Raw genomic sequence first — 144,179 nt, forward strand, 5'->3', positions numbered from 1 at the left:
GAAATACTCTGCTGCTGACCTCAATAAACAAAAAAGAATACAAAACGAAAATTAGTAGGACCCAGAATGAAGTTGTAGAATTATAAAACGATATACTTCTGAGGAAACATTAATAGATTAGAATGGATCCTTAGAAGAACAAACAGGATAGTGAGGAGCTTGAGTAACAGTTTGAAATAAAAAACTTTTGGACTTGAAAAACTGAAGCCTTAGTCCTACAGTTATTTTTCAATATTGAAATTATTCTGCATGCTTTCAGAGATTATATATCCATCTGTTTATTTATCCATGCATTAATTTATGATTTCATTTATTCAGAAATATTCATGGGCACATATAATCATCCACACGCTTACTATGTAATCATAATACAATGATGAACACGAGAGACATGGTCCCTGGTCTGTTTGAGATTATAGAATGAAAGGATAAATACCATTGTTCAAAACAAAGCCAATATAAACAGATATCAGATAAATATAAAGAAAACTTTCTGAAACAGTACTGCTCCCAAATGGAATGGAGTCCTCAGGGCTGATGTTCCTCTTTCTGTGTTTGTTACTAGAGGGATCACCTGCACCAAATGGCCACTTATCTGGAAATTTAAACCTTGAGTGGAAGTCCTATACCAAGTCTCTCTCTCTGTATCATTTTACGAATATGTCTTTACTTCCTTTGTTGATGACAATTTAGTAGACACAACTCAAAAGGAAATGTTATGATAATAAATTAATCAAATATGAAACATTTTCTTCAGGAATAAGCTTAGGCTAATTGATCAAAGCATATCCTATTTTTAGGCTTCCTATTTACTTATGATATTTATAGTCCATCATTTCTGAGTTTTCAGAAAAATTTAACTATAAAATTCCCAAATTACAAAGATTGTTATTATACTTTTTGATAGGGAATGGAGAAAATGAGGATGGGACAGAAGATTTCTATTCCATGGCAAGTAGAATTTATAAGAAGGGATTAGTCAAGTGCAAGTTACAAAACCCAACTCAAATTCATTTAAGATATAGGCAGTGGATTTATACAGAACTATGTGGAAGTCTAATGATGGTTAATGGTTATAAGAACAGATATCGGTGCTTTCCAACCGTGCCATCGAGTATTTGTCTTTTTCTCTCTCCATGTCTCAGCTCTGCTTTCCACTGTGGTGATTTTATTCTCAGGCAACCTCTCTGTATGTGGCAACAATGAGATCCTGTAGTTGATTTAGTCTTATAATGTCCAAGGGACTTTGCAATATTTGATTGAAGGAATCTTTCATCCATGAAATATGCTTATTGATTCCCCCAACAAGCTTCTGGTGGGCCCTCCCTGGGTCATGTGTACACTTGTATGCCCCAAATTATGATGAAGATTATAGTAAAGGTGGGAGTGTGATCAGTAGCTGTGGGGGAGGGATAATTTCCCCAATAGAATGATTGCTCAGGAGGCAAAGGTATGTCAGAGAACTATTAGAAATACTCTGCTGCTGACCTCATTAATTTTGGGGTTTGCATGATTCAACTGGATAAAGATAATATGAACAACAAAGTTCATCATTGGGGGAGAAATTTTACATGATATTAGTTCAAACCTCATATCCTTCTCCAAGTTCTAAAAACAGGTAAGGATCCGAAGTCATCCTGAAATTACTAAGCCAATGAGATAGGTGTAGTAAAATAAAGTAAAAAAATTATCTCACAACTTTCTCTGAGTATCTTTCTGTACTCTAGCAGATTTCTGTCTATGTGAATAAGACCTCAATGATGTTACTTGGTCTGTGCTTAACCTGCTCAGGTATCAAATGACAATACTTCATATAAAGATTTTTTTCATGTAAAGATGGTATCTAATCTTCATAGCATCCTCTTGAAGATGATAGGCATTATCTTCATTCTCTAGGTGGAGAATTGGAAAGCTTTCAAATGGCTCCAAATCACTAGCTAGTTGAGAGTGAAGTATAGTAATTCTAACTAGCACTTCAGTGTTCTATCTGCCAAACCCAGAAGGCAAAATGTTATGAAAATTTCTTTTTTGATTCATTTCAATTCAGTTCAGCTCAATTTGATTCACTGAACAGTATTAAAAACCTACAATGTGCTCAATGTCATTCTACATACTCCAGGTAGTGCAAAACATGCATAAGGCAAAATCCTTGATCCTTAAGTGTTTCATAATTTAATTGCAAATACAACACATAAACTCAAGGAATAGTTGCACAATATTTTCAGTTATCATACACTCTAATTCTTAACTAGAAAAAGTGACGGAGATAGTAAGTGCAATTGTACTTAAGACATTATATAACAAAGTTCAACATTAATTCTTTTACATACAGAAGTCCTCCATAACACAATTTTTGAAATTTTCTTTTGTAATTTATCCTTCCTAAATTAGTTTGTGTATACCTACAGGAAGACAGCCAAGGCCTTAAGTGCTGCATGCACAATGGTGACTAAAAAAATACCATTCTGGTCCTCATGGGATTATAATTTACAGGAGGAGATATATAAAGCAAATATATATATGGACCAACAATACAACTTATTATACCTGCTCTGAGGGAGAATCTGACTTGCTAACAAAAAGTATAGCAGGGAAACTGACTTGGGTTTATAGAAAAGGATTAAAATGGTTAAGGTGAAGGCATTTAAGCTGAAATTCGAAGAGTGAGTAAAAATTTGTCAAATAAGGATTTGAGGTGAAGGAGCATCCCTGGAAGAGGAAAGAACTTGAAAGATATACTGTCCCAGGGAATAGCTTAGAACAGGTAAATAAAACAAAGACATATCTGGATACACAACAGTGTGGTTTCTTATAACGTGTTCTTTCTATTTCTGGGGCAAATTAGAATCTGATATTATGTTTGTTCAGAAAATTAGTGGGTGTCTGGGACTAATGAAAATGAGGCAAGTTCAAGTTCAAAGGGAGAAAGCAGATGATTAGCAAGATTTCTTGGATAGGATTGTGTGAGAGCTCCAGGAATCAGAACAATGAGATATAAGGGATCCATAAGCTGTGCTCTAATGAAGGACTTTGAAGTTACTTGTGAATATTTTAAACTCAATTCACTAGCTGGTAGAAATGTGCTATAGGATGTTAAAATATCTTCCTTATGGTATATTTTCTCATTAGCAACTTCAACATACGTTAAGAACGCATCTTATGATTTTGTGTTTTCCCACCAGTACTTAGAACATTGCCCTGTACAGAGAATGTGTTCAGGTAAATTTTGTGAATTGGTTAAAACAATGATTTCATAGGATAAGCTTAGTAAAACCTGATCTAAGTAACTATGATCTCTGGAGTAGGTATATGCTTTCAAGAAATTGGTTATAATGGTTTTCCATTAATTGATCCTTTTGCCCATTACATCTTGGGCATCACAGCCCTCAACCTTCTGCAGCAGAGTAAATCTGTCATTGTGAGCCCAGGCAGTGACTGTGCTAGATTCGTTTGTATTCACAGTGTCTACAAAGTATGTGGCATGAAATAAGTGCTTTATATTTATTGAGTGGCAGAATGAGCAACTAAATGAACAAATGAATCAATGGAAGAATCTAGTCAGCTTGGATTATCAATTGATTAAAACTGATGCAGATGAAATAAAAGAGAAATACAAGAGAAATACAGACTGTATGACCCATATTAGTCCCAAGAACTATGTGCTGAATAAATAAACCTTCACTGAAAAACATGGACATGATTTGACCATATGATAGATATGTGAAAAGCAGTGATGAGTTGAAATATACAGAAGATTCATACTTTCAATGGATTTTGCGCTTTACATGCATAAGAATCACTTGAGGTTTTTTGTTGTTGTTTTTCATTTTTTTTTGTTTGTTTTCTTTTTTTTTTTTTTTTAAGCACATTTACTGAGGCCAACTCATAAAGGTTCAATTCAATAGGTTTAACAAGAATACCAGCACTTCTAGTGCAGCTGGTCCAGGACCACACTTAAAGATATTCTGCATTAGATATAAATGGTAGCATCATTTACTCTATTTGAAAAATTGAAAGGAAGATAATTTTGTTCCCTTTGAATTGGTAAAGGAGCAATTTAAACAACACAAATCTTCTGGTCCTCTATAACAAAAAATTGTTGGAAGAAAGAAGTAATGTATGATGCTAATTTCTACCTTTGATTCTTGACCCAGAGAAAAGCAGCATGAGTTGTAAGCCGACTCTTGGTATCATTCATTACACACCTTTAACCAAGTATTTTGGATATATTTCAGCAGTTTAAAAACTAACGCTCTACACAGAATCCTGCTGGAGCTTTCCTTATACCTATGGTTTCACCAGCAATTATGTTCTTAACACCAGGCAGAGGTGATCAAAAAGAGAAGGTCATGGAATCATTATAAGTAGCAAGGCTAAATGTATATCTAGCATGGCCAATTTATAACAGAATTTCCAAAAGTGCTGCTATTTTCTGTTGAAAGGAAATAGGTGATAGAGCCATATGAAAATGAATTGTGGGTCTGTTTGGCATTCATTCCCACATCTTCTGGGAAGAGCTAGTTTTCTCACTCCAGCCATGTGGTTTTAGTGGGACTTCTGTGTTCTCATATGACTCTAGGTTTCTGGTGATAGTTAATTTCAATAAGAATAGCCACTCAAAATGGCTTGGATCTTCAGGGGCATGTCTGGGGAGTTTTCAGCTAGGAAGGGAGAAATGTGTTCCTATCTCATAGCTAATAGTGAGATGGATATGCCATAGAAGTTTTCTGCATTAAAGACTGACTTTGCCAAGGAAAACCAGGAATATATGCCTAGGTATGGAGGAATGAGGATAGAAGGAAAGAGAGAGGAGACAGACAGATCAGTAACAGTCTAGTCCCTTGGTCCTGGTGTCTTGAAGACCATTTGCCCTTATCGTGGCTACATACACTCTATAAGAACTCTCCCAATCTCCTTAAATTAATCTGAGTTGGATTAAAAAAATTATATATATATATATATATATATATATATATATACACTTTATTTTTTAGAACAGTTTTAGATTCACAGCAAAATTGAACGGGAGGTTTGGAGATTTCCCATACACTCCCTTCCCCGTGCATGCACAGCCTCCTCTGTTATCAGCATCCCAACCAGAGTGGTACATCTGTTATAAGTTATGAACCCACATTGTCACATCATTTTCTCCTCAAGTACCCACTTTACATTAGGGTTCACTCTTGGTGTTATATATTCTGTGCATTTGGACAAATGTAGAATGGCATGTATTCATCATTATACTATCATTGGGAGTTGCCTCACTGCCCTAAAAATCTTCCGCGCTCTGCCTAGTCAATCCTTCTTTTCCTTAAGGTGGGTTTTTGACATTGCAACCAAGGATTTCTAACAAGTTTGCGTGTGAGGTCATTCATCAGTGGTTCTGTTGAATTGGACCTGTTGTGTGGATTGTGGAAAGTTAACTCTTTGGAGGAATACTTCCTATATTGTGAAACTAATTTAAAGTTTGATATAATTATACATTGTCTTATAAGGGAAACTCGTTGAATGAAAGAAAAGATGAAAATCTTGGGGTGCCTGGGTGGCTCAGTTGGTTAAGTGTTCTGCTCTTGATTTCAACTCAGGTCCTGATCTTGGTGTCCGGATTTCAGGATCAAGCTCCACACTCAGTGGGGAGTCTGCTTGATATCCTCTCTCTTCCCTTTCCCTCTGCCTCTCCTCCCTGGCATTCTCTTTCTCTCTCAAATAAATAAATATATCTTTATCCAAAAACAAAAAAGAAGAGAAGCTTTTTTTCCTTCTGCTTCCTTCCTATACTACCATCTTAAAAGTAAACATTAAAGTGACAACATTATAGAGGCCTTGGATAAGGGAACAACATACTACTTTAAAATCCCATTTTCTTAGATATGCTTCTATTACACTTCACTGGCTAGAAATTACACTTTTAATTCTAATGATTCTGGACCAAGGTCTATTTTAAGTGTCTCCTTATGTTGCAGAAGTATTTTGCTCAGATCTTCTCTGGATTATGTATATTTTATTAAGTTATTCATGTTTTCCTGTCTCAGTAACAAATGATCCACAGTGTTTTTCTAACAATCATAAATAATCTGTCCACTAAATGCCCAAACTTTGCAAAATTCAATCCCTCAAATCTCATTGTCTTAAATTTAAAACTCACTCATGCAATTATCTGAAGTTCATACATCATCTTTGATGATGTTCTGGTTCCCCTGCCACTTGGTGAGTGATGCTTACCAACTTCTCATTGTCTTCTTGCTTTTACTCTTAAGACTTTTTTCCTTCAGATTTGAGGTTTCCTTTTTGTCATAAATTCCTATTAATTGTTCCTTGATACTTTCTTATCTTTGAATCCTGAAACTGTATTGCAATTTGACTTTTTGCTTCTATGACCCAAGGCTACCTATTGCTTTTTTAAAAAAGTTTTGGGAAGAAGAACATGTCAGAGAACATCATACTATGTAAGCCCATGAGAAGAAACAGATTATCCCCAATGTTTTAGAAAAAAGGAGCTCCATTCCTCTGTAGATTTCATAAAAGAAACTACAACACAGAATAACTCGGGAGAATGGAAAGGACAATTTCTAACATCAAAGTTTCTCAAAGAATGAGCTTGGCCTCTCAGAATTCAGTAACTGATGGAGATGATGTAGCCAAGGTGAACATTGGCTTTAAAAGGCATGGAAGCCTAAAAGGTGAGGCTTCAATATATGTAATTTTTTAATATATATATACAGGTTTGGAACACATTAGTATTTTGCATAAAGTGGACATGTACTCTTCAAACTCTTCAAACCCTAATAAAATGGCTTATGAGATATGGCTGTTTTTGAGACAATTTCCCATTATTGATAACATTAGGAAAGGGTAAAGAAGGAGAAGACTTTCTCATGTAAAGCTTATTACTCGTGAACACGTTTTATCTTTAGAATGAGAAAAAATATTGAAGGAAAGGTTTTTATCATTACTTTCTAGAAGTTATGCCTGTTAGTTTCTTACTTATATTGGTCTTCAGATATTCAACTGCTCAAACTCAGAACAGTAAAACTCTGACAAGCTTCCCTTTGAGTTTTTTAAGCTTTTGAGAAGAATAATATTTCAATGGTTTATTGAATTTTAACTGCCATTTTTTGAGTATCCTCTAAGTGAACACTTGTTACACAATATTTTTTATACACTTTAACCAGAAATCTATAATTATCCTCATTTTTGTTATGAAGATTTCAGTACTTTGGGAGGTTGCTTAAATTGTCCTAGTTTTTGAAAATGGGAAAAGCCCACTAGAATACCAATTCCTCTATTAGCTTGTATGCTCTTTGAAGGGAGATTCTAAATTTTACATCCCCAATTTAAGATATGTAGTTATGTTCCCTTGACTCACAGTTTTTCTATTTTCCTTAGATTACAGGTCAACTATTAGAAGGGTTTTTCCCAAAGTATGGATGCCAGATGACATTTGGAGTGGAATTTCTTTATAAGTATACTTATTTTGAATGACTTTATAGATGTAAAGCATTTAGGGCATTCCTGGCTTGGTATAAAGACATAAGTGTCTTATTCTTTTGCTATTATTATTATTATAAGATGTCTATTTATGATTTCAATTTATATAAATGCTGATAATAGCCACTTTGTACAGAAGAAAAATTAAAAATTTTTTTAAAGAATCAAACCATTCTCTGCACTGTTAAAGCTACTTTTCTTTTGTGAGAACACCCTAATTCATATCATAGATTATGAATTTATTCATGCCTATTTGATTAAAGAAACATCACTTTCTGTTTCTGAACATGATGAATGGCTCCCGCTCATTTGAAAGGTGACAATGCAACATTAGTTTGATTTTTGTGTAGGGCTGTAATGATCTTTGCTAATGGCCTGTAGCAATAGATTCAGATGAAAAATTAAAATGTTTACTATTCTTCCTCTGTATTATGTAAGGAGAGTTCCTCAGAGAACATCGTTTTCATTATCGGGGATGATTTATCCTTTGTGATTTATTTTGCTGTGAAATCCAGAGGGCAGACACATTTCTGACTTTATATATAGTTTCATCTCTTCATGAGGCGGCAAGAAGTGAAATAACCTCTCAGGAAACATTGAAAGCAGACACTTATTATGTGAAACAGTTTGAACTATTCAACATCCAAAGCTAATTCTGTCGTGCTTTGCTAAAATAGTGCAGCATTTAAATACTGAAGAAGCAATATACTGATAATGAAACCATTTCCAGGCAAAGAACTTAGAACAGGTATTTAGTCTGGATAGTTTCATTATAAATGTCTGTGTCTCCTAAAAACATTTCAGGCTAATGTAACGCAGGGAGCTGCATCTGGAGGGGAAGGCATACACATACCTGTTTTAATCAGGACTTGATATGAGAAGGACCTTTTTAAATGAAGATTTCCTTAAATAGAAAAACAATGCTTTGTTGGGCAATTGGTACACACATCTAACTAATTCAGCTGCCAATATTATTCACTTAACCCAAAGTTATAAAATGACTTCAGGCTTTTTTTTTTTTTTTTGAAGATTTTATTTATTTATTTGACAGACAGAAATCACAAGTAGGCAGAGAGGCAGGCACAGAGAGAAGGGGAGGTAGGCTCCCTGCTGAGCAGAGAGTCCTATGCGGGGCTCCATCCCAGGACTCTGGGATCATGACCTGAGCCAAAGGTAGAGGCTTTAACCCACTGAGACACCCAGGCTCCCCAGGCATTTCTTTAATACTAGAAAATTCTGAGGTAATATATAGATCAGGTTAAGTGTATTAATTAGCACAGTAGAGCCCACAAATACAAACTTATGATAAAACTTAAAGTATTAATCCTGATCATAGTTGAATGTTTTACTGATTCACAAAAAGGAGTTTTTGATTTAGAACACTCTTGTTCTCTTCTTTTGTGTGGTGTCTAATTGTGGTGTATAAATGTTCAATATAAGCATGATGTGCAATTATTTCACAAGAAAGAAAGAGTAAGAACAAACAGCTCAGATTTTAAAGTGAACTAACTCTTGCAAATTACGTGATGGAAGGATGTTAATTGCACTGTAACCAGATTGTAAAAAAACCATTAGTTTAAATGTCTTTTTTATAATAATGTTTATATTTTCCAATAAATTCTTTTTTCCCCCAATACTCTTTCTCTTTCCCTGCTACCCCCTACCCCTTTTCTGGTAACTAAATTAAAAAATGATTATTTTAATGGAATTCACCAATTTTGTTTCTTTGCCTTAGATCTTTACGGTAGTGTTTAAATGGGATCAGGCACATCAGCCCTAGTCCTGCGTCAGTAGGGGCTGGAGAGACTAGTACTTAACATTTCTAAGCTTTGGTTTCCTTATCTGCACCTAGAAATAATCATAGTGCACATTCCATTGCATGAAAATTAAATGAGATAATTCACATAAACTCCATATAACGTATGTGTTCAGTATATACTATTTACTTTAAAATCTTTGATTTTAAAATTGTACAGTCTCTAACTGAATTTTAGGAAAAGGCACTTTTCATTAGGCTCAAATGGGCCCTATCAGATTAATGACCAAACTGCTTTGAAGTCTGTCCAGGAAAATTACATTTTATTCTTTGAACAAGGTACCAATGGGCAATTGTAGGTGAAGCCAGGAAGAAGTCTACTTTTACTCAGAGCTTTGGGTTCTCAAGCAGTATGTACTCAGGGGTCCATTGTAATTTCTTACCAGGAATGAAACACAGGTTTGTGAGTTACTATGCTCCTCACCAGAGCTATTCTCCTTTTAGGTAGGTAGGATTGTCACCTCCCACTTGCATGCCCATTTGAGATAGGTAGCTTAGAGAAGCTGAAGTGAGGGGAAAGAGAAATAGAACAGAGCTTTAGTTCTATTTAATTTCTCCTGGGCATTTTTAGGTCACAAGTGGAGAAAATTTGAAATCAATTTCTGAGAGCTACATTTCTGAGCCATCTACCCTCCCAAAAAATGAGTATTTATGGAGACACAATAAAAATGAAAATGTTTGTTTCTACCCAGTAAAAGTACCACAGTTTTTTTCTACTTTTATGTCAGATTAACTTCAAAATTCTGCTCACAGAATATTAGCAAACTTTAAAAAAAAATGCATCTACAATTCAACAATTTTGTAAATATCAGGGATGTCTACCAAGATACTTGCGGTAAAATCCCAGTATGACTGAGCAGAGGCATTTGTTTTTTCCTAAATATTATTCCCTGAAAGTTACCTCAGAGTCTGGTTTGGGGTATTCTCTTTAGATAATGCTTTGAGTTTTTTGATATGTGAACTCTGAATCTATAAAAATGGTCAGATTAGATCTGTGCTTATTTTTATAAACTCTGCATATAGGAGTTTTCCACTTCCATAAATAGATATCCATTATTGGCTTATCAGGTAAGGTGGATTTTGACACATAGATGAGTTGGTTGCTAACAAAGCCACTGTCCCCATGGTTCAGGGACTATGAAAAATAATAAGTTTTATTATAGACCCCAAAGACCCAAGTATATCAAAATCTTCCCTAAGGATTTTCCTAGATTGCAAACATCACATAATCAAGAAAGTGAGGGATATCTGATAGTTGTAGAGTTCAGTGGGATTTACCTTCTGGACATGAAATCAGTTTGCCTTTATCTACAATACATGACTCAAAAATTCACTTCATGAAAATAAACACTAGTTTATTTTTGGTCAAATACTAGGTTTCCAAGACTGAATTAATTTTCCTAGGAAAAATGGGTGTTTGAATACAAGAGTGTTCTTTGGTGGATTAAATTAATGTTTAGCTGGTACATGTATGGAGAGGGTAAGATGGTAGGTATCCAAACTATAATTTACCAGTTGCAGTTAAGTCTGCCTATGTTTATTGTCCTCATGATGTTATAATGAGCTCTTTCTAGTAAAATAGGATGGTGGTACCCATTTTCAGTAGATCTGAAGTCCTGTTTCACATCCATTTGCCAGCACCAAAGTTATGCTTGTTACAGTTAAACTCTGTTGGCCTGGATTAGAAATAAGTCCTTTATGGTGACTCAAATAGTTTACTAGGCTTGAAAGCTAGTTAGAATGAGAAATTCTCATAAATATTTTTTACCAGTCTTTACTTTTCTTCTATCATCTATCCATCATCTATTTATCAATCAATCAATCAATCAATCATTTATCTATCTTTTCCTCTCCAAATAATTTATATGTGTGTATTTGGTATGGATCTTTATATTGAACACAGCTGGAGATGCAAAATTAATCATTTATTTGTTTAGTGGGTTGCAAAATTAAACTCAATCTGCAATACGGTAGTACAGAAAAATATCATATCTTTATTTGGGGTATGAACAATTGTTCTTCCTTTTCTAAGCCCTTCTCACTCATTAATACTGAAAGCAAACTTAAATTTCCTACTCTGTTTAAGTCATAGCCCAATCTAATCTTTTAAATAATATCTTCAGATAATATCAGATTCTTCAAAAGTAGACATTCTCCAACACCATCTGTCATTAAGGAGGTTTTGTTTGGGGTTTGGGTGATCTTAGCATGGAAGAGATGAGTTACTAGGTAGAGTGACCCCTCATTCCTTTGATCTCTAGGAGATTTTTCTTGTCTACTTTATGACTGAGCAGTCTACGGGTCATGAAACTAAAGCCTACTCCTTGTAGGTTTTGGACTTGATGATAATCCTAGGGCATTGTCTGGCTCAGCAGATTTCATTTTGTCTCCAGTAGGATTTGGAGACTCCTTGAATGTGTCTGGCTGTGAACTTCATTCAGTCCTGATGTGGGTGATCTCCATACAGATCTCCATCTGTAGTTCTCCATACACAGCCATCTGTTCTTCCAGTAAGTCCTCCACCTGGTTTCTCCACTATTTCTGGGTCCCATCTACTCACATATCCTGAATGGTGACACAGGAAGGTAAAAATTTGGACTGTCAATCTGGATTGAATGACCAGACTGCAATAACTAAATTGATAGTTCTTTACTCCATCTAGTTGAGGAGGCAATCTGAAATATAATCTCTTTGAGGATATACGAGGAGAAAGAAGACAGAGGTGAGGTGAGGATGACAAATGAATGCATTATCTTTGCTCTTGACATTATCCATACTGCTCCAATACAACTGTCACTTAGCCAGTCTTGAAATGGGGATGTTGGGGTACATATAAAATGGGAATATGGGATACATATGAATTTCTCTTTTTATTTATTTTTTTTCCTCTCCCTGTAAATCCAAAGCTTGAAATAGACAGGTCAAAGGGGTTTGTATGCCTTGGGAGATTTCTTTCTTTTTTAACCTCTTAATTGACTTCACCTATTTTGCCTATCTCCCTGTTCCCCTCCCTTCTGGCAACCATCAGTTTTTTCTCTATATTTATGAGTCTGTTTCTGTTTCATTTTGTTTGTTCGTTTGTTTTGTTTTTAGATTCACAGATAAGTGAATCATACAGTATTTGACTTTCTCTGACTGATTCATTTCAGTTAGCATAATACCCTCTAGGTCCGTCTGTGTTATCGCAAATGGCAAGATTTCATTCTTTTTTTATGGGTGAGTAACCTTGGGAGATTTCTTTAGGGAGAACTCTATGTACATAGATATCTCAGGCTTGATTGTTTAAATGCTAATGAGGAAATAAAATAATTTAGAAAATTTTCTTCCGATGCCGTAATCTGCCATGTGTAGTACTGTAATTGGGATTGGTGAAATAATTCTGAGTAAGAGTGCCTCACCTTGCTGATTACTCCAGTCCTCATACTTCAGATTGGCTTACTGGAGGTCTATTAAAGAATTTAATAAGGAGCTGGAGTTTCTCCCCTCACATCTTAATCTTAATTGCCTGAAGTACCTTACAATGAAGGAGAAGTCACAATCATAATTGGGGGACTAATTTTCTCCTCTTAACTCTCAGTAATTCTTATGAAAATTGGAATGACTTATTGTTCTACCCAGTTCCTATTTGCCCTTTATCTTGTTTATGGATCATAAAGAAAAAAAAATGCAGGTATAATGACTTTTGAAACCAACTGCTAGAGCTGGGCCACACCTCACAGGTTAAGGGCACAGTCTTCCACCAGACTGGCCCCCCTATGGACAGTGGTGGCAAGTTTATGGGTCCATAGGTCATCCTAGCTTCTGACCAGCTGGCTATAAATTTGTGAGTTTCCACTACTCTATCAGTTTTGATAATTTGCTGCAATGACACACAGAACTCAGGAAAGGGCTAAGCTTACAATTAAAACGTCTTATTATAATAAGTGATACAAATCAGAACTGACTAAAGGAAGGAATACAGAGGGTGAAGTCTAGAAAGGAAATACAGAGCTTTTGTTGCACTCTTCCTGTGGATTGCTGGATATATTCCCTCTTCCTGGCTATAATACTTGGTACTGTGGACTAGGTACTCTTACCTAAGCCTCCGGTGTTCTGAATTTCTATTGGGGTTCGAGCATATGTTGCTTGTGTGGTTGACCTTTAGTTTCCAGCCCCTCCTTGAGGTTTACTCTCTAGTTCCTCTGGAGATCACAACTGAAACGGCATATTCCAAAGCCCCTATCAAAAGTCACATTGTAGGACTGCCTAAGCAGTGAGAGCAGCCAGGCAGACAGAAACATTCTTATCAGGCAGGACATTCCGGGGGGCCTAGAGATCACCTCTCAGCAGTAGCCCAAGGCAAATGTCAGACCTCTCTGTGGCAAGAAGTGAATTCTCCACTACACAGCTGGATCCTTTTGTAAACAAATCCAAGGACTTGTATGCTGGCCAGTGCTTGTAAGCACATCTGAACTTGTACAGGAATCTGTCCTTGTCTTCAAGAGTCTCAAGTAAGTTTCTGGTTAAACTTTATCTGCTTCTGTTACTTTTACTTCTCTTTAAAAAGAATATTCATCCACATTAATTGCTTGAAAAAGTTCATTTTATTAATCTAACAATGTATTTGTAAAATGCTTTTCAATTTCAAATTCCATCTGTTAATGTAATTAAACAACTGACATCTTTAAAGTAGTTCAACTTTAGTATGTTTTATGAATATGGTTCCTTGTAAAATGATGGCCTTCTTGAGGGCAGGGATTATACATCTTTTTCATTTTTGATTCCTAAGGGCCTCAAGAGTATGTGCTTCCTATTATTGTGATTGGTACACATTTATTTCAGTGTAAGTGAATGCAGCCAATTAGCAAGAGGATTACATTACAGCCTACAAAAAGAATTGGAATGTAACCACAATGCTCAAAGAACCTTCAAGTTTCAAATTAACCAGATTATTATAGTGCCAAATCACACAAAATGGGAATCCAACTGGTGATAAACATTGCCAACTCTTATCACCACCAAAGACATCACTACCATTCGGCATATGATGCCACTTTGTATCATTTAGTGTTGTAACACATCCACTTCCGATAAAGCCAGGAGACACTTCCAATGTATTCTTTCTATTTTTTATCTGATAATTTCTTTGTGTGATGGGAGTTTTAGCTTTCATCGAAGCTGTTCCCAACATAATCAGACATGTTTCACCCAGAATCGAATTTACATGAGGATTTTCCAGAGAAAGGCTTACAAGTATCCAAGGAGGGGGCGTTTGGGAGCTCAACAGAGAAGTTCATCCCCAGATTCTAACCCTGTAGAGAGATCTGCTTTAAGTGGGAGCTGAAAGGCCTTATCACCAGGGAAACTTGAGCTACTTGTGGCACAAGAACCCCTGCACTGGGTAATGATGTGTGAGTCATGGTAAGGTAGAATCTTTTGTTAAACTTTTTTTTTTTTTTTTTTTCCACTTTATGAGGATGCAGTGAGGCTTCTCTGCACCAGAGAAAGCAGGCTACTTCAGGAATTTGAAGGGTCTGCTGTAGCAATAGCAGTGGCAGCAGCAGTGGGAGATTGGAAGTGCTTTGTGGGAAGACCTCAGAGTCAGCCAGGAGAGGATTCAGAGGTGGATGCTCCAGGTAGCATGAAGGTACCTTTGCCCTGCATCAGGGCAGTGGAAGACACGGGGACAAGCTGGAGTTATCATCACTGATGCTTTTGTGGTAGAGAGGGCTTCTGACCAGGAACTGTGTGACATAGATTGCAGAATCTCAGAAACTACTGTTGACAAGAAGCCAGAGCTCCTGTATTACCTAATAAGGGAAAAGGTAGACTCTGTTAATGTTTTCACTTTAAATACCGTGATGATGAAATATAGGTTATTTTTTCTAGCCTGTATTGTCTGTAAAAATGATACAAATACGGTCTGTTATTTCAAAGTTTATATTAGATTTATGATCATTTTTTTATGCAAGGCTGATCACCAAGAAATCATCAACAATGCTACATAGCTCATCGACACCACTAGTCTCCATTCCACTGAATCCCCTTTATTCTCCCTGAACCCCCCTGCCTAGGAAAACTCACTCACCCAAGGTCCTGATTCTTAAATTTCCCTTGGGAAAGGGATGTGTTTCCTGAAGGCAGGAGTAATGGAAGGAAATAAAAACAAGATGAGAAGAGAGCAAAGGAGGAGGCGTGCTGAGAAGGCTTTTGAATCTTGAGTTTTCTCTTTTCTCCTCATAATGACAACTCAGAGTGGATTTCAAGTACAGGAGCTGCAGGGATGAGCTGTGAGTTAATATTCTGGGCTTAAGCTGCAGGGGAAATAGGGAAGCTTTTGGCAGAAAGCAGACAGCAGCTGAGGGAAATGGAAGCATGTTGTCCTGCCACCTATTGAGGCAGAGGGAGACTTATCAAGGGCTAATGACGAGGTCACTATAGGCAAGGATTGAAGCTCTTATAGTAGTTGAGGCTCTCCAGAGAAGAAGAATCGATAGGATATATAGAGATACAAGAGGAAACTCATTACGGGCATTGGCTCACACGATAATGGAGGCTGAGAAGTCCCTCAATTGACCATCTGCAATCTGGAGAACTAGCAAAGCGACTGGTATAGTTCAGTCTGAGCTCAAGGCTTGAGGACAGTTCTAGCGGGGGCTGCTGGTGTAAGTTCTAGAGTCTGAAGGTGGGAGAACCAGGAACTCTGATGTCCACGGGCAGGAGAATATGGATGTCTTGGCTCAAGAAGAAAGAGAGAGAGAGAGAATTCACCTTTCTTCTGCCTTTTTATCTATTCAGGCCCTCAAGGGATTATTACTTAGTCTACTAATTCAAATGCCAGTCTCTCCCAGAAACACCTTTACAGACACACTCAGAAATAACACTTTATCAACTATCTGGGCATCCTTTAACCCAGTCTAGTTGATTCATAAAATTAATCACCACAACTCTTTATGCCTTAGTACCGAAATCCCATACTTGCTGTATTCTCTTCACCCCAATGCTGATCATTCAGCTCAAGGATTTAAAGTTGCTGAATTTTGCAACAATTCTTAAAGGTAAATTGGGCAAACATCTTTTCGCACTATACTTTCTCTATTTGTTCATTTAGTGCATTTTTATAGTTGAGATACATTATGGTTTAAATATTTTGTGAATTAATCTGTGGACGGATTTCACAGGGATTTTAATCAGATATCACTCACAACTATGTGGCAGAATGACATCCCAAAGGTGTCCGCAGCCTAATCATCAGAAGCTGTAAATATATTACCTTATATGGCAAAAGGGACTCAGCAGATGTGGTGAAGGTGAAGGAGGTAGAGATAGGGAGATGATCCTGGATGATCCACGTGGGCCTAATCTAATCATTAATCTCTGAAAGTAAAAAACCTTTCCCAGCTAAGTCAGAGGCTGTGGTCAGAGGGGGATGTGATAACGCAAGTGTGTCAAAAAAGATGCTATGTTCCTCCTTTGAAGGTAGTGGAAAGGACCCAGGAGCTAAGGCACGTGCGTGGGATCTAGAAGCTGGAGAAGGAAACAGATTCTCCTCTAGAGCCTTCAGAAAGGAACACAGCCCTGTCCACACCCTGATTTTAGCTCACTGATACCCATTTCAGACTTTGACCTCTAGAACTTTAAGGCAATGCATTTATATTGCTTAAAGCCACTAAGTTTGTTGCAATTTGTTGTTTCTAATATAGCAAACAATTTATAGAATATATTCAATTAGTAAGTTGGAGACTGCTTTCATTCCTTGCTTCCTCCAGGTTTAAAAATACAGTATTTCTTTTCACAAAGATGCTGCCGCCTGCCTTACGTGCAGGTACATACCTGCAAATATACAAACAAACACACACATTCTGCTATTTTGTGAATCTATGTAAGCACAGTACTGAGGGTTTAATGTATGTTCTCTCATTTAATCTTCCACATCCCTTCAGATAGGGACTAGATGGTGATTTCCTTAAGGTTTTATAACTACCAAGTGAAGGAACTGGAACTACTCAGGCCTGTCTGACTCCAAAGTATGCTTGCTCTATGTACCATCACACAATGAATTCAAAACTAAAACCCACGTGCAATGGTATTTGTGTTTTATTTAAATCTATTATGTAAAACTCAAATAATATAAATCACCAACAGGCACTCCTAATGATAAAGTTAAATGATGCAAACATAATAATAAAGGCTCTCATTGCACAGTGATTTCCTTATCCCGAATATTCTTTTGTAACCTCAAAATGACTTTTTTTCTTTTTTTTTTTTATGGGATACCAGAATGTGTTTTTTCCAGAAAGGCTCTGCCTAAGCATAATGTTATTAAAATCATTTTGATATGTGCAATCTTCGATCTAAGAAACATTGTAAAATTATGGGCTTGCTTGTGAAGAGCGGTATCTCAGATGCAGATGAACAAAATCTTATAATACTTGTCATATGTTCCTCTCTCATGTCTTATCTCAGCGTATCCCCGCAACTCACACTGACAGACGTGCTGGGCTTGGCATTTGCGTCCAGCTTTGGAGTTCTGTGCTCACTCCTGAGACAAAGGCCTGGAAGATAGGAAGCTCAGCTAATGATTTGTGTACATTGAGTGACCAAGAAAGAGGGAACATGAAAATTAAAATAATAATCAAATTAAAAAACAGAGTATTTATGGTGGGAGTGAGGTGGTGTATTTTTTTTTTTTCCTTGACTCTCATCCCAGTCAGCAGAATGGTCATAAGAAGGATCTTAAAGGCATTATAAAGAACTCTGAAAGACTGAAATATGAGGCCCTTGTTAGTACTTATAAAAGCAGTCTGCTTCTGAACTCACATGAGAAAGAAAAATTGAGTCATTATCATTCTATAAATTAGTCATTTTGAGAACTACCTAGCTCTTGGATTGCCCTCCTTATAATAGAATCTTTTGCTACTACTTAATAAATCTTTATTGTAAAGCCAAACAATGCCCAACTTGAGAATTTTGCTGTCAGGAAGAGAACATCTCATCGATTCAACAGGTCCCGGTATTGTTGCACTTGAATCTGAAGAGAATAGAGTCTAACCCAGTGGAGTATATATGATGTCTTTATTTTTTTTAAGGCTTATTAAAGTAGACCAGTTGGTGCCTGTGGAGTGCCAAGTGTGATCTAGATGCTGAACAGCACAGGGATGAAATAGTGTTTCTTGTCCCATGAGCTAATCTTTCAACACACATTGGTATGATTGGGGGCTAATGAATGAATAAAGTATAAAAAAGATAAAAGAGCCTTTGTCGTAAGTGTAAAAGAATTTTTCTCCTTTGAGGTTTAATTATATTTTGCTTAATAAATTCTTTCAAAATATTACATTTGGAGCTTTATACTCCAATGAATTTTATCAGGGTAGTTGTCAAAAAATAAACCTGAGAATCAGTGTCTAGAGGAAAGCAAAAACATCATGATTAAGACAACACACTCAATACAGATGTATCTCCAGGGTCTGGGATTCATTGTCCTTTTAATTTGGAGAAACAATACTCATTGCTGATGGAATTATTTCAAAGAGTTTTTCAAAGCATATTAAGAAAATAGGAATAGAAGTCAGAAATTAGAGCCTTTGAAGAAAAGCAAACAGATATCAGGAAATGAAGACTTGGCTGGGGCATTCTCACTGTCATTGTTTACAACTGGAAATTTTCCAGAAAGAATTCCCTGGGACAGGTGACTAGTAGCATTCTTCCCATTTCTGTGGGTGCATTTGTGTTCATTTAAGTCAAGCTCCATGAGGTCAGTATCTTTATCTGTGTATCCCTCAAATGTGCTAAGAGAGTGGTTACCACATACCGGGCACAGAGCACAGTAACTCTTGTTGTAATAATAAAAGAATAAGAGGGATAAAAGGCAAGGACAAAGAATCTCCTTCGCTCTGAAGGCCACAAACCCTAAGCCTGAATGTAGGATTTTAAAATCTCTTATTAAAAAGTCATTCTTGGGACGCCTGGGTGGCTCAGTGGGTTGGGCCTCTGCCTTTGGCTTGGGTCATGATCTCAGGATCCTGGAATCGAGTCCCACATCTGGCTCTCTGCTCAGCAGGGAGCCTGTTTCCTCCTCTCTCTCTCTGCCTGCCTCTCTGCCTACTTGTGATCTCTGTCAAATAAATAAATAAAATCTTTAAAAAAAAAAGTAATTCTTATTATAAAATACTTAGAACGGTTTGGGTGACATTTAAATGAAATAGAACCAAATTGTTACTGCTTTTTAAAGCTCTGCGTAGTGAGTTTGCAATGTGACCTACTCCACAGCAGTATTTTCATTTACACTTCCCATTCATTTCTAATGTCTACTGACATTGTTCTCTGTGTTGTGTCTGCCAGAATGGATCGAGGCCATCCAGAGAGAGACAGATATTAGAACCAGCAGAAAGTGATTATAGGTGGCATCTGGCAGGAGTCATTTTCTCTTAAGGCTTTGACATGTCATTCCTGGTAAATCGGTTCTATTAGCTATCTAAAGGCACCAGATGTACCATAGGAGATTATGCCAATAAATCTTTGGTGGATTATATATATTTTTTGCTATTGCTGATTCATTGCAGTTCACATAAGCTCAACTATGTTTGTCTAGAAATGGATTCCAATTTAAGCTTCTTAGGTGCTTCCTTACTGAATACGTGTTTCTGAAAGTTGTTCTTGCATGATATGACCCAATACTAGAGATAGATTCTTTTAGCAGATATTGATATATTGATAAGCTGTATTATCTACTTGACTTTGAATTTTTCAGTAGATTATTATCTTGGTGAATTCAATAAATAGTACAAATATATTTTAGTAAAATATTTTCATTGATTCCATCTGTGTAAAATGACTAATGCCAGAAAGTTCAAACCACGTAACAAGAAAATGAATGTATTAAGGTTAATATTTGGGGACCTACGTTTGTCTGATGACAAACTCCGATTGGAGTCAGGATATCAGATAGTGCTATACACCCTTACTGAGCAGCCTTTCTTCACTGCAAGAACACTAGCCACAATTAACCTCATTTGTAAATAAGTTTATTACATAAAGTCATGCCTACTTTGTACCTGTAAATTTATTTCCATTCTATACATTATGAGTTCAATTAATGTTTGATTCTTAAAAATTCTCATTAATTTGCAGTAATCATTAATGCCTCTCTGTTTTAGTACCTATGGCAGTTCGCAGAGCCAGAAAATAGTTACCACACTTAGATTCTCCCACATAGTAACTGAGTTTCTACTCATGCCTCAAGATCCAGATCAAGTTCTTCCTCTTTGATTCATCTGAGAAAACTGATCACTGCCTCCTTCATGCCACTCTTGTACCTGCTATAAACCCTTACCTATGCATGTATGTCAAACTGTACTAGTATTTTCTATTTTTATTTTGGTCTCACTTACCCTTCTTTTTGGAACTCTTTTGGCATTCAATACATAGTATAACAGAAGGCAAGAATAGAAGAGACTGTGGGAGAAATATGAGCTTTTCTATAAATGGGTTTTTATTTTACCTAATAGCACTAAAATCTATTAATATGTTGATGTGTTTTAAACATTTGCTTAAGCACTGCTCTTAAGCAATTCAATCATTCAGTTTTCATTGGTTTTATAGGTATTTTTTTAAATAGCGACCGCTGTGCTCATTTCTCTACTTGGTGCTTTAGAGATCACGTAGTATTAAATAGAGTGTTTACCTCAAAGGGATTTATTACTCTTTAAAGAGACAAAAGATACATTCCTGGAAAACATGCACTAAACAGAACCCGAGTTAAGTGCCAAATTGAATGAGGCAGCAAATTAATCACATGGGATTTTGGGAGACGAAGAAGTATATCTAATGGCAAACATAATAAACTGAGGGTTGCAGGGTGGGGGGTGATGTAGAAGACCTTCAGAGGGCTAAAGTTTGCTTTTATATTCTTCCCATCCCAGGATCCATTGCTTTGCACAATATTGGTAGTAACTTAATCTTTGTCTGGAAATTCCTCTGACCTTTTAATTTTTACACTGAAGTTGAAAACACATCCTTCCATGAAAAATTAGAAGCAGAAAACTAGAGCTAATAAAACATCTCTGTAGAATAGTGTGGCCATTGTCACTATTCATCTCTAGCTCTCAGTCAGTCTGTGAGATTTAATACTCAAGAACCAGTGGATGCACTTACTGAAAGTTGTCTCATGTGCGGTGAAGTCATCATTTTCAAGCCTGACTTGCTCTTCCGAGAGTCAAGGCAGAAACACTACCACAGTTAGCATCTCCAGTGCTTTCTTAGTTAGTAGGAGGAAGGACCTCCCTCTCCTATTTTTTTGCTTATGAGATGTTGATACATGAGTAAAGTGGTTGATGATGGCTTTATGATGTCAGAGAAACTTTCATGTTACTGAATCCGACACTATTAACTTCTCTCCTATAATTGTGTCAATAGCATTTTGTAATTTAATATTAAATCTTTTTTTTTTTTTTAAATAAATAACAGATCGGGCTTCAGTCTGCCTTACTCTGATGTCTATGGGACGCCTGCCAAGGATATGGCTGATGAAACACAACCTTAGACAAGCTCCATCTGTCCCATTTAGACGATATACAGTGTCAGATCTCAGTGGTGGAAATAATAACTGCAAGCTGCTCTCTGGACAGACAGCAAGAAAGGGCTACTGATCACACCGATTAAAATAAACAAACCCTTAGGGTGGGTTGTAGTTAGTGTAAATTTAAACTAGATAAGCACTTTCAAACAGACTTCTGCATCTAGGGCTAGTGTCATGTAGAAAAATGAAGTGAATATAGGTCAGCTCATTTCAAATATATATAATTTTGATTTAACTGTTAACAAAATATTTTGGAGGTCACATTGATTTCTCCCTTTTAGAAAATAACATTTAAAGGGCATATTGCTGTATAAAATGTTTCCTAAAAATATCAGGATTCAAGGGCGTCTTTCAGCTGGGTCAGAAGCTTATGATTCAGTCAGGCTTTACTGAAAAGTTGCCAAAAACAAGGTCAGAATGGAAGAATGTGTTTTATCTGGGGTCAAATGGAACCCTATCATTCCATTCTGAGTTTTAATGGCAGTTTAAATTACCACATAAAAGCCATTAATGCAGATGGACCTCTTGGAAACAGAAAACTTCTAAAAAACCTAAAATGCATTGAATGATGTGAGAATTCTTCCCAAAAAGGTTTCCATTTGAGGTTACCAGCAACTATGTAGAAATAGTTCGAGTATGGACTTTTTTGGATATCATTTTACTTTATATTTCTAATAAATATTAAACTAGTTTATACGTATTCTAGGTATCTAGTCAGTCCTTAGAAATAAAATTTGAGATCCTTTAGAGAATACTGAAAATGAACACAGGTGATTAAGTCCAAACTGGGAGTGAATATTTTTTTTGGCTGTCACAAAATGAAGCTTGATTCACCATTTGCGTGTAATTGAGGTCAAAGTCTGTTTTAGTCTTTTTTGTTGTTGTTTTTCTTTTTTACACTTAACTTCAAATCTGGTGAAAAAGAATGCAGGTGGATTTCTTTTACTCAGTGGTGATGGTTCATTTTCATAATCATCAGCAACATTTACTGAAGATCAACTAAGTATTTGTTTTCTCTTGATTTCCAGTGAAGATTTTATTATGTAGAAAAGGAGCATTTTTCTTTCTCTGAAACAGAAAGCTGTCTAGTAAATTGAACTGTAGTGACACAAGATGCTAACATAGCTCTAGAAATGGAAGGCATTATCATAAGGAAGGAAGCTGAGATCTAAGTGGGCAAATAACTTAGTCATTTTTAAGCTTCATGTTTCCTTAACCATCAAATAAGAAGGCTGAATTAGATGATTTCTAAAGTTCCTGCCAGCTCTGACATTTCATTTTCTTTGATCAATGAATTTTCTTTCTAAACCAAAATAGCACACTCGGTGTCATCCATGTGTACAGCTTTTAGTAGCATAGAAATTTTAGGGTCAGATTCTACTAGTTCAGGAATTTTAGGGTCTCCTGTAAGTCAGAGTTTCTCAACCTCAGCACTCTTGACATTTGGGATCAGATAATTATAGGAGCTGTCCTGTCTACGATGGGGCCTTTAGCAGCATCTCTTCTCTGGCAACTAGATGCCAGTAGCAATCTCCCCTCTCTCACCCCGCGCTTCCCACACTTCAGTAGTAATCAGGGAAATACAAGTTAAAACAATGATGTACTATTACACACACAACAGATTCGGTTAAAATTAAAAATGCTAGATATTATCAGGTGTTGGCAAGAATATCAAGCATTGAACAATAGGAGTTCTGATTAAAAAGGTAGTGGAAATGTAAGTCAATTACACTGAAATCAGTCTGATGGTATCTACTAAAGATATTTAAACCCTTTGATGAGCAGTTTTACTTATTTTACACACTACTAAAATGAGTGCTTAGTTTCACCAGAATGTGTGTGGTCAAGAATGTTCATAGCATTTTTTTTTTTTCTGTAATAGCTCCAAACTGGAAATGTCTTGTATTATGGTGGAATGGTTAAATAAAAGATGTATACATTTAGAGTACCATATAGCTATGAAACTGCGTTAGCTGTAGATACACAAAACTAACAAGGATGGTCAATAAGAAGAGGTTTGAACAAAATAACTCAGATATAAAAGAACACATGTTGGATCCCCCATGTGGGTCCACGGTCAAAGGAGCGAGACTGATACAAAGCGAAGGTCAAGCAAAAGCTTCATTTCGAGCCAAGCATCAAGAATCAAACCCACCGTCAAACAGACTGGTCGGGGCTGCCCCTTACAGAGAGGGCAACCACTCCCTGCCTCACAGACTAACTTTTATAGAGCAAAGGCCATGTGGTTGGGCCTGGCCACACGCAGGTGGCCAATGAGATTGTAACACACAGAGAAAGCTGCACAGTCATGCTAGATCACACACAGGTGGCCAATTCAATTACAATTCACCCCATAGCAGCTATTTGAACTAGCCTATCACCTTGGTCAGAATTGGCACCCAAAGGGCACCCAAAAGGTGAGGCCCACACTCCTTGGTAGCTAGGGAGATAGTATGTGCGCTTTACTGATTGGATGTCTCCACCTGACCTGACTCATCCCTGCATTCGGGCTGTTATCTCCACCTGACCTGACCCACCCTTGTATTTGGGCTTTGTTACCTGGGATGGGTTTCCTGGACTTGCTTTTAAGTAAGTTCCCCTGGGGCGGGGGTGGGCAGGGTCAATTTAAGTTTTACTGCATAAACAACAAAATGGCTGTTCAACCGGGGTGGGGCCACTCTGGCTGAATAGGCCCTTACACACATACTTTATGATTCCATTCATATAAAGTCCAAAACAGTCAGAGGAAAACCATATAGCTTGAAGATATACCATAAGAATAAAACTATAAAGTCGGGTTAACTTTGGTAGGGAAGAGGTGTTGTTGTCTGGAAGGAGTGTTGGAGGACTGGCAATGTATTTTTCTCCTTTGCTCTAGTGTTGGCTATATGCGTATTCATATTATAATAACTCATCTGGTCATATATTTATATTTTAGCTTTTTTCTTAATGTGCATTATGTTTAAAAAATAAAAATAAACAAATTATCTTATTGGTACTAATATAGTGGAACTGACATATTGATAAATTATTACTTTTAAAAAAAATTTAAGTCTTCACTAAAAGGAAACACTTGCAGTAAAGAGTTCAGCTGGTAGGCTTACCAGAATATCAAAAATTTTAAGGAGTGTATTCTATGGAGATTTTGAGGAAAGATGCTTTCACCATTAAAACAGAAGGATTAAGAGTGCATCTTAATAAGTTAAAATTTTAAGACCTTTTAAAGGTCTTAAAAGTCCAGAGCCTTCATATTCTACTCTAAGCATCCTTGAGATATTTCTTGTTCTTTCACATTATTTTTGGAGTTGCCTTTTTTTTTTTTTTTAAAGATTTTATTTATTTATTTGACAGAGAGATCACAAGTAGGCAGAGAGTCAGGCAGAGAGAGAGGGGGAAGCAGGCTCCCTGCTGAGCAGAGAGCCTGATGCGGGGCTGGATCCCAGGACCCTGAGATCATGACCTGAGTTGAAGGCAGAGGCTTTAACCCACTGAGCCACCCAGGTGCCCCTGGAGTTGCCTTTTTTTTGACAAATACCAAAAATGAAGTAATAAGGCCAGTTGTAAGTATTTTCCATTAGCTGGGCCACTAACTTCCCTAGTTATCATTTTATCACCACTATCTATCTCATTCTCTAGCCAACCCACACTTTTTCAAAAAAGCATCATTCCTTATCAAAGCTTTCCTCCTTCTAAATTTCCTGACTTCCAGCCACTAGCTGTAACCGTTCTCATTTCCATTAGTCAAACCTAAAGTCAAAGCCTTTACCTATACTTATTTTCTGTGTTTTTTGCTGTTCAAATGGAAGAAATGAATCTGTTCAGAAGAAATCCAAATCTTTTTGTTTCTCACGATTCCATTGACTTCTTATTAAAGACTGTGCTCTTTCTTAATTTCCAGTACTTTTCTCCGGAATCAATAGTCTCTATCTCTCTACTCTTTCTTTTTTATCAGCCTATAATACATACCAGTATTTCCCATCTTAAGAGAAATCATTAATTTGCTCTGTGTTTCCTTTCAGTCACAAGCCTTTTTTTCTGCATCCTTTCCCAGCAAAATTGTTCAAATATGTTATTTACACTGTTATGTCTCTACCGCTTCAATTCTCATTTATTATTACTCCATCCCTTCTTGGTTTTCATCTCTATATTTTTCTCCATCTGCTCTGTCAGGGAAAACCAAACATTCCTATTTTCCAAATATAATGGATACCTTCACATCCTTACTCCTCTCTAACTAAAGGTCATCTAAAAACATTCAAAGTTGACCATTCCTCCCTGAAACACAGTCTTCACTTACCTTCTTTTTCTTTTATACATAAATTTATATTCCTTTTTTTAGGCGATTTTGTTCTTTGCCATGGCTTTAAAATTCATCTATATACTGATGTCTTCCAATTCTGTATTTCCTTCTAGTTTATCTCCCAATAGTCATATTTTTATTTCCATACGCTTATTTGATATCACCACTTATACATCAAGCTGGAACCACTCAGATTCAGTATGACCAAAATGGGGTTCTCTATTTCTTCCTCTGCATGCCTCCACTTCTCTTAATCTTCACCATTTCAGAAGCGGCTTCACTACCATCAATTCTTAAATTAAAAATCTAGATAATTCCTCTGCTTATCTCATCTCCCTACCCACATTTGAAATGTCAACAAGCCTTTAAATTTAGCTGCTGAAATATCTCACTTCTGTCTACTTCTCTCTACCTCTTCCACTACACTTCCAAACTGCCATCATCTCTTGTCTAAATTTCTTCCCTAGCCTCCTACTTACCTTTGTTATTTTTTTAAATTATTTTTCAATCTATTTAGATACAAAAGAGTCAGTTTGTAAATTTAATTTTTAATTAAGTTATGTAACTCCCTACTTAAAACCTCAGTGGTTGCCAATTATTCTTTCAGTAAAATTAAAATCCCTTACCAGACTACATGAACCAGCATAAGGTTATGTTCAAATAAATCCTGTCTCCCTCTTCAGCTTTTTTTTTTTTTTAAGATTTTATTTATTTATTTGACAGAGATCACAAGTAGGCAGAGAGGCAGGCAGAGAGAGGAAGGGAAGCAGGCTTCCTGCTGAACAGACAGCCCGATGCGGGGCTCCATCCCAGGACCCTGGGATCATGACCTGAGCCGAAAGCAGATGTGGGGCTCGATCCCAAGACCCCAGGATCATGACCTGAACTGAAGGCAGAGGCTTAACCCACTGAGCCACCCAGGTGCCCCTCCCTGTTCAGCTTTATGTGTTGCTACTTGTGCTTCAAGAGTGGTGACGATCTTCTGTCACCTCCATGAGCATTCCAAGTCTTTTAGTATTCAGAGCCTTTGCACTGGCTCTTTTGCTCAGAAGCTCTTCTACCAACTCTTCCCGATTGGCTTATTTTCAGTCTTGCAACTGTAGCTCTTTAAAGCTGCTTTTCAGGACTGTCCAGACCTTCCAGTTTCTTCTAAAATGACACACAGTTCATTCCCTTTACAGAAATGATCACAAACTTTAATTATCTTGTTTGATCATTTATTAGTTCAATATAAATTTTCCACACTAGGGATGTAAGCTCCAAGAAACAAGAGCCTTGTCTGTCACTGTACCAATATCTAGGGAAGTACCGCACACTTAGAAGATCCTCAGTCAATACCTGCTGCATCTGTGATAGCATGGCTGAGGGAAGTAATTACCTAAATACCTGATTAAGGAATGAGTAAAAGAAACATCCAATTTCTAGAAGCATGAGATCCTTCAGTTTATAAAAATTGCTGCTGGATACAATGAATATGCAGTATTTCCCAAGAAGACAATAATCTAGGAAATTCCTGATCTGAGTCACACATTTTTGCTCAAACTTTATATCCCTTTGAGTACAGAGAGTTTTGAGTGAAATGTAGAGGAAGATGAAACATTTTGCTTTGAAGATGTTATTAGAAACAATTAAAGGAGAGGATGTGGTGTAGGGATTTTTTTCCTGAAGGAAAATTAGATTGTTTTATATTTCTTGAAATATTTTGATCAACAGTGATTTAAACTAAATGTTGATGACCTTGTCCCTTAGTTCAGTCCTTTCATTTCTTACTCATCTAAAACGGGATCAGATTTCAAAAGTAAGTAAGGCTCTTAGAGCATTGATTTTCTGTGAACCAAATTGCCTTAAAAAAAAATTTTTTTTTATTATTTTGGTCTCAGATCTTTTCCTGGATATTCAGGAAGTGAAAAGGAGAAACAAGAACAATAACAACAACACACAAACCTGCAACCTGCTTGTTTTAAGTAACTGTGTGAATTAATAGTGTAAAGCCTCCCTACTATTTCATACATAAAAATGATTTTAGATATGCAGAGAGGAAATTCCAGAGCTTTCTGACTTTATATAGCAAACACATGCAATAAATTAAAAAACAGCTTTTAGGGTTTTTCACAATCAAGGAAATCATCAGTTACAAAATTTGTAGTTCTTTTGATTTTCTATGTTTTTGAAAAAAATTCTGCCTTTTATCTCTCCAAATGTAGCAGATTTGTGATACTTTTCTAAAAGGTCATCAGTTTTATAGATTCATTTATGGACTCATGACTTTTAAAGATAAATCCGAGGAAGATACTCTATTTATCTCTATTTTACAAATGCAGAAACTAAGACACAGAAAAGTTAATTAACTTACACAGAGTTGTGACAGACCAGTCTCACTTTGGAATGTCTCTTACCTTCTGTGCTGCAACACTATTTATTTGTTCCCCGTTTGCTTTTCTGAGAAATTTGGTGTCATAATCAAAGAAGATTTAGAGAGATGTTTTATATAGTGACATTCTTCAAATTTCGCATTTTGAAGTTTTTCTATTAAATCACATGAATTAGTGGATACAGTATGGGATTTGGATTCTGTTTTCTTCAATATGAAATGAGAATAATAACAGTGCCACTTGTACAGAAAAGGACTTCGTAGGTGCTCAAAATGTAAGATCTCTTCCATCACCTTCAATCAGGGATATGAATTGTCTTAGGTCTGATTCCCTAGCAAGAAAGCCTGAGATGAGATTCAAGTGCAAGTGATTGAAGATGTCCTTCAGGAGAAAGCAACTGAAGTAAGCAAAGTAAGATTAGGGAAGCTTCAAAGCAAGAATGTGAATTTAACCTTAGCCTGATTGCAGGGGAGCTCTGGAGCACCAGCTGCACCTGAGAATTACTCCAGGAGGCAAAGGGAGCAGCCATTTTTAGAGCCTTGTCTGTGGTGACCAGTCCTGGCCCCCAGCTACAAAGGCACGACAGGGATGAGGAGCAAAGTGATTTTCCTGTAGGGCAAGGTGGCTCCTATTCAGCTAATAGGAATTCTCTGGAGAAGTGGCAGCTGTGTACCATTGAAGAGAAAAATTACCCAGAGCAGGCCCAGGCCAGGAGGCCCCAGAAGATGGAAAGTTACTAACGATAAGCTAAAGATAACTAGAAGCCCTCCTGGGAGCAAGATATAGCCAGCCATTTCTGCATCTGTGAACAGGTTTCCTGCCACAGGCTCCTTGCACTACTGTTCCCGCCTAAAGCAGCACTCCCCCACCCCCCCCACTTTAAACCCACCTACCAGCAGTCAGCATAGCCCTTGGAACGTGACTGCTTGGAGTCTCCTATGAAAACACTGTAACCGCCGTGCGAGGCCCAGAACCTGCAGCACAAGCTCACCTGGGTCCACGGGAATAAAATAAATCCGACTTCTCCTACCTCTCCGAGCATCACTCGGTCTCTCGCTGGATGGGGGATGCCTGCTTTAGTTCCATTAAGGGACTTGTGTGGGACCTCTAAGAGTATCAACTATATGAAGGGTGTCTGGAATTTGATATCTCAATTCCTGTGTGTCATAGGATCTTTTAAGTTGTGGCTAATCTATTTGAAGAGTTTAAATTAACCACTGCCTGTGCATTTGTTCATTAGCATAGTGGCATTGCTAAGGTTTTCACAGGTTAATTCGAAAGTAAATGAGATTTTCTAAAATATTCCTAGACTTGAAGCTTTGAGTTCTAACCTTTAGTTTTTGCAGTTAATGAATTATTAAATAATTAGTAATAGTCTTCTCCCATGTAACCATGACACAGTTGCTGGTACTATTATCAGCATAACATGCTTTAGAAATAACATGAATTATACTGTAATTACTAATATAAAACATGAATGCCTATAATAGCTTGCTAACTGCAGAATTGTGGGGGGTTGTCCTATTAACAAGAGCAGTAGCTTAAATTGCCTTCATTTTTTCTATTACAGTTTACTTTTCAACAGTCAAAAAACTATAAGAAAATTCAGAGTAGGTGTAATTTTGGGAGTGAGTCAAATTTTAATAAAATCCTATATTCCTTAGACATCTTTCCAGTCAATTATTTATCTTTAAACTTAGGTGAATATGTCCCATGATAGAATAATCAACTCTGTGGTCCCTTTTTTACTCCTTGAGTTCCTGTCTCCTTACTCACTTCCCATGGTTCTTGCCTGTTTTGTCTTCTGTCATTCCTCAATTTAGCTTCATCAAAAAGGTTTTCAAGAATTCAACAAGTATATTCTCCCTCCTCCCTAGCATGTATCCCATAGCTGCCTTTTTTTGTTGTTTGTTTGTTTGTTTTGGTAAACAAGGGTGATTTATTAGCAATACAGCTGTACAGATACACATTTATTATGCTAGTTATAAGTAACAAAATACTGGTATTTTTGTTGGTATAAAACATTGTTTCAGTATTTAAAAATCTGAAAACTGAATCACTTATATCTTGAGAGATACCCAGAGAATCATAAACTACATTCAATTTTTGTTGTTTTTTAAATTTAAATTCAACTAATTAACATATAGTGTATTATTACAGTTTTAGAGGTAGAGTTCAGTGATTCATCAATCTTATGTAGTACCTAGTGCTCATTATAGCACATGCTCTCCTTAATATCCATCATCGAGTTACCCCCATCCCTCCACCCCCCTCCTCTCCAGCAACCCTCAGTTTGTTTCCTATGATTAAAGGTCTCTTATGGTTTGTCTCCCTCTCTGATTTCATTTTCTTTTATTTTTCCCTCCCTTCCCCTATGCTCCTCTGTTTTGTTTCTTAAATTCCACATATGAGTGAGATCATATGATAATTATCTTTCCCTGATTGACTTATTTTACTTAGCATAATGCCCTCTAGTTACATCTACATCCTTGAAATGGCAAGATTTCTTTTTTTTTTTGATGGGTGAATAGTATTCCATTATGTATAAATACCACATCTTCTTTATCCATTCATCTGTTGATGGATATCTGGGGCCTTTCCATAGTTTGGCCATTGTGGACATTGCTGCTATAAACATTGGGGTGCAGGAGTCCCTTCAAATTGCTACATTTGTATCTTTAGGGTGGATATCCAGTAGTGCAATTGCTAGGTCATAGGGTAGCTCTATTTTCAACTTTTAGAGGAACCTCCATACTGTTTTCCAGAGTGGCTGCACCAGCTTGTGTTCCCACCAACAATGTAGGAGGGTTCCCCATTCTCTGCATCCTCCCCAATTTTTGTCGTTGCCTGACTTGTTAATTGTAGCCATTCTGACTTGTGTGAGGTGGTATCTCATTGTGGTTTTGATTTGTATTTCCCTGCTGCCTAGTGTTGTTGAACATTTTTTCGTGTGTCTGTTGGTAATTTGATGAAGTCCTAATAATTCATTTTTGCCTTTGTTTTCCTTGCCTTTGGAGATGGGTCTAGCAAGAAGTTGCTGCAGTTGAAGTCAAAGAGGTTACTGCCTGTGTTCTGGTCTAGGATTTTGATGGATCCCTGCCTCACATTTAGGTTTTTCATACATTTTGAGTCTGTTTTTGTGTATAGTGTAAGGAAATGGTCCAGTTTCATTCTTCTGCATGTGGCTGTCCAATTTTCCTAACACCATTTGTTGAATAGACTGGGTTTTTTCCATTGGACATTCTTTCCTGCTCTGTCATAGATTAATTGACCATAGAGTTGAGAGTCTATTTCTGGATTCGCTCTTCTGTTCCACTGATCTGTGTGTCTGTTTTTGTGCCAGTACCATACAGTCTTGATGATTATAACTTTGTAATAGAGCTTGAAGTCCAGAATTTTGATGCCACCAGCTTTGATTTTCTTTTTCAACATTACTTTGGCTATTCAGGGTCTTTTCTGGTTCCATACAAATTTTAGGATTATTTGTTCTAGCTCTGTGAAGAAAGTCGATGGTATTTTAGTAGGGATTGCTTTGAATGTATAGATTGTTGTAGGTAGCACAGACATTTTTCACAATATTTGCTCTTCCAATCCATGAGCCTGGAACGTTTTTCCATTTCTTTGTGTCTTCCTCAATTTCTTTCATGAGTACTTTATAGTTTTCTGAGTAAAGATTCTTTGCCTCTTTGGTTAGGTTTATTCCCAGGTATCTTATGGTTTTGAGTGCAATTGTAAATGGGATCAATTCCTCAATTTCTCTTTCTTTTGCCTCATTGTTAGTATTTGGAAATCCAACTGATTTCTGTGCATTGATTTTATATCCTGCCAATTTGCTGAATTCTTGTATGGATTCTGGCCATTCTGAAGTGGACCCTTCGCTTTTTATGTAGAGTATCATGTCATGTGCAAAGAGTGAGGGTTTGACTTCTTCTTTGCCATTCAGATGCCTTTTATTTCTTTTTGTTGTCTGATTGCTGAGTCTAGGACTTCTAGTACTATGTTGAGCAGCAGTCATGATAGTGGACATCCCTGCCATGTTCCTGACTTTAGGGGAAAACCCCTCAACTTTTCCCCATTGAGAATGATATCCACTGTGGGTTTTTCATAGATGGCTTTTGTGATATTGAGGTATGTAGCCTCTATTCCTACACTGTAAAGAGTTTTAATCAGAAAGAATGCTATACTTTGTTGTATACTTTTCTACATCTATTGGGGTCATAAGGTTCTTGTCCTTTCATTTATTTATGTAGTATATCACATTGATTGATTTGTGGATGTTGAACCAACCTTGCAGCCTGGGAATAAATCCCACTTGGTCGTGGTGGGTAATCCTTTTAATGTACTGTTGGATCCTATTGGCTAGTATTTTGGTGAGAATTTTTACATTTGTATTTACCAGGGATATTGGTCTGTAATTGTCCATTTTGGTGGGGTCTTTTTCTGGTTTTGGGATCAAGGTAATGCTGGTCTAATAGAAAGGGTTTGGAATTTTTCTTTCTGTTTCTGTTTTTTGAAACACCTCAAAAGAATAGGTATTAGTTCTCCTTTAAATATTTGATAGATTTCCCTTGGGAAGCCATCTGACCCTGGATTCTTGTTCGTTGGGAGATTTTTGATTACTCCTTCAATTTCCTTGATGGTTAGGGTTCTGTTCAAATTTTCTATTTCTTTCTTTCTTTTTTCTTTTTCTAAGATTTTATTTATTTATTTGACAGAGAGAGAGAGAGAGAGAGGGGGGAGCACAGGCAGGGGGTGCAGCAGAGGGAGAGGGAGAAACAGGCTCCTCACTGAGGAGGGAGCTTGATGTGGGGCTTGATCCCAGGACCAACGACTGGAGCCAAAGAGAGTTGCTTATCTAACAGAGCCACCCAGGGCACCCCTCAAATTTTCTATTTCTTCCTATTTCAGTTTTGGTAGTTTATGTTTCCAGGAATGCATGCATTTTTTTTTTCCAGATTGCCTAATTTGTTGGCATATATTTGCTCATAATATGTTCTTATAATTGTTTATATTTCTTTAGTGTTGGTTGTGATCTCTTTTCTTTCCTTCATGATTTTGTTTATCTGGGTCCTTTCTTTTTTTTTCTTTTTGATAAGTTTGGCCAGGGGTATATTGATCTTATTAATTCTTTCCAGGAACCAGCTCCTAGTTTCTTGCAGAAAGTTGTTACTTTTCTATTTGTGGAATTGCAACAATTCTTATCTTAGATCTCTGGTTATGTTTACAAGTGTTTAGAATGATTTGATAGCTTTCTAGCTGAATTCCTGGGCCCTGACGAAACTAAGATCTCCTACTGCTTCGCCATCTTGGGAAGTTCCTAATTCAATTCAATTTTTGAGTGGAAAAAATTACCTTTCTTTGAAAAATGTTTGGAAAACATCCCTCCCAGGTATCTTACTGTTATTTGAAGCTCTATTTCTCATTATTATTGTATATTTATTTTACATCATATGTAATAGTACCATTTCTGTCAAAACAAGATGGGAGAAACATTCTGAAACCACAGAGTAAAGACCTCCAAAATTTTTCTTCTTTATAAAATGTAGGAAAAAGTAAAACTATATCTATTTGCAAATGACATCATCTTGTACATAAAAATCCTAAGGAATCCACTAAACAACTGTTGGAAACTATAAGCAAATTCAATAAGGTTGCAGGATACAAAATTGATATATAGAAATTAACTATATTCTTATACCTTTGTAATTACCTGTGCAAAAATGAAGTTAAGAAAATAATTCTATTTGTTATAACATCAAAGAGAATAAAATACTTTGGAATAAATTTAACAAAGGAAGTACAAAACTATGAAACTATAAAATATTGTTGTTTGAAATTGGAGAAGATCTACATAAATGGAAAGACATACTGTGTTCATGGATTAAAAGATTTAATATTAAGATGACAGTATTTCTCAAAGTGTTCTATAGATTCAATACAGTCCCTATCAGAATCTCACTGTCTTATTTGAAAAAATTGACAAGTTGGTCCTAAAGTTCATCCAGACTTTATGACTGAAAAATAGCCAAAACAAACCTTGAAAAAGAATAAATTTGCAAGACTCACTCTTCATGATTTAAAAACTTACTACAAAGCTACTACAAGCAAGGATAGTGTAGTATTGGCATAAGGATAGACATAAAAATCCAATCAATAGAATTCAGAGTCCAGAAATAAACCCATGTATGCATAGTCAACTAATTCTGACAAAGATTCAAAGACCATTCAGTGGGCAAAAATAGTGTTTTCAACAGCTAGGCACACATTTGCAAAAAAATAAAATTGTACCCCTACCATATGTGTGTGTGTGTGTGTGTGTGTGTGTGTGTGTGTGTGTGTATTCACATATATATGCATGTATTAACTTAAATTGGATAAATTAACTTAAAATAACTTAAAATGGATAAAATACTGTTGTGTATTTTTCTCATTCTGTTGATAACCAGTACTGTGGCTGGAGCATTCCTATGGTTCTTATTATGATTGCAAGATGTCCTCAGCTGTAACCACCAGGAAACGTTGAAAGAGACAAGATTTGCTACTTATAGGTTCTGGAAATTACATAGCACATCTAGGGCCACCCTGTGAGATGAAGCAGAGAGACAGAGAGAGTGCAGGCAAGGGGTTCTGCTGTCACTGGGGTGGAAGTGGGGTCCTAATGTTTCCTGAGTTCCCTCTTTGTTGGTGAATTTAAAATGTAAGAGTGGGAATTTAAAGTGTGGTGAAAGAAAAAACAAGAAGCCCAAATGGTCAGTTATTGAAATTAAGCAAGATCACTAAAACAAAAGAGTCCTGGGTCAGGGGTGTAGGCCTGATTCTTTATTTATCTTTATCTGGTCCTGTGGCTGGCAATGTTTTTATTCCAGATAGCCATCTTTGAAGTTGACGCCTCTTTGAAGTGGATGCCTCAGTAATCAAAGCTTAAATCAGTCGCTTGCATTACAAAAAGAAAAGCCAACTGTCAGGGCTTACACTACAAACACTGCTATTGAAGATCTAAAACTATAAAACTCTTAGAGAAGACAATATCTCGGTAAATCTTTATGACCTTGGATTTGGCACAGAATTCTTAAATGTGACAACAGCACAAGTAAGAAAAGAAAATAATAGATAAATTGGACCTTAACATTGTAAAATCTTGTGCATCACTGATACCATCAATAAAGTAAAAAACAACCAGAATAGGAGAAAATATTTGCAAACTGTTTATCTGAGAAGGGTTTTGTAACTAGAATATATAGATAACTTTTAAAACTCAACAACAGAATGATAATTTAATAAAAATAGGCAAATTATTTGAGTAGATGTTTCTCCAAAAATATATGCAAATATCCAAAAAGCACATGAAAAGATGCTCAACATCATCAGTCATTAGGAAATACTAGTGAAAACCACAAAGAAATAGTATTCATCCTCAGTAGGATGTCTAAAAAGACAGACAATAACAAGTGTTGCTGAGGATTTGGAGAAATAGCATTGCTGGTGCAAATGTAAAATGATGCAAGCACTTTGGAAAATTGGCAGTTCCTCAAAATGTTAAACATGGAATTACCATATGTCCCAGGATTTTTACTTCTAGATATATACTCAAGAGAAAGGAAAATGCATTTTTATGGAAAAACTTGACCACAAATTTCCTAACAGCATTATTTGTAACAACCAAGAAGTGCAAGCATCATAAATAACTATGAGCTGATTAATAGATAATAAAATTGGTGTATCCACATAATGTGAGATTATTCAGTAATAAAACAGAATAAAGTACTTATTGGTACATGCCACAACATAGATGAGCCTTAAAAACATTATGCTAGGGGCGCCTGGGTGGCTCAGTGGGTTAAAGCCTCTGCCTTCGGCTCAGGTCATGATCCCAGGGTCCTGGGATCGAGCCCCGCATCGGGCTCTCTGCTCAGCGGGGAGCCTGCTTCCCCCTCCTCTCTCTGCTTGCGTCTCCGCCTACTTGTGATCTCTGTCAAATAAATAAAATAAAATAAAATATTCTTAAAAAAAAAAACATTATGCTAGGTGAATGAAGCCATTTGTAAAAAACTACTTATTTTATGATTCTATTTATATGAAGGGTTGAGAATAGCAAATTTACTGACACAAAACAGATTAGTGACTGCTGGGCACTGGGGAGAGGAGAGAATGGGAAATTATTGCTAATGGGTAAGGAATTTCTTTTGGGGATAATGAAAATTCTCTTAAATTAATTAGTGGCAATGATTGCACAACCATGGAAATACACTAAAAACCATTGGGTCATGCATTTTCAAAGAGTGACTTTTATTTTATGTGAATTATATTTCAATAAAGTTGGTATTTTAAGAATCAGTTTGGGCCCTAATCAACATCTGTGAGTTGTGGATGATGAAAACAATTATCTTGAAAAAGAGTGGGGAAGTCATGATGGCCGTGCTCCTTCCCTCTCAGGGATACGTTCCCATAGTTCCCACATCACACCACAACCTTTCTCCTCCCTGATAAAAAGTGTCTGACAACAAAGAGTAGACGATGCTTGTGTTAGAGTATTTTAAGTTATGTTGCAGCAGGAATCAACCCAAAAATCTCAGTGGCTTAAAACAAAGCCAAACCAAGCCATCCACCTGTTTTTATAAATAACGTTTTATTGAAACACAGCCACGCCCATTTATTTACATATTGTTTATAGTTGCTTTCACGTTAGAATGGAAAAAATGAGTTGTTGAGATAGAGTGTTTGGTTCACAAAGCCGAAAATATTTACAATTTTACTCTTCACAGATAAAGCTTGCAGATCTCTGTTCTAAAACAAGAGACTTTTATTTCTTGCTAACACAGAGTCCTTGTATGTCTGAATGACTCTCTGGGGCAGCTGTACTCCGTAAGACTGCTCAGTGCTGCACCTCCAAATCAATATGCACTTCCATATTTGTCAAGACAGGAGAAGAACAAGAACGGATGATTGCACTCTGCTGTTAAATGTTTCTGCTCAAGTGTGATACATGTCAGATCCACGTACGTTTCATTGGCCAAAACCAATCATGTGCCAATGCCTAACATCAAGGTTGCAGGGAAGGGCAGTTCTAATGATTATTCTGGTAGTCACTGATATTTTGTTCATTTCTATACCTTAAGCAATTCAGCTGAGTGTTTTCACGTATGTGATTTCAAAATGATTCAACCTTACACAGGCTCCTTTAGTTTTTGTTATCTTCATGACTTGTCAGGCTTTTATAATAATTATTCCGAGATTGTGACTCCTATGTTCTCTAAGAACTGACATAGAATTCTAATATAAAAGCTGATCATAGGGGTGCCTGGGTGGCTCAGTCGTTGAGTGTCTCCCTTTGACTCAGGTTATGATCCCAGGGTCCTGGGATTGAGCCCCATATCAGACTCCCTGCTCAGTGGGGAACCTGCTTCTCCCTCACCCATTCCCCCTGCTTGTGTTTCTTCCCTCACTGTGTCTTTCTCTGTCGAATAAATAAAATCTTGAAAAAAAAAATAAAAGCTGATCATATACGATTCTACATAAGATAAAATATATTATCCTTGTGTATCCAGTTATATTAAGAAAACACATATGCAGGAAACTTACATTAAAAAATGACTGGCATTTTAAGGAAGAGTTATTTACTTTGCAAAATAATCCACTATTGACTCATCTTTTTAATTGTTTGATTGTTTACTGCATTTGAAATTATTGCACTACCAGTTATTTGATTTAGAGGTGATTTTCAGGAGCTAAATTATTGTAAAAAGCAAATTGCATTTTTCCCAAGTGACATGGAAGCTCAGCTTTCATTATGGTATTTTTGAAGTATGAACAAATCCCTTTGAAAAAATATTCAAGAGAAAATTTACAATGAGAAAGAGATGGGAAGGACTGTTTCCCTACCATTCTCAAAGTTAGTATTCTGTAACTACAAAATCAGACTCTGGGACCAAATAATTTATAGACCTTGCATTTATTTATTGTAGAATAAATGCTAGTAGAGGCGTGTCATGGATGTACCAAATTATTTAAGCTCCTCTTCACTCATATTTCCTGTTGTCAATCATTGCCTCTACCCAATCTAAAATTCATTTGGAATAAATTTGAGAATGGTATTACTCTTTTGAGCTTATTAGCTCTATTAAAAGGTTTAGAAATTTAGAAAATATGTTTGGTTTTATGTTTGTGTTTTCCCCAGGCTTTATGAAACTACAAAGAGTGACTTCGTTCTCTAATATTTAATCTGGAAGCCATTCAAACATAAACAAACCAAAATTAATACACTGGAAAATATTTAAATTTCTTTAAAATTTGCCTGTGAAATATCCCTGGTGGTACTGCATGTCAATACCCAGAAAGATCTATTATAAATGCTGTATATGTAGTTAAAATGACCAATAATGACAATGTTACTCTGATAAGGTATAAGGTAAAACAAAGCTCATTCACACCTATTCAATGAACAGGATAAACAAGAAGTTGCATCTTCAGAAATCACAAAATCCAGGACTTCTAGAATAATACCTCCTTTTGTTCTTTCTTTTTGCTCACTTTTCTATTTCTTTTGTTTTGTTCCCAGCCGATAACAATGGTAGTCTTTCCAAACTCCGTTTCAGTGTATTCTCCCTTCTGGCATGGATCCATTTCATGGTTTCACATATATTACTCTAATGCAAATATAAAGCTCTACCTTTCTAATTCTTTATTTGTGAAGAAATTACTATAAGAACACTTCTCCTTGCCCCCAGATTCTTCCTGTTTACATCTTCTCTCATTTGATTAAGTTTTTGATCATTTGTGACATCCTGGGCACTGTACTAGCAATCTGCCTTCTAGACCAAGAAGCTTCCTGAGCCTCAATTCAGTGAGCCCCCCACCACCAACCCTCATTACAGGAATGCCCATTCTCTATGTCGCTGTTTCAGAAAACTAGAGTAATCATTTAGTTAGGAGATAGCAGCCAGACCACTGTCATTATAAGGTAAGTGGTGGGAAGTGACATTCTTACAGATGTTAGGAGTACATACTCCTAGAATTTGAAGTTGTAATTTGAATTGTGTGCCTGCTCTCTCTCTCTCTTTCTCTCTCTCTTTCACACACACACACACACACACACACACACTCACATGCACACACAATTATTTGGTTCAGTAACATTAGTGTATTACAGTGTGATGTGTAATATTGAAGAGTGTAAATTTTGGGGTCTAGTATTTTGTGTTCATAACCAGCAGAACCCCTCATGAGCTTTATGGTAATGAACACTGAAAACTGCTGCATAGGTTGGTTACCTTATCTATAGAATCATAGTTTAATAGTAGCCACTTCATGGAGTTATTATGAGAATTAAAGGAGACAATATGACAAAGATGGTTAGTGGAGTGATTGTGTCCTCATAAGCACCAGAAATCAAATGTAGCGGATTAGAGATGTTTTGTAGACTTCTTTAAAATCATAAAATATCTGAAGTGATTTTTATTGAAAATGTATCATGAATTTCAATCGATATATAAGCATCTTCTCAGAAAACAATTTTTTTTTTTTAATAATTGGAGGTGGTTTAGCTATCTGGAACTCGGAAATTTCATAATCCTCCAACCAGCCATGTTTACCATAGCCTCTATCCTGAAAATATAAAGAATTTTATATTTTCCAGTTGTTGTTTTTTTCCTAATAAGCTTTTGGGAATTTCCAAGCAAAGTCGTGGTTACATGTCTTCTACCCTGCTCTCGTTATCTTAAATATCTACTTTCACTTTCTGTAGGTCACCTCTTGTCATCATGTTGTAAATTTCTCAAAGTTGCTGCTGTTCTGTTACAGTGCCATCCCTTCTCCTCATGTGGACACCAGCCACTCTCTTCACTCTTCCAATGCAGAGCTAGTGAACTTTACTGAAAACTTGGGTTTAAATGAAAGAAAGAGGAAACTTTAAATTCCATCACTGCTCATGTGGTCCTTAGGTTGTGTCTCTCAAAGAGGCACCTGCCTTCTACTGGCCAGCCCTTTCTGTGGCCCTCAGGGTTGTCTTCATGGTATAGGTGATGAAGTTCTAGAACATAGGTGAGGTTCGGTGGGGTGAGGTCCGGAGCCGATGACCAAGAAAGAATTCTTGAGACATCTTTGGTACAAAAAGGTGGTTTATTAAAGCACGGGGACAGGACCCGTGGGCAGAAAGAGCTGCTGCCTCAGGTTGTGAGGGATGGCAGGCTATCTACCCTGCAGCTGGGGGAAGGTGAGGGAAAGGGAGGTTTCAGTGGAGCTTTCATATGCTAAAGAGGGCCTACAAGGTGCCAGAATAGGGGAGGTTTCAGGGCTTGATCAACGTTGTCTTTTGGCAAGCCATTAACATCAAGATAGTTGGGAGATTCCTGTCTTGCAGGATTGTGATCTCTGCAAGTTAACTATCTGTTTCTCGTTTATGGCAATCAGGGGTGCCTGAGGAATGTCACACATATTACCCAGGGGAGTGGGTGGAGAGGGGGTGTAAGGTGCCAGCTTTTGCTTTGTCCTCAGTCAGCCTCCTGCTCCCTCATCATAGGGGTCAACCAATTTCCCTTCAAAAAGAGTGCCTCTGACCACACTCCCCTGTCTAGGGTCCAAATTAAATGTGTCCTGGCCTAGAGAGAAGAGAAGACTTTCTCTACTCTGGTTCAAAGCTAGACTTCTTGACTGAGCCAGGATGATTGACAAGGAAAACATCCAGTCTGAAAACCTCACATGCTGGGGAATGGTGCCTTTCATATCTTTTCCAACAGTTAGCTTTTAATTATTTCATATTTGTTATTATTTTATTCGCCTACTTGTTAGGTGAATTTCTCAAACTATTTTAAAGGTAAAGTGGTATATACCACTTAATCAGTGATGGAAACTGCTAGTAACCTTTAAATCAAATCCATTTTTTCTTAAGCTAAAATAATTAAGCTTTACTGGATCCCCCCACTTTCTAAGTATAATATGTAACCTTTATTTTTGACTTCTACTTAGTGGAAGTACAACCAGGACCACAATTTAAATGTCACTTAAAAAAATTCTTCCCTTTTAAGCACTCAAATTCGCATGTGTTTCTCTGACTACAACCTCCCATCCTTCTATCACCTGCATCTTCTCAAATCCACTGAATCTATTTATCGCTTTTATCATGGCCTCAATCTTTTCAATTCTCTTAGCCAATCATTTCATTTCAGATTATCTCCTTAACCCCTTGAATCTGGTACCTCTTTTTTCCACTCAACAGAAAACGTTCTCTAGAATATCTGCAATTCCTTCCTAACAGGCTTCATTTAGTTCTGAAACAGTGTGCCCCGCACTGTATTATCGGGTTCAGTTGTTCTGATTGTGTTTCTTCTTGAAAATCTATTGTGAACCCTGAACACTATACTCTTAAATTGTCCTCTGTTAAATTGTCTTCCTCTTCTCTGGAGATTACTTCTCTGATGCTTTCTTTCCTTATTCCTCTCCCCCCCTTTGCTCCTTTTCCTGTAGCTTCAGTTAACCTTTCCATTTCGATGTTAACCTAAGCTCAATGTCTAGCCCCAATATCTATCTCCAGCTTAGTATTTTCAGTTACTTGTGGCATTTTCCTAAGTATTTACATTGCTAATACCTCCTGGGGTACATTTAAATATTCAAGCCACACAAGCCACAGAAAACAGTCATGCTGCTTCTAATTGTTAAACTATTTCCCTCCCCTCCTCTTTCCTCCAGGCCCTCCCCTGCCCGCATAAGGATCCCAAAACCAGTTTACTTGTAGCTGTTGACTGATACTAGCAATCTCAAGAGGTTAAGAGATAAAGGAACACGGTCCTCATGAGCCCAGAATGTACAGCATCCACCCAGTGGCTATAAAGAAGAAACTAACCACGCTTACCAATGCACCATGAAAGCTCCTTTTAAGCCATCTTCGTTTTTCCGTATTATCACTCCAGAGTTATACTTCTTTAACCCAAATTTATAGTTCACCTCTTCTTCCCAGACCTCTTTACTAGAGCTGGGCCTCCCAGGTCTTTTCTCTCTGTCTCTCTCTCTATATATATATATCACATCACACATATGTATATGCATATGTGTGTATGTGTATTTCGTTCTATTCAAAGTCTCCTAAATCATCTACTTTTACTACCTGGAGTTCTTCCTGAAAATTCTACTTCCTAGGTAGCATTCTGAGGCTGGGGTTGCTGGCCTATTTTTCCTCAGCTCACATCTCACAATCAGGAAGTAGGACAAGTCTTCCTTTATCTTTCATTCAAAATATATTTTGTGTATTTTCAAGGAGGGGAGTGGTTTCCTGCTATGGACAGGGATTTCCACTATCATAATGCTGATTGTTGTCTGTCATCTCACTTAATTCTCCCCAGGAGGAGGAAACATGACTTATCTCTGAATCAGTAGTAGAAATGGGCCCTTCCTACTTCTTCCTCCAGGAAGACAAGTTACATGAAGGAAGCATACATTGCAGTCTATACCTCCAGTCCATTCACTTTACTGGAGAAGGTCTTTAGCTGGAGAAATCTGAGATACCTCAGTGGTGTTTATAGCCGAGAGAGTCAATCTGGTTCACAGTTTAATTTCTGGGAACCTTTCTTGTTACCTGATTTGACAATATTCTCTAATAACAACTGGACTCAGACAGCCTTTACTCTTAGCTATGTTATTAATCAGCTATGTAAATCTCAGTCTCTTTATATGTTGCATGGAGTGGATAATAATACTCTACATCATAGTGTTGTGAAGATTTAGCACAACTTTCAAATACAATGTGCGTGGCTCATAGTGATTGTTAACTGTTATTGTGGAGGCCGAGAAAATTAAGGCCATCCCACCTCAGGTTTAGCTGATGTGGGAAACAGAGGCAGAAAAAAATCATTAAAATTTATTTTAAATTTTAATTTAAAATTTATTAAAATCATTAAAATTTCTTACCTACTGACAAGCCCTTGAAACAGAGAGAGTGGCTCTCCCCTGGGGATTTAAATGCCCTCACCTTGAGATTTTGCTAAGGACAATCCTAGCCTGACCAACCCCCTACCCCAACAGGTCTGACCAAGATCCTGTAAGTCTACTTTAACAATTCCTTTATCTCTAAACCTCCAAGATAGTGTCGAGAATCATTCCCAAGTATATGGCCCACTGATAGACATCTAAAGGGTCTCACGAGAAGATTTTTATTATTGGTAATAAATAACCTTTCTCCCAACAACAGCTAGCCCCTCTCAAGGTCCTGGAGACCTTGCTTCCAAAAATCTTGGAGACTTACATTATCCATAATCCCCTTTGTCCTCACCCACTGCCGAGTCCACCCCTACACTGCCTTTAAAAACTCTGACTGTAATCTGGTTCGGGGTCCAAGTCCCTACTCCGCTGTGTCAGGTATACTTGGGCCCAAGCTTAAGCTTGTCAAATAAACCCTCATGTGATTGCATTGGTGCTTGGCTCCTTGGTGGTCTCTCGGATGGAAGACTCAGGCATAACATTATCTAAAACCAGGGTGAGGGGCACTTGGGTGGCTTAGTCGTTAAGTGTCAGCCTTCATCCCAGGTCATGATCACAGGGTCCTGGGATGGAGTATCCGGCTCTCTGTCTGGCGGGAAGCCTGCTTCTCCCTCTCCCACTCCCCCTGCTTGTGTTCCCTCTCTTGCTGTGTCTCTCTCTGTCAAATAAATAAATAAAATCTTAAAAAAACAAAAGTAAAAAAAAAAAAAATAAAACCAGGGTCATCCTCATGATGAAGTTCTAGAACCTGGGTGAGGTTCGGTGGGCTGAGGTCCGGAGCCGATGACCAAGAAAGAATTCTTGAGACATCTTTGGTGCAAAATGGTGGTTTATTAAAGCACGGGGACAGGACCCGTGGGCAGGAAGAGCCGCTGCCCCGGGTTGTGAGGGATGGCAGGTTATGTACCCTGTGGTTGGGGGAAGGTGAGAGAAAGGGAGGTTTCAGTGGAGCTTTCCTATGCTAAAGGAGGCCTCCAAGGCGCAGGGATACCAGAGGCTTGATCAATGTTGTCTTTTGGCAAGCCATTAACATCAAGATGGTTGGGAGATTCCTGGTGGAATGTCATAATCCTGCTATCAAGCCTCTTTGTTAGTGAGATTTAGGTATAGAAGAAACTTAACTTCCTTCTACCCCAGCCTCCTTCAGTTTTGTTTATGGAGGGGAGGGTAACATTAAGGCTTGAGGAACTGAGTCATTTGCCTCTGGAAATTGTGCTATTGATAATGTAACTTCTTTGTTAAACCAAGGGAGACTCCTGTCTTGCGGGATTGTGATCTCAGCAAGTTAACTATTTGTTTTGGCAGTCAGGGGTACCTGAGGAATGCCACACACATCACCAAGGGGAGCGGATGGAGAGGGGGTACAAGGTGCCAGCTTTTGCTTTGTCCTCAGCCAGGCTCCCGCTCCCTCATCACTCGGAGTACCAGCCCACAGAGATTCTCTGCTTCTTTCCTGCTGGAGAGAAAGGAGTCTTGAGGTAGGGGAGGGTGGCAGGGTCCCGTAACCACCTGTTGACATACAGCGGGTAGAGAAATAAATGTTGAGTGCCTGGGGCAAAAAACAAAACAAAAGAGTGTGATCCTTCGATCTTCATAGGCCCTAAACTCCTCATTTCTGTGAAAGTTGGTTCAGGTGAAGAAGATGAGTGATATTTATTTGGCCCCTCTCAGACCCTAACACAGATTATCACTTCTTCACCCGATTGATAAAACACACAGACAAAGAAAGCCCTGCTCTTTTGAGAACCATGCTATTTGGCTGTCCAAATAAATCCTTAGTTCCTTCTTATCACTATGAGACGCCAGCTTCCTGGACTCTCCCCTACCTTCCAGTCAAGGACTTCTTGGTCTGCTTTGATACTATTACCGGTGGCACTTCCACACTCATCTCTGTGCTTTCACACCCGATGAAATGTGTAATATTCTGACCATTTTCTCATAAGCTACTACTAATTGTTCCTTCTTTATGAATTTGTTAACTCTTGTCTATTCTAACTACCTAAGAATTATATCAGCACTTGATAGAATTCTCCATCTAAGAAAATCCAATTTGCTTTATGTATTTACTTATTAATATTTGGGGCGATATCCACCTAGATAGCTAGGGATACACCATACTCTTTTCTTGGACTGCTCCATTCACCTCTATACCGATTTTTAAAACTTACATCTAAAAGAAAGCCTCCTCCCATTAAACACACCCACCCCTAATTCCTCCCTTATACAATGTTTTTTTTTTTCTACACTTTTACAGTATATGCTATTTTAATTTGCAATTTTAGCATATTGCTTTGTAGTTGCTTCTAAGTTTATCAGGAATGTGTTCTGAATAACTAAACAACATTGGGAAGGACTAGAAATGTTTCTCTTCTTTCCTCTCAATACCTTCAAAGAATCTACTTCCTCCTTCAAAATAGTGAATACTCTATAGATATTGTTATCTGTCATGCATGTATGCCTGATAACATCTAATTTCCTATAGCTTTGAATTATGGACAATGAATCTTTTAGTTGTGTTTTACAAAAATTAGTTTGGATATATATTTGCCACTGGATAAAGATTTAGATATGTCATCATGAATTCTACTGAGACCTGGAGACAGAACTTCTAAAAGTGTATACCATGAGCATGATTTGTCTTACAAAAAGAGCTTTTCAGATTTAAAAGCAACACTTCTGCTATTCATCACCAGATCCTTTACATAGGACTGCCTGGAGAATTACATTGAACAGAATTTTAGTGTCTTAAAAGTTTACATTTTTATTGTCTATAAAACAATAAGGCCCAATTTTACTTTGATCATTCTGACTGTGCTACTGAGTTGGGGAGATGAGCACAGAATGATTTTAATAGCTTTTCCCCCACCTAAGGGCTTTAATCTACAATCCAGAGCTTTTTCTTCCATTGATTTGAGTACCAACCCATGCTAGCAGGTGGAGAAAATCAAAGTCACAGTAAATTTGAACTCTTTCTGTCTGTGATAGTATAGCTGAAATAGTTCTGTTTGAATGATTCTGATCATCATCTGTTAGGTTGTTTCAGATCTATCCTTCCAGGAGTCATGTTCTAAAATCTATAATCTGCTGTATCTTACTGTCAAGAATCCTAGTTGAGTTTATGGTAAATACGCTGATCTTATGTAATTATACCAGAACATTTCTCTTTGATTTGTAATGATTTATTGCTATATCCTTGTTATTTTATTTTCTAGTTTATTAATTAAGAGGGAAATGCTAGTTTCTGTAGATTCCAGATCAATAAATCTATCCCCCACACACATATATACTATAGAATATTTATGTATATATATAGAAAGAGAGATCAAATAAAGGAGTTCATTTAAAAAAAAATCATTAGACTCTTCATATTCCCTCTTTAACTTCTTTAATAATTATATAACCTCCCTTTGGTGTATCATGATAAATATCAGGCAGGGTCTTCTGGCCCCCAGGTGGATTCCAGAATTTCAGCCACGCTCAACTGTTTCTAGATTTGTTTTTGGTGCTAAGAACCCAAGTTGGTGCATCGTGTCAAACCTCGTTTCATGCCTTTTTCTGGATTGGCTATCTGTTCCTACAGGCATTCCTCTGCGTTGGTTCTGCATACCAAGAAGCCAATGAGCTCATACTGAAGAAGGTGATGTCACCTACCATGTATTTGAGCTCCTCAGGGCCTCAGAAACTTACCCTCAAGAATCAGCTTTCTAAGAAGCCTCTTCTAGGCCTGTACTCTGGAAGGGAAAAGTGAACGTGTTTGCTCTATTTCATACTCCTAGCTGGTGTTCTATTTCACCACACTGCCGTTAAAATGAACTCTGACAACTTAAAACTCACCAGCTCTTAACTCCTCTTCAATCATCTGCAATTGCTTACCATCATCTTTTGATAAGATCTGAAGTTTTATCCAATTTTTGTTGATTTACCTGTATTTTTGAATACAAGAACTCTAGCATTGTCTCAAAAGACAGAAGTACAACAATGTGATACTCAGAAAAGTGGCATCCCTCACCTATTCCTCTGTGCTGTTTCACACCCACTTTTCTCCTTATAGGTCGTGGATTTCATTGCTTTTAGATTTATATTTCCTGTTTCTTTTTTTTTTTTTTTAACTGAACAGAAACCTGTTTTTTATTTCTTCCTTATATACATTTTATCATACTGTATGTGAACTTTAAACTTGACTTAATGTTTCCTGGAAAGGACTCCGTATCATTTAAATGTAACTTATCTAAATTTTTTTCGCCCCCTATTCCTAAGTAATTCATGGACAGGGATCCTAACTGAAGAGCAGCCTCTGCAATTGCATAGTGAAATTCAGTTTCTTTAGTGGCTTATAATGGTGGTGGTGGTACAGAGAGGGTTTGCAGCATCTGGTTCTCTTGTACTTCTGCGCTTTAATTTTTTTTTCTTTTTCTTCTGTCCCTCTACTTCCTATCTCCAAGGGGCAGTATTCTTGTATTTATCTCATTGTCTCCCAGAGCAATACTTCTCCAAGTCTATAAACTTTTATTATCATTTTCTTTGAAGCTCTTTTCCTGCAGGTGGTGCTATGAATGACTGGGGAAGAGATATTTGTGTTTAGTATTTTAGTGCTTGGTATTGGACTTTGCTTTGCGAGGGTGGTTTTTGTCTGAGCTATATGTAAGGTCTCCACTCTGCCACCCTCTTTCTCTCAGTCACTTAAATCTTCCTTTGTCCACTCTCCAGGCACACAAGCCTGTAGTCATGCATGGGTGTTCCAGCATGATCTACATCAGGATTTGGGATTTATTTTTCTACATATCCATGCTGATGAAAAATTTATGGAATTTCCCATCTTCTAATGATGCTGAAGGCATGGGTTGTATGTGGTTTTCTCTGAAGTTTCTGTTGCTTATGTGATTTTGAGGAGACTGTGTGAAAAGGTTCATATTCAGGAGGTTGCCGTTCACCTCTAAATAAAGAATGCTTAAAATCCAGACTTTCTTTTAACATGGTCTGTACAGTACTTCACAGCCTGGGTCCATCTCAGCCCCATGTTGAGTCCCCTGTTTGTTCTTTCTGCTCCAGCTCTGCCTAAGTTCTGCTTTTGGACTGTCTTTTATAGATGCCATAAAAATAATTTTACTTTTATCTTTATTTTGATAGTACTCATTCATACTATCTTTTCTTTGTTCTCCTTTTGTTTTGTTTTAAGTAATCTCTACACCCAACATAGGGCTTGAACTCACAACCCTGAGGTCAAGAGTTGCACACTTAGCTGACAAAGCCATCCATGTGCCCCTCATATAAGCTATCTTAAAATGTTAGTGGTTTTTTTTCTCTTTTGCACAATGATTGTTACTTCTTCCTCCAACAGAATATGTATAATTTTCCTCCCTAAATATCCATGATTTTTCACTACTTACTAATATGATTTAAACGTATTAAAATATTCTAATGATTGATTTTCTAATTTGTAAGGTAACAATATCAAGCTAGTAATTTTGAGAGATTACAACTAAATACTCTTTTTAATAAGAGCACATTTCCTTTCCCCCCCCCGGATTTAAAATCCTACTCACTGGAAAAATGGCAGAGTTGAAAAGCCAATCCCTTTTTTTTTTAATATTGGTAATGTATCTACAGCTTAGAAGAACCACTATTTATACAATACAGTAGTAAGAACAATTATTCAGCTTCTTTTTAAAAAGTTAAAAACATAGAAATTGTATTGGCTGTGAGAACACTATAATTCATTGGTTAGAATACAGTAGCTGCACTGCCATTATTTATATCAATAGACTCATTAAGGAGCTAAAGATTTTTCTCCTTGAGTTGTTGTGCTCCTCTGAATAGTCAATAAAACCTTTGGCAATTCCTTTGATCCAAAAATCTGCCTTTGTTTCCCTGGAGAAACATGAGACAAATTATATTAGTGACACCAAAGACACTTAAAAAGAAGGCTCCATATTATTTGCAAAATAACGACTTTCAGAGTGTTTGCCATAGATTATGATATAATATGATTGGCAAACAGAGTTTTAAAATTAGAAAAATCCAGGTTCAAATTCAACTCTACCTCATACTTACTGAAATGTGTATGTTCACGCATTAAAAATGACTAAATCTTTCTAGTTTTCAGCTTGTGCACCAGCATGATAAGGAAAATAGTGTCTATCTCATGGGAGTATTATGAGACTTGATAAAATAATGTATACCAAGCTAATCCTTCAGTAATTAGCACCTCATTGGTGCTCAGCAAGGTTATCGATAGTCTTAAAATTTCTTTGAAACCCAAGTGCAAATTAAGGTGGCTTATTAGAAGCACTGTCATTTGAAGTTCCTTAATTTTTATACCATAATGCTTCTTGGAAAATGCTCTATATATGTAGGAGAATGTAGAAGATAATTTGTGTTTAATTGTGACTGTTCTTAAGTAGTGTAATCAAATATACAATAGAAGGAAATTTTGCTAGTTGGATTAGCTCAGTATACTAATCTACAGGTATGTTTTCTCAGGCCCTCATGAAACACTGTCCCAGAGGAAGCAGCCCCTCAGTACTGAGAGATACAAATCAAAGTGACCTCTCACTGAGCATTTTATTAACATGCGCATGCTGCAATCTTCACATTAACCCTCAGAGGCAGCAGAATAGACAGTATCTGTGGCCTGCTCTGTTCATCTTTACTTGGCTTCATATTCATACCTTAGTTCTTGGTTCTGGGTGTTAACTGTTCACAGATAACCCCATCTCTGGAGAATTATCCTCTCCTCTGCCTGGACTGTCTTGCTGGAAAGATTAGTCCCAATCTCTTATGAAGGTACAAAAGGCTGACTCTTTGCCTAAAGGTGGGACCAACTCCATGTTTTCCCCGTGGGTTCAAGCTACAGTAGGCTCCAGCAGCCGTAGGTACTCTCTAAGTTGCACTCCCAGGCTTCAAGACTCCCCAGTGAACCATATCTCTTGGTATTTTTCTTTTTGTGCGGTCCTCTTCTATATCGAATCTGGGATAGCCTTGTGTAACCAATAGAATCTGGCAAAAGTAACACTGCAGATCTTTGAGGTTAGATTATTGGAATCAATGAATCATCATTTGTTTTTTATAATGTTTATTCTGGAGAAGGTAGGCCACCATGTAAAAACAATCCTGGGAGAGCCATGCTGTGAGGAGCACAGGCCATGTAGAGTCCGGGTATAGACAGAGCCGGTGCTGGCCAGCTCTAGGTGTTCCAACTATCCCAGCCCAAGTGTTAGATGCGTGGGTACAGAAACTATCTTGGACTATCTGATCCTATGGGTGTAATATGGGCAAGAAACGAGGGTCCCAAGCTGTTCTCTAGCTGTGTTGTCCCAGTCACCTTTAGTCATTTGAGTCGTCTGTCTTTGCTGGACCCTCCTCAAGTTCCTCATCTACCAGAATCATGAAATGATAACATGATTGTTGTTTTAGACCACTAATTTGGGAGCAGGTATGCACCAGTAGATAACAAGCACAGCAGCTGAGACCACACACACGCTTAGCTTCTTCCCCAGTCTGTGCTGGTTCTCACCTCCTCTCCTCTCTTCAGTGCAGCCCATCAGGAAGTCGCTTGCAAGAGAATCATCATTTCAGCTCTTCTAGATGATTATATCTAATACTGGTAGGTTCTATTGGTTTTCACATTTTTAAGATGTTCGAATGGAGGTACAGATGAATAAAATAACTAACTGAAAGTCACATAACCAATACTTAGGAGAGCTGATATTTGAACAGGCCCCAGAGCCCTTATTCTTAACCAGAACATGGGCAGAATCGATCATGGGCAGAATGTCCTATTGGGCTACTATGTTAAAGCTTCACTATTAGATTGGCCTTACAACATACAAGAAACCATTTATTCACTTTCTGATATGTCTGTATGTGTGTATGTCTGTGTGTGTGTGTGTGTGTGTGTGTATTTTTTCTTTTTTTCCCCTCACGCTGTGGGTCTGTGTCTTTGACTGAGGAAAAAATCCACGGTCTTGTTCACCATGTAAGCCTTCTGTGAGTGGCAGGATGGCGACACATGGGGCCGGCTGGCTGCTGGCCGAGTGCAGTGGTGTTCTGTTTGCACCATGCCAATCCTTTTGTCACTTGTTAAAAATTCAGTGTTATCTCCTCTCCCAAACATTGCTGCCATCTGCCTACACATGACATTGACAATGATTATGTGGTAATTGCAGCTGTGTGTTTGATACCAATTATTACAATGTGGAATGGCCAAAGCAAATATATTTTCAAGCATCTATTTTTAAACCCTACCCTTCCCCAAGCACTTTGCTTATTCTTTCGATTCTTTGGAAACTTTGTGATAGCTTTAGAAACTCATGATGCTTTCTGCTTCATAAAGAAAAAAAGTTATCATAAAAATCTTTCTATTTGTCCGTCGACCAAATTAAAATAGCTTTAGGGGCTAATTTTTTAAGATCACAATAGAGTCATAATGTGGACTGGTTAAAGTGTTCATTTAATTTTGTTAAATGGAGCCAAAATAACTTGGTAGTTTTACAGTAGCATTTTCCCAAATGTGTCCTTATAAATAAGTCAGTGCTTGCATTTACACATTCTAAGCTTATTTTTAAAAATTCTTAAAAATAATACATAGTTTTAAATAGTATATTCTTAGCCAGTATTTCTTGAAATGTTTGGAAGATTACCTTCAATAAGAAATTCCTGAAATAACAAACTTTTCCCCAACATCCAAACTTAATAAAAATATTGTTCATCTCCTCTCCCTATGACTTTAGCTATAAAATACCAGTTAATATTTGTCACATGTTTAAAGTGATAATAATTAAAAAAAAAAAACAACCCTTTCATATCTGTGACTTTCAGACAAAGATGGTCCATCTTAAATGCCTGGCAAGTTTCTTAAGGGAAAACCATGTGATTGGCCGAAAGTTGAGCACAGTCAGAGGTTAGAGAGTGTTCTAAATGTAGGGATGAAAGCAAGAAGATATGACTCATTCTGGGATGAAAGCAAAGCCATAAATAACTAGAATAAAAATCTCTTGGTATCCATCCTGGGAAGTTTTGGCAATTAACTGTGGGTTCCACTTAGTGAGAATCCTAAGCGTCAGAGACTTAAACTCGAAACACAAGGAAGTTATTGATTAATACAAAAAGCACTCACCAGTTGCTCTCTAACCTTTCTGCAACAAACAAACAAACAGAAACCTTACCTGTACCTCTCCCTGAAAATCCTACCATTTTCTAGAATATTATCTTGGGCAGGTTACAATCAGTTTTAGTGATCATGCGGCTGCTTTCATTTTTTATTTATTTCATTTATTTTTATTTTTTAATTTTTTATTAACATTTGATGTATTATTTGTTTCAGGGGTTCAAGTCTGTGATTCATCAGTCTTACACAATTCACAGCACTCACTGTAACACATAGCTTCCCCGGGGCCCATCACCCAGCCTCCCCATCACTCCCACCCCACGCCACTCCAGTGACCCTCAGTGTGTTTCCTGGGATTGAGAGTCTCTTATGGTTTGTCTCCTTCTCTGGTTTCGAGATCATGCTGCTTCTGTACCTGGCTATCAGTCATTCTCTTAATCTGCTCAATCCATGTCATCGGGTGCTTTTCCTTATAGCTTTTAAACTTTTACTTGCTGTCCTTCAAGCCTAAGCTTGAGTATATTTTCTTCAGCAAATCCCATCCTAGTTGTCCAGTCAAAACTTCTCCCAACTGTACATTCTCTTACTCCGCTATATTTCCCTTCAGAGTATTTACTTGACTATTTTCTATCTTCTCTCCCTCTAGAAAGTAAGACTCATAAGGACATGCATTGCTCTACCCTTGGAACCTAGAACAAAACAACATAGTAAAAACTCAAATTTTTTTGAAAAATGAAGAAACAAAATCAAGAAATAAACAAAATAGTAACAGTTATATAGGCTCTGAAGGAGAAAATAGTGTGTGGTGTTGTGTTTAAAAACAACTTAACTGTGGGGGTGGTGAATAGGATTGTCAGAGGAAAATCTGAAATAATAGCCAAGATTTTAAGAATAAGAGCTGCCTACTTAAAGCCAGGGGAAACACGTTCAATCACAGGGGATAGGAAGTATAAAAAACAGACAGTGTGAAAGAGCTTGTTAAACCCTGAGAATTGTCGGAACACTTCTGTGACTAGGGCACTGTGAATGAAGAAGGGAGTGGCACAAGGTTAGGATGGAGAGAAGAAGAAGAGGTTGGTTACAGAGGTTCTTGCAGACAACGATATAACATTTTACTATTATTCTTAGCGAAATAAAACTGCTGCAAAGTTTTAAGTGTGGGAGTGGCATGATATTTGTTTTTATTTTTATTTTTATTTTTATTTATTTGTTTTTTAAAGATTTTATTTATTTACTTGACAGACAGAGATCACAAGTAGGCAGAGAGGCAGGCAGAGAGAGAGAGGAGGAAGCAGGCTCCCTGCTGAGCAGAGAGCCTGATGCAGGGCTCGATCCCAGAACCCTGGGATCATGACCTGAGCTGAAGGCAGAGGCTTTAACCCACTGAGCCACCCAGGCGCCCCTTTTTATTTTTATTTTTTAAAAGATTTTATTTATTTATTTGACAGAGAGAGAGAGATCACAAGTAGGCAGAGCGGCAGGCAGAGAGAGAGGGGGAAGCAGGCTCTCCGCTGAGCAGAGAGCCTGATGTGGGGCTCAATCCCAGGACCCTGAGATCATGACCTGAGCCAAAGGCAGAGACTTAACCCACTGAGCCACCCAGGCGCCCCATGATATTTGTTTTTAATAAGGACTTGCTGTTTATTGGATACATGAGTGGAAGGAGAGAATATGATAGTAAAAGCAATGGGATGAGCAGTTATATGACTATAATGTTAGTCCAGGAGAGAGAGGATAATGACTGGTCTTGAGTTGGAGAAAAGGATACATATTTGCAATTTACTTTCAGACATATGTGGGAAAAAGAAGTCCTGTCAATTCCTGATATAAAGAAGTTTGGATGAGATAGGATTTATAGAAGAACAGCAGGAGTCATTTTGGATAGATTAAATCTGAGGTGCCTATGAGATATGCCAGTGAAGATGTCTAGGCTCTAATAAACTTCATGTAATTGAACTTCTGAGATGGTTTGGTTATATTCCCCACTGTACACATGAATTTACTGAGATATAGAGAAGTTAATTTCCCCACACTCCATTAGCAGCAGCTGGCTAAGTGAAAGTTGCATTGTCTGCCTCTGTCTAAAACAGTGCTTATGACTCATTAAGGTTAGCAGATCCTGGAAAAAGTCTGGTCCAGAAATATGTATTTGGGAGTTGCACATGGTATTACGTGTTTGTTGGTATGACTACCTAGGAAGGAGAGAGAACTGAGACCTGAAGGATATCAACATGTAAAGCCTCACGAAGGAAGCAAAAGTCACCAACATTGTAGGACTAAGTACATAAGAGGGAAATAAGGAAAGAAATTTCATGGCAGCAGGGAACAGAGTACTACCGGGATAAAGGAATGGCGAATTCTTCTAAATTGTCGAGAATTCAGGTAAACTGTGTACCAAAATGACCCACACATATTTATTTAAAAAGTGCATGACTAAGACTTTCAAAATATGTCTTCCCCAGGAAATCATCAGCCTCTTGTATTCCTTTAATTTTTAAAAACTATAATCAGGCGGGGGTATAAAAAATAAAGTATAAGCAACAGCAAAACGGGAATAAGAAGAATTTATAAGTCATGTGACTTTGGATAAGTCATTTGATTCTCTCTGAGGTCTCAAGTCTTTGCCATAAAATAAAGAAGTTAAATTTATTCTATTTCTTTTGTTAGCTTCTTGAAAACCACATATGGTAATGGGGTGTTAAAATGCTTTGATAACTCTTAAACCATTAAGAAATATGACTCCTTTATACATATAGTTCTCTATATAATTACATTTACATTCTCTATATTAATTACATTTACATTACATTATATAATCTCTATATAATTACATTTGCCCTTACCTCTCCATTGAAATAGAAACTTCAAAAACCATAATGTCTACTATTTCCTTAGTTCACTTGGGCCTAGTACTGTAGAATGCATTACAGGGTTAAAACATGTAAATTCAGATGCTGTTTTCCAGAACTTCATAAATTTCATAATTACCATGAATATTAATAATGTCAATATTTGCCGGTGGTTATTTTAGTCATCTTCCCACATCATTTTTTCCAGGGATGTAAATAACACTTTTCTATATTTTTAGGTACACATTTACTCCCATTGTAATTCACAGGGAGTTACAGTAAACACAGTAAGGTTGTGAGCAATACTCCTAAAGTTGCAGGCTTTTTGGGTCCTACTCCACCGTGGCGATTTTATTTTTCATGATAAATAAGAAAGAATACCAGAGAACACCAGTTCTGAGCTTCCCTGTAGAAGACCATGTATGTAAATATCCTTGCTGCGCTTCTATGCTGAACAACCACATTACAGGGGGCTCATAGGTACTGAGACTTGAAAGATGAAGAATAACAATATAAGCAATAAGAACACTAAAACTTTTGAAGTTTAGTTGGACAGGCTAAGCACAATGAGTCTGAAGATATCAGCAAGAATACATCTGAAGAGACAGTGCCAGTACAGAAAATAACAGCAACCCATCAAGGAAGACACAGGGCTAAATGTTAGCAATTGGTAATTGAGAGCAAAGAAAAAAAAACCCCGATATCCCTATAATATGTTAACTAATTCGTTATATATAAATTTAAGCCTTACAATCAATAGATTTTATCACAGGGTCAGAACCACATTTTCACAGTAGTCATGGCCTTTGGGGTCCTAGAATCACTTTGCACAAGCAAATGCTGGTCTGGAATTTTTATACATCAACTTGGTCTTTTGAGACCAAGTTCCAAAATGCTCATTCTGAACAAGGTTCATAAAAGAGACCACTGTAAAACTCTTAGCTTCCTCTCTTATGACAACAGCCAGTCCTATTTTCAATTCCCTCCCCACATGGAAAAGATTCACATTCTGTGATGGAGAATGGAGAAAACGCAATCAGGAGAACCCCGGGAAAGTAGTTTGTTTTGTGGTTTTTAACTTAGAGGTGTTTGTACTGCGTTCCTTCTATCTGCCCATAGATTTGTGGTACTTCAATTTTACAAGTCCTATAGAATTAAGGATTCACTGTAATTTCCCATTGGGTGTTTCCTTTGACTTTCCCCCCTCATCTTCAGATCAATAGGCTAGGAGGAAATCAAAATCACAGAGATATCTAATAACAGGTAAAGACAAATATTCTAAGACAAAATGGGTTTTAGCGTCTACCACCACTGAATATTATTTAATAGAAAAGGAGTTCAGGCAACTAGAATCCCAATGGAAGAAGCACTTATGTAGTAAAACTGTGATTTCTATAACCCCTCATGCTAACCAGGTCATAACAGGGAGCCAATTCAGAACAACTCAACCTTTAGTAATTCATAATTTAATTTTGAAATTTAAGAAATTTTTAAGTTACTTTGCTAAAAATTATATTCTATCTCTTTTGTACCCTGATGGTTGCCAGAAAGGAGTGGTTTCTCAAGGGCAGTGTCAAAGAAAAATTGTATCAAATGAAGTTAAATGGGTAAGGAAGAATTTATTTAAGACTATTGTAATAAGGGAGAGAGATTAAATTCAACTCCACTGAAACAAAAACAGAAAAGTTTTTAAACTTTGGGGTGAGCAGAAGCATACTAGAGGACATTAGTGAGGAGCTATGTTCAATGTGACTAGACCATCTCTGTTTGCTAATCGACACCTGTCAAAGTTAGACTCCTACTTCCCATAGAGACTAGGAGACAGTGGCCCCGTCTTTCTTGATCATCACCTTTCTGGGAGAATATTTACATCTCAAAGGGGTAGAAAAAGCATTGATAATTGCAATTTTTCTAAAGTAAGTGCTGTAAGAAAAGGGAGGTCAGGGGTCTGTCATCAGCAGCATATCGGTCTAAAGTTTGATTAAGCAGAGGTGAAGATTAAGTTTGCCTTGGCCAACAGTTAGAGGACTGATGTCCTATACTGATGTTAGATACTGCTGAAGTAGTCTTTTATGATGTATGTACTTATAGCCTATGAGTTATTCTAAGCAACATGCAGAGACTTCTGGGAAAGTTGAATTAAGATTTATGAGCTTCTCAAATCTCTGTTCTACGGGCTCTACCTCTCACCTGCTAAGACCTCACGCATTGTTTTGAAAGAACTCAGTTTTGCAGCTTGGGATCAACTGTGCTGTGCAGAGGCGCAAATATTATTTGCCTCTTCTTCAGCCAGCAGGAAATCCCTGGAGAGGGTGTTGTAAGTAAAAAGGCTAGAGGTGATGTTGAAGGGAAAAGCAATTGCTTCTGACTGCTAATGTTTAATCTGTCCCCTACAGAAATGAAAGCGGCCTTTTATCTTTGAGTAGAATAAGGTGATTTAGAAGGGGAACAAGATGACACTGCAGTAGTTGATGCTGATGCCTTAGTAGTAAATTCAATTCAGCGCATGACTTATGCGAATTTCAAGACTGAGATAAACTTCACTAATGTAATGGCTTCTGGGGAATAAGTTCAGAATTTCTTTTAAGTCTCCTAAACCATTGTTGCCTTGCCATTCTGGGTTACATTGTAGTGGCAATGTTTGATCTGAGGTATTTAATATCTGCTCATCATTTCTATCATCTTTATAGAAATTTGCTCCAGGCTGAAACCTGACTGGGGTTGAAGGGAGGTCATAAACTATTTTTTCCCCCATAGCTGAGAACTTCATAATTCAACATAAGACAAAATAATAATATATGTACTATAAATGCTTTAATAAATGCCTGTTTCATAATCAGTTTGCTTGTTCATTTTATTATTCAAATATTATGTCAATATTTATAAGGTCCACAAACTCCTAAATTCTAGTAAATTTGTGTTGGATAACACAAAGATAACCATCCTGGTTTGTTTACAGTAACTTAATTTCTATCTCCTGAGAGTTATACTATGTACTTTTGATTTTTTTTGAAGATTTTTTTATTGATTTGAGAGAGAGAGTGAGAGAGAGAGTGCCCAAGAGGGGAGAAGGTCAGAGGGAGAAGAGACTCCACTGAGCAGGGAGCAGATGTGGGACTGGATCCTGGGACTCTAGGATCATGACCTGAACCAAAGGCAGTTGGTTAAACAACTGAGCCACTGAGGCATCCTATTCTTTTGATTTTAATATTATTTTTACAGTACCTTAATAGGATATCTTTCGGGAAAAATAATGCTTTATAGCTCCAAATAGCAAAATGGTCTTAGAAAGGTTTTTCTTCATCAAAGTATAATTGACATACAATAAACTACACATACTTAAAATGTACAATTTGATTAGTCTTGACAAATGTATACAAACCTAAAACAATCACCGCAATGAAGAAAATTAACGTCATTTATCGTTGTTCCCGTTTTTACTCTTGTTCTCCCCACTCCTACTCTGGAAGCAACCTCTAATCTGCTTTCTTTCATTATATATTAATTTGAACTTTCTAGAATTTTACATACATAAATAAGATCATACAATGTGTACTTCTTTAGTCCTTTTTTTTTTTTTTTTACTCAGCATAGTTATTTTGAGATTCCCCCAGTTTTATTCTGTATGCAGAGTTCATTCTCTTTTAATTGCTGAGAAGTATTGTGTTGTAGAATATAACAGAATTTATATATTCACCTGTTGATAGACATCTGGATTGTTTCCAGTTTTTAAATATCACACATGAAGCTTCTGCTATCGACACTTGTGGAAAAGTATTTAAAAGGTCATATGCTTTCTATTGGCTAAATACCTAGCACTATAATGGTTTAACTTTTTAAGAAACGGCTAAACTATTTTCTGAAGTGGTTGTACCATTTTATACTCCTCCTGGGTGGTGTATGAAAGTTCCAAGTCCTCTCCAACAATTGATACAGATGGACTTTCAGCTTTAATCATTGTAAAATAGGTGTTTGGTAGTATCTTCTTATGGTTTTAATGTGCATTTTCCTAATAGCTAATCATGATGAGCATCTTTTCATGAGTTTGCCATCCATATGTCTTCGTTATGAAGTATCTGTTTAAATCTTTCATTTATTTTTATTTTGGATGCTTTGATTCGGTATTATTGAGTTTGGAGAATTCCTTATATATACTGGATACAGGTCTTTAATATTGTATTGATATACCAAGTCCTAATCTATGGCTTTTCTTTCCTTTTTCTTAATAATATCTTTTTAAGATATTGTCAATTTGTTCTTTTATGGGTGATACTTTTTGGGTCATTTCTAAGAAAATTTTTTGCTAACCAAAAGTAATAAAAATTTTCTCCTAAGTTTTCTTTTAAAACTTTTGTAGTTTTATATTTTCTGTTTAGAATTAATCCATTTGAGTTAATTTTTTTATGTCCTTTGTGAATAAAGATTTTTTTTTTTTTTTGCATATGAATATCCAGTTGTTTCTGCATCTTTGGTGAAAACACCATCCTTTCCCCACCATATTACCTTGGCATCTTTGTTGAAAAACAGTTGTCCTTGTACATGTGGTCTATTCCTAGGCTCCTTATTTTGTTCACATGATTCATTTGTTTATCCTATGATAATATTATTAGGCAGAATTTTTCATTTAATATATTATAATACTACAGTACTATAAATGTGTTTTCTCTTCCTTATGATATTCTTAACATTTTCTTTTCTTCAGCTTACTTTATTGTAAGAATACAGTATACAGTATATAATACATATAACACATAAAATACGTGTAAGGCTTTTGGTCAGTAGTAGTTAAGTCTTGGGGGAATAAAAAATTACATGTGGATTTTTGACTGCTTGGGGAATCAGGGCCCTTAACACTCACATTGTTGAAGGATCAACCATACTACACTCTCTTGATCGCTGTAAAGCTATTGTAAAGCTTGAAGTCAGGTAGTATGAGTCCTCCACCTTTTTTTTTTTTTTCAAAATTGTTTCGGTTATTCTAGGTTTTAGTATTTTTATATAAATTTTACAATTGGTCTGTGAATTTCTACAAAAAAAGCCTGTGAGGACTTTGTAACTACACAGAATCTAAAGATCAATATAGGGATAATTGACAACTTAACATTATTGGGTCTTCCAATCCATGGACAAAGTATATTTTAGGTTTTAGTATTTTTCATTTCCAATGTTGAGCACTTATACATTTTGTCAAATTTATCCTTTAGCATTTTTATATTTTTGATGCTATTGTAAATAATATGGTTTTTAAAATTGTTAGTTTCCAATTGTTCATTGCTAGTTTACAAAAAGATAATTGATCCTTGCATGTTAATGCATTCTGCAACTTTGATAGATTCTCTTTTTTCTAGTCAATATTTTTTAGTAAATTCCAGTGAATTTTCTACATAGAAAATCATGTTGTCTGTGAATAAAGATATTTTTACTCCTATTTTTCTGATCTGGGTGCTCTTTGTTATTATTATTTTGTTACTTATTTTCCTTTAACTTACTGGTTGTAACTTTCTATATAATATTGAATAGAACTGGTAAGAGTAGACATACTTTTTTGCTTTCCTATCTTCAGGAGAAAGCATTTGCTATTTCATCATTTTGTAAGATATTAACTATAGGTTTTTGTGATGTCTTTCACCATTTTCCTTCCTTGTTTGCAAAAAAATTATTTTTTAATCAAGAAGAAATGTTAGAATTTGTTAAACACCTTTCTATTGGTATGTTTCTAGCATTTTCCTTTTTTCAGTTTTTAATGTGAGGAAATATATGCATTGATTTTCAAATGTTAGAATAACCTTGCATTTCTAGGATAAATCCCAATTGTTCATCGTATTTTTTGTTTGTGTTTTTTCATCTATGTCCATAAGAGATTGATTCATAGTTTTCTTTTATTTTTATCTCTGTCTGCTTTTGGATCAGAGTACTTCTGGCTTTATAGAATGAATTTTAAAGCATTCTTTTCTTTTCGATTTTCTGAAATAGCTAGTATAGTATTGGTATTGTAGTTTTCTCTAAATGTTCACTTGTTCACATTTATTAGTGAAATCATCTGGACCTAGAGTTTTCTTTTTTAGAAGGTTTTAATCTACAGATTCCATGTTTTCAATAGATAAAAACTATTTCAGTTATCTGTTCTTCTTGAGGAAACTTTGTGATAGAGTTTCTTAATGAATTGGTACATCTATGTTGTCTAATTTTTGGTGTAAGTTTGTTACCAACATTGCCTTGTTATCCTTTCAGTATCTGGGGAATCTGTACTAAAGATGTGTCTCTCTCTTCCTAATATTTGTAACTTGTGTCTTTTTCTTTCCTTTGTGGCTTATTAGCTATCTAGCGGTTACTTTGTGGTTTATGATACATATTTTACACATATCATAATTTAACTTTAGGTGATACTATACCATTCATGAGTAGCATATAATCTTACACTGTAGTAATAAATTTACAATAATAAATCTCCCTTCCTGATCTTTCTGTTATTGTTTTCATGTTTTTTATATAAATTGTGCAGTACATGAATATTTTTATTTAAGCAGCCAATTATTTTTAAAAGAGATTTAAGTAATAACAAAATACCTTACACACTTACCCAAACCTTTAATATTTTTTGAGGTCTTCATTTTTTTGTGTGTAGATCCATATTTCCATTTGGTATACTTTTCTTCTTCTTGAATAATTTCTTTAATATATCTTGAAGTATGGTGATGAATTTTTTGTGTATGTTTGAAATACTCATTTCACCTTTTTTTAAAGGCATTTTCTCCTGGTATATATTCTGGGTTAAGTTTTTCTTTCTGTGCTCTAAGATATTGTTGTACTGCCCTCTAACTTGTATTTTTTTCCAATGAGAAGTCTTCTGTCCTCTTATCTTAGTTCTTCTGTTTTCTACACTGAGTGAATTTAAGGTTTTATTTTAACACTGGTGTTATAGTTTTCTTTATTTTTCTTATGCTTGGAGTTCAGTGACCTATAAGGAATTTATAACTTTAATCAAATTTGGAAAATGTCCAGTCATTTTCCCTTCCATTATTATTATTATTATTATTATTATTTTTTTTTTTTTACCTTGCCCCTTCTGTGTTCTCTTCTTGATGGCTTCTGTTTTGTGTACATTGAGATACTTCAAGTTTCCCCACAGTTCACTTATTCTTTGCTCTTTATTTTTTTTAAAGATTTTTTATTTACTCCTTTGAGAGAGAGAGAGAGAGTGAGAATGTGAGCAGGGGGGAGGGGCATAGGGAAAGGGAGAAGCAGACTCCCTGCTGAGCAGGGTACCTGAAGCAGGGCTAGATCCTAGGACCTTGATCATGACCTGAGCTGAAGGCAGACATTTAACTGACTGAGTCACCCAGGTGCCCCTCTTTCTTTTTTTAAGTTTCATATACTTATTTTTATTGATTACCACATATTTTATTTTTACTTTCTATTGTTCAGTCTTTAAGTTCATTAATCTTATCTTCTGTACTATCTATTCTCCCTTTTATTTCATCTTGATTTTTTTTATCACAAATATTAGAGTTTTTATCTCTAGAATTTTTTTAAAGATCTTATTTATTTATTTGAGAGAGATAGAGATCAGGAGCAGGGGGGAAAGGTGGAGGGAGAAGCAGACTCCCCACTGAGCAGAGAGCATGATGTAGGACTCGATCTCAGGACCCTGGGATCATGACCTGAGCTGAAGGTCAACACTTAACTGACTGAACCACCCAGGTATCCTAATCTCTAGAATTTCTGTTTGTATGATTTTTTAAACATATTTTGTGTGTTTACTTAGCATTTGAAGTTATGTGACATATAGCAACTGTTTTAGTGTTGTTTTCTGCTAATTTGAAGATCTGTATCAATCCATTGTAATTTAAGATTGATGGACTTCTTTCCTCACTATGCATCAGATTCCCCTGCTTCTTTCTAATGCCCAGTAATTTACTGGGTTCAAGACACTGTGGATTTTAACTGCTTTTTGTGCTAAATATTATTGTTTTTCTATATTGTTCAGCATCATACTAAGACATAATAAAATTACTTGGAAGCTGTTTGACCCTTTCAGGTCTTCCTACTAAGATGTATTAGGTGGGACCAGAGCAGTGCCCAGTCTAGACTATTTATTCCCCACTAACTACAGAAAGCTATTTTATGTAATCTTCTCAGTGTCCCATGAATCTTGAGGTTAGGTTGTCTGTTCTGGCTAGTGAGAACTCAGGTAACAGTGGGCTCTACCTGGGTTCCCTTTGCCTGTGTTTTGGCTGGAAACCCTTAAAGGAAATAAGCTATGGGAAGTCACAGAGATCACCTTGTTTGCTTCCTGGTCTCAGTGATTACTGTCCTTTGTTTCCTAATGTACATTTGTTCTTACAAACTATTGTGTTATATATTTTGTACAGTTTTGGTTGTTTTAGGAAGGAGGGGAAAAATCTGATCTTTTACTTCACCTGGGCTAAAAGGAAAAATGTGTGTGTGTGTGTGTGTGTGTGTGTGTGTGTGCTTTAAGATGATTTTTATCACATTATTTTACAAAATACCCTAGCTTGAGTTCATTCCCCTGGTTCACATAGATTCAAAAGATTTCTTTCCTCCTAATTTGCAATAAAATTAACAGTTTCAGTTTGGAAGTGATTTATTCACTGAGTGGTACTATACATGAGATGGCATTCTAAGTTGTTTTTAGGAAGTTTATTTTTAGTGTCAAGCTGGGGAGAAAAAAAAAAAACCCTGAATGTGAACAGGGTTTTTTTTTTTTTTTTGAACAGGATGTCTTAAAATGAGTTTGGTCAGGGCTCTTTTCATAGCTTCAATAAGTCTCCTTTTGCCATTGCTAAACTAAAAATTAGCTTCTCTTGAAGATGGCCTCTCTCTGGAGGATGATTTTTATCTTATATCACCAATTTCTGCTAAAATATAAACTGATAAGTTGGTTGCTAATTGATGCCTCAAATCCAATGTTCCTGGGCAAAAAAAAAAAAAAAAAAAAAAAAAAAAAAAATTATCTTAACAACTTGTCACTAGAATTAGTCATCTTGAAGAAATTTTTCTCCTTTGGAAAAATACATTTATAGGAAACCTGAGGATGGAGAATAAGAAAATAAATGCATAAATTTGCAGAAAGCAAGTAATCAAAACAATTGGTTCTAAGAATAACTGAAGAATAATTTTAGGGTGGGTAAAAAAAAAGATGAAAATGACTAGAGTGGGTCAACACAGGAGAAAGAAGTTGAATTAACATGGTTAAGGGTCTGAAAACTGAAGAAGGAGAGACAGCTTAGAACTTTTAAAAACATAATGAATAACATTTCTATGTTGGTAAAACCCCTACAGTGTAAATGTGTGTTATCTCTCCAGGTCCTCAGAAAAATCTGATTGTGTTCAGAGATTCTCAATCCTATGAAACAGACTAAGTCTCCTAAGGGAAAATGTTTTGATAAACTAGTACTTGTTATATGACATTGCAAGATTTGACTGGTTCTATTCCCAAGAGGTAATTTATATAAATAACAAAAAGTAGATGCCGTGGAAGTATGAGATAATCACATATCTTTATTTTGCTCAGTGCCAGGATGACATTTGCTCTATGCTTGGTCTATGAAGTATTTACTTTACAGAATAGAAGAAGCCCACTTCTAAACATTCCCCAATGTGTTAGTTATCTACTGCTGTGAAACACATCATCTCCAAATCTAGTGGGTAAAACAATAAACATTAAATTCAATTTCCTATGGGTCAGGAATCAGGCTTATGTAATGTGGATGCCTTGACCCCAAGCTCTCTCACAAGGCTGCAATCAAGATGTCATCTGGGGCTGTGGTATCATCTGAAAGTTTGAATAAGAGAACATTCACTTCTAAGCTCACTCAAGTCATTTTTGAAGAGACTCAATTTTTCATGGGCTCTTGAACTGAAATTTTCAGCTTCTCCCTGGTTGTTGCCATAGACCTCTTTCAGTTTCTTATGTAGTAGATTCTCCAAAGAGTAGATTACAACATGGAAGTTGGCTCTTCTCAGAGCGAGAGAGGACAATCATATGGAAATAAGTCTTTTTGTAATCTGATTTCAAAAGTGAATAATTTATTTTTTTCTGTATTTTATTTGTTGAAAGTCACTATCTCCAACCTACATTCAAGGATAGGGTATTACCTATGTTGTGAACACAAGGCAGGGATCCTTGTGTACCTACTTAGAAACTATATACCACACCCAAGGAAAACAAAAATGTGGTAATTATTGCTCTTCTTTGTCAGTTAAAGTAAATTACTAATTAACTCAGAGCCTAGAAGATGGATATCCCCACTTAACGTTGATTGTGAAGACCTTTAGAAATCTGTGATACCATTTGATTGTAGTGTATGATTAAGTTAACGGCAACTTCAAAAATACATGTTTTTAATTATAGGACTAGCTCACTTGTGATTAAAATCTTTTGTTGAAGATCATGTGTATATAAGTGTGGTAATTCTTCTCTTTCATAGTTTTCCTTTTAGTTGTTGGTAATATGTCAAAAAACTTAATATGCAGGGAATTACACTTTATGATTGTACCCACATGGTGATGAAGAATCAGCACCTATAAGATGGAAATATTTTCTGTCAAGTTAATTATTTCAACAGAAGTTGAAACACAGAACCGAGCACAATTGACCAAAGTTACCCACATCCCTCACTACATTTTTATCCAAAGGAATAAATAGGCATTGCTGCATTTACTCACATATTCTTGCCATTTTGATTGAAATAATCTAAGGGCAGGGTACCTGTCGTCTGGGTCCCATAAGTCTCAATATATACTACAGTCAATTTGCTCTTCTTTCTAATAGTATATTTCTGTTAATAACATTGACATGTTTAGATTTCTTCCCATGGCTGCTTCTAGAATTTAGCTTACTGTATTTATTTGCCTATATTAAATTATGTAGTTTCTTTCCCAACTTTCCATCTAGCTAATATAGTATAAACCTTAAAAACAATAAATATATTTAAATGACGTGTATATAACATAAGAGAGTATTCTATAATGTTAGTAGTGCTTATCCCTGGGTTATGAAGATCTTGATAATTTTTAATTTCTCCAGTTCTTTGTATTTTTTCAACTTCTTAACCAATGAATATGTTTTCTTTTATAACTAAAAATGTTTTGTTTCTTTGTTAAATATCACCTTTGTTTGCTATTTCATTTTATGTGTCTCAATGTATTCTAAGTTTAAATCTTTTGACAATCTTCTCTCAGATCCACAAAATCCTGTTGTTTTTATCCTATAGTATGACTGTTATTCATCTTCTATACAAGCTTATTTCATACCTGATCTACTCAGTGACCAGCTTTTATATTATTTATTATTTATATTTATATTATTTGATTATATTTATATTATTTGATTTGACTACATTTCTTCTTAGTTTCAAATAGAAATTACTCAAGATTATTTTTTAGAATGAAATAATTGGATCATTAATTTTCAACAGTTTCAGTTCTTAAATACCTTTACACATTTTGATAGTAATTTCCATCAATACCAGCAGCTCACTATGACAATACTCCAAACTAGGGATAATATAGTCTGCATATAGTGTTCAGTTGAGTCTCTGTGTGTGTGTGTGTGTGTTTGTATGTTGTGTCTGTGTTTGTGAATAATTAAAAAAAAAACTCACAAGTAATCAAGATAAACTTCCATACAACCCTCATTGAGATTGCTCCTTAAAAGTTCCCATCCATCTGAGACATTTAATTTTCCAGATCTTAACTGTGGAACACAATGTGGAGTGATGGAAAGAGTCCTGGAGTTGTTATCAGATGACCTAGGTTCAAGGCCTTGCTCAGTCACTTACAAGTCTTATGACACAGGCAGTCACTTAGCCTTTTTTGCTTCCCTTCCCTGATTTTAAAATAGAGATAAAATATCTCATAAAGAGGTTGCCAGGATAAAATGAGTTAATACAGAAGCTCTTTGTAGATTAAAAAAAGGTTATATAATCAAAGGCATGGTTATTACTATTATTTTCTTTTAACTTTGAAGTGTGCTTACTTAACACTCAAGACCTCCTTCCTGACTGTGCTCTATCTCTCTGCCCATTCATTATTTTGAAATCCAATGTTACAGGCTCATTTTCAGGCTTTTTCACATTACCAGTTAGTTCCAATTGGTTCTTTCCTAATCGTCAGGCCACTTTGGGAGTAATGTAGGTAATGGCGTCCCTCGAAAATGTGACAAGCATGACTTTTAAAGGTCATTAAGTACCTCCATAAATCTATTGCACTGTCCTAGACATAGACAAATTATTGAAGATATTGTGATATTGTGATAGGAATAGACAGACAAGGAATATAGAAAACACAAAGTGAAGACAGCATTAATATTAAATGGAGTTGATAAAAAATAGGTCAGAGTACAATCAGGTTATTTAATATAAACATAAAATGACCAGAATGATTTCTTTGAAAACTTAGTACATTACATGACACTCAATTTTTAAAAATTCTTCACTGGCTTCCATTGCATGTAGAATCAAGCTCCAACTCCCAGACTTTTTAAAATTAATCAGTGTGTGTGTGTGTGTGTGTGTGTGTGTGTGTGTGTGAATATTTTATGAGTTCGCTCCCTTTAGATATTCTCATGATTAGGGAAGATATTTTATAGTTTAGATCATACTTGGATTGAATAAGCATTCAATGAATACATTTTTCAATTAATGAAATCAAGCTAATAATGAGCCAATAATGAGCCACTGGAATTTTAGACATGTTTAAAAAAATTCTTATTTTTATCCTTTTCAATATAGCTCACTAATAAAAAAAATTAAGTCTATCAGTGTTCAAATGTTCAAATCAAATTAGATAATGAAAATGAAATTAATTAATAGAACTGTGTATTTGGTGGAATATATATGTATATTTAGGTATATATGAATGTACTTATATGTATATATAAATTATATGTATATGTCTTTAGCAATGAATTTAAAATTATTTTTAGGGTCTAGTGTCTAATAATTTTTCCATTCATTCTTGTTTCTTCATTTCTATTTTTTCTGTTGTCCTCCTTCCAAATAACATAACTTCATAATAATTGTAAAAATTTCCCAATTGGGAATTCTAGAAATTTAGTTTTGATATTGTACTACTTACGGATAAATGCAAGAAGCTGTTTCTTATCCTTACTTTGTAGGTGGTTTTTCTTAATCAGTAGAATTCTGAATGAGTAAGTGTTGCAATAGAAGCAGAGTTTTCAGGAATTGTGATAATATGACAACCTACTTTGATCAGGTCCTATGTTGTTGACTTATTTTTTTAAAGATTTATTTATTTATTTTAGAGAGAGTGAGGGGGAGGGGCAGAGGCAAAAGGAGAAACTCTGAGCGTGAAGCCCTGCCCAGGGCTGGATCTCACTCAGGACCCTGGGATCACACCTGAGCCAAAACCAAGAGGCCAACACTTAACGGACTGTGCCATCCAGGCACCCCAGGTCATATGTTGTTTAATGAATATGTGTAAAGAGCTTTGCACTGGCCTGTCTACGCTCTTTTGTTAATAAAGATGCCTAGGAAACCAAGTGAAGCTAATGAATATTGCATTTATTAGTTTCTATTTCTAAATAATCAGTTAAGTAGAAGAAATTCAGGGATAAGACTTAAGGAAAACATACAAATATAATAAAGCAGGACTAAATAATAAACACTTGCAAGTGAAAGAACTTAAGGAGTTAAAAATAATTAAAGGTAATAAATCTTAAGGATGGGTCTTTTTACTCAGGGTTTGAGTCCAAGAATATTTTCTAATCTATTTTAATGATGACTGAACCATGTTTTCAAAAATATCCCAAGCTCTTCTTAAATAAGCAACCTCAATTTTAATGTGGTTTCTAATTCATCGACTAATTAAGAGGAAATACTGATATAATAAAACCAAAAAGCCCATATCATTCTTAGTTATTTCCCATCATATGTGTATATTTTAAATGCAATAGGTGAGAAAGTATTATAACCATTATAAATATAATTGTTATTTGGAACTGCCAAAATAACTATAATATCTTTAGATTCACTCTTAAATTAGTCATTTGTGAAAGATATAGTGAATGGTTCTCACAACATGAAATATTTCTAAAGGTACACAATTTGGAGAAAATATTTATTTTTGCTTCTATTTTTCATCTCCTTTTCTCTTGTGCCAAAATTATCAAGTATGTTAAAATCTAACCTTCCCTGGCTCTTGTTTTAAAGCCAACTAAACTCTTCCCTATTTTAAAAGACTAACAATGTCCCAAATAGATTTATTATTAGTTCAGTGTAGAGCATCACTCTATGTGCCATGTTCAACACTCCCAAGTTCAATTTATTTCCTCACCTCAGGGTAACCTCAGATCTTAGATTAATGTCATTTGATAACAGAGTGCAATTCTGCATGACATATTTTCAGTTGCCAAAGACAATGCTTTGATGAACGCCTTTAAAGTAGAATAAATCTCTTATGCCATAAAACAAATGGCCTGGTACACTTTTGCAACCATAATGAACACTGTTCAGGGGTAAAAACATCAACAGAATTTTTTAAAGACAATGAAAGTATACCAGTGGTAGTGTTTTCTTCCATACCCAGACCATTAGAATTACTCCAACTGGTTCCCACAGAAGCCACCTTTCCTGGAGTTACCAGGGACTCAGGTGCAAATGATGTGCAGGTGCAGACAATTTGCCTAATTCTTCAGTCCCCAGTGTTGTGAGGATATGGGGGAGAGGAAGAGGACTCTACATAAATAGAAGGCAGATTCTCCTGAGGATTAAAAAATCCCCATAATCTACACCATTAAATTAGAACATTTTTATATGTAGAACTGATTATGACTGAGAAACCAATATTCCTTAACTCTGAAAGTTGTTCACCAAAATTAAATTGCAAACCACTAAAATGCTGATTTTTCTACTGCAGAACAATTTAGAATGTTTTTATACTGCCATGTTACAAGTGATGTTCAAATGATCAAGAAAACTGATTAAATATAGTTCGCTCTGATTTCATAGTCATGGCTGTGCTCTGTGGAATTTTGGGTAGTTTTTTTTTTTTTTTTTTAAAGAAGAGATACGGTCATTTTCCTCAAATAGTACAAAACAAAGCAGCAATAGTTTAATCCAAAGGAAGTCTATTTCATTTTTTTTTTTAAGATTTTATTTATTTATTTGACACAGAGAGAGAAAGAGCAAGAGAGGGAACACAAGCAAGGGGAGCGCAAGAGGGAGCAGCAGGTTGGCCCCAGAGCAGGAAGCCTGACGTGGAGCTCCATCCCAGGACTCCGGGATCATAATCTGAGCAGAAGGCAGCTTCTTAATGACTGAGCCATCCAGGTGCCCCAAAGGAAGTCTATTTCAAATCCTAAGAACATACTGTTTGTGTTAGTGATATCTAATTCGAGGTTTTATTAGTAGGACCTAACACAGTGCTGGACAAGAGCGGATGTACAGTATTAGTGTTTGGATCAACATATATTGCTTTATTTCTGGAAAGAAATCTGAATGACTTTTTTTCTCACTAAATATTATTGTGCTAACACTATTAAATTTCTTGGAATTTCAGGGATTAAACTTCCCTCAAGTGGCTTATTAGCATGCAAAAAATGTCATATAAGTTGTTACACAAATCACCATGTTATTAAAGGTATTTAGTAAATAGAAAATATGATCTAAACTTGGACTGAACCTTTAGTGCATATGTGTGCATGTGTCTATATTTATTTCAATAAGTCACTTAATCACTTATTGAACATCACTTAATGAATACTTACTCATATTTAACCAGTACTTATTATTTGTCAGGCACTATTATAAGTGTGATTTGTTAATTCATGGACTGCTTACAACAGCTGTATGAGGTAATTGTCATTATTCTCATCACCCCAGTTCTCTAGATGAGAAAACCAATGTATAAAGAGGTTATTTCGCTAAGGTCAGAAAGCTAGGGAATTGCAGAATCAGAATTAGAACACAGGCCATCTGTCTTTAAAGTCTATTCACTTAACCTCTTTTCTTTAATGTCTTTTGTTAGGCCTTATTGTAAATTTTCTGATGGCACATGATTATGGAGGCACCCGGTAACTGACCTATACACACTGGTGTATTAATTGACTTGTTCGTACAGATGGTTGTCACACTCCTTCCCATTTTAATATGCTCCCAACATTACCACAGTATTCTGCTTCATTTTAATGCACTTCACAAGAGCCTATGAATTTCAGATTAGTCAAATTGATATTCGTTCTGTTTCTTTTTTTACCATAAGTACTCCTGAATGAGTTGAAAGGAAACGATCAATAATATGCAATAGCCTTCCCTTTCTTGCTAATTTAAATTAGATGACTGAAGCAATAGGAATTTCAATGGGGGAACATGGGATATGCGTGCAAATAGGGAAGATATTAGTGGGATATTAAATACCCCATGACCAATCTAGCAGAAATTCTTATGTTCCATTTTTTTTTTTTTTTTAAATCCAGAATCCTTTTAGATGGGTTATTATGGTTGCTTCCTCCATGGTCTCCACTCTTACTCCCATAGTCCACTCTCCGCATAATTAAGTAACTGAGGAATTAAAAAACAACAACAACAACAACAACAATCAGTCGATATCATTATTCTTCTGTGGATATCTACCTCACTCAGATTAAAACCAGGAGATGTTCAATGGAGAGGGTAGTGCTACAAGAACTCTTCCTGTACTTCTTGTGTGAAAGGAACTTTTCCATCATCGTTGATCCCTACCACCAACCCCCTTGTTCATTAAGCTCCAGGAACTCCGCCCTCTCGGTGGTTTGGTTCTATGAACACAGAAAATCCAAATCACTTTTCTGCCTCTTGCAGGCAGTTCGCCAGGTAGCTCCACCGCTTCCTTCAGGTTTGTGCAAATGTTACCTGACCAGAGAGGCTTTCACTAAGTATTCCTACAAAACAGCAAAATCTACTGCCACTCTCACACTCATTGCCCTCCTCTTCTCTGCTTTCCTTTCGTTTGTTATACTTATCACATGACTTAATGTATTGCTTGTATATTAGCTTGTTGTCTCTTTCCTCCCTGGAATGTAATGTGTACAAGGGGAAGGGCTTTGTCAGTTCTGGGCACTGCTGTATCTATCATCAGTGCCTGGTACCTGGTAGGCACTCAAAAGATATTGCGTTAATATATGGAGTGATTTGGGAAGAGGAGTAGAATAGGAATGGTAGAGAAAATGAAAGAAAGATACCACAGATAAATATCAACTTCTCTTTCCTAGGATCTGTTTGATATCAGTAAAAGAAAGTGGAGAAGCCCGTATTTACTCTCTCTTTTCTGTATAGACCAGAATTGTAGACCAAGTTTGAAAATTCTGATTCACTGTTAACTTTGTATTTCTACCTGTTCATAAATTAGGTGTCCTTTTTGGTGTCTTTGCTAATTTACTGTTGTATCTATACTACCATTTTATAACCTATCTTCTCTTCCATTTTTTTTTTTTGCATTAGGGCTACATAAGGAGAAACAGTGAAACAGGAGATAATTTTTATCACAGGTAACTTCCTCTCTCTGTAACTGTCCCTGGTATATCTCTCCTTTGCCACTAATCTTCATGTCACTGACTCTGTACTGGGATTTTCTCCCAGGTCTTCTCCACAAATCTGTCAATGTGGGACTAGATCATTTACACTTTAATGTGAAATTTAGTCAACACCTCTTTTCTCTCAGATGTGATTTCATTTAAAGACTTATAGTCATCTCAGGTATCCTTTTTAAAAATTTCTCTAGCACTTGGCTGGCTTGGTCAGAAGAGCATGTGACTCTTGGTCTCCGGGTCATGAGTTCAAGCTCAATGTTGGGTGTAGAGATAACTAGGAAAAAAAAAAAAAAAAAAGAAAGAAAGAAACTTAAAAAATTCCTTCTAGGACGCCTGGGTGGCTTAGTCAGTTAAGCATCTGACTCTTGATTTCTGAGCAAGTCGTAATCTCAGGGTTGTGACATCAAACTCCGTGTAGGGTATCGAGCCTGCTTCAGATTCTCTCTCTCTTCCTCTCACTCTGCCCCTCCCCTGCTTCTCCCCTCTTTCTCTGCCCCACTCATGCATCTGTGTTCTCACTGTCACTCTAAAAAGAAAAAAAAAATACTTCAAAATATTTCTCTAAGCTGCATGTATTCAAATGCTTTCCCATGTGTCTATATCATAGGTCCTACAAGAGTGATACACAGAAACACTCAAAACATAGCTCTCCCATACTAGAATCTGCAAGTCTCCTGAGAGCAGGATATTTTCTCCTTCACTTTTAAATCACACATTTTGTGGAATCCAAATAGATTAAATATTTTTATAAATTTTTGTTGAATGGATATGTATGTGAATGAATAAAATAGAATTTCTAGTGTAATGAACAGTAAAAAGCTACTTTTTAAAAAATAACATTATGGCTGTGGATTTTTGTTTATTATTTTATGTTTATTTTTATTTTCTTGTTGTTTGTTTGGCTTTATAGATGTTTGTAGCTCATTTATTTAGATCAAGTTGAACATTCTGTAACACATTCTTGTAACACATCCAGGAGGAAAGTGTCTTATTGACATAGAATATATCCAAATATCATATATGTTGTTCTTTTCTGGCATATTTATGTGATACTATGGGGAAGAGACCCTTGTTCAAGTTTGTAGTTTATTATGCAGAGAAAAAATAGGATGGAGTGTTTTCCCTGTGTCGTGTACCCTTGAATATTTTAAAACAAATGGCCTCTTTCTTACTTGTTAAGGACTGTGGAAAATATGTCAGCTTATTTTAGCAAGAGTCCTGGAAGATGAGATTCTGCACTGCTGATCTGAAGCTGCTCTGAATTGCATCCATAGACCACATACATTCCTTATCTTACTAAATTCATCATTAAAATTTTATAGATTTAGTTCTCTTTCCAAGGAAATCTTCTGAATACATTCTAAAGAGTTAGAGTTCTGATTGTTTTATTAAATCATCCAGTATCAATCACACACACGAAAGATCCAACTCATGTTCATTAGATAATAGGAGGAAAATTATAGTCGAGATAATTTTTAAGAAAAAAAGAAACAAAAATCTCATTTAATAGAAGGATAGATGGTTTGCTTGCATAAGCATTTGTTAAAACATGTAGAACTATTTGAATATACTTGCAAATTGCAGAATGGTTTGCTAGAGGAAAAAACAAAAACAAAAACAAAAACAAAAACCAAAACAAAAAAACAATGATGATGACTTTAAGACCTACCAGCCGTAAATGTTTTCAACCATTTGATTTGGTAATGGATGTACTGGTTACTGTACTGGTACTGATGACTGGTTACTGGTTATATTTCTGTTTATAATGGGCTACTTATTTTGAAAAGGAAAAAGAAGAGAGTGAGATATAAATATAAAGTTTGACCATTGATTTGGAACTCTTCAGAAGCTAATTGAAGAGCATCTATAGTAGTCACTTCAGGCTAATCTGGTTGACATCTCCTGTCTGGAGAGAAGGAAGACTACCCTTCCCAGTCTAGATGTAGTTGGGTAAGTCATATGACTCACTGTGATCCACAAAAGTGAGTAGAAAGGATAGGTATCACCTTACGAATCACCCTTCAGCAACCTTCTATCTTTTTCAAAGCCATGCTTTGTGTTGAAGAAATCATAATATAAAAACTAGGTAGATCTTCCAAGACACGAGTTGGTAAAAAATGGCCCTGGAAAGTTATTGAACTTCATCAGATTTTGCACAAGCAAGACTTAGGATTTGTTTTCTGAAACCATTGATACATTAGTATAATTTATTATTTCATTATAACCTCCTATGCATATAAATGGCAGTTATGTTCATTTTATCTGCCCTGAATTTCAGTATGTTGATTTGGATATTTGGACACATGTCCTGTGATGTACAACTATTGAGCACCCCAACATATCCTTACTGAGTCACGTAATGTTTATTGAGTTCCTATTCTATAATGACACTTTTATTTGGCACTAAGAAAACAAAATTCCATAAAACATAACTATCTAATAATACAGAAATATTCTAAATGAGTAGTTAAAATTCTGAGATAGCAGTAGTAATGCCAGCACTCTATTAAGAGAAATGAAGAGCTAAAGAATATTCAAAAGATAGTACCTCAGCCATTCAGAAAAAAGATCACAGAAGAAATCCTGGAGATATACAATGTATCCCCCAGACTAAGAAGGAAGTTCTAGTGTATGAAGGAGAAGGGCTCTGAATTCAGAGGGCCAAAATGGCATGCTCAGTTGTACTGAACACACATTTTATAGATAACTAATAGTCAAGAGCAAGTAGAGATAAGAGGTGGATAATGGTATCATTAATGTAGTTTAGATACATTCTGACAACAGTTAAGAACCACTGACAGATTTTTAAGTTGGGCAAGAACATGATGGTGTTTGTTTTTAAAATATTTTGGAAACCATGTGGAAGATGGACACAAGAGGAAGGACTTGTAGGCAGGAAGATTAATTTGGTTATTGAAATAATAAAGATGAGATTAATTCACATCTTTGTAGCAGGGGCAGTGCACATGGAGAGAATATTGTAAATTTTAGGGTCACTTGTGGGGAGAATAGCTTGTTATATTGTGGGATGCCAATGTTAGAGGAGAAAGGAGAAATGGAGATTATAGTGAAGCTTCCAGTTTATATGATTGGGAAGAAAATAATGCCATTTATATCAAGAAGTTCAAAAAGAGAAATGTGGTAGGCAGAATAATGACCTCCAAAGATATTTATGTCCTAATTTATGGGACTTGTAAATGTTACCTTATATAGGAAAGAATTTTCAGGTCTGATTAAGTTCAGGATCATGAGATGGGGAAATCATCCTGGATTATCTAGGTAGACTTTAAGTGAAGTCACAAGCATTCTTTCAAAGTAGGGAAAGAAGAAATCAGAAAGAAGAAGAGAAGGCAATGTATCCATAGAGGCAGAGATTGGATTGATGTAATCATGACCAGCATGATTAAGATACCAGCAGAATCTAGAAGCTGGAAGCAGGAGGAGGCAAGAAAAAAAATTTCTTCCCTAAGCTCTTGTAAAGGAGCACATTTCTGGCAATATGTTGATTTCACCCAATGAAATTAATTTTGGTCTTGCGGTTTCTATAACTGTAACATAATACATTTCTGTTGTTAGAAACACTAAGTTTATGATAATTTGTTATAGCAGCAATAGAAAACTAATACAAGATGTTTATAAGATGAGCATAGAGTTTCTGGCTATAAGCCTGTGTGTATATATTTATATGAGTATGTGGGGTTTTGAAGTGTGTGTATGTATGTGTGTATGTTTAGCTATGGGTATTTGGGAACTGGTGAAAGTATGAAAAGGCTAAAACTGAAATAAAATAAAACAAGCAACTTGAAAAACCATGTACTTCTCACTTCTCTCCACTATATTGCAGCCAAGATACCAGATATGAAAATAACAGAGGAAGTTAAGAAAGAAAGTGGTAGGCAAGTCAGGAAAATCATCCTAGTTCGTAGATAAAGTGCTGTCAGGAGGGCTAGCCATAAATGGAGTTTATGATTTCCTGTCTGGGCTGTAAACCTTAAAACTCTGAGACTCACCACATCTCACATTGTACCCTGGCTCTACTTCCTCCACCATCCTTCCATAATGACTTTCAAGAAATCCTTCCTGTATATCCAACCACATGAGTAGAGATTAGGACAATCACACAGGGCTATGCTCTGAATTGAACAGAAATTGCTGTAGAATCCAGTGATCCTTTGTGACTCTTTGTATAAGTTTCTGTCATGAGCAGATAATAACTGTAGTAAACATCAACTGAGTCAGACGCTTTTTCAAGGGTGTTTCATGCATCATCTATTATATTCCTCACAGTATCACCAAGCTGTAAATGTAATATTCCCTTTTATAGATTAGGAAGTAGAGGCATAGAGATTGATTTATAGCAATAGGGTGTGTCCAGTTGAGCCCACATTTTTAACCAATATGCTACAGATTTTACACAAAGTCTGATGGTACTCAAGTTCATTTCTAAGTCTCCTATGAAAATTTTTTAATGTGGAAGAAGCAGCTTTAATGCTAGGTCAGTGTATGTGGATGGTCTTTGATATATGTGTTAGACTCAGCAACAGCAGCAACAACGATATGAGGTCAATTAGAAAGCCTTCTAAAAATCTCAGGTTTCATTCATGGTTCCTGAGCTCAGGCTCTCCTGGAATTCAATTACTGAAAGAGATAATAATGCACTTCTTCTGACAATTCCTCCTTCGATCTCTCTCTTTTTTCCCCCTGGCAATAGACTCTGATAATTGTCAAGCCACCTGGTAAAATAGTCAAGCTGATAGACCTAATCAGAACAAATTTCTGATTAAGGGGCAAACACATAAATAATAGTTGATAGGATAGAATGATTAGGGAAAAAAATATTGTGATTAAGAAGAAAATCATTTTAAAATGGAAAATCATTCCAAACAATCTAAAATTCTTCCCTTTTTTGATAAAAGTTTTTATATGTTTCATGGCTATCACTTCAAATTGAAATTCACACTTAACATTGACGTTGATAAAGAAAACCCAAAGACCCACACTAAATGCACAATGACCTCACAGTTTAAATTGAATTTATCATTGCAATTTTTAAATTTCCTTTAATAGATTATTGATTAATTTTATTTTTATAAATGCAAAAGATAAAAGTTAAAAGTAAAAATACTTCAGTAATTGAATTTTCTAATAGGGTATATTTCCATTAATTTAAATCTAGTCCCCATTATAATTTTTCCATGTAACCTATATAGTTGAAAAAGAGTAATGTGGCAAGAAGAAATTATTTCATATTTTAGAAAAAATATTTGAAAACAAACTCTCTAAAACTATTCATTTTTATTTTTATTATTGTAAAATTGGGACACGCAAAGGAAATACACTTCTAACACTTGCTGAAGGATGTACAGTTGATTATCTGTCCCTAAGACACATGTCTGTCTCCCACTTCTAGTGTACGCAATTTTGGACTGTTTCTGATTTTAGTATGTCTTTGGTCATCTATATTATGTTAATTATAGGCTAATGCCACAATTTCCAGGTTGATCAACTATAAACATTATCTGCTTTTATTTATTAAAGATTAACTTCAATTAAACTCCTTCTTCCTCCTTTTTTCTTCCGTGTTTTATAATAAATTCTGGGTCTATTGATTATTTATATAATTTTAAATAATTTACTTTAAACTCAGAATCTCTTACCGTCCATCCTCCCTCCTTTCTTTCTTTACCTTGCATATCTGTCAGTACTCCTTTCTATTGTAAAAAAAAGTTACATTCTATAATATTACACAGACTTCCATGATTACAGGTCTGTAATGTTACAGACTTCTATGATCTCACTATAGGTTGACCCTGAAAACTTGAGGCAGAGATGCAGTGTTTGCTATATTAAAATTATGTCAATATCATTTCTTTCAGAACCAGATAGATTCCTAGAGGATTTGTGGCAATTTTTCACCAAACTTTTGCAACTAAAGGGGGAAAACCCCAAGGGTTCAAAGTATGCTCTTTTTTACACTTTATTCATTATTCAAAATCTTCTCACATGTTTGTTTGCTTTGCACTATCTTCCTTATTGAGAGCTCTGTATTTTCTCTTGATTTTCTGCTTACATTTTGTTGCTTGGTCCCTTTTTCAAATCAGTAAGGTCAATCCGTTAACAGTTTCTTAAATGCTTTGATAATGATTCCTTCTTAGGCATGCTGAATGGTTGCTACTATAGGACTGTCTTACCTACTTATTTCTGAAGCCTATGTCTGACACTTCCTTGAGACACTTTTCTTTCTTGCAGTCATAGTAACTTTTTTTTTTCCAGAAAGAATGCATGGGAAGTAAACTTTCTGCATCTTATTTTGCCTATTCTCTATAGATGGAATATATTGTCATCTAGCTTCCAAAGAGGCTGGGAGAAATCTGAAGTTTATGTGATTCTTATTTCCTTATAAAGGATTAATTGTTTTTCCTCTAAAATTTATAGAGAATTTTCCTTATTTTTTCCTTAGATATTTTTTTATGTGAGATCTCTGGGTAAGTGTTGGTATAAAAGAATCAATCTTCTTGATACTAAGTGAGTATGTCCAATCTGAAGACCTATGTCTTTCTCTTTACTTCTGGAAAATTTCCTTTCCTTTATTTGTTTGATAACTTCTTTCCCTCCATCTTTTTAATTCTTTCTGGCTTTTAAATATTTCATGATTCTTCCAATGGAGGAATATGGAAATATGGATTGCCAGCATCTTCCATACCATTTTTGGCATTTTAGTTCTATGTTCTGAAATAATTTCTAACTTTCCATTTCAATTACTTTATTGGATTCAATTCTCAGTAACCATATTTTAAATTTCAGATAACTATTTCCCCAGTTTATAACAGGCTATTTATATTTCATTGAAACAATATCTTATCTAAACTGGACATATTAATTAGAAGTAGTTTATTATTTGTAACTCTATTCACTAATCTGAATATTATTGCTTTTCTTTCAGGATTTGTTGTCTCATTTGTTAACTTTACTTTTTTTTTTTTTTTTTGAATTATTGAATTTCTAAGATATCAACAGATTTTTAGTTGGTCCCTGATAAACATAAAATAAAAGATCTGGTAGATTACCTATGTGGCTGGCAGGGGTTTCTTCTGCTGTAATAGGCCTGTTCCTTGAATGAAAGAGAGGTATGCAGTGTGTGTGATATTTTGAGATTTTACTGTGATATTTCCAGGTCATAGGTATGAAGCAGGCATATAGGTAAGAATTCAGACTCATTCAAATACCAAAACAAGGCCAGTCTGACTAAAGTGAACAAACCTTCAGTCTGGGAACCATGCATCTCCCTCAACATATCCTTCAATCTATATCTGGCATTGAAGCAAATGTCACTTCCTAATGCACAAGAATGGGGGTGGCCTGAACATGCATATGTCTTTTCAGTTTGATACTCCATCAATCATCATGATTTCTGCCCTACCTCCCACACCCTCTCTTCCTTAGTTCCTAACTCTAGGGAGCTGCACTGTGCAAAATTACTGCTAGTTCCACTGCAGATTTTCTGTTGAATATACTAAGCAATCACTCCCTTTATTCTAATATATCCATCAAGGTGTTCCCATCAGTCTTCTGTCTTTCAGGAATTCATTCTAATCTTTTGACTGCTGATGTTTCTCTGCTGCCATTCTGTGAAGCTCTGTGGATTTATTCACTTTTATATTTCTTCCCTGAACACTCTATGGATTTTTGAGATAGAGAAGAATTTAATGGAATTTCTGACTCATAACTGGAACTGGAAGCCTGTAAGAATTTTTTAATGTTATTTCATAAAGAAAAGCAATATATTTATTTAAAGTCCATACCAAAGAAATATTCCCATATTTATGTATATATAAAAAGAGTGAAGTTCTCCTTTCTACAGTACTTACACAAATCACCAAAGATAAACTAAAAGAGTGAAAAAAAAATAAGGAAAAAACATTTTTGTGTATCTGAAAGCCAAAACTCTTTAAATAGCATTATATTTTCAAAGACAAATTAAAAAGTTGACAGGCTGAGAAAATATAATTTCAATACATATAGCTGAAAAAGAGTTAATTACTTGTATACTACCCTTATAAAATCTTATAATTTATTAAATTGAGAAAACTCTTAAGCATCATAACTAGAAAAAAAACCTATAGGATATGAAGGGGTATGTTAAAAAATGAAATGTGTGATAAATATTTTTCAAAACTTTTATATTATGAGGAAATATTGATTTAAATTTTCAGAAGATGCAATATGATTCTTTTGGACACGAGTTATAGAAATACAATTTGAGCTAACTGAACTAAAAAAAAGAAATGTACTAAGCAATATTGATGTACTTTACTTAATCAAAAGATAAGGTACACACCCCATTATGCTTCTGGGTATTCTAGATGACCCAGTGCTTCTGAAGGACTCTCATATGTTCAACGCTTAACTTAGACAGAGTCTCACCTTGTGTAGAAAGTGAACTTGACCACCAATTCCCAGAGTTATATCTACCTTATTTAGTGGCTCTGGAGGAGAGCTGTTCCTTGTTGGGAAAGACCTTGACATACCCTGAATCACATGCCTACCATGAACAAAAGACTATTACTCGGTGCACTGTGATTGCACTAGGCTGACTTCCCTCCTAAGCCCTGAAGTCACAGGGTAGTGACTTGGTTGGTCTGCTGGCCACATGAAGCAAGAATTACACAGTTCTGTAATGAGTTAAGAGGTTTTGTTGAAAGGAAAATGTTGCAAAATTGTGGAGCAGAATATTTTTTGAATCCTTTCTTGATAGTCCCTTGCAGGCATGAGGATTTGAAGGATGTTGACCTACCAGAAAGAGTAGTACATTGGAAATGAAATAATACTTCTCTTTGGCTGCATCTTTGCTGGCTATCACAAGGGTTTACTGGCCAAAGATAGATTAGAGAACATGGCATTTATTATCTGAAGACCAATAGGAAACAGTTCTAATGAACATGCAGTTCTAATCTCTTTCTCAAATGTTTACCAAAATCCCACATGGTGAAATCTGTCAAGCATTTGAGTGGTCTTTAATACGAAGAACTGAGAAAAGGTTGAACTGGCTTCAATGGTCCCTGCTTTAGCTTACCTATCTTAACACATGAGAATAAGTAGAAGAAAGGGGCCACATCTATAAGCATGATTTCTTGTTAGTAGTGTGGCACAATCAGTGAACAGGAATTTTGTCCTATATGGTTAATGGATGACCATGTTGGAGGAAGAAACAAGAAAGTAGACAAAAGAAAGGTACACAACTAGTGAATCCTTGAACATTATATCAAACCAATGATGTATTATATGTTGGCTAATTGAACTTAAATGAAAAAAAAAAGTTGCCAAAAAAAAAGAAAGGAATGGGCAATCCTTTTATTTTATATGCAAGTTACCCAAACAGAAGTTTAAGAATCTTATACGATCGCCTAAGACTCCAGCCATGAGTTTTCACTTCTCATTATAGATACAGTGGACTTTATTCATTGGATTTAAAAACTGGGGAGGGACTTAGAGACTGTTAAGTCTAACTATATTATTTTATACTAAACTGATACTCTAAATAAATAAATTACTCTTTGAATTCAGCTTCCTAACACAGGCTTGTATGTGTTTTCCAATATATGTATCCTACAATTAAGAAGATTGCTTCTTCATTAAAAAATACCTACTTGCCTATATCTTTCTCTATCAATCAATCAATCTAATGTCATCTGTGTATTCATGTAGTCTTAAGATAATTTTTTATAAGACGCCATTCCGTAACGAATTTCCACCTCTAGGCGTAAGCTCAGTGGAGTTGTACCCAGTCTTTTCTACTTTTTATTAAAAGTAACTTTAATTCATGAAGCTTTTCCCCCAAAATGTACAGGTTTATTTCAAAGTTTTATCTCCTATGTGTAGAAGAAATACTTTTTCATGTGAGTAGATACCTCTACTTTTTAATTGTTTAATGTCCTTCCCTAATTTCTCATGCAATTTATATACCAGGCAGCCTCCAAATAGATAGATACACAGAGAGATACCTAAACACACACAAACACACATCCTGCAGCAGTCTTACAAGGATAATATTTCAATCTAGAAATTTTTATTTTATTTTAGAAATGGGGAAATAGGCATTGGTTTTCTGTAGGCTAGCCTGAAACTTATTTCAGAGGGCTATGTTGTATTGTGGTACAAGTGCCGTCATTGAAATGTATAAGTTCAAAAACCTGACATTTTAACAATTACATATCTCATCAATGTAATTCAACATCATAGAATATAGATGGTAGACCCTCACTATATAAGGAAATATTGAGCATGCATATTCACAAGAATGTATGTATGTGTGTGTGAGAGAAAATTACATATTAGACACTTGCAGTCTGTATACCACAAGATAACCTTTCACTTTACCTCATTTTTGGGGTCCAAATTTAGTATGAAAGTTGGGCCTATGTGTAGTTTGTGGTTTTCAGCTTCTATGTGATATAGGTTGTGGGTGCTCTACATATTACAGAATAAAAATTGTGTGAAATTTATAATGAAAAGATGTGGATAGATTTAGAGTATTGTGTTAAGTGATCTAAATTAACCAAAGAAAAATAAATACCATATGATTTCACTCATATGTGGAATTTAAGAAACAAACAAACAAGGAAAGAGTAAAGAGGAAAAAAAGAAAGTTGTGATGAGCACCCGCTGATGTATGGAAATGTCGGATCACTGTATTGTACACATGAAACTAATCACATTGTGTGTTAACTAACTGGAATTTAAATAAAAACTTTAAAAAAAACTTTAGAAAAAGTCTAGAAAATATGTTTTTTAATGTGTTTATTTTAGAACAATTTAGTGGGAAGGATTTTTTTTAACACATAATAATAATTTATCTCTTTCTACTTTAAGGTAAATATGTATCTCAGAATTGGCTGTTAAATTATCGGACTTGTCACTGAATACAGGATAAAGATAGGAGTATAAAAGCATAAAATAACGCATTTCTAAAATGAAGAAAAAATCATGCTTGATATGTAAGAAAACTAAGGAAACATGTAACTAATAATGATTTGTATGAGTAAATTTACATATGCAGAAGAAATTATCTAGAAATAAACATTTGCCTTAATAACATAATGCTATCCAAACTTCTTAGGGAATATTCGAGAAAAATGCAGTTTTAATTTTAATATGCACATGAGATCAATTAATGTATCACATATGCAAATATGAAGGCAATGACCCTGATTCTGAATGCTTGTTATTTCTGGAGTTGGCATATGGCTCTCTTTAACAGCAGACATAATGATTTCAATAAATTAGCTGCTAATGCCACGTAATGAACTCTGATTTGTGTTAATTTGTGCATTACTTAGCAATTTCATGTTAATTTTTTTGGAAACTCAGTTTTTAAGGCAGTATTAGAATTTCACTTTGCACCTAAGTTTTTGAAAATGAGAATAAGGAATACATTTTGATTTAGATATTTTAATAAGACAAAAGCCATTTCATAAAGTAGGAATGCAGAATGTGACTCACAAAGTTTAAATAAAAATTTGTTCCTAATAATCCAAAGGTTTGAAAAATAGTATTTCAAAGGACCAACAACGCTACCAAAAGGTCAGAAAGGGTTATTAGGCTTATATTTAAAATAGTAAGTACTGAAATCCCCTCTTGAAATCTTTCCCACCCCTACTAATTTTTTTTTTTAAAGATTTTATTTATTTGACAGAGAGAGAGAGAGAGATCACAAGTAGTGAGAGAGACAGGCAGAGAGAGAGAGGAAACAGGGAAACAGGCTCCTTGCTGAGCAGAGAGCCGGATGTGGGGCTCAATCCCAGGACCCCACGATCCTTGAGCCAAAGGCAGAGACTTAACCCACTGAGCCACCCAGGCACCCCCACCCCTACTATTCTTATGTAATACAGAACACTGAAAATTTTATCTGATTGCTACTGGTGGTAGTACAGCTAATGGTGGGGTAGTAATATTCACAAATATACACATATATGTATGCATGTGAATCTTATATATATATGTGTGTATAGATGTGTGTGTGTGTGTGTGTGTGTGTATGGCTTGAACACTTGAATGTCCACACTAGATTATTTTTATAACATCATTAGAAAAGCATTAAGATAGATACCATTTTGTCTTTCTAATATACTGAATAAAGTCAAGAAGCTTTTCCTTATAAGTGTGGTCTTACACGGGCAGATTAATTGTAGATGGCTTACATATAAGCTGATAAATATGAATATTTTCTATATTTTCTATTTGATTTTTGTAGAGTCTACAAAACATCTAAAATCATTCCTACTCCTATGTATATTTTTCTTAACATCTCATTTTACATTCTATACCTCACTTTCTCATGTAGGAGTAGGATATGGTAATTAACTCACACAATTCTCAAGGGAATTTAATGAATGAATATATGCAAAATGTCTGGCTAAAGGTAGTAATCCTTTGTTGGTAAAGAAGTATGGTTAAATGGATGGTGTCACCTGATCAAACACAGGTGTCTCCTACTTAAATTTCCTGTCCATTCTCCACAATGCAGCCGGTGTTACAGGCAGTGTGAAACATTAATCTGGTTTATGTTATGACTCCTTTGCTTAATCCTCAATGGGTACTTCCAAGATAAAAGCCAGAATCTTTACCATGGAATTCAAGGCCCTTCACATTTTGGCCTCTCCAGTTTTCTTAGGTCATCTGTCAATCTTTGTAAATCATATCAATCAGTCTATCCACACTAAACTATTTGTATTTTTCTGAATATGTCATGATGTTGAATGCCCCATCCCAATTTAAGTAATATTCTTTCTGCTTGAAATGCTTGATCTACCTTTATTTTCCTGGAAAATTCCTAATGATTCTTCTCAATTTTGGGATGTGATCTTTGATATGCCTAAGTGAATATTTAAGTGTAAGTAAATATTTCAATCTCTCTATTCTCATAACCCCTTGAAAACTGTACTTGAGCCTATTAGAGTATATAATATTAATTTGTTTGCATGTCTCTCTCTCTTGTGGACTCCTAGAATCATGAAGATTAGTATCCTGTTCAATATATCTTTTAGCACACAGTGCTTATTATAGTACCTAACATATAATAGACTTTCAGTGAATATTTCTTGAATCCCATGTTGAAGATTATGTAGGAATTGTGTTCATAAGAGGTTCTTCCAATAAGAGAAAATAAGACATAATACTTAAATGGCTCTTGGGTATTTCAAATAAATCCTGGATTTAGGAGATATTGTTTGTGCTTCTCAGCAGCTGTATTTTCATGTTTAATTCCATGAAATGCTAAGTTCATCTGTTTTTAATTATAAATACTGGAAATATTGCTTTATTTTTTCACAATATAATCTTTGTTTTTTCCTGTAATGTTCTCCATGTCTCATCAACTCTGGTAAACTTTCTCACTTCACAAAGAGAACATAAGGTATGGCAAATTCATTCAGTGCTAATCATGAGCTGAGCATTTTGATGTTTCACTTCCTTCTCTAAGACAAAGTTAGAGGTGCCAGGAATATTGAGCTGTGACTTGTGAATCCTCTTGCTGATCCAAACATATGCAGGAGACCAAAAAAATATTCAGGGCCCATATATAAGTAGGTGTTAGATATTGAACTGCAGTATATTCAAGGACATGGAATCTTTAAACCTTGTTTCTCTATTATTTGTAGTTGGGATTTTAGAATAGATAAGTATATATGGTGTACCAACATAAGTTATATTGTAGTTGGGGAAGACAACTCTCTGTGCAGGAAACCCCAGCATTTCCCAGAGATTTGCACTCTTGTTCTCATTACTGTCTAGTTCATCAGAATTTCATTTTTTAAAACAATTAATTTAAAAATTTTTTCAGTGTTCCAAGATTCATTGTTTATGCACTGCACCCAGTGGTCCATGCAATATGTGCCTTCCATAATACCCACCACCAGGTTCACCCTCCCCAACCCTACTCCTCCCCCCGCTCCCCTCCTAAACCCTCAGTTTGTTTCTCAGAGTCCACACTCCGTCATGGTTTATCTCCCCCTCTGATTTGCCCCAACTCACTTCTCCTCTCCCTCTCCTAGTGTCCTCCATGTTATTCCTTATGCTCCACAAGTAAGTGAAACCATATGATAATTGACTCTCTCTGTTTGACTTATTTCACTTAGCATATCAGAACTTCTATAATCCTATTTAGTTGCTGCACATATCAGCACTTCACTGAGGTACTGAGGTTTTAGTTCTCATCTGCTTTGGCTGTCAGAGTTAGTCAATGGGCCTTCCATCTAATATAAGGTGTCCTAACATTCCAGATTAAAGTGGTCAAATGGCCATATCAGATTTTTTTATAGCAGAGTGTCATTTTTTTTAAATAATAAAAAAATGCCTATGTCTTCTCACATCATCTGTGGCATAAAATGCTCAGTTTAAAAGAAAATTCTAAAAATTCTAAATAATTCCAGTAATGGCTTTTTTTTATAAAATCACTCATAATTTTTACATATTATAATATGCACAATATTTTAGATTCCTTGCCAACTTGATGTTGAATTATTACAAAGTTTTGTGTGTGCGTGCATATGTTTCTGTAGGATAGGAGAATGTTTTAAGAGTAAGCATGCTTCTTAATATTTTTTTCGAATTCACCACAAGTAATATTTTTAAAATCAAATATGTAGGAGTTTGGGTGCTTATCAGGGCTAGGATGTGTTGATCCAGCAACCTAGACTAAGAACCAGGGCAGAATGAGAACTTCTCATAAATCTCAGTGTAAAAAACTGAGGTAGGCATTTGGCGGGTCACTACTGGGGTAAAGAGAAAAACCAAAGTGAAATAGTCACTTCAACTCAGACACTGGTGGTCTGAAGAGACTAAGATGAATAGGAGTCGACAACTTATTGCCTCAGCAGTATTAAGCAGAGCAAGAATTGAAGGAGAAGATCTCATCTCTGAAAACGGAACTATAAAAAGGCTTTTTAGTTGTATTTGTAAAGGTTCTTTACCAATGTGTGTGTGTGTGTGTGTGTGTGTGTGTGTGTATGAATGATTATAATCAGACAAAGTGACCACAAAAGTTTATTGAGCTTAAGACTTAGGCTGGACTAAATGGAATGGAGGGTCAACTGCCAAAGAATGAAATAAGTGGAAGTCCCAGTTGTTCAAGGGATGAGGTCTCTTCCCATGACAATGATCTTGTGATGAGGAAAAGAGGAAACACATACTTACAAAAAGGAAGTAAAGTATAATTCGAGGGAGAGTCATTTATGTTCTAGCTGTGAGGAGAAGGTTCTTTTTCTTTCTTTTTTTTTTTTTTTTTAGATTTTATTTATTTGTTTAACAGAGAGATACACAGAAAGAGAAGGAACACAAGCAGGGGGAGTGAGAGAGGGAGAAGCAGGCTCCCCATGGAGCAGGGAGCCTGAAGCAGGGCTTGATCCCGGGACCCTGGGATCATGATATAAGCTGAGAGTAGACACTTAACAGCTGAGCCACCCAGGCGCCCCATGAGGAGAAGGCTCCACAGGAAATTTCTGAAGGGTTTATCAAGATTTCAGTAATTTGACAAATATACAAAAATATTAATGTAAGCCTGGTCTTCACATCCTATTGGATTGTACTTTGTCTTACAAATTTTATTCAAATCCATGTAGATAACAGATCACCTAGTTTCATGCCTGTATTTTCTTGCCTGTTTTACTTGTCAGCCTGTGAGCAAACAGGGAAAATACTGAGCACTATTGCCTTCATGTTTATGTAACTTGCTTTAAGGTTAGAGACATTATGATAATTGGCATCTTGATTACTCTTAATTTGGCTGGACCTCAGTAGGGTGGGTAGAGAGGTGGAAAAGGAAGTCTGCACTGGTAAGAAGCGCTCGGTTGGAGTTAAAAGGTACAAACCAGAGTGAAGTGTTCTAACCAGAGGATAAAAAAGAAATCTTGGAACAATTTCCTCAGCTTCCAACTACATTTTCAGGTTTTTATGCCTTCAGACCACGGACTGTCTTTTATTTACTTACCTATTTATTTGGTGCTATTTTTCAGGATCTAAGAGAAATTGTAATGTCTTTGATGCTGATGTTCAGGTTCATTCATTCTGCGTCCTTACCTTTCACAGGTTTTTTATTCCGACAACTGCAGACCTGTAGTCACAGTGCTCAGCTAATAATTGCTCAATTCATATATGTTGAGTGTTTGCTTTATAATAAACAATTCTTAACTGACCTTTGGTTAATCAACTCTGTAAGTAATGCAGATGATTGCCCATTGCATACTGAAATGTTGGATCAAAAGCCTGTGTATTTGTACGTTTTGAGTAGAATCTACCAAAAGTCCTTTGTGTTCATTCCTAAACTTATTTATTCCAGTTAACATTGTCATTGCAATTATAAATTTTAAGTATGCCTGTTCAGATGAAATATGAATGTGAAAGATGAAGTGTTGATGCTTGTGTGAAAATGAACTTGAATGCTTAGGATAGACTTGATGAAGATGAGAGGAAAAGAAAATGTGTTGAATTGATGTATAGGCAGAAAACTGCAAAAACTTGGGAGAAAATCAGAAAAACCTGAAGACATGCTACATTACATTGCTTAGCAACTGTCTGAAATTCCAGCTATCTTTGAAGAAACTCAAGCTGAAATTCACACATTAGATGGTAGTTTATGCAAAGAAGACAGTTCAGAACTTTAAACATTTAAATAAAAGATTTGGGATCTACATGAAAAATAATTGGTGAATAGATGTGCATTTAATACTTTATATTCAAATAAAATGCTTAAGGGATTTATAGGTTTTTAGAATCCCCCATTTTTGGGGGTGATTTACTCAAATTGACTCAAATGACTAACTAAATAGCTACACTAATATTTTTGGCTATGAGTTATCTACTGTGGTTAAAGAAGTTTTCCTAGCATCAAATATAAATTACTTCACCGTTGTTCATCACATTCTTCACATTCTAACAGTATTTTGGCCTTTGCGATTATTATATATAAGCATAGGAGCCATTACTTTCCAATAAAATATTGTGTCCAATTATGAGATAAGATTTTGGTTATGGGTTGCAGTAACTGGGTCATTAGAGAAGAAGTGAGGCCTGAGTTGGAATGAGGAGAAATGAGGCAGCAGTGGTGGAGTGTGGGAAGCAGAGGCCGGCTCTGGTTAAGAGAGGATTAAGGAATAAGAAAACCAAGAGGCTGTAATGAGCAAAGCAGGTCCAACCTATCGACTGGATCCAAAGAGTCTTACTGAGGAGTAATAAAGTGATTCATCTGCAAAATAGAGACAGGTGGTGTCAGCTTTCAATGCCATGCCAAAGTATTTGTGATTTATTTCTTTGTGTGGAGTTATTAAATGTTTCTGAATAGCAGTAATCACAAAGAGAGATAACATAATTAAAGCCATATTTTATGTGGAATCAATTCATTAGGTAGATAGAAGGGGCAGGAAGATGAAAGATGTGGCAACCATGAAGAAGACGCTTATAAACAAACCTCTGAATTATTTGACCCCAATTCTCTAATAACTCTCCCTAATTACTTAATAATATAAAAGAATATTAAAATTTCTTCCTAATTTTAATAACTATCTTTTACTGTTGCTATTTTTCAGTGACTCTGCATTTTCCATTCTTTTAATTGAAATCATTTAAACTAGATTACATCATATATGGGTATAAACATCCTCACACATACAGAATTTATTATTTTTATAAGACAAATACAATGATATATTTTGAAAAGTTTGTTCTAACCTATCCCTGCAATAGTTTCTGGAATATTCTGACAGTTACAGATCAGCTGGATTGACTCACTCAATTCCACAATATGAGTTACTTGACCTTGATATATTTTGTAATGCTATTTCTATCTACCCCTCAATTTCTCTGACTTATATGTCTCCATGTAACCTCAGTTTTATCTCTCCTTAGCTGATTTCATAAATCCTTCTCTTCTAGTCACCTGTCTAATACTATCTCAATATACCATCTAATAGAGGATGCCCATTAATAGCAGTAGTAAACTCTAAACTGCAGTAAATTATATGACTGGGATTTTTATCTAGGCTTTTTTCCTCATAAAATATGTTTTTTTTTCCTATGTCCCTCCTGAAAAGGCTTTGTCAAAAATGAACAGCATATAAATATTTGATTTATTACATTTCTATCTACAGCACCAAAATTGAAATGCCATACCTAAAATACCATTTGTCATCAGGGTGGTAAATGTTCAACCAGTCTGCTTGAATTCTTCTTCATGGGCATCACTAGAACTAGAATTTATATGGCCAAAAGGAAAACAAAAAAACAAAAAACAAACTTACAAACTATTATGAGAGTTAGTATTTTGGCTAAATGAATACATTTCAAGTCTTATTAAAAAAAACAAATATCAAAGGGAATAAGAAAAGAATTTAAATCTACTTATAAATCTCCAAACATCGTTTTGAGCAATAATGTCAGCTTTCTTACCCAGAAAAATTTAACAGAGCCAACCATAAATATCACCATTTGACAGAATGAATTTGATATATCCTCTCTTTCCTTGTCTTTCCTCCATGAATTTATGTATAATGCCCCCTCTTACACCTAATTGATCTCTGTGAAGGGCTCCTACCTTTACTCTGTGTGTTTTAACGGTGGAGGAATGTATAGTAGAAGTTATGGATATCATCACTCTGTACTTTAATTGGATGAGAAAGTAGACTGTTCATAAGCCATAAAGTAGCCAATGGGTAAAAAGCAATTTATTCATTTAACAATTATTGAGAACTTACTCTGGACTGTTTACCTTACTATGTCCTGAGGTTAAATCTGGCTTCAGGACGCCAGCACTTTTGGTTTCCCTTTTACTTTACTGAACAATCCTTTGTAGATTTCTTTGCTGATATCTCCTCTTCTCCTGAACTCTTAATGTTGCTGTATCCAAGTACTCAGGCTTTGGTTTTCTTATCTATGTATATACCCTTCTTGTTTCAGTTAAAGACAGCTGCATTTTTTTCATTTACTCAGGCCAAAATGCTTAAAATATCCCTTTACTTTTCTTTTCTTTTTTTTCTTTTTCTTTTTTTTTTTTAATGACTCTGCATTCAACCTGTTAGGAAACTCTATTGACTTTACTCTCAAAATATATCCAGAATCAGATTCCTTCTCACCACCATTCACATCTGAACCACAATAACCTCCTTTTTTATTTGTGGCAAGAATTATCCCGTTAGAACATAAGTGAGATCATATTATTCAGCTCAAAACACTACACAAGATCTTCATTTTACTCAACGCATAAGCCTTAGTGATACTGATGGCCCATAAGGTTCCACATAATCCAACATACTCTTTTATCACCTACCTCAATTCTGCTTTGCTCCTGCTCACGCTTCAGTCACATTGGCTTTCCTGCTTTTCCTCAAACATACCAGGTGTACTCCTGTCTCAGGATATTTGCACTAGCTCTTCTTTTTGCCTGGAGTGAGTAATCACAAAATATCCACATAAAAAAGTTACTCTCTTCTTTAATTGTTGATCAGATGTCATCACCTGAGGACAGGGAACTTAATCTGTTTTGTTTTGTTTTGTTTTCACTGATATATATTGGGCACCTAAAACAATCTTTTGTACACATCAAATTTAATCTGGTCTGAAATGCACATTTTTAAACATTTAAAATATCTTTATGTACAGGGTGCATTATACTATCGATAGCAGATCATAGACCAATTGAAAAGATTATCTTCCTTTCTTATTTGTGTGTAAAATAATACAGTATATCTTGCCATCAATGACATGATAGTTTTAATGAAATATAGAGAGAGACAGTCAGTGAATATTTGTTGAATGAAAGAGTAAAAGACTGAATAAGAATTAAAATATGGTTTCTCCTTTAAGATATTTACAAACTAGTTGAATAGAAAGACTTGTAATGAGATATTTATAATAGCACACTATGCAAGCTATATAAAAGTAGTATTTGAATACAGAAAAGGAATTTATTCTTATTTAATTTTATTATTGAGTAGGAAGGGATGGTCAAGGGAAATTATTGCCACTATCACTAAGAAAACAAGAAGTTTTGTTAATACTAGGGAAAAAAACAATAGCTCAAGGAGATAAGAACATTGTCTAGAAAGTGACCTCACTTTCTAGTCATGATTAGGAAGAGTCATGTACAATTTCTAATTATTAAGTTGTAAGAATGTTCTTTATCTTTCTTCTTGAATATTGTTTTAAGGTTATAATAGTAAGCCTTTGCCCTGATTGTGCTTATATATTTGACATTCAAGTTTATGTAGATTTACATCTATGGACTTTTGAGAGTTTTATTCTAATATCTAGGAAATGTGATTTGACATCCTTTTGGGAATAGTTAGAAAACAAGTGGTAAAATGTGTGCCCTTGTATTTCCATAGGATGTTCATGATTTCTTGAAACATATGTTTCATATGTTAATATGTTAATATGTTCGGTAATTTTTATAATTGAAGAGGTCCTTGATAACAGTATGTGTATTTTCCTATGTTTCCTGACTTCATAAACACCCTCTTGTTTTCAAAGGCATTTTTATTTATTTTTTATTTTTTCAAAGGAGTTTTTAAAAGGCTAAGGTAGGGATGTTATGGTAAAGCCAGTGCTCAGAATTGCAATCTATTGTTTATTATGAGAGAAAGAGGGAGAGATGAGGGTAAAGGGACAGTATAGATCTTCCTTGGCATAAAGCTGACCACAAATAGTTTACCTTGTTTGGTGTGCTGATGTGAGGTTCTTTTGTGTTTGGTTGGTTGGTTGGTTGATGTTTGTTTTTTCTTTTGGTCAGTTGGGGAGTAAGTTTGGAAAAAAAAAACAAATCTCTGTAGCTAAGATTAGCCACATTCATTACAACAGAATATCAATTTTTTAGGTGCTTTTGAACCATAAGATGGTAATATTGTGGTGATTATCCATAGACGTAATATCAGAAATATATTGAAATTTGGGCCAAAGAACCAAACACACATCAAATACACATTAACAGGTTTTGGTTTAGCATATTATCTCTTGCAAAGAGAAATTACAGGTATCACAGGAAAATGAATAAAGGAAACTTTGGAAATATTTAAGGTGTGGGGATGAATATTTACATATAGTATCTATAAACTCAAATTCTATTTAGTTCTAATTAATTCATACAATAATGTGAAAAAAAGAAATAATATGATTTCAAAAAATCTTTTCCCAAGAGGAGGATGAAGGTTCATCTAAGTTAGCCATAATAAAATAATATAATTGTGTTGGAAAGTCTAGATACCTAGCAATGTAGCACCTTGACTGACTCATTTGTTCATCTCCTCTGTTAATATTTATGGAGCACTTCCTGTATCAAAAAGTGATCCTATGTGTTCATATACCTTCTAGTGAGAGCCTCCAGCAGCTTGTAGTCTCATAGGAGCCATGTTATTTTTGCTTTCTTTTTTTTTTTTTTTTTTTGTCATTTAAGCCTTATCATCTAGCACAGTGTTTGAAACAGTTGAAGTAACCACTGAATATACATTTGAGAGATGAATATTGAATAACAGTCAGCTATTAATGTAAGTTTTAATGAGGAAAAATATATAAATCTTTGGGATCAAAGAATAAGTAGAAGGCATTTATCCTTCACTTCTCTCATTCTTTCACATCCCACGTCCAACTCATCAGCCCATCCTATCACATAAGCTCCACTTCCAACTGCTTCCTGCTACCACCTTAGTCCAAGGTATTCTCATATTTTTTTTAAGGATTTTAAGCCACCCATGTGCCCCAAGGTATTGTTATTTGTAACGAAACTATCCTAGTGGACTTTTATGTTTTCCTGATCCCAGTCTTAAACACACCTCCAAGTGTCTATGAGTCTATTCTCCATACAGTAGTCTGTGTGATTATTTTAAATTTAAATCTAATTATATAATTATAATGGGTCAGAGCTAGGTCAGGAATTCAAGACTTCTATCTTTCATTTTTCTGACAAACCAAGGTACTTTAATTACAATCTGAACTCACATTATATATCAGCCATGATCCAGTAACTTTTATTGTTTAAATATATGCATGCATGAAAGAAAATTATTTACCTTTATATTGTTAAATTTTAATGAAGTACATACTATGGGTACCAGTATATTGTACAAGCTATTGTAGAAAAAAAATACATGGGCTGAGTTTAACTTCTCATTTTTCAAATATGGTCCATGTAAGTCAATAGATTTTCTAAGCCACCTAAACAGGACAGCTAATATAAATATCCACTGCTTCAAAGTTTTTATTATTCCATCTTTACTTTCTTTGGTTTACATTATATTCATTCTTTTCATTTCTCAAGCCATTACTCTGTTTATTAACTTAGAAGGGCACCACTGTACATCAAACATCACTGAATCGTTAATCTGGAATTAATTTCTTATCTCAACCAACCTCGTTTCATCCATCTTCTCATTGACCCCAGTGTAGACCTCAGTATCGCTCTTCACAAAAATTACACTCATTGTCACATTCTTCTCCACTCCAAGGTACTTGAAGTGGTGCTTTAAATCAGTATCTGTTTGAAGTGACTGTGCTTGGAATTTTTAGCACCATGTTGGCAAGCGGTTCTTTGCTTGATAAAGAAATCTGGAAATACAAAGCTTAGATGTATTTATACCTCTCAAAATACCACAGAGATGTTAAAGTATCACTAATACTTAGGAGACTCAATCAGAGAGAATAAATCACTCTGTATTCTTATTTAATAGAAGACAATGGCATTCGTGAAACTATTTTACATTAACTCAACAAATGTTTACTAATCTCCTATTACATGTACTATTATAAATATATTGAACAAAAACTCCTTATGCTCATAGAATAAGTTTAGTTAATAGTTAAAAACAATTAAAAAATAAGTAAAATGTAAGATATTTAGTAGGCAATAAGTGTTTTGGGAAACATCAGAGAAGAAAAGTGTGATGGAGAGTTTTGGTGACAGAGTCCAAGTATAAATCAGGGATGACTCACTGAGAAAGAGACATTAAGTAAAGGCTTAGGGAGGAAAGTGAGTGAGCCATGGAACTATCTTTGGGAAAGCAGAGGGAAGAGCCAATGCAAAGAATGAAATAGTATTGGGCATCTTATATTTCATCAGTCATGAGTTTGACTCTGCCTAACATCCTGACACAAAGTTTACAATTCTTGTCTCAGAAGTATGTTCTAAACATTTTATATGATAATTAACTATTATGGGCTGAATTTTGTCCTTGCAAAATTCATATATTGAAGTCCTAACTCCCACTACCTCAGAATGTGCCTGTTTGGAAACAGGGTCTTTAATGAGGTGATTAAGGTTAAATGAGGTCATGAGGGTGGACCCTACTCCAATATGAACTGTAGTCCTTACAAGAAGAGGAAAGTAGGACACACTCATACTCAGAGGGAAGACCATGTGAAGATGGAGAAGATGACCATCTGCAAGTCAAGGTCTTCGAAGAAACAAGCTTGCGGATACTTTGATCTCTGATTTCTAGTCTCCCAAAGTGTTTTAGGTTTCTGTTGTTTAAGCCACCCAGCTTATGGTAACCTTTACAAACTGGTACATTAATCTTTTAACCAGTCTAAGATATAAAATAAATAATTTAAAAAACCAAATGTGCCTATTTACAGGATATTATTGTAGGGAACCAAGTAAGATGTTATGCTTTCCTGAAAACCTGTTGGTGCTACGGTGTTGATATAGGGTATCCAAATGCCACAAGAAGGACAAATCATTGCAGTTATGTTGTACTGTATTTTCTGTTCTGAACATGTTTGTCCAGGTTAATAAGAATAAGAGTTATTTTGAAATCTTATCAAAGCAGACCTCCATTAGACAAAGCAGAGCTATGGAAACATTAAATACTCTACAATATTAGATTGTATTTTGAAATCAAAGTAGTAAAAAAATCAAAGTATTAGAAACATACTTCAGTCAAATCTTGTAAGAGAATCCAAATAGTTTTAAAATCCTTGCTTATAAAAGAACACTTGGCAGGCATCCGATGCAATGACGAATATGCTTACATCTTCAGGAGTACATGACAGCCAGCAGGGGTGTTAGATAACCTGCAGTTTGTGAGCAGGTATTTTTTTTTTTTTTCACAAACCTTATAACCCATGGAGTAAACCATGCACAGATAATCCGCCTGTTCTCCAGGTTTCTTTTGATTAACTTCATAAGGGAGCAAAGATTTATGAGGGGAAGTTGTTTCTGCACTGACCTCTTGTGGTGCTCCTTTCAAAATATGAAAAATGACATCATTTGATTCCAGAAGGGGGTGACAGTAAAATGTTCCAATCAAAACCATTGTAGGGGTACATTTCCAGATTCTGCCACTCTCTTCCAGGAGGCTTACACTGAGCAGATAGAGACTTATTCATGATTTCACTTATTCTTGTCATTATCATGTTCTGTAGAAAGAAAACGTCTAAAAAAATCTCTTGTTAATTCCAATTTGTACTGAATCTTCAAGAAACTAGAGATAAGTCTAGCTGAGTTCAACATTGCCTCTTCACCTGCAATGCCTTTTCAGTTTGAAATAATTTAGAACAAAATCTGCAGGAGAAAGCTTTGAGAGTCTCAATGGTAGAGCTCTCATTCTTGTACCCATTCTTTTTATTGTGAATGTGTCAAAAAAATTATCAGGATAATCATCTATTGAGGTTTTCTTTTAACTCTGCTTATTAATTTACATTTATTATCTTGTCGAATGCTCCAAATACTTCTCTGAATTAGGATTTATAACACTCTTATTGCTGGGATTAAGAAATTCTTATACAGAGAGGCTAAGTAATCTGTCCAATGTTAAATGGCTAAAGAGTTGATGGGAAACTCAGACTGAGACGGCTCAACTCCAAAGCTTGTTTGCTTAGCCCCTATTAAACAACTTATACGGAATGGATGCTTGGTACATTTAAGTGTCTGTCTTCTTTAGAAATGAAAGGCAAAACTAATACACCTTCTAACATGGTTCTAAAGAAATAGTTACATGCCAGTGAGGTTTGAAAGGATGACTTTGTGTTCCTATATACATGCTGGATGCAGCCCTCCTACCCCCACCTCACCCTTCTCCATCTGCACCAAAGCCTCAGGAATTGATCTATATGGATTACAATAATGGGTTCTCTCCCTCAAGCTTCCAGTAGGCTTAGCCACTGGGAAGTTCAGCAATAGATTGAATGAGGAGGAGGAGGTGGGACTCATCATTACTTTTGCTTCCTCCTTGTGGTGCAGCCAGGATGCAGCTGAGTTCCTTGACTAAAGATTCCAATTCCTCTAGACAATCTTTCCACAAAGACTTCTCAGCCTCTGAATAGCAGTAACCCTTTCCTTCCTTAGTGCATAGTATAGAATGGTGCACTACTCTCAGTAGCCAGGGGAGACTGCTATCCCTCACAGTCTTCCTGTAGTCTGCCCATAACTTTGTGTTACCCCTTTACAAAAAACCTTCCTTGAATTATCATGAAATAAATAAATAAATAAATAAATAAATAAATATCTCTCTAAAAAGGTTAACGGTCTAATGTAGAATACTGAGCTTCTCACTTTTTTATATCCACTCACTGCATTAAGCATGCTGGCTTACAGTCCCCAAACATTTCCTGAATCTTTCCTCAAATCCCTCCCTGCAGTCTACCTTTGACTTACTAAATACCAGAACAAGGTCTAGATGGATCTAACAACTAAAGGGTAATCTAAGGGATAAAAAACAAAATAAAATCCCACAATGGGCTACAATTGACGATCCTCTCTTCTACATTTAAAAAAATATATATATATTGCAACTGTCCAAATTTCAATAGAGTATTTCATTAAAATAATGAAATTTCATTAAATTTCATTAAATAGAGTATTTCATTAAAATTTTTTTTTAAATTTACTGTATTTAGTTTCTTAAAGTTCTTTGTTTTGGAACAAAACAGGATAGCAGATACAGATTATTTCTTTGCTAGAAAGTTTGTTAGAATTCTTCTTGAACACTGAAACATTGATCAACTATAAATATAGCTATAATCCTCATCATGTTTGAGCAATATTGATTGAAGCCCAAGTTTGTCTGCATAATAAAATAGTTCACATGTTGTAACCCATAAGATATATTTTCCTACCGAATGAAGCCATTTTAAATATCCCCTGATCCATTCTTAGCTGTATTCCCACTTTTAATATTTCTGTATTCTATCAATATTATTTCTGTTTAGATAATTCTGGCATATTACTGTAGTTAAATGGAGTATTCTGTCCTCTTCATTTTGAACACTAGTATCAGTGTTGTAGGGGCACCTGGGTGGCTCAGTCAGTTAGGCATCTGCCTTTCAGCTCAGATCATGATCTGGGAGTCCTGGGACTGAGCCCTGCATCGGGCTCCCTGCTTGGCGGGGAGTCTGCTTCTCCCTCTGCCTGCTGTTCCTCCTGCTTTTGCTTTCTCTCTCTCTCACCTTGTTTTATCTCAGATAAATTAAAAAAAAATAGTATCAGTTTTGTAGATACCCCTCATGAGCGAGGAACTGAATATGGCTGGATTGATTAATTGGAACATCAGTCTATTTGGGCCAGAATGATGAGATTTTTTTTTCTTGTGCCCACTATTTACCATCGACTTGTTCAATGGTCATGACGAAATTTCCAAGCAGTGCCAAGAAAAATGCAAATGTGGAGCTGGTCTTTTTTTCTTTCTTTCTTTTTTTTAGATTGTATTTATTCATTCTTAGTGAAAGAGAGTGTGAGGCTAGGGGCAAAGAGGATGGTGGAGGGACAAGTAGGCTCTGAACTGAGCATGGAGCCTGACCTGGGGCTCCATCTCATGACCCTGAGATTGTGATCATGACCTGAGGTTACATCTAGAGTCAGATGCTTAACTGACTGAGCCACCCACATGCCACTGAATCTGGTCTTATATTCAAAGAGGAGGGTGAAGTTGAGTGTAGAAGGACACTAGCCCATCACCATTATAGAAAGAAACACAAAATGCATATTTTTTGCTTATTTGGTTTAATTATATCACCTCTGTACTTAACAACAAATTAGTACAAAATGCAATTTCAGATTTGTTACCTCAAAATGGAATCAGTTTGTTACCTCAAATTGCTTAATATTTATCCTACTCAAATATGTCCATTTATGGATATTAGAGAACTTCACATATCCTGGTAGAGAGGGACAGTTACCAGAAACCAGGTTATTTGAGAATACTGCTCAATAGAAGCAAAGGTAAAGCTTAGCAGTTTCAAGCACTAACTAAAGATAATCTACTGCTTTTATAGTGGAAACTTGTTTGAGTCTTGAACTTGCGTCATTTTCTCCAATAGTGATAAAATTGGGGCCTTGGCCTCAGCCTTGAGAGAACACAATTTTTTATTATTTCCTTTAGCCTCAACAAAAGTGATGTTCTTCATGCCGTGACTTCTTTTTCTCGTTTGAACATTTTATGGCCAGCTTACATTGCCTCACCTTTGTACTATTCCCCTTTGAGAATAATAAGGGGAGGAAAAAAGCTTGAAGTCGTCTCCTTTTATTTTTTCTCTTCTTTTTCTCTATTAATAAATGGATTGATTTGAGAGAAAGTAAGAATTGCTTAGACAACTCTAATGGCTGCAGTCATTTCAAAATAGTTTGTTGGCTATTGATTAAATTATAATGTGATACGTGAACACAGTTGTGATCTGACTTCAAATAACAGAGTTCTGGTTTTGTTTTGGTAGACTACAAGTGACTTAAGGCAGTCATTTACTTGAAAATGAAAGTCAAGTCTTTGCCAAGATTTTTTTGGGAGGGGCATGTTTACATGTAAGTAAAAAAAAAAAAAAAAAGTTTTCTATACATTATCTAAGTGATAGTACCAGCATGACTTATATTCCTTTGGTGACACTTGTGCGTTCGATAAGATCAAATCATTTCCTAATGTCTAGGAGAAGGAAAGGGGCCAAACTATCAGTGTGGTTGTGCCAGTTAAATGACAGTGATGAATGAGTAACTTATATTTATATTGTGTCTTTTCTTTTTTCCCTAACTAATCGGATTCTGAAAAGATGTCTGTGTAATACTCTTTTCAAAAACTTAATGTATTAGCTACTAAGTCAAAGAGCAGCCAAAAAAGTCATGCCATACAAAAAGAAGAGGAAAAATGCAAAAGTTCAGTAATATCACATCTAATTGAATCTCAGGACCACCTAACTAGTATATTATGGTATTTTCCATTTAACATGCAGGAAAAGAATTAATGGATAATATTAAAAGAAATGTATTTTAATTTAAAATGTTATCAAAATTATAATTATCTTTTTAAAGACTTATTTATTTATTTTGGAGAGAGAGAGGAAGCATGAGTGAGAGGGGTATAAGGAGAAGGAGAGAGAATCTCAAGCAGACTCCCTGCCAAGCACAGAGCTCTGATGTGGGACTCCATCTCACCACCCTGAGATTGTATCCTGAGCCAAAACCAAGAGTCAGATGCTTAATGGACTGTATCACCCAGGGACCCCTAAATTTATAATTATATATTAGCCATGCTTTAGCTCTACCAATTAAAGTCTTTGTCTAAATGTTGATGTCTAGGGACAGCTGATCCTAGGCTCCTGAGGTCAAGTCCAAAGTTGAACTTCCTGCTCAGCAGGGAGCCTGCTTTCTGGATCTCCCTCTGGGCTCTGCTTGCTTGTGCTTGATCCTCCCCACCCCCATCAAATAGGTAAATGAAATCTTAAAAATGAATAAATAAATGGTGATATTTAAGGAAAAAAAAAGAAACATGGTGTTCGTTTCAAATTATAAATCTTAATTTAACCAGAGTAAAATTAATTTGTAAGTGCTATAATTTAACCTAATTTAACCAACATAAAGAGGAGAAGAATAATATGACAGGGGGGTCAAATATCTGATGGCTAAAGTCTCTTCTCTAAGTTCTCACTTCCTACACTATGGCAGGGAGGGAAGACTATCATATCATAGCTAATAGGACTACTCTGTCTTATTGAGAGATTATAAAATGGTTACTTTGATTGCTTTGGTATGAAAAAGGGAGGAAAGTCACTGGACTGAGTATAAGAGGTCCGGTTCTGTTACATGGTTATACAGTCTTTATCAACATATAATGTATTATTTGCCCCAGGAGTACAGGTCTATGAAAAGGCTTACATATTTCACAGCACTCACCATAGCACATACCCTCCCGAATGCCTTTGTTTCCCTTGCCTTTAGAGACATGTCTAGCAAGAAGTTGCTGTGGCCCAGGTGGAAGAGGTTGCCGCCTGTGTTCTTCTCTAGGATTTTGATGGATTCCTATCTCACATTGAGGTCCTTCATCCATTTTGAGTCTATTTTTGTGTGTGGTATAAAGAAATGGTCCATTTCCATTTCTCTGCATGTGGCTTTCCAATTTTCCCAAAAACGTTTGTTGAAGAGACTGTCTTTTTTTCATTGGACATTCTTTCCTGCTTTGTCAAAGATTAGATGACTATAGAGTTGAGGGTCCATTTCTGGGCTCTCTATTCTGTTCCATTGATCATGTCTGGTTTTGTGCCAGTACCATACTTCTTGATGATTACAGCTTTGTAATAGAGCTTGAAGTCTGGAATTGTGACGCCACCAACTTTGGTTTTCCTTTTCAACATTCCTCTGGCTGTTTGGGGTCTTTTCTGGTTCCATATAAATTTTAGGACTATTCGTTCTATTTCTTTGAAAAAAATTGATGGTATTTTGGTAGGGATTGTATTAAATATGTAGATATCTTTAGGTAGCACAAGCATTTTCACAATATTTGTTCTTCCAATCCATGAGCATGGAAAGTTTTTCCATTTCTTTATGTCTTCTTCATTTTCCTTCATGAGTACTGTGTAGTTTTCTGAATATAGATTCTTTGCCTCTTTGGTTAGGTTTATTCCTAAGTATCTTATGTTTTTGTGTGCAATTCTATATGGTATTGACTCCTTAATTTCTCTTGCTTCTGTATCATTGTTGGTGTATAGAAATGCAACTGATTTCTGTGCATTGATTTTATATCCTGTCACTTTATTGAATCCCTGCATGAGTTCTAGGAGTTTTGGAGTGGAGTCCTTTGGGTTTTCCACATAAAGTATCATATCATCTGCAAAGAGTAAGAGTTTTACTTCTTCTTTGCTGATTCAGATGCCTTTAATTTCTTTTTGCTGTCTGATTGCCGAGGCTAGGGTTCCTGGTACTATGTTGAATAGCAGTGGCGATTGTGGACAGCCCTGCTGTGTTCCTGACCTTAGGAGAAAAGCCCTCAGTTTTTCTCCATTGAGAACAATATTCAATGTGGGTTTTTCATAGATGGCTTTGATGATATTGAGGTATGTACCTTTGATCCCTACACTTTGAAGAGTTTTAGTCAAGAAAAGATGCTCTACTTTGTCAAATGCTTTTCCAGCATCTTCTGAGAGTATCATACGGTTCTTGTTCTTTCTTTTATTAATGTATTGTATCACACCGATTAATTTGCAGTTGTTGAACCAACCTTGCAGCCCAGGAATAGTTCCCACTTGGTCGTGATGAATAATCCTTTTAATGTATTGTTGGATCCTATTGGTTAGTATTTTGGTGAGAATTTTTGCATCTATGTTTATCAGGGATATTGGTCTGTAATTGTCCTTTTTGGTGGGGTCTTTGTCTGGTTTTGGGATCAAGGTAATGCTGGCCTCATAAAATGAGTTTGGAAGTTTTCCTTCCATTTCTATTTTTTGGCACAGTTCCAAGAGAATAGGAATTAATTCTTCTTTAAATATTTGGTATAATTCTCCTGGGAAGATGTCTGGCCCTGCACTCTTGTTTGTTGGGAGATTTTTGAAGACTGCTTCAATCTTCCTACTGGTATGGGTCTTTTTAGGTTTTCTATTTCTTCCTGGCTTAGTTTTGGTAGTTTATATGTCTCTAGGAATGTATGGTTGTATAGCCTTGAGAAATCATTTCACCTCTCTGATCTTACTTTCTTCAATCAGCAGTATCAAGTAATGATTAAGATTACTTGTTCTGGAAATGACTTACTGAAGTAAAAATTGTAGTTCACCATTTATGTGTCATATTAGGCAAGTTTCCTAATGTTTCTGGAATTTTTCCCTCACTTTCACAATGCAAATTATAATACTAGTTCATGGCTTTGTTGTGAAGATTGAGTGAGTAAATACATTTAAACTGTTTAGAATAGTGTTTAATCGGTTGTAATTAAAAAAATTATTTAAACTCAATTTAGTTAACATATACTGTATTATTAGTTTCAAAGGTAGACTTTAATGATTCATCATTTGCATACAATACCCAGTACTCATTACACAAAGTGCCCTTAATGCCCATCATTAGTTATCCCTTCCCCCAGCCATCTCCCCTTCGAGCAACCCTCAGTTTGTTTCCTAGAGTTCAGCATCTCTTAATTTAAATTCCTAATAAACATGAATTAATTGAATTTTAAAATTTCAGTTTGACATATTGTATTTATTTCAGATCTGAATATAAAATGAGAACAGTGGTTTCTTAGACTTACCCCAGTTGTTTACGTGAAATTTTATATTGATGAATGCTTTGCCAAAGGGTAAGGAAGAGAATTGGGCACTTATGGAATAACATTTGGCTTAATTCAGATGAAGAGAGTCAGGCATGGGATGGTATCAGCTCTCATCCTCCTTTCAGACTTACCTGGCATCTTCCTAGACTGGCCCAGTAGCAGAAATTTAGTAAGAAGTGGAAATAAGAAGATTCCTGTGGTACCCAAAGAAAAGAGAAAAAGAGGTTATTTATGGCGTTATTGATATGGTATCTGTTTTTCTCTCAGCTTTAGGGATTATGTCTAAATTATCTAAAAGGATTTCACATAAAAGCTGTTGAAGATGGTCTTTGAGAGATCCTGGACATGCAGATGGTAATGTGTAAACTACAGTTGTGGTAGATAACATTGTTCTCATCACAGTAAGAGATTCTATAAGGATCCAGAAACATAGCAGGGACTTAAAAAAATTAATTGTGGTAAGATAATACATAACTTAGAATTAACCATCTTAACTATTTTTAGTTCAGTAGTGTTGTGTACACTTACATTCTTATACAAATATGGTTTCAGAGAAAGCAAGAGAGAGAATAACCTGTGTCTACCGTTGCCTTACTTTATGGTATGTTTTCTATTCCAGTTCAGTCTTCAGCTTTACTGAAATCATCCCACTTTTTTTTTTTTTTTTTGAGATAACTTGAGTCTCTATCCCATCCTTTTGAAATCAGTCCAAGAAAAGAATTAAGACATTTAGTTAAACCTGATCCCAAACCCACTTTTATGTGCTGATAATGGTTTTGTGCTCTGCTAAACTTTAGTTTGTAAATTGATTAAATACAGTAGACGGTCAGGCAGAAAAGTTCTACTCACTGTGTTATTATTTACTAATTTGTATTGTAAGTCACGTACTTATGCTATGCTATAGAAGCTTAATCCCAGAATTAAGTACAGCTGCCTTTTATTGGCTGCTTTTTATTCAGTAGGTAAGCTAGGCAATTAAAGATTTGGACTTCAAAATAACTCCATGAAATAGGTAATTATAGCCCTACTTTATATATGAAGAAATTAAAGCCCAGAACACTTCAGGATTGTCTCAGAGGTCACGTTCAGGTAAGCAAAACTCCAAAACAAAGGCTTGAAAGAGAGGATGATACCAGCTTCTGTGTCGAAAAGCCTAAGTTGTCAGAGGAAAGTTCTGTCTTCAGTTCTCAAGCACCTCTAGCATGTAGACCTGCTAAAGACTAGCATAGCAGTGGAAACTGCTTGGATAAATTTTTAAAATCAAACCAGGAGTCAAAGATGAGATGTTCTGAATGGCTCTTGCATTCTTTGTGACAGAGAAGTGCTTGGTTTGCTTCCATGAAAAGCTGTCTCTCTTGAAGGTGATCCAGTGAATGTTACAAATTCTGATTTTGGTTGCTTTCCCTCTATTTGATTACAATTTCACAAAGACAAGATATTCTTGCAAATATATTACATTCTGCCATAATGTTTGCTATTTTTACTGTTTTGCTTTAAATATCATTACAAGATTGCTGTCTCTCATCCTTACTCATCTCTTTTTGTTATGAGAGTCTTCACTGAAACTGTTTGGAAACTGCAACCAGGATGATGTTTTTAAAAACATTAACTGAAATAAAGTCATACCTCTGCTTAAAACTCTTCAGTGGCTATTCATTTTATTCAGAGTAACCTGGCAAAATTTTCAACATGGCCCAAAGACTGCAATGTGATCTTTCCTGACTTTCCTTTTTTTTGGGGGGGGGGGGGTCCTAGGAATTTTGAAGGTTTTATTTTAATTTCTCAGTTACAGAATTTTACTTATTTTTTTATAATGTTATGTTAGTTGCCATACAGTACATCATTAGTTTTTGATGTAGTGTTCCAAGATTCATTGTTTGCATATAACACCCAGTGCTCTGTGCAATACATGCCTCCTTAATACCCAACATGGGCTAACCCATCCCCTGAACCCTCTCCCCTCTAAACCGCTCAGTTTATTTCCTGGAGTCCATAAGTCCCTCATGGTTCATCTCCCCCTCTGATTCCCCTTCCTTCTCCAATGTTTTCATGCTATTCCTTATGTTCCACAAATAAGTGAAACCATATAATAATTGACTTTCTATACTTCACTTATTTCACTTAGCATAATCTCCAGTTCTGTCCAAGTTGATGCAAATTTGGGTATTCATCCTTTCTGATGGCTGAGTAATAGCCCCTTGTATATATGGACCACATCTTCTTTATCTATTCATCTGTTGAAGGGCATTTGGCTCTTTCCAGAGTTTGGTTATTGTGGACATTGCTGCTATGAACATTGGGGTATATGTGGCCCTTCTTTTCACTACATCTATATCTCTGGCTTAAGTACCCAGTAGTGCAATTGCCAGGTCATAGGGTAGCTCTATTTCTAACTTTTGAGGAACCTCCACACTGTTTTTGAAAATGGCTGTACCACCTTTCATTCCCACCAATAGTGTAAGAGGGTTCCCCTTTCTCTACAACCTCTCCAGCATTTGTTGTTTGTTGCCTTGTTGATTTTTTTCATTTTAACTGGTGAAAGGTGGTATCTCAATGTGGGTTTCATTTGAATTTCCCCGATGTCTAGTGATAATGAACATTTTTTCGTGTGTCTGTTAGCCATTTTTATGTCTTCTATAGAGAAGTGTCTGTTTATGTCTTCTGCCCATTTTTTTGACTTGAGTATTTGTTTTTTGGGTGTTGAGTTTGAGAAGTTCTTTGTAGATCTTGTCCATCAGCCCTTTGTCTGCGTATCATTTGCAAATATCTTCTCCTATTCTGTGGGATGCCTCTTTGTTTTGTTGACTGTTTCCTTTGTTGTGCAGAAGCTTTTTGTTTGATGAAGTCCCCAAACGTTCATTTTCACTTTTGTTTCGCTTGCCTTTGGAGACATATCTTGAAAAAAGTTGTTGTGGCCAATCTTGAAGGGTTTACTGCCTATGTTTTCCTCTAGGACTTGATTTAAACCTGTGTGTCTCAGGCTTTCCTGCTGCCTGGAACACCAGTATGATTTCTTTTTATTTAAATTCAGTCTTCCTTGTGATTTCCCCTTTTTTCAGTGCTGGAGAAAATTTATCTGAAGTAGGCATTCAGTATTTTGTCCCAAGTTAAACATATCTTCCCCACTTGTACATACTTTCAAAGAGTAGTCAGCCAAATAGTTTGGAGCCAAGATGGGCACTTAATAAATAAAAGTCCTTTCCTGGAACTTTGAAAGTGGAACCAACACATTTAAGTCTTAGAATTAATTTTCTAGGATAAAATTAAAAGAGATTAAACCCAGAAACTGTTGGCAGCAGTCATTTTCTCTTAGGTGAATTAGAAGGTCCCAAAATTTCATTCGTGGCAGGATACATGTAATACTACATTAATAGGACCTATACGGGGCCATTCCACTCTTCCCTTAGCAGAAGTGTTCTAGATTTCCTCTTATGCATCTTGCGGTCAATGGTTCTGGCCTCTGCCTGAGTCCCAGTTGCACCCCGAACCTGTGTTTCATAAGACAAGACTGTATTTTAGTTATAAATATGTTGGAAGCCTCTTAAGCCATTTCCACTTTACTGATTCACCAGAAGTGTGTGTGTGTGTGTGTGTGTGTGTGTTTTAAGATTTTATTTATTTTTTTGACAGAGAGAGAGAGAGAGAGAGCGCACACAAGCAGGGGGAACAGGAGAGGGAGAAGGAGGCTTCCCACTGAGCAGGGACCTTGATGTAGGACTCAATCCTAGGACCCTGAGATCATTACCTGAGCTGAAGGCAGACACTTAACTGACTGAGCCATCCAGGTGCCTCTCTGATTCACCAGATTAACCAGCAGTTTTTTTTCTGAAAAGAATCCTGACCTCTCACTACAGTCATGGTTGAGTGAGTGCACATGACAAATAGGTTCCTGTCTAGCGTTCCACCCCCTCTGGATTCTGCCCTTTGAGTTCAAGCCTTAACCAGTCAATCTTGTCTGTTCCCCTACTATGTGAGTTCATTGATACGAAGTTGAATTACTCAATTCAATTACCTATTACATAAATCAGTGGAATCTGAGTGCAAAAATAAAAACAATTTCTGTCACCATGAAAATTAAATTGAATACTTTGGAAGGATTCAAGAAAGAAAGAAAAATGGTTTTTTGAAGTGCTGTAGAATTAGATGTGGGTAAGTCAACTCTGAAATGTTGGGGTATAAATATTTTTTTTAAAAGCATTCTACTCATATTCTGATGCATCTGTGCTCTTGATACAATTTGAGAAATGATAAACTGATGTTAAATTTTGGGTGTGGTTTACTTAAGATAGGTGACTCTAGGCTCCAATCAAATCTACACTCAAAAAAACCTTTGGCCCTTTATCAAAAGTATAGCAAACAAATACTTCCTATCATATTTAAGTTATGATAAAATATTTAAGTTAGGAATATGTCTTTTTTGGAGGGGGTCTTCAATTTAAAGTGGATTTTAATGAATCTACCAATTTCAAGCCCTTTGCATTGGGTAATAGCACTTTGACTCTCCTCCTATTACTTAAAGTTGAAATAGTGTTTGTTATTAGATTCCGTCCCCCGTCCTTTATTATACAACTTCTTATTGACTATTTGGCATTTTGCAGAGTTGGGGGGCAAGGGGAGGCAGAAAACATTATATTGGAAAGAGGGTTCAGAGTCAGGTGCAGCCGGAACTCAATATTATGTTAAAGTTAGGTAGGTAAGATTTCTTTGTTTTCTTGCAAGGAGTGAATTCGCTATTATTACTTTAAATAAGGAATATAAACCAGTATTATGGTGTTCCTGTTTATTTTATTTACTTCTCCATTTATATTTCACCTTTTGCTAAAAGGATTTGAAGTGGCTTACAGTAAAAACACAATTGTCTAAGACTGAACCATTAACAGAGAATTGTTCTTATCCAGCATTTATTGCACTACAATTCTGTTATATTTGAAAATGTCCTTGCATTTTAAAATTAGAGCTTGTAAACAGTTTGAAAAAAAGCCAGCTCTACAAAATTGTGTATGTGTTTTCTTTCCTTTCTTCTCTGCTTATACTCCTCACATTTTAGTAATCTAACCTAATATGTGTTTTCCATCCTTTCCTCTCTGCCTGTGCCCCTCACATTTTAATAATCTAAAAGAAAAGAAGGTTTGAAGGATACATTTTGCAAACTTACACAAAGTCATATAAAGAAGAACGTGTCTATAATAATTTTTTTATCACGCAGTATGATTTGATTTTGTTTACATGTATGCATATCTTCTACATATATATGTGATTAAGAAGGTCCATTTTTGACAATGACTGCATAATAGAGATTTTGTTTTTTTATGTGTGACTAGCATATCTATGAAAATCAAATCCAGGACTTGCTTATTTATAGATTTTATAATTTCAATCTGAAAACTTCATCAGTATTTTTTTTTGCCACCCTACACCAGAGCCTGTGCCAGTCTAATAGCCATAAATCTTTTTGTTCCATTTTCTGCAGTAGTTTCCAGGCTATAAAAATTCTACCACATTGCTTATGGGTCTAATTTGCTGACTCTATAAATCTGCTCCATCATTTGATTGACACCAGGGAATTTACTAATTTCTAGCAGACATTTTAGACAGCTCAGGATCCTATTCTTGGATGAGGGCACAGTGCTGTCCCTATATATGTTTGACCGGGGATCCACGAGGGCTAATGTCATCATGCCACTTGGTATCCAGTAGAACCAAAGAAAACTGATAAAACATTTATAGTAGTACAAGCGTACAAGCGCTATGGTGGAAGAAAGAAAAATATTGGAATTTTAAAATTATTTGGCTCTGCGTTCTATGTCTATTGGGTCCTCAAAAAATATACTTAGATTTGACTCTCTCAAAAATAATTTAGATCTGGTTGATCAAAATGAAGAGAGCTTGTTTTTGTTTTTATTTTTTAATATCCAATATTAAAATGCTTTGGGATTTTATAAGAGGTTTAAACACAGAGAAGCAGATATCTATTTTAACTAATAAAATATCCATTAAAAAGTTGAAGAGGTTCAGTACAGCTCTGATCTGCTCATTCCGTTAAAGAAATTATTAAGGATTGCTTCGGGTTGTGGCCAAAGTAATGAAGTGCTCAGAGTAATGTCTTGTAAATGTCATTCTTACAACTAATGGTTCTGAGTAGCCATTTTAAATATTAAACCTTAAACTTATTTTTTTTTTTTTTTTAGTATTTATGACTTTGGAAAGATACTTTGTTTGTTAAGTATGGGTGTCCCTTGTACATTTGTATGAATATGTGTTTAAATGTGTGTATGTGTATAGGACACTTCAACTATAATCCAGGGATTCTGTTTGACTCCTTCCCCCAGTGTGCATCTAAATTTGGGACAAGCAGATGTCACTAGAATGTTCCCAGCTTTACACTTCTAGCAGCCCTCTTTCAGATATTTAATTTGATTCTGTCCAGGTCTTAGCAGAAAGACAATCACATCCAAACATAAGATTTATAAATTTCATGAGCACAGGGACTCATAAATGTTTTGCATGTTTTGTACACCCTTAGTTCCAAGAAGGGTGTCTGGGATATAAGGAAGAGTTAAAAGTGCAGGCTCTAGAGTAAGATTACTTGAGTGAGCAGGTAGCATTGCCACTTACCTGCTGTGTAATGTTGGGTAAGTTATCTAACGTGTTCCTGCCTTAGTTTCCTGAAATATAAAATAGGTCTGTTGTCTGCTGCTCTGCTTCAAAGTAGGCTGTTCTTATTCCTGTTGCATATGATCACTTTAGTTCCAGCAAGACCCTGCATTCTTGTCTAATTGGATCATAAATTCAGTCTATTTTTAGTTTTCTCCTCCTCCCAGTTCATAGCCCACTCAAAAATTTCACTTTGACATTTACCTCAAATCCCTTCTGTTGAATACTTAAATAACTGATCTGCTCATCTTACTTAGTTTGGTCTTTGTGTTACTCATATTCTTACATTGTTTTTTGTCTTTATGATAGTATAAAAACTGTTTGAACTTAAGGTGAAGTGTGTGTGTGTTGGGGGGGGGGCGGTATGTGAGAAGAAAAAGACTAATTATCCTGGTTGGTGTGATGTGAGGATACCTCCCCTCTGCCTTTTCTTTCTTCCTTTTTTTGTTTTTTTTTTTTAGATCATGGGTTCTTAACTGCTCAGGTAATAGAAGGTCTCCATGTCTTCGATTTACTTGATATTGCACTTGCTAGCTATTATTATTCACATGTTTTTCTTGAAAAAAAATTAAAGAAAGAAATCATGCTTTAATAGAGAAAGAGCTATGTATTGTTTTCTGGTTTAAAAAAGATAAGATTCTTTTTGTTTCCCCTTTCAATATTACAACTTTCTCTATGTTCCTATGAGTGGAAGATTTCTCAGAGGTACTGAATCTAAACTTAGTGTTAAAGGATGAAGAGATTAAGCACGTTAAGGGATAAGAGAAAAGAAATAAGGAAATACATGACTATATAGTTTCATAGGGATAACATAAAATCTCCTAAATTGTAGTAAAACCGACTGGTCATGGTTTCATTAGCTGCTGTGGAGTCCTGGAGATGAGGTGGCATTTACCTCCTTAGGAGTAATCCTTATTATTCAAGCAGTGGTCTGTGAACCAATGACATGAGCCTCTCTTAGGAACTTGTTATAAATGTGGAATCTCAGGCGGCTCCTCACAGTTACTGCTTCAGAATCTGGATTTTAACAAGATATCCAGGTGATTGCCCAATATATTCAAGTTTAAGAATCATTGGTGAGACACTGGGTTCCAGAAATCTGGCTATGAAAGAAGGCACAAAAATAAGGCAGTAGGTAGAGGAAGACATTTAATTCATGAACTAGCACATGGAAAATGACGCACAAGTTTTAAAATATGTGGATCACATATAATATCAAATCAAACATTAACAAAACAGATGTTATTTTCAGTGGATAGATTTGGAAAACAGGTCTCAGAGAGGTTAAGATACTTTGTTAAGGCTAGAAAATAAGATACGGACATGTTTCAAATGTGATTCTGTCTGCAGAGCTCCTGCCTGTTATTATGGCTAAGGTTGATTCTTAATGAGAAGAAACTTACTGAATTAAGTGAAGGATGGAAGCTATGATAATTGCGATTGTTAACTCTGGTATTGTCATTGACAGTACCAAACTGTATAGAAATTGCTTAATCTATTCATGTCCTAACTGTTTTATCTAAAAAAGTAAATCATTTGGCTAGTAAAATATTCGATGGAAATTTTTGGAAAATATTTTGTGAAATGGTAGATTTATGACAGATACAATTGCTACTATATTTGCTACTATTTTTGGAAGCTAAATATTGTGAAATATTTGAATAAAATATAATTTTACACAAACATACTCATACTATCTGGGAGTCTTTGTGTAATACGGTGTTCATTACAGATATTCTTCATGGTTGAGGCACTCCATCCTTGAATTTCATAGCTAACTCGTCTCCGGGAATTGTTCTTACCTAAAAGGAGTTCTTTTGCTCTTTCTTCAGGCAGCTCACATTCAGTGACTGTAGTGGTATAAATACCTAACCCTCTTACTTAATTTGGTGTAACTGGAGAGTCTGAGCTCTAGACTCAAGGCTCTGTGGAGGCCTCTGTTCCAACCACACTATAGTTCAATTCAATGGTGTGCTGGAACCAGCTCCAAATGGCTCCCAAGAGCCAGTCGTATGCATCATACCCAATTCTGCATCCAGTGAATTTATAATGGCAGCTTAAAAGGATTAGATACACCATGAAAATCAGCAAATGCTACAGATCAGTAGTTTTTTTCCCATTTATCAGCACACCGCAAATTCAAGTTCTAATTTTGCTCAAGCTTGCATTCCTTACTTCTTCGTGTTTGTCATTCTACAGTGCCTTCTTGAGTAAACCCTCTATAGGTTTCCCCTTCTTATCATCTGTTTCCAGGGAACCCAACTTATGACAATGGCATTTTTGCAAAACGTAGGTATTTCCAACAGTTTTTAATAGGGTTCAGTGAACAATGGCCAAAAGGCCTGTTTTTATAAATAAATTTTATTGGAATACAATCATACCCACTCATATACTTACCACTAATGATTGCTTTCATGGTAGAATCACAGAGGTATATATGGCCCCCCAAAACCAAAAATATTTGCTGTTTGTCCTTTATGGAAAATATTAGCTGACTTGTGGTCTACTGGATAACTTTTATATTTCTCTAAGACATTTCCAGCTTAAGCTGTCCCAAACTAATCTCACTATCCTTCCTCTCCCCCATTTTCTAAACTTCCTGTACTTGTATATTCCTCCTTCATTTCCAAGGCCATACTCCATTCAGTTTCTTTCCCAACAGACAACTGAAACCATGTTCTTCTCTTTGTCTTTATCGCATTAATATTCAGAATCTTAAATACTCTTGGGGCCACGATTTATCTGCCTTCTTTGCAAGCCATCTCTTCTCGTGTCAGTTTTCTCTCTATAGTATTTTGAGAATTTGTCAAAAACACAGATTTTTATCATATGATTTTTTTGTTTCAAATCTCCATTCAGTCACCGTTAATCAAATAAACAGCAAACCTCTTAACTTAATATTTGTGTTTTTTTCTTTATTTGTCCTGCTTTTTTGGTTTTCTCCCTCAACAGTTTCCTTTAAATAATAGCCTCTACTTTATCATCACTGATGATCTTTTATAAACCAGCAAAGCTTGTTCTTTATGTCTGTGTATATAGATCCAGCTGACGATGATGTTGTTCCTGATTCATAAAAATCCTGTTATCTCCCAAGTTCCAGCTCAAATATTCTTCTAACTTTAGGGCCTCTATTACTCCAGCAAACAGAATTAACCACTCTTTTCTTGGCATTCACAAAGCATCTAGCGCTTACCTCTACTTTGTACCACATAATGTTTCAATATTTGATTTTATATACAGTAGGACTAGTGCTGTTTGCACATCTGTCTCTCTCCATCTAGTTACTGAGTTCTCAGAATCATGGACAATATACATCTTTTCATCTTTCCCAGAATATGGCACAAAGCTTGAGATTTTCTTGGTTCTTAATGAATGCTGCCTGTATAAGTGAATTAAAAAAATGACTATAAATACCCTGAGATTTGTTTTAGAGGGAATTTAAGCTTATCTAATAATAGAAACAGTATACAACAGATTAGAGGATATTATCAATTTTTAGAATTTTGAGAAAAACCACTGCTTTCTGAGTAACATATATTTAATTTGAGTCTTTCAGTTTTAACAAAGAAATGTACTATGCAACTTCTGGGACTCACAAAAAATGTGGCTGGATTTCTTAAGAAAGTATTTCATCATTTTGGTTTATAGTCTTCACTGGGCTAGCGGCAGACAATAAACATTGAAATTTCTATTCTTGACATTTTTGCATGCCCTTGTCGCAGAATGGTTATGGGAGATCAAATAAATTACACAAATGGTCTTTTATCAACTCTTTCCTCTTAAAATCATATCCTGATACAGAGTTCCAAAGTTCATGTTTCCTGACACCTCTATTGCTATAAGGTTGGACATAGCTCTTTAATTCAAAGGATTAAATTAGCTTTAACAGAAAGAGTAAGGCTTGGTTTTCTCACAGATTGCCATGGGAACGTGAGTGCTGCAAAGCTATTATACCTCTCATCTGAAGCATTTCAAATAATTTGGAATATCTCAAACAATGACATTCAAAACTTCCCAAGCATGATCATCCAGAATATTAAAGTTAGAGGACCAGGATATTTTATAATTTAACACAGTCTCGAGCATTTCGGTGCCACCAATTTAATAAATCGGAACATCATCTGGAATAGCATTTGAATCAGGGGCATTTTCTACAAGTCTAATTAGCACAAAAATATGTATCACTAAGATAAAGCAGCCCACATATAAAACAACAAAACTCTGGGAAAAGGAAATAAATCGTTAGACATATAACAGAAGAAATTGACCTTATGATCCTATGAACATTAAAAACACCTTTTGAAATAGAAGCGCATTGAAAATAAGATTTTATAGCAATTTGAAATGTGAAATTTTCATCTTTGACATATTATTAACTTGTAGTGCCATCTACATAACCAACAAGAGAACTGAAGAAAGATTGCCTTTTTTTTCTTTCAGTATGAAGCACAGATTTTACATTTTATTTAAGCTTATTGCTATTGCCAGGATGGTACAAAATTATATATGCAAGTTATTTTCTGAATTGAGATATGTTCATGTTTAATCTTAATTCTGCTTCAGTGTTGCTGACAACACTTTCATTAAGATAAATTGACAATTAAAAAAAAACTTGGCTAATTGTCTTTCTTAAAAAAAGACTGTACCTTTGATTTCTTTCTACATTTAAAAGAAGTCTATCTGAATATAATCCAAACATAATATTCTTACATGAATCTTGATATTTCTTATCATTTACCAATTGGTTTTATTCTTTTTCTTTTGTTATTTTTTGAATGTTTGAATGGTCCATGATGAGCTCGAGTTTAGGTTTTTAAATACACAGGGTACCTGTATTTCCCCATGCAACTATAACAAAAACACATATTTCTCTAGTTATATTAACATACGCTCTGGTTCTTCAGAAAAAAAAAAAAATGCCAGTTTTTCCTAAGAGAAGACTATGTGTTAGGTATTTCTTAAATCTTTCACATTTTCTACCTAGCATAGGGAAGATTCATTATACCTTAAGTAAATACATCTTAATGTTTGGTTATTTGTTCTTATCTCACTGCTCTCAAAGATTGTCTATTATGTTACATCTTCCTAAGAGACAGTAACTAGAACTGTTTACACTACTGGAGAGAAACTGATGCAGGAAAATCAGCCAGAAGAAACATGATGTAAAATGTAGCAGTGTGGATTTATTTCACTTTGTCCCCAAACAGAGAGTAAAAGTGTGAAGGTAATTGCACTTTCAGCAATTAAAAAAAGGTTACATAAAAATAATTTTCACTTAATGGGAAATGCATCAGAATAGATTTACCATTTGATAGCACAACTTGTTTCTGAGCTTCTTATCACAATCTGATTATGTTAAAGACAAAGTTGAAAGCATTTTTAGTATTTTTCTTCCTGCAATACCTGGAACAAAGAAAAATTTATGACTGTACTTTAATTTTATTGCTACTGAGCCTTTCCTAAAATGAACTGGCAGATGCCATTAGTAAGTTAATTGATTTAATAATGTTCCTATGAATAAGCTAGCATTTCTGACTTGAATTTCTTTCTCAATTGATTGGTACTCTATAATAGAATTCTATAAAATGTATAGAAAGAGCAATAAGGAATTCAACTTTGGATTTTTCATTAATTCATTAGCATTTAGAAGTCTAAGAAATTACTGCACTTTAAATTTGCTAAATGCATAGCATTTGTTACTAATAATTAGGCACATGCATTGCTTTTACAAAGTCTCTTTAAAATGCAATCTTGTAAAAATGATAGTAGCGAAAGGTGTGTTAATAGCTTAGTGGTGTGTTTATTTTTCAGGTGTCAGCAAGTAGCACCTTCCAGGGATTTACAAGATGGAAGGATAGGGATAACTTAAGGTAAAGGAGCATTTAAGTTAACCTGCAGGGAAGCTTTAGTTCAGGGATGAGAGGAAGAAAAGGGACTTCCATAGAGAAGCCGCAAGAATACCAGTGGTGGCAGAGGAATAAGAGGGCCACTCCCCCTCTTATTTTCCATGGGGAGGGGGGGAAGCCCAGGTTTTGTGAAACTATGCCTTCATTTCCATAAGAAATTTCACTTGTGGTCAGATCATCTCACCCCCTTTCTTCAAAAATTTCAACATAACATGATTAAAAAAAAGTTTCCCTGAAAAAAAAAATTCAACAACTGTTCATTCCAATTAGAAAAATACTTCATGTTCTTAGGACTCCTCTAGTCAACAAAAATTTGTCCAATATGTTCCACATATTAACCCCTATATTTGTCATCACAGAAAAGGTAATATACAAAACATATGTGAAACTGTCTTTATTGAGCTTATATTCTAGTAGGTTTGATGTCTTTTGACTACTCTCTATCCTCTCACACATGCAAGACAAATGCACACATGCAAGGCAAATGATGTACTCACCAAAGGTACAAAATTTAAAGAAGCTCCAAACATCTCAGTAACAAAGACAGGTAATATTTTAATACAGTATTTTAAGTAATCAGTATTACTATCAAAATAATCCCTAGTGACTAAAATAAAAAACTAAAAAATGAAGTATTATGCAGAGACATGTTAGAGCATAAGGAGAATGGAAAAAATGAGTAACAGTGAAATAAATTCTATCTGTTGCTTAGAGAGTGGCATGAGCATAAAGGGAGGGGAGAAATATATGGCAGCCAGCTTTGGAGACTGCCTACCAACACCTGCACCCTGACAAAAATATTTCACACTCCTTGATTTTATCAAAGGTTTTATCCCTTCCACATGCAAAAAGTTCTCTTTTACTCCAAAGGTTATATCAAATTGCATCAAAGTCTGAAGATAATTTCATCCTCTAAAAAGGGACATTGTCTCGCTCATTCACGTTTAACGTACAACTGCAAAAACAGTCCATTGAAGAGGGGAGTGATGGAGGCAATATGTGCTAGTTACTATTTTTTTCAGTAAAGATAAGAAATAGAGGATTCGAAAAGGTTTACATGAAATGACACTAGAATACTAAATAAAATAGAAAACAAAAATGTCCAAATGGAGCAGTAGTCCAAGATTCAACTACTTAATGTTTTGATTAGAGCCATGTTGATTATTGAAAGATGTCCACAGACACCGAGAAAATATTCTCTTTGTTTTGTTTAATAAATGACCTAATCCCGAAGGTAAAGGGTACTTGAACCAACTCATCATAGTTCTAAAAAGCGGAATACCCATAAGCACACACAGCTACAGAGGTGCGTGAGTCTTTATGACCAATTACTGATGTCATCACCTGATTGGGACAGAGGCTCCCAAAAGCTATTAATTTTTGTCTTTTACCTTTTTACCTGGGTTTTTAACTTTTTTTTCCTGACCCTTCCCAGTTTTACAGGATTCTCTAAAGTGCCTACTCTCAGTTCACAGATTCAAGGACAGCATAGAAATTATCATGATTGTCATACTCATTTTCCATGAATTTCTTCTTTCTAGTAGGCCCCAACTTAAGAGTAATCTGTAAAATACCTGTTATTTTAATTAAGAAAAATCCTCAGAAAATAAAGCAGTGATTTAACAATCTAATTACAAAAAAGCAATGTTTTGACAATCTAAACTTTCTGCAGGACTTTAAGGGTATCATTCCATTATCTTCTGAATTCTGGTGTTTCAGCTGAGAGAAGTCAAGCAAAATTCCTACTAGTGACTTACTGTATGTGAAATATGCATTTTCTTCTGGATGCTTTTAAAACTTTCTTTCTTTCTTAAAATTTTCAGCAGTTTGGCTATTATGTGCTTTGGTGTTTTCTTTGTATTTTCCTTTGTGTTTCACTGAATCTCTTAGGTTTTGGGATTTAAGTCTTTCATTAATTTTAGGAAATTTTTTGGTCATTATCCCTCCATAAAATGTCTCTGCTCTATATTTCTCTCTTCCTTCTTGAAATCCAATTTCAAGCCAGATAAGCCACAGAATCTTTCATGTTAGGCCACTGAATACTATACCACATATCTCAGATGCGTTGCTTCAACATTTTGTGTATTTGTTTTTCTTTGTGTTTCTATTTGAAGAACTTTTGACTTGTTTCATCTCTGCTCATTTTATTTTTTTCTTTGTATCAAGTCAGCTTTAAGGTTAACATTATATATACTTTCTATTTTTTAGCATTTTAATTTCTTCCTTTTTTTGCTTTCCATTTTCTGCTGGAAAGTCACCCACTCTTTATATATGTAGTTTACTCTTTCTATTAGATTGTTTAACATATCTATTACAAAAAAATAATGTCTTTGTCCAGTTTCAATATATGGCTACTGTGGGCTTGGTTGGTTTGTTTGTTTTTTTTCCTTTTGGTTATGGGTCACATATATCTGCTCTTTCAAATTTCTCATAACTTTTGGTTATGTGACAATCATTGTGTGCAAAAATAGAGACTTAAGTAAATAATACTTACCTCAAGAAAAGCGCAAGCCGTACCTTCTATAAGGCCATTAGTGTTTATTGTGAGTGCAGATTGAGTTACTATAGTCTGTGGTTCGGTTGTCTGTAAGCTTGGTTACAAATTTAGTTAGTTCACTCTTATCTTGAGATATTTTGAGGACACAGTCTAGGCTGTTTCAGCAATGCCTGCACTCAGAGCACTAGAGAGATTCTAGCAACCCCTTTGTATTTACAAAACTACCTCCAGTTTTCCCAAATGTGAGTTGTCTCTCTTTGCTTTACAGCCTGGTTGCCAACCTTTTTTACCTGGAGATGTTTTTGTTTCATGGTTGGTTTGATTTTTCCTCTGCCCTGTCACTGGCTTCCCAAGCATTAGAAAATCACCCTCTGTCTTTCCACTCTGTCTGCATCCTTGGAGTGCTGCTCCAGTGTACACAGGGAAGGTCTGGAGTGGCTAAGGGGACTCTTATTAGCTTCCTTAACCCAGGGGCAGCATTCATGGGCCACTGTTTCGCACTCAGAGAGGACCTGATGTGCACCCAGAGAAAATCAATAACAGGGCATCATCAGTGACTACCTCAAAGGCTGCCTGCTCCACATTAATTTAGTTTTCTTAGTACGGTAAGGAAACAAAGAAAGAAGAGCAAACAAACAAAAAGCACTGTCACCACCTCCACCAAAAACAGAACCGAAAGCAATCTGAAGATTTTGTCCTTTGTCTGGCTTGTTCACGTTGTTTCTGGTGGGAGTGATGGTCTCTTAGAAATTTAATTTCTACATCCTAACTAGTAGTTTTTACAATTTATTCTTATTCCAAGCCATGCACATTTTAGCAGGAAAAACTTCTTGCTTAGAAATGTAAAATTTACTCATATAGCTATGTAAAATTATATATACTAATATATATGCATGTATAGTTTTCTTTTCTTCAATTTCCCATGGACAGGAATTTATTGGGGAGGCGGTATCAGTGTGGATACAGATTGGAGGTTGGGAAAAGAGTAACAGGGGACAGGACACTGCCAGCCTGAAGCCAGTAAGGTAGGAGGGAGGCCAAAGGCGCCACAACTAGTAGAGTACTGGGTCAGCAGGCAAGCAGGCAGGCTGCTCCGCACCTGGCCAGCGTCAGCGCCTTAGAGCATGGTGAAGGCCTTGGGAGGATGTCTAGGGTGTAGGTGCCTGGCTCTCGTTGCAGGTGTGGGGAGCAGTGGGATGAGGAAGCTCCCACCCCAGGGGCCTTCAGGTAGTGAGAGACAAGTTTGGGAGGGAGGGAGAGAAATGCCATTCAGGGTTTGGGGAAAGGCATTTGGATAAGGCAGGCAAAGGGCAGGTATGGTGACATCAGTGGCTACACGGAGGAAGGAAGCCACTGAGGGAAGTTTGGGGTGGCAAGAGGTCACTGCCTCAAAGGAGGGGGACCCAGGGCCTTTGGACAACCCCTTAGAATCCCACCTTGGGTGGGGGTACTACTCCCAGTGGGACAGTTCCTTAGCCAGGACCTCTCACAGCACATAGCACTGGTAGCTCGTGATGGTCTGAAAGTCCATTTGTGTCCCCAACTTGTCCCCCCAGCCCAAGAAGTCCCTCACCAGATGGCATCAAATTTGGCTCTGGGCCCACAGAACAAATCACACATTCAAGGTCCTTCAGGTCCTATTCTAGTGGTTTGCAAGCACAACAGTAGTAAGTGCTGTACTATATATATATGTATACATATATATGTTTATATGTATACATATATATATACACAGTAGAGGTTCTTTTGTTACTAAAAAATCTTTAGACTTTTGGATTTTGTATTTGCTTTGTAACAAACACTGCAAGTAAATAAAGCATTCTCCGGCAGACTCAAACAGAGTAGCCTCTTTTCCACATTGTCTTTAAGATTTTAGCTCAATTCCCATTATTTAAAGTGCTCTCCTCCCTAGTATATTCTTTTTCTTTTATGTGTTTTAATGGACTATATGTATTTGTATTCACTTATCGTGGTTTCTGTTTCTACTACCTTGTATAATATAGGTTTATTTGTTTATAAGTTCCTCTAGGACTCCAGTAGAAGACATGATACATAATAAATGCTCAAACATGTTTACTAAATTAATTAATCTAGAGACTTATAACAAAACATACTTTCTTAGTGTTTTAGTATTTGGCATATTAACAAAGATTTTGTGTATAATAATGTATTTTTTATTTAAATGGCTAATGAAAATTTCAAGTGGCATATAAGACTATGAATTGAGCAATTAATATTTTTGTACTTTTTTTTTACATTTAAAAAGATTAACAAGTGTTGGTAAGTTGACTTTGGCTAGTGGTTACTATAATGTAGAGATTGGTAATAAATAAATAAAAATTCTATTTGAAATCAACACAATTTATTGAAACCCATAGACTGAAAATAATTTCAATAAGCAAAAATAACAGAATATAGCTTCCTAAGAAACAGATGCAAGGATTACTTGCTGCAAGTAATTTTAAGCCTCCTTTGCTGAATTGATTTGGTTGATATCCCAGTAAATCTGCCAACAAAGCAGTCACTTCTCTTGCTATTTACTCATATTTCCTAGGAATTTGGTTATGCTCAGAAAGTTTGGAACCAATTCTTCATGTACAGATGTCAGTCTTTTGGCAACCTAAACTATGACAGGGCTTCATAGAATCATGATTTATGGCATTTGATAATTTTTTTTTAATGACCGGATACTTCTTAAATATCCTTCTGTGACTTGACTGTATCAGTGTCTCCAGTCATTCCCAGAGAGCTAATTCCTTTTTGTTTTTAAGTAAGAAAAGAAGTAAGTTTTTCCTTTCTTCTCATTTTGTATTACTTAACAATCTATTCTTGAACATAGAACTATCATGAAAGCAACACTCATTAAAAAACATTATGAAACATTAAATTGTGTAATTTCTTATACCAATAACAGGTTTATTAAATAAATATTCTATATGTACTAAGAATACACACACGCACATATCTGAATGGCTTAAACAACATGAATTTTCTCACAGTTCTGTAGGATGAAAGCCCAAGATAGAGATACCATCAAGATTGGTTCCTGTTAAGACCTCTTCCCGGCTTACAGATGAGGGCCTTCTCTCTGTGTTCACATGTGACCATTCTTCTGTGCATGCATGGAAAAAGAGACCTCAGGTGTCTCTTCCACTTCTATCAGATTAGATTCTAATCTATCTGATTCCAGTTCTATTGGATTAGGGTCCACCTATTTTTAGGACTATTTGAAACAGTCCTAAAAGTAATATTCTGATTCAGGTAAATTTATATGAATTAGAATTCATATTGAAGGACAATAAATACCTTCCCTTCAAAAGAGAGAAGTATTCTCAGGGAAATCAAGGAGGAAATCCTAGAAATAATAGTACTTCCCTGAGCAAAGTCTTTTTGCTTCCCTGGCAAACTATTTTTACTTTCCTGGGGTCCTTTTTTCAAAATATTAAATAAGGAAAAAATCCATTTTATTTAATGAGTATTTATCAAGTACTTATTGAGTTTGGGTCCTATGTTACACATTGAAAATATTGCTAGGGTATAATGTACAAAATTCCTGTCTTCATTGAGCGTACGTTCTCAGAGAGGTTAACAAATACTACAAACAGTATTTACTTAATTTAAAAAGTTCCATTTAAGACCATTTAAGAATGATAATATATATTATTGTCACCAACTTACCAGTTTAAAACAACACAAATATATTATCTTTTATTTGTGGAGGTCAGAAGTCCAAAACGGATCTCAATGGGCTAAAATCAAAATTTCCATGGATGCACTCCTTCTGCGGAAGAACGTTTCTTTGCCTTTTCTGCTTCTAGAGATCACCAGGTTCCCTGGATTGTGGTCTTCTTCCCTCATATTAAAGGGTAGCAACTGTAGTTGTCACACTGCTCTCATGCTGCCATCCCTGTGATTCTGTCTCTTCTCACTCCTTACTCTACTTTTATGGTGTCCTGTGATTAATTGAACCCGTCTGGATAATTCAGGATCATCATTCCATGTCAAGGCCAGCTTATTATAAGTCTTATTTCCATCTGCAATGTTCTCATGTAATCCAATATATTCACAGATTCCAGGGTTAAGATTTGGGTACTTATAGGAGGCCATTATTCTCCCAATAATTAGTTGCCATTTAAATGAGTAGGACTTAGCCCAGGAAAGGCAGGTAATGAAGGAGAGCACTCCAAACAACATGAGAGAAAGCTCTTACTGGAACTGAGTGACAATGACCATAGTGTCTAACTCTCTAGCAGGGAGTAAGAGCAGGATCAGCCTTAAGATATAGATGGATTAGAATCTACTGATATTGTTATATAAGAATCAGTCTTTTGGCCAAAAAAGTATGACCAATCACATTATCTAGGGGCCCCTGCTTCCTGAAGTTCCTAATGAAACCAGCATTTCCCTCACCATTAATTCACAACAATTAGTAGTGTGTTTATTTGAGAACAGGACAGAGAACCAATGTCAGAATGACTTAGTCTGATGGTATCATTTCTGTTCTTAACACAAAGTGAGATAAATTTCATCTTTTATTTCAGTAATGGGTAACTTTTTCTTGTGTTCTTTGGCTGGTAGCATCAGAAAGAAGGGACTAAGTAGACATAATTTGAAGCTTTATCAGTGTATCTTACAATAATATGGCACTGATACTTTCTCTTTCTTTGTTTTGCTAATTTGCTAACATTTGGCTAGATTTCTGAATTTTTACATGGTTGCTTACCAAATTGAACTATGACTTATATTTCACAGTTGACATAGTGTTTCATGGACTATCATGTTTTGTATAGTAACAAATTTATCTTTTTCTTTTTCTGTAACATCACAAGGCTACCTTGCTTATGAAAATATTATTTCCTCTCCATATTTCCTACATTTCTGTACTCTCTCTTCCTTCTCCCCAAAATCAAGGCTTCTGATACCAGAATGCCTGTCTTAAAGGTGATTCTTGCAGACTAAATGTTTGTATCTTCCCAAAATTCATATGCTGAAATCCTAACCCCCATATAAATGGTATAGCTACATGGTAAACAGTATGGAAGCACTCAAAAGGTTAAAAATAGAGCTATTATAATTATATATTATAATTATATAATTATATATATATTATATAATTATAATTTATGATCTAGCAAGTCCACTTCTGAGTGTTTATCTAAAGAAAATGAAACACTAAATTGAAAAGATGTATGTCTCTCCATGTTCATTGCAGCATTATTTATAAATAGCCAAGACATGGAAACAACTTAAATGTCCATCAAAGGATTAATGAATAAAGAGCAAGTGGTAAATGTATACAATGGAATATTATTCAGCCATAAAAAAGAATGAAGTCTTTCCTTTTGTGACAACATGGATGGATCTTGAGGGCTTTTTCTCAGTGAGATAAATCATCTAGGAAAAGATAAATATTGTATGATCTCACTTATATGTGAAACCTAAAAACAAAACAAAATGAACAAACAAATAAACTTGAGTTTCGATACAGAGAAGAGGTTGTAGTTGCCTGAGGTGGGAGGTTGGTGGAATAGTTGAAATGAGTAAAGGCAGTGAGAAGGTACAAATTCCAAATCATAAAACTGGTAAGTTATGGGGTGCACTGTAGCATGGTGACAATAGTTAACAATATTGCATATTTAAAGGTAGCTAGGAAAGTGGGTCTTGAACATTCTAAGAAAGAAAAATTTTGTAACTATGTATGATGCTGGATGCTTACTATGTATGATGATGGATGTAATGATAATTTTTCAATATTTAAAAATACCAAATCATTACATTGTACACCTGAAACTAATATAATGTTATATCAGGTACACCTTAATAAAAAAAGAGTAAGTTCTAATATAAGAAAAATACCCTATACATTATCTCATTTTCAGTATATAGCTATAATGAGTCAATAAGCATATTTTATTACCAGGGTTTGGAGAAGCTTAAAGTTCTTTATGAACAAATATGTTTTTTACATGGCACGGAATTAACCTTGCTTAAAATTCACATGACAACTGTCAAGCATTTAAAGAAAGCTGAGAGTTTGTAATTACACCTTAAGTAAACTATGAGTGAATAGGAAATATTTTCAGTTGAAAAGGAAGGAGAGGTGGAAAGTAAGTCACTCTGAAAGCCTGAATATCTGAAAAATTTCACAACAACTCTAATTTAGTCTTTAACTTAGGATTTTGAATACATACTGGCAGTTAAACAAATTTAGAGTTTAGAAATCATTAATCCTGGCCAAATATAAATATTTCTTTTGTGTTGTAACAAACTCCTGCTTGAATCTCTTTCTGAGACCAGTAAAAACTTCCTATTAATTATATGAAACACAATTTCTACTAACAAAAATGAATTATAAACCTTGAAAAGAATGTCACCTGTTCAATTTATTTGACTGTTTCATTTTTAATCAGAGCTTCTACTCAAATGGTTCATTTTTTTCATAGTTACTGAATAAAGGAATTGTTAGAAATCGACCTTGGTAATTAGGTTCTAAAGAAGAAAAATTTTAGTGGTGACAGGATGACAGATTTGAATGATTAACAAAGGAAAAACAAAGTTTCTATGAACTTACTCTACTTGAAATTTTCTCATTTGTAAGTTGTCACTTTACCACTAAATAAGAATTATCCTTGAGGAAAATAGAATGCTCTATGATTTTTCTTCCTGTTAGTGTGGGCATAGATAACCATATATCCTATAAGTAGGAAGTATTTATACATTCAAAACTGGGCCAAACAAGAGAGAAAAGATGGAGATGTTAATCTGAAGAAAGACAGGCAAAGTGTTACCAAAAGGCAAGTAAAAGTGGAGAAGAATCACATGTGCATATAAATTTAACTGAATATTACTTATCAACTCTCTTTTTTATGTCTTTAAAAACATAGACAAATCTATTTATGAAGTATGTAATCTGTTAATTACTCAAACTATGTACAACACCTTACAGATAAAGGATACTCATGATGGCCTTGAAAATTAGCCATTTAAAGTCCCTCAAATTGACATTTTAACCAACTGTTACTACAGTAATGTCCTACAAGTAGGTCTGAAATCTCATCCATGGAAATATTAAGGGAAATAGGTGAACAGGATTGTGACAAGAGATTTTCAGAACCAGAGACACTGTGGAGGTCCATCATGCAAAGCTTAGTGACTGTTTCCTATTCTAGCTGCTTCCCAAAGTACACTTACCTCCAGAAAGTTCAGAGCCACCTTGATAATTCCTTAAGAAGCTCTAATGTTTAGCCAGTCATCATTGCCATTATTTATAAATGCGGCCAGTTCCAAAATTCATTCCCTCCGTCTCCGGATCAGCCAGTTCTCTTGTCTTTCCCAAAGGGGCCATTACAGTCTCTATGTTTCCCAATATCACTCAAGAAAAATTACTTTCACTCTAGACTGAAGAGTCCCAGGAAGGACAAAGATGGTCACGCCGTTGGGTGGGTGAGTAGATGTTCTTTAGGGCAATCCATGTGATAATGCATGTAGTAAGAAACAAAACAAAATAAAGTTATTAAATAAAAGGTTAGTCACAGAATTCTAGAAAAGAATTCTCTGGACAAGAACCCTTAATGGATTTGTTTGGTTTTGGAAATAAGGTCTCCTGAATATGGCTTGGGAGTTTAATGACAGATCAAAAAAGAAAACTGACTGCTCTAGAAGAAATGAAAAGGGGATTATGGGATTGCAATCAGGGATTCTAGAGATATAAATGCAGGAGACAGAGGATGCTATAGGAACATGGTAAGTGTTGGAGCTTGTACAGAAGAAAACAGCAGTGACAATTTCTCTTATGAAAAGAATACACAAGACAGTTTTAAAAGCATGATTTATAACACAAACACACAAGCCCTTTTCCCAATCCAAATTCCCAATATACATGGTCTAAAAGTGGAGAAATAATGAGATTGGGTAGTGTGTGGAAATTCAGGCAACTCTTTCCATCCTTCTCAATGTTAGCTTTTGCTCATGTGTCATCTTTCAGTAGAATGGACAAAATCCAATAAACTGACAATACTAATTACTGGTGAAGAGGTTGAACAATAGGGACTCTCATTCATTGCTGGTGAGAATGCACAATACTACTGTCACTTTGGAAGACAATTTGGCAATTTTTAAAGAAGTAAACAGAACCCTATCATACAATCCAGCAATTGCATTCCTGTGTATTTACCCAAATTATTGGAAATTATGTTCACACAAAACTGGCAAGCAAATGATCATAACATCTTTATTCATAATCATCCCAAATGGAAGCAACCAATATATCATTCAGTAGATGAATGTATGAACAAACTGTGATACATCCACACAATGGAATATTATCCAGTGTTCTGTAGTCTATCTTAGCTCAGGCGATCAAGTTTAACTTCACATTAGGGTTGGGGGAAAAAGCTGCTGATCTAGTAACTTTGGAAATGAATGGAATCTATAAGACTAAAAGCAAAGAGAAATAGAACACTGTATATATAACATTGTACTGTAGTCTATAAGCTTGTTTAATATGGAGGTACAGATTTACAATACTGAAATCTCTAGACATGCGTCCTGGAACTAAACAGTTAGGTAATTGGATGACAGATGGTAGGCACCAGATTTCTCACTGTTGAAGTGGAAGTTACAGATCAGCAAGAAGAGGAGGTTAGAATGATCCATGCCATAAAGGGCTTACTTAGCTGGAGACAACAGTATGAGTTCCTGTTTATCTTTGTATAAATACAAATAGTTACATAGAGAAATAATTACAGATATGTGTACATACATGAGTTAACATATGCATATATATATATCCTTGCTCAGTGAGCTGAGAGCATCTAGAAGCAATTCCAATAAAAGGAATTGGAATCCTTGGAGAAATAGCTGATTTAAATACTGGGGCAAGGAATGTACAAGATAAGTCTAGGGCATCTTATATAGAGAGACTGAGATTAAAGTAGTGCAAAAAATAAAAATTAAAAACACAAATGATGATGGGGGTATGTCAGGACATAAACACCAAATGAAAGAGCTTTCAGTTGCCAAATACAGAATAATTTCAGCACTAACAAAAAAGGAGTATTGGATTACCACCTAAAGTATTAAATAAATATCCACCTGAGTCCATATTGACATGAACAAATGATTAAATGAATACTCAAATGGAGAAGAACAAACAGGTGCCCTGGGCAGAAAAATTCCAAATAATTTATGTAGAAGATTCACCCTCAAAGAGGGGAAGTATAATTCTTCACTCCTTGAGGTTGGGCTGCACATAATGACTACCTCTCAAAGACAACAGCATGGGAGGGGTAGTATCTTTAGAGCGAAGAAATATGACAAATTCTATCTTAGCATAGGTGATCAAGTTTAACATTCACAGTGATAAGTTACATTGATGATGTGTCCCTTTAATATGAAGTAATGAGGATGACGTTTGACCTTTGTTGTTTTCCTCCTGCAACCAAATACATCTAATTATGAGGAAAACATCAGAAAAATCCCAACTGAGAGCATTCTATAAAAGACCTAAATAATACTCCTTTTTTCTGAATAATACTGCTAAAAACTGTTAAAATCATAAAAATAAGGCAAGTCTGAGAAAATGTCATAGTTAAGTGGAGCCTAAGGAGACATGACAAAATATTATATGGTATCCTGCATGGGTTTTGAAACAGAAAGAGAATATTAGGTACAAACTAGGGAAATATGAGTAACATATGGACATAAGTTAATACTAACATATCAATATTTGTTGATTAATTGTGATCAACTAGGTATGGAAAATATGGGAACTTTTGTGGTATCTCTGCAACTTTTCTGGAAATTTAAAACTATTCTAAAATAAAAGTTTATACAATATTAACAATTTAGACTTGAAATTTGAAAATTACATTTCTTACAGTACGTTTCTGGGTATAGGGATTTGTAAATAAATATATAGGCTTTCAGTAGAAGCTGAATGAAAATACCTTTACTGACAGAAAGTTGACTATAATAGACCATGTAATTAAAAGATAAATGTGGACAAGGTATGCATTTCTGAATATAGTTTAAAAGGTAGGATAAAGTCATCTTGCTAACAGTGCATGCTCTTCAGTCCTGGATCTTAGCAGCACTGCAGAAGAAATCTTATTTTCTTGCACCTATTAATCAACTTGGTAGGGAATATATACCACAAAACATTAGTGTGATCAAGATTTTCTTAAGTATTTTAGAAGTCATCAAGGTAACATTAGTATTTTGTTGCACTGCTTGGAGGAAATAGCATTTATTTAGATTTCATTGTCATTATCATTACTAGCAGGTCTTGTCTGATTCTGTTGACAATTTATTTTGTTAGAGTGTTAGTTGTTATTAGTCTCCTAAAGAGAAAGAAAGATCTTTAGGGAGAAACATTTGAGATAGAAGTATATATGACACAGAGATGTAATACCTTAGGTGGGAAATATGTTGATTTAAAAAACGTCACATAAATTGTGCCATAAATGTCAAACATTTCAGATATCATAATCATTAATTCTTACATGTTCTATCACATTTCCTTTTTATCTCAAGTTCTCAAACTTGTTTTGAAATACATTTAATCATGTGCCTTATACAATCTGTATAATTTCTACTAGCCTTATTATTACTGGTTAGGACTCTATGTTTTTGATTTGTTAGTATTTTTATGAAAATGTTTAAGATAATTTATTATTCAGTTTAGCAGAAGGAATGGTAGTGCCCCCTTCCCAAACACTCATATGTACCCAACAGGCTGGAAGGCAACATGATTTTGTAATGAGTAGGTTTTGTGAAACTTCTTGCTACATATCATAGTGAGAGGAATGTTCATGGTATAGTGTGGTCAGAAGCAAGGTGGCTTTATAAGAAAAAAAAAAATCTATATTTTAAAATAGCATCACTGGGAGAAAAATCTCCATTTACTGAAATGACTATATTTTATTGTTATTTCCACATCAACATCAATGAATGTGTATATACATACATATATACATATATATGTATGTATGTATACACACACACACATATACACACCCATTGATATATATGTATATACATTTTTATATATATATAATTTTAATGATCTAAAATGATATGACTTTCCTAGACATTTTGATCATTTCTGTGATTACAACATGGCAGCTCAATATATAAAAACACATCTGTTGTTTTTAATTATACCTGTTCCTGAACATTTCCATCATGCTAATTTCAGTTGCTGAGTGGAAATAATGGAATTTGCCTTTCCTTTCATTTCATATTTGTTTAAGCAAACACCTGGGGATTTCTGCCTGTAGGGAGAAATATAATGAGATGATTCAAAGATACAGCTTACAACAAAAACCTATTTTTTATTTTAATTTTTTGTTGTTATTTATATGAAGTTCCAAGTTTCCCATTTTTCCTCCAGAATTAAAAAGGTTTAATTTTTTTTTCCAGCTAGATGCTATTGGTGGAAAAAATAAAAATAAAAATTGAAAACAGCAACTTAGAAGATTTACCCAGAAAATGACTTTAATGATTAAATTTTATAGTAAGTAGAAGTTGAAAAAGGAGCATATTTGCAACACACTAGTTTTTCCTATTAGTTCTTAACATTCAAGTAAACTCATTATTTCTATATCGACAACTTGCTTCAGTGAATCATATCATTATCAACCAGTTATAAAGCTTACTGTCTTCATCATTCTAGGCACAATATATGATGTGACTTTTGCTGTCATTGCATATATAATCTAGTTGAGAAGACATGTCCTAACGTGTAATTGATTTTTTTCTTTCTCCAAATTTTTATTTAAATTCCCGTTAGTTAACATACAGTGTAATATTAGTTTCAGGTGTAGATTTTAGTGATTCATCAGTTACATACAACACCTAGAGCTCATCACAAGTGCCCTCCTTAATGCCCATCACCTATTTGAACATACAAGACAATACTATTAATAATAATAATAAAAATACATCACATAATCTGTTATTAATTTTCATGAGAGGGTTAAAGAAGATTAGAACAGTGTTGTAAAGCTTTAAGAAAGGAGTGAATTCATGTGTGTGTTTTAAAGAATAAATAATCTTATGATGGTTTCTAAGGGGTAAAGAACGTATTTCAAAAAAAGTGATGGGAAGCAAAGGCAGTATGACCAGATGTGACTAAGAATCTAGACCCACCTTCTCCAAATCAGTGAACACTGACAAGGACTCTAAAAACCTTTCAGAGATGTGTCCTAGGAGGCCAAATTATTCTGTTAGATGGGTATAATTATGAAAAAAACAAAAAACAAAAAACAAAAACAATTTAGAATCACATATATGCCCTATTAAATATTTTAACTTTACATGAAGCAGGAAATAGGAAGAACTGCTTACCTAGTAGATGAGGGACTATCAATCTTCTTGAACCATTTCATTTATTCCCTCTTATTCTCTCTTTAAAAGTGTCTACTCCCTTTTACTTCATGATTAATTGTCAGGGTGACTGAGTAGCTCTTTCCAGAGCAGTATAAATGTCATTCACTTTATTTAGGTATGGGCTTCTCTTGAAACATGTTTGACATCTTTTCGTAGAAGCCAAAAATCTCAGACTCCAATATTAGTCTCACAGTCAGAAAATAATAAACTATCTTCCAAAAGAGCAACAGGGTCAAACTTGTTGAGAATAGACTTCTAAAATTAAGTTATACGTGACAGTTAGTATTTTGTTGTATAAGTTAGCATATCTGTGAAAAGTTGCTAGAATATTTCACAATTAGTCTGTTTTAATCTACATAAAATAATCCTTTGATGAAACAAAAGGCAGGAACTTCATTCATTTAAGTATATTGTAATACACAATTCAACTCCAACTGCCTAAGTAATTTACCTAAGAAAATCATACACTATTTGTTACTCAAAATGGAAGTTTTGATGTTATAATGTGGGACCCAGATCTTCCTTCGGGAATAAAGGACTTATTCCTGCAGTTATTGGGAACGTTGCTGCAGATGTTTATCCAGATGTCTCCCCACTTTGCAGACTGCATCAGCTAAAGAGCTGCCTGGATATGGCCACACCTTCTTCCAGGACAACCAGTGATTTTACCAATATAGTGGTAAAGGCTTCTCTTTGCTCTGTCTTGAAGTAACTCTGAAGGACAATCTCAGCTCTAAAGTTCCCCAAGTCAGCAGAGGCTTTTCCTGGGGTTACATTTAGCTCAACTTCTCTCCCTAATTCTGCCTTTTTTTTTTTTTTTTTTAAACCAATCCTCCTAAAGGTGTTCATGCCAAGTGTATTTCCTAAAAATATTCTCTCTCAGAGTCAGCCTCTCATGGAGTCCAATCTCCAAATATTTAAAAATATGCTCTTATATGTACTCCAAGTTTTTAAACCAAATATCAAACCCTTATTTCCAGCTTTCCATAGAGTCCTTACATGAAAGTACTGTATTAGCATATTAGCATCAAATTCTTCATGACCAAAACATGCTCATTTCTTCAAGATATATAGAATGTTTATTATTACTTTCTTCTAGTCCATTCCTTATGTTAATCTCCCTTCTGAAACATGCATGTAAATGAATTTACTACTAACTAAGTGAACCATCTGAAAATGTTGCTCATATGATATTGGGCATAAAGTGATTAGTAGCCAAATATCTAACAACTATCTAACATATGTTAGATAGATGATGTCTTGAGTTTTGGCCCGAACAACTGGGTTCTAGTATTTACTAAGATGAGTGATTCTTGAAAAGGAATAGGTTGAGTGAAAGAAAACCCAAAATTCTATTTTGGACAAGGATATATATCAAGTACTCAAATAGATCTAGAAGTTTGGAGCCCAGAGAAAGTTTTGGGCTCACAAATAGATATTTCAGAGTCAGGCGTCGATGGAAAGTATTTATAGTCATGATACTGGATAAGATTACACAGAAAACAAAGGGCCAAAATCGAGGAGACACTTCAACATTCTGAAAGCTGACAAAGGAAAATTGTCAGTGAGGTGGGAAGGAGAAGTGAGATAGATGTATAAAAGACTAAAAAAGATATTTCAAGAAGGAGGGCATAGTCGACAGTGAGAAACGCTACTGAATGAACAAAACAGGTGAGTACTGGAACCCTGCTAGAATTTTGAATCATCTCAGCGAGAGGCAGAGTATTAGGAACAGACCTATTAGAATTCCAGGGCCTATATAGCCAACAAACTTCTGTTTATGTCGTTAGTCTCTTCTGTTACCATCATCTGAATTAAAGATAGGTAAGAGGATCCTAATGGTGAATTATGTGGTGCATCCTCTCTGACCTTTAATTAGGAAGAAAATGTTTGTGGTCTTGAGTCACTGCAAATAGTGTTTTTTTTTTTTTTTAAACTGTGTTTTTAAGATTTTAAAAAAAAAGGATATGTCTATGCTTACAGTACCTTAAACATTCTTTTGTACATTTCATTATTTTGTTTATACTTCCCTTCCTCACCTTTGAAAGATGACTGCAATGGAGCTGAGAACACTGTACTACAGTTACACAATCAGAATGCCAAACTTTTGAGTTGAATGATCTGTGCCTAACTTCTCCTTGCCTCAGTTTCTTCACTGTTAAATAAGGGAAAGAAAAAAAAATAAATAAGGGAAAGAATACTATCTATTCCATGGGTTATTATAGACTATTATTGAGGAGCAGTAGAATTTTTTATATGTGAAAAGCCCTTAGAGTGTTGCCTGGCATATATTTGCTACCATTTTATTATTGCCTAGGAAAAAATCACACTCATTATTTTCTAGATTCCCTTCTAAGAACTCTTTTCTGACAGACTTGGACAGAATTAATCATTCTCACCTCTGTGTGACCACTGGATTTTTACTTACACCCTGCTCTTTTCCTGCTGCATTTCTTACATGGTTATCTCTCCCACTACACAATGAGCTTCCTGAAGGCAAGATTATATTTCACGCAGTCTGTATCCCTGCAACAAAATGATGTGCCAAGCACATACTGAACCGGTGATTATCATTCCTTGCTGCTTGGCAGGATCATTGGGGGTAGTTCTCAAAATATGTATGCCCTGATATTAGGATTCAATAAGAAATTTAGTTTTTTTTTTTTTTTTGGAAGCTTTATCATCTGGTTTTCATGTTCTGGCAAGTTGAGATTCTATCTGGTAGACACACGATAAATAGGTAAATAAATGAATGAGCGAAACATTATCTTTGCTTACTATGTATAAGGGGAAACATTCTTATTTTTTATTCATTCTGAGTGCCTTGTAGGAAAATTGCATTTATTGATGGAAAAGAACAGCTATACATGATCTGATTTATGTAATACTTTTTTATATTTGAATACTGTAATAGATCGCTTTTCAACTTTCTCTGACAAAATCTAAGTAATCACATAAAATGCTTTTGGATTTTTTTAATAAGGGTCTTTGCATATGATTCATTACCTTCTCAGAAGAGAGTTTAATTGTGCAAAGGAAAACTTCAAATGTATAGGAAAATGGTATCCACCTTTGACTATGTTCTTATTTTCAGGAGTTCTTTGTTTGAATGTGGAGATTCGTGTTTGTCTAACATATTCACTGGCCCAATTACTTAAAACACATAATCGGTTCCTCATTTCTCTAGGTTTCCAAAAAGGAGAAGAGTATATGTAGATGGTATGAGAAGAAAACTCACTGGGGAAAAAAACATTTAAAATGATAGAAAATGAAAATAAAACCAAATCTCTCACTGAGACTGTCAAGTTGTGTGTCATGAGCAATAGCACACATAAACATGGATTTGACTTACTGTTGAAGACAGGAATACATTTGGTAGGAATATTTTGATATTATTAATAGTTTTAATATTAATAGCTTTCTTATTACATCCAAATTTAGATAATTTCTTTTTTGTTTGTGTTATTGGTAGAATTTCAACTTTTCCATTTTGGTTTTTCAAAAGTTTTGGAATGGAAATACTATCCCCCCAACACACACACACATAGGTGTTTTGTTTTGTTTTTTAAGATTTTTAATCTATTTATTTGACAGACAGAGATTGCAAGTAGCCAGAGAGGCAGGCAGAGAGAGAGAGAGGTGGGGGAAGCAGGCTCCCCGCTGAGCAGAGAGCCCGATGTGGGGCTCGATCCCAAGACCTTGGGATCATGACCCGAGCTGAAGACAGAGGCCTAACCCACTGAGCCACCCAGGTGCCTCCATAGGTGCTTTTTTATTTTATTTTTTATTTTTTAAGATTTTATGTATTTATTTGACAGACAGAGATCACAAGTAGGCAGAGAGGCAGGCAGAGAGAGAGGGGGAAGCAGGCTCCCTGGCGAGCAGAGAGCCTATTGTGGGGCTCGATCTGAGGACCTCGGGACCATGACCTGAGCCGAAGGCAGAGGCTTTAACCCACAGAACCAACCACCCAGGCACCCCAGAGGTGCTTTTAAAAAAAATTTACAAATAGAATATGAACAGATAATTAGCAAAATGTCATTTGTCATCAGGTTAAAACGAATGAATCTGCATCTGCATAGTGGCCTTGGAACTGGAAGATAAAGTGGCCCAATGTGCCTTCCTGCAATCCTAGAACAAAGGTACTTTATCACAAAACAAATGGTTGTTTAGCACCATATGAGCTGCATAAAGAACGTAAGTGAAAACTAACACCTTCTCTGAACTGTACTTAAATCTCTCTGCATTGACTGTTGCTCATTATTTTTTGACTGGAATTTCTACTTATCTTTATAATAGAATATTTAAATGATACACATTGTTTCATGTTTCATATTTGAATCTCTCTAGTTATTTTCAATAGCAGATATTTTAAACATTTCCTCACTCCAAATATGCTTTTTGAAGAAAAGACATCTAATAAGATGTTCCCTCACTTGAAAATAACTTGCTGTGTCCTATTTAAATACTCAACAAAATTAACTAGCTCATGAATACATAATTATTTTTAGGACTTCTAGATCATTCAGGCTGATACCATGGTTTCCTCAAATATTATTGTAAAATTTTTTATTATGAAGTTTTTAAAGGATCTTTTGTGACAAACTCATGATATAGTTTGGTTTGTTTGGCCTTCAGCATTTTAGAAAAAGACGGTGTGCAAGGTGAACCAGTGAGATTAAGGTGGCACAATAATGGCTGCCTTGGAATTTCATTCAAATTTTCTGCCTCTGGTTGGTATTATATACCTTTCTTTCATAAAGCTGGAAGCAAGTATCTTGGAGCTGGTGATTATGAGCAAGCAACTCCTGCTCTAAATGAGGAACATACCTTCCTGTTTACCTGAGTATACAGTACTCAGAGTACCGAGAGTACTTTGTTTACATTACTATTTATTATTGATTAGAGACCTAGATTTTTTCCCCACAGAGTTTCAAATAATTTCTGTCCAGTAGAATATAATTTCAAATGTTTTATTTTTAATTCTTTGCAAGCATTAACCAATTTTTAGTCTAACGTAGTTTTCCAGTTCCCAAAAATACCTAGTTTCTCAAAATGCTGTTTCAACCAACTTTGTCATTTATTGGTTTTCTGTAAAAGAAACTGTATATTTTTTTTAATATATCATTCTGTATTTGAAAAACAAAGGTTATGAGTCTATTGCTAATCTTTATACATCTCATATGAGTATGGCTGCACTTCTTTGTTCATTTCACAGAACAGTTTGATATGATTGTAATATATAGGAAATAGAAAATATAAATGGAGTGTCTCATAGCCAATGAGACAATTAAAAGTTGAACTGCTTATTCCCAAATCCAATCTTCACAGTAAATCTTTATGAGTGAGGTTCTCCTCTGAGTATCTTTTCTAGTTGGAAAGTACTATGAGAAGACAGTTTATGCCAACACATTCCCAGTGAACTCCGAACATTCCAAGTTATGTATGGATAATGGATTCCTTCACTTACATTCCCAATGGTTAAGATTATTTGTGGTCTAGAGTAACACTGGGAATAATGGACTAGATTATAGTAGCTCAGAGATAAATTTAAAACTCAAGTTCCACCAATTTCAAAGCATATGTAATTGCATCAGTATTTTAAGATAGCTTACATTTGAATTTTGTTCCTGATAAGAAGTCAAGTAGCAATAAAAAATTAATTTCTGTTTCTTCTATATGTTATTATTGTCACAAATTCATGAGCTATTTTTGGAAGAAGGATGAAGCTAATGTAATTTTTATTAAATAATTGATTTTCTTAAATCGTATGGCTATATAAGGATATATGCTTATTTTTTACATGCGGGCACATAACTTAAGTGCCCTTGGGAGAAAGGCAGCTAAATTAGGAATGAAAGTAAAATCTAAGATAAATTTTCAGTCATCCAGAAAAGAGTAGGATAAAATCCTGAATTATTTTAACTCCTACTGTAAGAACTAATCAAGTAGGTTCCAGTGCTTTTTAAAAATGGATTTTAAAGTACAATGTCCTTGTTTTTCCTTTTATACCATTCCTCATGCTTGAGTTAATGCATTATTGGTAGTGTTTTAAACCATCACATCTACAACTGGTCTTTATTGCATGCTTTATTGCATACTTGAATGGCATTTTTCAAAGCTTAGAGGTTTTTCATCTTTACCTCAGTGAGATTTATGCAATAGAATTTGTAGAGTAAGAAAAAGGGAATCAAGGAAAGAGAGTTGATGACTCTATTTAATGTAACCTTTGATTGCCACAGGCTAACTCAGACCTAAGGAAAAAAATCAAATACCTAACTTAAATCAATGAAGCTTTAAATTCCCTTTTTTAAAAAATTCTCCATTGAAGTTCCAATTCCACCAGCCTTCACAAGTAGTTGCTTGTGATGCCAGAATGCCTTCTGGTCTCTTTTTCTATCTCAATATCAAGGACAACTTATTTAAGGAAGTATGCCTATCATAGAATGGGCATGGAATGCCCAAAAAGTATTTATTAAATGAAGGGGCAATGTAAAAAAAACAGACAAAAAAAAATCTATGTAGTCCTGAGGTTGTAAGATCCCTTTCAGCAATGGGATGATGCCCTCCAGTATCCAGGCAATCAATAAACTAGGATTGGTTTCACTAAGTGCTACATATTTTATAGGTATCAAGGTATAATGTAAAGCACAAAGGTGTTAAAACCAGACAGGCATAGATTTCTAATCCCATCTCTGTGTGGCTGTGGGCAAGTTGTTGGCCTACGGGTTTTAGTTTCTTCTTATGAAAAAAAGGAGATGTGACCTTGGAAGGTTGCTGGTAGATTAGAACTAATGGATACAGAGCACCTGGTACATAATAGGCCTTCTATAATAGCTATTAGTAAAAATTTTCCAGCCCCAGGTAGACTGAACTGTCTTCATTTTTAGTGCTGTTGGAAAGCCTGTCTGATTCATGTTCTTTTGGTCTCACGGGGTAACCTTGCTCTTTCAGGCTTACTTTTTTTTTTTTTTTTTTTTAATTCTGTGAGAAGTTTACATCATGTTCTCCCAGGAACTGGGACAGGAGCTGTTTTTCTGTCAAGGCTTGATGCTAAGCTCAGACCTCTCTTCCCTGACCTTCACCATTTTTTTCTGAACTGAAGTTTTGTATTTCAAACTAGGCCCAATCAAGGTGGAAGGGGCTCGGAATAGAATGCTGAGTAGAATATGATCCCTGAACTTGAGATCTTCTAGTGTGTCATGCCACTAATTCTCAGGTCCATTTTGGAGTGCCTCCCGCAGAGAGCCCAGGAACCCTAAATGCCAATATATCCCTAAGGGACTGATTTACACAAATTGTGATGACCTTAATTTCATTGCTTGGAAGATTATAAAAATAAAATTTTTGAATAAAATCTCATTATCACACAATGATTGTTGAGACTAGAAAAAAATATAGTACTCTTTCTTTCTCCCAACACTTCCATCCTTAAACTGCTGTGGCAAATGAATAATAAACAGTTTATTATAGAAATATTTACTGGAAAGCTACTGAATGTTAGGGATACAGAATTGACTAAAACAAACACTCCCTCATGGAACACACATTTGAGACTTAGCCTTTTATGGAACATGTGTTGTATGTGCAGCTATATATAGGTGGTATAAATCTTTTTTTTTTTTTTTTTTTTGAAACATTTCTTTCTCTGTTCTGCAATTGTTTTCTTTGGAGATCATCAATAATCTACTAACTGGGCATCACTGCAGGTAATATAACCATTCATCAGAAATTTCAGATCCTTTTCTCAAGACACAGGTAAGACCCAAAGTCCTATTTAGGCCAGAATGACTACCTTAGGTTAGATTTTTATCCAAGACATTTATTATTCTTTTATTTTTGAGCTAAAAATCTGGACTGAAACAGGTTTCAACAAAGGGAGAGTGTGGGCTTTTATTTCGATCCTGGGAAAATGGTATCAGTTTCTTTTCTTTTCTGCCTGAAGCAATTTACTTGTTTCACTTAACAATTAACCCCTCCAGAAAAAAACCAAAAATAACACAAAAACAGAATAAAAACTTTTCAAGGTCATGCTATGAGTTATTTTCTCAGATAGAGGTATTTGGTAAGCTGGAGCTGGATCCATGGTAGAGTTATAGTTGTAAAGGTTTTAGGTTTTATATAATGGAAGGAGAGAGCTCAAGAGTGACCCATATATGAGTTAAAATCTTGGCTTTGCCACCTCGCTGCTATTCAGCCTTGGGTAAGTTTCTTATCTTCAGTAAGCTGAAATTTTCCCATCTGAAAGATAAAATAATATTACCCAAATATATAGGGCTTGGGGGCAAATGAATGCCATAAGCAAAACACCAAATACTGTGACTAGAACATAGTAAATATTCAATGAGTACTAATGTTCTCATGTTATTATCTCATAAATATTTCAATAAAAAGAGAACTGATATTTGGGAACAAAAAGTCGAATCTTGAGTAGCACCATGGAAATTTAGAAGAAGTAACATTTTTGCTGACCCTAAAAAATGGGATCTAGAAGGGACTTTCAAGATTTTTCTACTTATTAGAATTTTCCTCTTTCTTAACCTGACAGAGAATGTTGAGATTTTTGTTGGAAACTTGCATGATAGATTTCTCCACTTTTAGATAAAAATAGCTTGCAGATTAAAAATGATATTCAAACTTATAAAATCATCATTTGACTAGAAGTTGTTCATATGGCAAAAATTGGTTGAGAGGAGAAAAATTTAGAATTTAGATATATAAAGTTAAGGAAAACAGTATTCCCAAAGTTTCACTTTCTTATGAATAAACACTGTCACTCACCTGCAAAATGTCATGAATTGTTTTAAATGCTAGATATGCTGACTTAAATAAAATTTAATTTTTGTCTACTACTGTGTAAGAATAAAGTAGTAAAGAGTAAAATATTACTCTAAAGGGAAAATCATATAGAGTTTTGACGTTAAAAAAACAGAATACCTGGAGACTTACTTGTTCCCCTTTTATGCTCTGTAATATCAGCTTCAAAACCTCCCACCCAGCCTCTGTAATGAGAACAAATGACATTTTAAAATATAATCGACGACATCTGGATAAAAGCACAGACACATATTTAGTGCTCTTTAACACTAATTCTTCTCTGTTGAAGAAGAGGACTCTAATGAGATTTGCTTTGAACAGTGACCGGGAGGTGAAAGACAAGGACTGTACTTACCACCTTTCTCCCTTATTCCTACTTATTAAGCTTTGATATTGGTCAAATAAGACAAGCTTTGCTTGTTCCCTAACATTGTACTTCCTTCATCCTCATCAAGTGTTTCAAATCATTTATAAACTCAGAAGATGAGATGAAGTAGAATGCCTGGAGCCATTAGAGAAATTTTTTTTTTGGCTAATATAATCTTGTTATCTTTTCTCATTCAGTAGGAAACTCAGTGTTGTCTTTACCTCTGGGCCACTGGGAACTATATGAAGCCTCTGGAGTTTAAAATATTGTGTTGGGTTTCTATCTGAGAAAATATTAACAGCTGTAAATGCTAGAGCTGGGGGGCTGAAAGTGTTTTATTGAAATTCTTGTGGAAGACAGGGCCTGTGGTCAGAAGAATCTCACTTCTCTTGATTCAAACTCAGCGTAAAGACCTAAGGAATCCAGGTGTGTGAAAGCTGTATATTTATCCAGACCAGCATGCTAACATAAGTGCCAAAGAAACTTTTGCCTTAAAACAGCTTCATGACCCATAGTTCCCTAGTTTTGCTGCTGTGGAATTTGAAGCTTAAAAAGTTCTGGTAAATTAACAAGATCACACAGCTGCTAAGTGGTGACAAAGACTCTCCTTGATCAAACTCTACTCAAGCTCCTCAGAGCCGTCTTCTGTTGGCATGGACCATGGTCCCTGTCCTGGGAGGCCTGAAGAGTCCAGTTTTAGCAAGAATCCTACTAAGCCATTTGAGAGAGAATTCCCCACCCTTGATATCTGATCAAATTCTTCATCCCTTGGCTTTGATGTATAAATCATTGGTCAGATCTCAGCACAAATCCTAAATCAGTTTAGCAAGAATTCCCGCCATGTTTGATGTCTCCCCTTCTTAATTTTCCATCCACGGAACATCCCCTCCAACCTGCTCCTTGACTATATTTCCTTTTCTTTGTTATAGTCAGAGTTGAGCTCCATTTCTCTTCTCTATTGCCATACTGCTGACACCTACCACAATAGTCAAGAATAGTCTTTCTTACCACTTTAACAAGTGTCAGGATAATTTTTTTCTTTACAATGGTAAAACCAAGAATGGAATCAAATCTGCTGAACTCAAAATCATTTTTCTCTTCCTTAAAATATTATATCTCAATAGTTGATACTGTTTTTCACTAATATCAAAGTTGTTTTGTTAACGAGACATATTTAAAATACCGTTTTTAGAGCAGCAGATAGACAATTCTATGTTTAATTAACAATGACCAAGAGACAGCTAAATTTTTTCAAAATTACTTTTTTCATGTTGCCAAAGTCTAATATAGTCTATTTCCTTTTATAAAAATCTCTTCAGACCTTTTGGTCTGTGGGCCCAGTGCCTTCTCTAAACTACCTCTATTTACCTTTCTTCAAATATACTTAATATTAACAAGAGAAGAATTAGCAGGTTATTTGTTAATGGATTTAATTTTTATAACTTTTTCTGTCTCTGTCATTATATTAGCTAATATTACATTGCACAGCATTGGTATGTAATACATTTGTTGATTAAAGCAATGAGTGTATGAAAGTAAGCTTCCCATGAATAGGGGTTTTTAATTAATGCCTGCATTCATTCATTATGTAGTAATATTTGTAATTATTGTTATTGCTGATGAGAAAAAATGCAACAAAATTCTTATTAGAAAATTCTTTTTTTTTTTTTTTTTTTAGGGAGTTATGATGTCACTGTTTCATTACAAGTGTAAACAACTAGAGGTGATCTGCAAAATCTGTGGTTCTTTATTTTGGCTATTTTTGAAATAAAGTTTGTCACTACTGGTCACTTTTGTTCCTTTAATTAGACAAGAAAACGCTTCTTTTCCTTCATGGTTGACTCTCCTCTATTTCATTTTCCTAATGTATTGCTATATGATGGCTGTCTGCTGCCCTTAAAGTGATCATATGCTTTCCATTCCCTGTCAAAGATCATGCCTAAATTCTGTCAGACAACCAGTAGGTTTTTAAAGTTTTCCTTATTAACAATACTTTATTATTTATCTGATTTAAGAAAAAATTCAGATAAGCAAACTTCTCTTCAATCACAAATGTTTTATTTATACTAATTTCATAAGGTGACATTCATAACTTCTTGTATACAGTAATTACTAGCAACTTAAGCAAGAATTTGTGGTACTATCATTTTCACAAACACTATATGTAATAATTATTGTAATGCCCAAATTTCAATTTGAAGAGTTTAATTTACTTCTCTGAGCTCCCATCAACAGTAGGTAATGAACTTTAGACTGGAAACCTGGTCTTTTAACTGCAAATTCAAAGCATTTTATACTTCTTTTCACAAATGTACATAATGAGCAGAAATATTTATTATTGATGCTTAATTAGAGTTGTTTGTGTGTATGAATCTGTTTCTCTACCTACACTTGAGGAATGTACTCGCTATGCCTTGTAGAATATTGAAAATAAAGCTTGGAGGTTTCAGTAGAAAATGCTGAAGATGTCTGGGTTTTACCTAAGGGGACCTATTTCATTATAGTAAAATAACATAATTTTAATGTACAAGTGTATCTAAGATCAGAAGTATTTGGCTCATGTGTTTTCTGTTAAAGTATGTAATTTGCTTTAATTATGTTTAATATTCACCCTCTTTTGTTTAACAATGTTGTCATATATATAAAACAATACTACAGATTTAAAATCATTCTCAAAAAACACTCCATCTATATTTGTCTTTAGTCTGCTAAAAATTCATTCAGCCCACCTCTGTTTATCAATAGCTCCTCTTAATCCATACCTCCTGCTGTTCCTTGTTCCAATAAGCTGAAACAACACTAGCATCTGTCTGAAGCAAATATGATCAGAATTCACTAGCACATGATGAAAACCAAACAAGTAGTGAATAGAATGTGGATTTAAAAGTGGTTTGAATTTCTTTTGGGCTTGCTACTTCATTCTTGTTAGGCCCCTGCCTGACTCTCATCAAGCTCAACTCAATTTCATTTAAGCCTTTGGCATATAGACTGCATTTGTCATCACAGCTGATAAAGGCAGAATTTATATGATTATACCGATTTTTGCAACTTTACTA

Source organism: Martes martes (genome assembly GCF_963455335.1).
Source record: "Martes martes genome assembly, chromosome: 2".
Taxonomy (NCBI): domain Eukaryota; kingdom Metazoa; phylum Chordata; class Mammalia; order Carnivora; family Mustelidae; genus Martes; species Martes martes.